Below are 136345 nucleotides of genomic sequence, written 5' to 3'. Positions count from 1 at the left end.
TCAAGACAAATATTAAGTTTCTGTCGCCCAAGAGCATCAGAAAAACTGTGAAGACACACGGTTTCAGGTGAGAAGAATTTTTCATAGTTAACTCTGTGCCAGAAAATACATGAGGCAGATGCAGGGAGAACTTAACTGGGCGTACTATTTAAATACACTCTTTAGCCTCTGTTTCTCGGACAGCACACAGAACATCTCAAACCCCTGGTTTGATGACTGCAGCAGAGCAGATGATTGTCAGCTGCTGCAGCAACCAGCGTGGCACATGTCCCAGCACCCACTGGAACGGCTGCTCCACCGATGGACGCGGCAAAGCCGGGCAGGTCAGTGACAGCGGGGATGCTGAGCGCGGGGTGCAGGGGATGGCCCTGCGCTGCCGCTCTCCTCCAGTGAAGTCCCCAACCTCATCCCCCCCTCACATCACTGTCACCTGCCCCAGCTGTGTGACAGCCACCAGCACCAGCCCCTCCCCAGGGGCCGTGGCCGCTCCGCAGCAGAAGCCTCTGCAGTCTGGGCCAGCAGAACCACAGAATGTGATTCACACGGAACGAGATCCCTCTGCTCCCGCACACGCCGGGGCCTGGGAGGGCTCAGCCTCTACCGAACTCTTGCTAAAAGGTGCCATGTGAAAGCCCTGCTGAAAACACAAATAAAGACACTATTTTCTACCGATTCCTGCAAGAAGCAGGAGAAGGGAAAGACAGCAGCTCTAGAAGCCACGAAGGCACCATGGTTGTGATTCACACCCTCTCCTCTCCATCCTTGTTCCACCAGACCTGGCCATTCACCAGATAACCCCTCAAATAAGCAGATTTGTGTCTTGGACTCTGCAGAGTATCCTGAGTTGAACTCACTCAGTCCCGTGTGCCCCAGGTCCTCCCACCGCAAATCCAGCCTGCGGGGTGTAAAACCTCCAGCTTTGGTTCTCCTTCCCAAACCAGGTCCTGCCCCAGCCCAACACCCGCCCCGGCACCTCCTGCCCCGTGGACTTTGCACCAGGGACAGACAAACTGCCGCAGTGGGGCTGCAGAGCAGGGGGAGCAGCGTCCAGCGGCCCCTGGGACTGCAGGGAACAGCAAACCCGGAGCGACAGCTGCGCTGGGACAAACCAGTGAGACCGCTGCTACTCAACAACACCCTCTTTATTCAAAAATAGATATCTATGAGACATTTCAGAATATACTGCTGGCACAAATGGCAGCCTATACGTCTAAATTAATTCCTGAATCAATTCATATACAGATTTGAGCTTTTGTTAAAAAAAAAGACACACCTTGGGGGAAATCTGTTCAACCTTGAGAGAACGTCACCCAGTTCGCCGGATGCCCTTTGCCCAAAAAGTAAAACAAATAAAATTAAAAACCACAAGACTTCAATTAAATTAAGCAAAATAAAACACACAGATATATTTGGAAAAAAAAAAAATCAAAACATTTCAATTAAAAAAGACATACAACTCTCTCACAGATCTGCCCAAAACAACAGCGTGAGATCCCAACACACTTGCCTACATAATTTTTTTATGACAGCTTTTTTGTCCTCTAACGGCTACACATTCCATCAATGGTCAGAACAACTATTGGTTTAACAGCTTCGGGTGACTCCACGAGCTGCGAAAGGACAGAAATGAGTCTTTTGGTTTAGGTTTTTGAGGCTTGGGGAGGGGAGTTTGTTTTTCATTTTTGGCAAAAGCAGAGAGAACGTCCAGTGCTTGCGTGAGGAACGTTTGGCCCCCACGAGGCTGCACAAGCAAGGCAGCTGGGAAGGAACAGCTCAGCCACGGACAGCGTCTGGGACGGGCCCCAGGGCCTGGCTGGGCAGCGAGGGTGCGAGTTCTGAGAACACGGACACGCCGCAGCGGCAGGAGAAAAGGACGGGAGCTTCTGAACAACTTAGTGACCAAAAAATGCTGTATTACGTGTTTTAACTGAGTGCTGAATAGGCTCTGGATACCCTGGACAATAAATTACTGAGCACACAGAACAAGCTTTGCGTTCCTGTAGGTCTCCTCTCGTGTCTGTGAGAACAGCAGCTTAAGACTATAGGGAGGCACAACCACAGCACGTCACTCAACCCATTGCAGCCTGTGTTACAAAACCGGCATTACCAGAGCAAGTGTTTCCACAAACCCAAAATGTTTTCTAGTGAGAGGTGCTAAATTTAAACAGAATTGTTATCCAAATTGGAATGCTTTTCAGTGATCAGAGTCCAGCTTGTTAACCTAACACACAAACCAAAATGTCACTGCGCCCATGGCAGCTAAACATCAGCTAGCGACATAATGCAGTTAAGAGTATTTAAATTGGACTTTTTTCCTGACTTTTCCCAATTATAAAAATCAATTCACAATAATCTGCGACACAAAATTAAGTACATCCTTCTAATATCTACATGCATGGACATGGTACATGTGCATACAGGATATGTGCATATATATGGGTCTATTTTCTATATAAATAAATATTTATACCACATTTAACTTCTGTTCATTGAATAACTTCACTAAAGCTACACAGAGAATTTATAGAATAGTATTTTCAGCATAACCATCTTCAGAGTGGATCAGACAGTGCCGGCCACCGGGATGTCACCAGCTGCAATACACCATTCCAGCTTCTGCAACCATCTGAGTTTGTATAAGGAAGAAGAAAAATGTGGTATAAATCTAAGGTAGCTAGAACAAAACTTCCTCTCATCCTCATTCAGGTAATATCCAGTTCTGCGTTGCTCAGCAGAGAAGCTCTCTCTAATTCACAAAGAAAAGCTGCTTATTTTTATTGCCTGTGGCGAGTTCCCGTTGCCGTACACACTGAACGGGAACTGTGTCCATGTCAGTCCCACAGCAGAACGAGGAACTGTAGACTCAAGGGCAGTATTTCTCTGTACCAGTGCTCGGTAAGTGCCGCGCGGCTCCGCTGCGCGTTGTCAGCCCTGGGAGCACAGCGGCCGCCCCTCTGCTCAGAGACGAGGGGCAGAAACCAAACTAAAACGGACAAGACTTATTCAGAAATAATACAATATGTTTATAGAGAAAAGATGTTATATGGTCAGCCTTTCTTGGAAAACTTTCCAGGTAAGTATGTACATGATTCTCGTGACTTCTGTGGGGGTAACAAGTGCTAAGAGCAAACAGCAACTAAAGAGTATGAAAAAAGATCTTCCTATCTGGACTGTCCCCACTCCCTTCTGAGCTCACAAAACTCACTTTTCTCCTCCCCTCAGCGTGAGGAAACGCACAAAGCGCGGGGGAGAACAGGAGCAGCCGAGAGGCCGAAAGCAGCATCTGCAAGTTCCTTCCTACTGCAGATCTCGGAAGAGTGGATTTCCAGCCAACACCAGTCGTCTTCCTTCTGCTGGCAGCGGAAACTGGGGACAGTCTGTCCTAGTCTGTGGAAAACAGGTCACCAGCCGACGGCAGCGGTGCCAGCCCTCCCGTGACGTTGGGCAGCAGCGACAGGTCCGGCAGGCTCTGGATGTGGGATTTCAGCTCCTTGCGCACCTGGGTCACCCGAGCGAGCTTCTGCTTGTACTCCTGAGGGAAACAAGATTAAGCACAGGTTAATTAATGGAGCTTGTAGTTAAGCCAGGACTATTTTGCAGGTGAGGACTCTGGGAGCAGGTGGCAAGATCCTGGTTCTCTGAGTAACTGCTACATGACTCAAATTCGCAGCCTGTCCCCAGGCTCTGGCACCCATGAAGCACTGATCCTGCCCCATGGCACTGTCACAGAACCCGTGTGAAATGCCCCCAAACCTGCAGGCCCCAGTGGTGGGTATGGCAGATCTTCCACAGCATTTCCACAATGCAGGCAACAACGAGCTGAAGAAAAACTGTACACGGCCTTCCATAGTCAGTTGTAATACTAACTTACTTTTCATTTCTTAATTACTTGGCAAAGAGAACAGTTTACCAGAGAACAGAAGTCTGTCTTTGAAGATCAAGTAAAACTAGCCACGCATCTAATCAAAGCATCTTTCTGAAGAGTTTACAACTTTAATGCCATCTTTCTAACCTTCTCAGTGATGGAAATTCTCTTCACTTTCTCCAAATATCAAAGCAGAGCAGTTTCCATTCTCTGTGCTTCATTATTTTGAATTAGAATAGCGAGAGCAGCAGCCGATTGCAACAGCTCAGAATAGCCCTGCGCCCGGAATGGCTGTATAAATATATTCTATAAATTTCATGCCAGTACCAAGTAAAAGTGTCCTTTAACAGCTTATTTCAAACTTAAATCCTTCTGTGAGGCTCAGTGAGTTAACACACCGCCATAACCAAACACCCCTGTTAATGCACGTGGGATATGTGCTGAAATAGTCAAGCTCAGACAAAACTCCAGCAGCGTCAGAAACACCAGCGTGCTGTTCACGGGGCTGGAGGAGCAGCCGAGGAGGAAAGCTGTGAAGCGCTGCACCGCGTGTACTTCTGCAAGAGACGGCAGAGCCAGCGCTGGGGAAACAGAGACACACGAACGGAGCATCTGCTGCTGGCAGTCGGGGAGAGGGACCTGTGGGGCAGGGACACGGCAAAGATACCTACTGTGTTATTGTATTCCAAACGCTTATGGACAGAAGGGGGAAGAGGCTGCATTCAGAGGGCTTGTTTTACCCCTAAAAGACTGTCTTAAAAAACCAAAATCATCACTCAGGATGTTGGCAGGGAGTGACGGATACCAAGCCAAGAAAGAAGGGGCAGCACTTTCTCAAGAATGCCAAACACTGTCAAGAGTGAACATCAGCAGTTTTCTTTTTCTGTAGTAATTCTTACTAAAGATAGGAAAGAAACCAAGAAGAGCAAGGCAGCTGGCAAGTCCTCCCAGTCTGATAAATGGGGTAAAAGGTGCAAATACCAAGCATAGGCCAAAAAATCTCAAATAACGCTTGAATTTCCAAGACCCATGCACAAGAACCGTGTAAAGCCAGGTACAATGTAATGTCTGTTCCCTGGGAAGATTGATGTTCTGCGCTCATAGGGCAGAACTGGCAGGAGGACCAGCACACGCTGCTTCGAGGGACGCTCAGGAGCAGGACACGATGGGTTTTTTTAGCCGACGACAATTTGTATAAACATTAAAATTGTCTTAGATCCAAACAATATTTCTTCTTCAGAACTGTGTGGGGGAGCGAGAATTTTTGCCATGCCTTGGTGACCCAGCTCCGAGCACACATGCTGAAGAACGAAGCAGCACTGGGAGGCGTACAGACCACACTTGTGCTCCGGCAAACACGAGGACTTGGGAGCAATTCATCCACACAACAGCACCAGCCTGTCCCCAGAATCACAATTAACAGCTTAAAATGGTTAGAAAAATATCGTTCTTAATGTTTTCAGGGATACTCTGCACTGAGAACTATCTGCAGTACTGAGCTATCAGAAACACCTCAATGCAAACAGAGACTTGGGTACACAGGACAGAAAAAAGATCAAGTCACCTTGAGAACTATCTCCATTCAATTCTAACAATTCTACCTTACTAGTAGGTTAATGCAGGGATTAACTAGTCCACACCAAAGTCTGTTAAAGCAGTAAGGCCTAAATTGTACTTATTGATAAAAAAAGATGCTCACAAGGAAAAGGCAACAACAGCCCCAAAACCATTAAGAAATCTGGCTCAGAAAAAGGTCGCTAAATTCAGGAATGGAAATGACGTTCTAAGGGAGTAACTCGGGAACCCAAGATTTCCTAGGAGAGATGAATACGTGCTGTGCAGATCGGATCCGCAGCACAGACCCTGCTGCAGAACTTTCTGTCTGCTCCGGTGCCCAGCGTGGTGCTGACAGGTCGGAGCAGAAACTGCACCGTGCAGGTTTTGCATAACGTCTCTCCATCCTACAAAACTGAAAAAATATGAAGTGCACTTAAAAGAAGCCACTGTTTTCTGAGGTCTTAGTTTGTACTCCATGTGTCTAGCTAATTGCCTTGCTGCAGAGGCGGCTTTCATTAAGATTAATAGTATATGGATGCTATTTGCTTTTTTTAGTCCAAATAATGAGATCTTTGCTGTAAGCAGGAGTTTCAGGATGATACAGAAAAAACTGGCACCGTGCCACGCAGATTCTTTTCCTAATCAACATTCCCTTTCAGTATGCGGGATTCAACACCAACAGCGGCCAAGTCAATCAGATCCTTAGTCCTTGAAAGAAACGCAAAATCAGAATTAAACACTACTGAAGAATCTGACAGAAGGGCTGCATTCCAAAGCAGCCTGGCTTGAACATTATAAACCCGGCTGCGATCGATGTGACAGGAAATTCAGCCCGAGGGCCGCTGCCCCGCATGGTTCACCTTGGCGAGTCACCGCACAGGCTTCATCTCATTTCAGCTTTGAATCTGCACTGGATGCTTCCACCCCTGTTCAGGGTCAAGCAGGAACACGCTGTAAGTCATCACAGCAATTGCAGCTGCTGGAAAACATCTAGTTCAGCATTAATGAGAATTCAGAACGTGAGGAGGAAGAGCAGCCAGTCTCAGTTTTGATACGCTGCAGCTTCAGCCAGACGTACGAGAGCAAAAGTCCACAGAAGTCGGGGGAAAACACACCAGCAGCTCGACAGGAATTTGGAAAGAGTCCGTAGTGAAGCAACAGGTTTGACAGTCATATGTTTGTATGGCTGTGTAAAGTCTTCTTACAACATTAAATACACAACACTAATATAGCAGGTTGCTTAGGTATCCCTCAGCTTTGCTGCTTGCCTCCTAGCCAAAGTACTCTGAAACATTAAAACATGTTAGAATAAAGTGTCACAATTACAACGTATTTCTAAGAAATGACCAATATGAAGGGTGTCAGGAGAAAATACTCAAAAAGAAAAGCTTTCTAAAGCCAGGACAGTCACGTTCCTGCTCAGCGAGTACACGAGCAGCACATGGAAGCGCTTGACTTGTTCAGATGTTCAACACCAGCATCCACCATTCCTTTCAGTAAGTTAATCTAGGGAATATTGACCCTTAAGAATACATATCTTGCTATGGGCTTTGTAGCATCGGCTTTGGTCCACCCCTCAGGAAAGTAATGCTAGTTAATACACTTTTGATTTGTTCAAGTGCTGCCCTCCGAGCAGCGTCTGTCTGTCCGTATGTCATGACCCCGGGGCTCTGTGCAGCCTCCTCCGTCCCCACCAGCACTTGAGCACCACAGAGTCTCAGCCCAATCACACCAGTCGGGATCGATGTCGAACTGTAACTCATTGCCCAAAACCACCCTTCCCAGCACCCTGTCCCTCAACTAAACAGCTTTTCTGCAGCTGATGACAAGAGCTGTGTCCCAGGGTTTTCACATAGCCCACCAGACATAAATACACTGAGTTTATGTGTATGTCTTGAGAATTTGCCATGTTTCACAAGGGACAGTATTAACAGGATTAGTAAACAACTGCAGCGCTCTAGACCACAAAAGCTGCTTTTCAAAAGATGTAGATGAGCTACTTTCAGTACTATCATAGTGACAGACTTTGCTTTGTGAGTAAATAAAGCACACAAAATATCCAGAGCGATTTCCAAATCAGACACTTCCATGTCTTACAATAAAGGCCTGAGACGTGTTCCCACCAGAAACCCCTTCCCAACTGGCAACCCGGGCAAGATGAGCACAGTGAAGTGAACAATCCACCTCCACCTGAAACGCCATCTCAACCAAGTCAGGAAACTGACTGAACGAGAGAAAAACTCACAGTCGGTAGTACCCAAGATGCTGGAAAAGATAACTGGAGAGAGCAAATCACACAATGAGAAGATCTGTAAAATTAGATTGGTTCAAGTTGTTTTCTTATTTCAGTCTTTGCTTGGAGTAAATGTTTTGGGTTTTAATACATTCTTAATTGCTACAAGAATTTCAGAGCCTCCTATTAAAATGCTTATTAGCACTACAAAGGAAAATCCAGGCTTATCACTAACGTTGCTGTGAGAACATCAAAGACTCAAAGAAAACTGATGAGCAGATATGCCCTCCATATCTGTAACCGTCCTCCACTATTTATTAACTCCCACAACTCGAGAACAATGCAATGCTTTAATCAGGAAACATCCCCCAGCTAAGATGTGAGATTCGACACCAATATGAATTGTGCCTTCATGTTCACTGAGTTCTGGAGTGGCATTGCCTGCCACGCATTCCAGACTTCACAGCACTAAGGCCACCTTGTTTGTCAAAACGGCAAAGACGCCAACCTAAACAGGTATTTCATAAGATCATTCTTTAGCTTCCAACATATTTAAGAATGTGTGTGTGTACATTCAACAGTGGGCAAGAACCCGTCCTGTTGCTATCAGCAGGATTATTCTTATTAACAAAAGAACTCAGACAGCGAATTGCCTGATTTTCAGGATTACATTCATTGTGAATTTCTTAATTTCACTGTCTCAAACTGACTCAAATTAATGGACTGTTCCGGGCTTTTTAAAACAATGATGTGCAGCATCTTGCTACCTATTTCTTTCCTTTTTCTAAAAAAGTAAAGAGCATTGTTTCTATCATTTATATCTTTATATATACACACACACATCTGTGTTTCTACTAGACAGGTATCCTTTCAGCAAGGAAAAAAAAAAAAGAACAATGTGAAACTCCCACTAGCATTCAGCAAATAAATCAGGTGCCAAACAGGATTTGGTTTTATGGCATCTGTCATATCCACACCTGAAAGTGCCTTTTAATGACTCAGTCATAAGGCAGACGCTATGCTTGAAGAAATTCAAGCTAAACAAGCTAACAGAATTATTAACTATCCACTCTAATTCTAAGTGCAGCATCAGCACTTGTTTGGCTGATTTGGGAAAAACCTTGCTGTGGAAAAGCAACATGTTCACAGCCACAAGACACGGATAAACTCTGGTATAAACACCTATGACAACGGAAACATCCCAAATTTCCCCCAGAACAACGTTGCCTAGCTGTCAGAGGACGAGTTTGTCACGACAGTGAGCAGAGGCTGCACGTGCTCCAGCAGAGTCTCCTTGCAGCAGGTTTTGTCCTCTGCAGCAGCTGCTCACAGCACCAGCAGCCCGCGGCCGGGGAAGCACTTCACGTGCCGCCCGGGGCTGCCGAACAGATGGCAGAGTGACACACAGCCACGGTCGGTAATTAAACCTCCCCACTGCTCCCAGGACGTGGCGCTCAAAGAACCTCCTCCAAGAGAGCTCGTTTGAGATGGATGGCGGGTGCCGCGACCCCTGGGATGTGCGGCTGGTGCTCAGGCCCTGTTGGTGCGTCTGCCGGCGTTCTGCCTGTGTTCGAGGAGCTATGGCAGGACACACAAGTCACCAGCCTTTCCCATCAGCCCAGTTCACACCTCATCCCTGAAGCTGTTGGGAAGCGGCTGCTGAAGGATGGATGCCAGAAGATCTTGTTTAAACAGCAGCTCCTTAGCAAGAAGAGGCTGGGAAGGCAGATGAGAGGCACCCAACCATAAGGAAAAGAATAACAAAAAAAACAACAACTAAAAAAGCACCAGCTAATTGTGGCAAAAGGACACTGAATTTTTGGAAATGCAATTTAATTTAAAAAATAGAGTAAATCTGCAGAAACTTCGTTGGGTGAACCTATTTTTCTTTAAAAAGTATCGAGCTCTGGGCTTTCCACGTCCACATGCATTAAAACATACCAGACTGAACACCAGAACAGGTTTGTCTTCTCCAGACTTTTTACACCTCATGCGTACTCCTGTTTTACTCCAAATGTAATGCTCACATCTACAATCATTTCCCCTGAGAGAAACACAGACGAGGGGCCGAGCAGGAGTGTGTGGTGAGGCAGTCAGCTCCCTGCCACCAATACTCACCTCCAGCTTCTTCTCCTTCTCGCTCAGCACGTCCTTCTGGTTCTGGGTGTACTCGATGAGCATGCGTGCCAGCTGCCGCCGGTCCTCCAGCTCGGCCGCCAGCCGCCCGTTGTACTCGGCCAGCAGCAGACACGCCTCGTCCACCGTCTTCGAGAGTCGCTCGGCTGCCTCTTTGTCTGCGTGCACAAGGGTCGGGTAACGCAGAGGACAAAGTTTAGAACTTTCCTCTCTGACAGAGGGGCTGCAATTTACCAGCCACACACACAATAACATCTCACTCATAAACATGCTCCTGGCTTGACAGGAAAATGGGAGTTCTCGCAGCAGGGGATACAAAGGAAACAGGACTACAGCCCAAGAATGGTGGCTTTGAGATGCTGACGTGACTGATGGCCTTTACTCCTTGCAGAAATGTCGGTCAATGGTGGGGGAATAAATCTATGAAGTTAGCCTCTATAAACTGGCTAATCAAAAGTTTAACTGAATTCTGGAAGTGCAGTCTAAACAAATCAGGTGGTTTCCACATTTAAACATGGTTTGCACTTTTTAATTGATCTTTTCTTTGAACAACTCCTAATGTGTATGAGCAAAGATAGGAATTGAACACTAGTCTTCACAGTCGGACACTGTAAGATTATATTATAAAGGACTGAGTAAGTGACAGCTCATAATGAATTCTACACTAAAACTGCTTGAAGGAATGAGAGTCAAATCGGTTCAACCTTCAAATGCTTCTATTAAGATTACTTTTCAAATACAATTGTAAAAGCCCATTTAAACAAGGACTGACAGACTAATGCGGGTAGCAAGTTTCCTTTTCCATAGCAACCAAGGACTATGTGTGTACTCAGCACAGTCTGATAAAACTCACAAATATCTGACAGTCAAGGTGTTCAAAATCAAACACATACATTTGAGAACTCTGGCTCTATGTCCTTTACATTCTTGCAAAACGCTGTTGATGCTCTTCAAGTACAAAAGCCTTGGTCCAAGCCAAAAAAATGGAAGCAGCTATGAATTTCCATCTTCAACCTTACTTCTCAGCATTGCTGCCTATTCATTACCCAAGAGCTACACAACAAGGACATAAAAGCAGGAACTCACTCCACTGTACCTTCTGATTATTTAAAGAAAACCACCTTTGATTTCTAAGTTATTCCTCAGACCCATGTTTATTCATCTTCTAGTTCCATACCTGTAATTTTCTCCAGTAATGAAACATCTTGAACTTCCTGAGGCAAGGAGGCAATTTTTTGCCGCACTGTTGCATCTCCTGATGCTGCATTTTCCAGGTCTTGCAGGGCTTTGATCAAATCCTCGGTCTACAAGACAAGTAAGCAAACATTAAAACCAGGTAACTTTTAAGCCATTTCCTGTGGCTGTGGTCACTGCATCTGAGGTTTAACACACTCATTTTGTAGCCTTGAATGCTCAGAATGATCCTCTATTTAATTCCTACTAAAATAAAGTCTTCAGAACTGGTTTTCCTAACCAGCTCCATACACATCTATCAAAGGTTGGGCTTTTTAACAGCTCATGGAGAAGAGAGATTCTACAAAAAAAATATTTAACTGTGTTACAACTTTGGGTTTGAGAGATTATACACTGTTCTTTGCAAGAATTTAGAATATGGTCTGCTCTTCCAGCAGCCCTTCGAGATTCTCTACTGGTAGTGCCACTCAGACTCGGTTTAGACTACATGCAATCACCCAGGAGTGGCAGAGCGTTCCAATACAAAAAAGGAACCAGTTCTATTTCACACGGATTTCTCAAACCCCACATGAATGTCCCCATGAAAGCACTTGTGGGCAGCTCCACCTCGTGGCTGCACCCGCGGGAGGTGCCTCAGCCCCGCTCCCCACGTACCAGCAGCGGCCCAGCGCTGGGGTCCTGGGGCGAGTAGCTCCCGGGATAGTCGTCATCTTCCTCCTCTTGGATCTGCTGAAAAGTTCGCTTCAACGACTTCTTCTCCTCTGCAACTGAAGACACACATAAGTAACTCATCTGGGTGCCAGATCTGCCCAACCTGACTATCTCTACTTAAAAAAAACCAGCACCAGATGCTCTAACGATGAAGCTCTCTAAAGAGAAGGGTGACCACAGCTGGACTCTCACGTTGGCACCATATTCCAACACTCAAAGGCAAAACAGCAATAAAAGGCTGATTTTGCCCACACATGCATCCTGTACGTGCAAGTACTAGGATACAGTCTCTGTATCAGCCATGTGCACTGTACACATACTTCTGCCTCCTACACTGAAGGTCGAAAGGCAAGTAAACATCCTATCTGCCGATAAATGGTGGGTCTCCAAGCCCGCTCTGATTCTCTGGTTCATACCATGTACGCAGCTCAAGATTTCTACCAGTAGAAACGATGCATCGACACCAAGATACACATGGACAGAAGAATTCCTTATTATCGTTTTGCACCAAATATATGCTCACTGTGGTCCCACCATGAACTGAATGACCACTGATTATTCAACCTTCCACTTGTCTGTCAGAGTAGAAGGACAGCTCTGTGAAACAAAAACCCAGCAATGACAGCAACGGGCAGAGCATGAACCGACCTCCAAGCAGGTAACCCAGAGCATTCAGAAATAATGATTTCATACAGCAAGGCAGTGTCGGTTAAATGAACCCCAGCGTAGCATACCTGAGCTTGAAAGGGGAGAGAGAGTTTATTGAATGAGTCTGAAATCCCAGTGCAGCCTTTGCTCCAGTAACAGAGCCTTAAGAAGAAGACACATCATTCTTCAGACTTGCCACCAGAATTCATAAGGGCCAGGGTGATTTGTAAGAAAGCTCTGGACGGTCTTGTGAACATCCCTTCAATGGAATCAAAGTCTTGCCAAGATAATCATGGAGTTCAAGGAAAACATTTGATTCACAAGAAAACCCAAGGACACTTGATTTTAAATGAGATCAGTCTGCCCAGCTCTAATGAGGAAAGAAAAAGTAGACTCTGCCCCTAAATCCAGAACTTTCCCTGCTTGTCAGGTGGGACATATGTCTGAAAAGCTTTATTTCCAGAGAGACAAAGTCAGAGGCGCTGTACATGCTGCTGTGAGAAAAAGCTGAACAACCCTCGTGAGGCCAACACAAACACATCTCTGTTAGACAACAGATTTACTCAATGCAAGGCAAAGAAGCACAGAAAACAGTTACCCTCAACCAAATTACTTTTGATGCATCCTAGAGCAAAGCTACCTAGGCTAGAAAAAGGTACAGACTAACTATTGTATGTATACCATACGTGTAATAACGCTTGATAATCTGACTGAAAAGATACCAGATCAACACAAAAACCACCTGCTGTCCAGTGAGCTCTGCAAAAGGGACCAGCCGAGCTCAAGGGTGATGTGCAGGTGACAAAACGACCAAAGAGAGCAGTTAAAGTTGTGCAGCCCAGGACAACCTGTCATCAATATTTATCACTTGTGTGCACTTACCATAAAGTAATTAACCAAAGGCTAAACACAAGATAATCAATAAAAGAATGCATGTAGTGTGCACAGAAATGAAAATAAAAATGAGAATTGGGATTCAAATTGCTGAAGAGCTATTCCTGCTGTGTTGCCAACCATTCTAGCACAAGACAGTATTGTGCCTGCTTACCACTCTAACGGTAAGGATTCAGAATTGAATTTCCCATCTGAACAAGACCAAGGGAGTTGGATTGGAAAGACTCTACTGAAATAGCATTTTGGGCATGAATAGCATGACATAACAGTGGACTGTTGCACTTCTTTCCTTGGCATCAGCAAACAGCAGCAGTGGAAGACCTCACTGAAGAGTCCTAGAAACACCATCTCCACTACAGCAAGATAGAAAAAAAAAACCCCACGCTTATTATTTTCAAAGTCCAGAGCGTACAGCAGTAGAGGACCCCTGAGAGAGGCAGGAACCCAGGCATCAATTACAACACACCCTGCGCAGGCAGCTTTCAAAATCTGCTAGCCAAAAGTAATTGGACCACTGCAGTCTGCCCTTCTGAAAAAGCCCATCAAATCCCAGAAGGGAAGAGGAAAGCTAGCATTAAGAGCACCAGGAACTGATCCGAACCCAGCGGTGGTGTGTAATGCATCTTCTGAAACAATCGGGGTATCCTTGGAGAACATGGGCAGTTTCCGGCAGGAAAATCACAAGGCCATTCCTGACACAGCCATAAAGAAGCCTGAGAAGCCACTCCTGGAGATGCAGTCAGCCCTCCTGCTCCTCGGGCTCTTCTCCACAGCTCAGAAACCAAACTGCTCCCCGCAAACCTTCAAAGAGCAAAGCACCTTGCTTCTCCAAAGCAACCAACTGCCATCATAACAGCTTTGCAGTGAAACTCCACGTGTTGTTATCTCGCTGTTGCAGCGTCCAGCGAGACTTGTAAAGGTGTTTCTCCACCAGCCTTTCCGTCTTCAAACCCTCTCTGGTGCCTGAGAAAGCTCACAGCGTCACAGACCACGGTCACGAAGCCCAAGGTTTCCTCCGGCTGGGAGACTTTCCCACCCAGGGGTTCACCTGTTCTCATCTCCTCAGGACGTGTTTTACAGGTAAACAGGCTGCTCTGATTTGATTCCAGGCTCATGTGCACAGAAAAGAGAAACGAGCTGTGGAATCCATATGCACACATACAAAAGGATAACTAGAGTGCAGGAACTTGGCTCTGTTAAAAACAGTGGCTTTATGTGTGTTTTTTTTTAATCTCAAGGCAACACAAAATTATTATCTGCTCTCATGAGGCCTTGGTTACATTCATCTCCTCGCTCATGAAGCAGCCACACCACACGGTAGGGAACTCCCCGTGTAGATAACGCCTTTCACTGGAGGGAACTGCGCAAAGGGCTCCAATAAGAAAAAAGTCCTTATTTCACATGAGGATTTATCAGCCCCAGCACAGCTACATCACCCACCTTTCCTGACAGTTAAGCACACAGTTATAGGACAAGTTGCATGAGCAGAAACTTCTGCCTGCAGGGAAACCTGCAAGAAAACCCCATTTCACAGCTCTTGCAGTTCTAGAATAATGGCTAAACCTGTAAAACAGGGGATTTGACTTGTGAAGTTCTATAGGTAACCATTATTTGAAAGACAAACAAGCTGAATTTAAACCATATCTTGGGCTGAAAAGAAGAATACTCATTATTACATTATACCCTTAGGGAGCTTCAAAATGTTAATGGCACAACCTTGTATCAATCTAAAGACACTGGTAGTTATTTCCCAGCTGTGTCTACCTTGGGCACAGACCAACCCAGGACGTCAGAACGATTCTGGAGGAGCAGTGTACTACCGTTTTCCCCTTTTATGATAAATGTTAGATTTGTAAAACCCAACACATTATTATCCATCTCGCTTACGTTCATCTGTTTGAAAATAGAACAGAGTGACTACAACAAAGCCTTCTGTAACATACATAGTCACCCACCAGAAACTGGACAAACACCGATTTATCTCAGAAATCCAAGAAAATCCCACATGAAACTAGTTCTTACAATTAAGCAGCTAATTTGAAAACAAGCCAGACAAAACAAGGAGAAACTCAGGAGAACTCTGCTGAGTTTTTCCAATTTCTTTTTCTCTTAGTTTAAAAATCTCCATTTCTTTTTTTACAATGAATTGACAAGGCAGCAATATTCACACTCATGAAAAGGCCTGAACTGTTGCCTCAAATACAGGACACTACGTTAATATTTCCAGTTACCCAGACAAATCAATAGTTCTGGACAAGTGAAGATGTGCACACAGGAGTTCTTAAAACAGTGTTATTTCTTGGTTCTCCTTCCCACAGAGACAAGTCTGTTACACTTGGGAAGGGTCTGATTTTGCATAAATATGTGAAAATGGGGAAGGTAACAGTAGCAGGGCTGAGGACACCACCGGCCCCAGGAGGACACATGGAGCCAGGGTCCTGCTGCTTCCCCAGGAACCGCCTGTGCCTGGCCACACAGTATCACTTGGTTCACATTAGAAATCAAACACTGGTGAAACACTTCTCTAGGTGCCATGCCTTAAACCAACAGTTTCAACCCCTCAGTTACTCGGTCTAACAGGAGTTCAGGTAAGTAAATTCTGTCCCTTACACCAAGCAGTGCCCTATGTGTTGTGCCCAAGCAGAACCACCCAGTGTGAGGTTTGGCACAGAGGCTGTACCCCCACCCTGCCCGCTGCCCGTGGGCACAGAACCCCGGGCAGGGCCGGTGCCTCCAGTGTTGGGGGAAAGGGCCAAACCCCCTGGCCGCCCCACTCCGGATAGGGCAGGCTGGGAAGCCGCTGCTGCAGCCCCAGCCGGGACTCGGGCCTGAAGCAGCACCCTGAAAACACAAACCTACAGCCCCAGATGGATGTCTGTACGTGCACGTCTTGTATTAATGCTCATGTCTTTGTATTCATTCTGTATTAATAACCAACTCCAGTAGATGTATCTTGCTCATCTTCACCACCTAAGACCAGCATTAGAGCACTTTGCTAACAGCCAAGCCAACTTGCTCACAAATTATTGCAGCCCTATGAGGAACAGAGCAAAACCCACTTGAAGCAGCAACGTGACTGCAGGTGATTTGAAGACACAGACAGTTCCCTCAGCTGCAAAGTGGACAAATATTCCCCTGACAGAACACTGGCCATTAACAACCCTCAGCTGTCACAGGTCATGCGTCCTGCTGCTGCCCTTGTCAGTACAGCACTACTGGTTAAACGTTTTCTGATGCTGCAGAAGAGGCGGCAGTGTCTGCCAAAGCAGCACAAAAGCAGTAAACGCAAGAAGCTTATGCTCAGTTACTCACATCTGTCTCATGCAATAATAAGGATATAACCATTATATTCCAATGATGTTAAATGATGCAAAGTTTTTGTTTTCCCAAAATATCATCAGTTATCATTAAAAAAAAAAAAAGAGACTAGACAAACTTCTGGACATATATTCCAGACTTAAATTCTTAAAATGTCCTTGTTGAATTGTAACAAAATATACCAACTATGCAAAACAAAATAAGAGAATAAAAGTACTAACAGTATTGAATAAACCATTATAAGAGCCCAGCTGGTCATGCTCAGAGATGTAGAGTGAGACAATTCAACTCTTAAGGTGGATGCAACAGTCTCCTGCACCCTGCTGAGCTGTGCTCACCCCGGAGGCAGCCCTGCAGCGCTCTGTCCGCACGAGGCGTTCCCCGTGCCCACTGAGCTGTCCCCAGCCCTGCAGCGCTCTGCCCGCAGGAGGTGTTCCCTGTGCCCACTGAGCTGTCCCCAGCCCTGCAGCGCTCTGTCCGCACGAGGTGTTCCCCGTGCCCACTGAGCTGTCCCCAGCCCTGCAGCGCTCTGCCCGCAGGAGGCGTTCCCTGTGCCCACTGAGCTGTCCCCAGCCCTGCAGCGCTCTGTCCACAGGAGGCGTTCCCCGTGCCCACTGAGCTGTCCCCAGCCCTGCAGCGCTCTGCCCGCGAGCAGAGACAGAACCACGTGCAGCGCAGCGTCCTGCCGCCGCCCCACAGCAACACACCTGCAAACCTGAACTGCCAGTTTAACCAAAACCAGGCTTCTCCCAAGACAATCCCAAAGAATCTCCTGCCCAGCGCTGGCAACAACTCAGCTCCAGGAGCCCTGAGCTCCCCTCCTCGCAGCGGAACATGTACCAGTTTAAAACCAGAGTGAGGCAGACAAGAGCGACACAGGCACTTACCTTTAGTTTGGGGGCTGTTGGAGTCCTCCATAGAGAGTTTCAGCTGCTGGATGAACTCACTGCCGTACACACTTCGCTCTTGCCAGATGTTAAGCAATCGTTCCAAAGGCTTTTTGCAGCCCTCATCTGCTTCTCTGTTCACAGATTAGAAAACAATTATAATTCAGCTGAAAAACATCCCTTATGTTTTAAGAGAGCATCTGCCAAACTAGCAGCTGTGTCTGTTGCCATACTTGCACATTTGGAGAGAATCTTTCTCATATTGTCTGGGACAAACTTGCAAAACACATTTGTGGTCAATTTTCTCCTTTAATTGGGGCCAAAGATTGCCTGGAAGTGCCCTGCATTCCCACCCCGGAGTAAAAGCAGGAAAAGTTTTGAAGGAAGAAACTTGCTATTGTTCAGAATTTGCAAGAAGAATTATTAAACACCCCCAAGCTGACACATTTACAACTCAGAGTATTAACTTTAAACAGTTGTTTCAGTCAATAACATCCCAATTAAAAAGCATGTTGTTTGGATCATTAGGCACTTAACTGCACTCACACAGTGCTGGAAGCTCCACAGCCACCCAGAGCTGCACCCCCAAATACACAGCAACAACTTCCTTAATTGTGATAACAGGAATTATTATGCTAATTCGAGAAAATGCTAACTAAACTACAGTCCATTTTGGATAGGATGGCAGCTGTGGGTCTTCTTCCCTTTCAGGTATAAAACTCATTCTTCCCCCAGCAAGGAGACTATCGATCAAATAACTGTTCCACCAAGCAAGGCAAAAAGAATCTGTGCTCGAACCAGGAGACTCACGATAACCCAGTGACCCAAACATCAGCTGTTTTAGAGGCAATGGGGAAGGGCCATCCGTTATGCGGCAACTATTCAATTTCTCCACCCTGAACAGACCCGTAAGACCTTTCGGTAACAATTAAAATAAAGCACATAGGCATTGTGTATGAGCATCCCTGAGATCTGGTAAAAAAGCACAACCGGATTCAACTTTGTACAACAAGAACACCAATCTCTAGAGAGAAAAGCCGAAGAAATGCCTAACACAGCAACATACCTGGCGACATGAGAAAAAGCGTCCACGAGAACTGACTCAAATTCCCTGGTAAATTCAGGACCTTTCCTCTTGCTGTTCTGGATGACATCGTTTGCTAAATACAGGAAAGTAAGTTTCCTACTTGATTTTGCTGGGAAACGGAAAAAAAAAGGAAGAAAAAAAAGAGTTCGTGTTTATTTCTCACTTCTTCCACCTGGAATTGTTGAAATGGTTTTCAAAGTTGCTTATAGCTTTTTAGCCTAAAAACAAAGTTCCACGCTACCAAAGCAAATGAGAGACCTTTAAGTCAAGTAGTTCTTCATCTCCTTACTTCTCCTGGGTTTTTTTCTAACTGATCTATAAAACAAACATGAGCTTAGTACTTTTTGCACACAGGGCCGCATCAACCCCGAGGAGAGCTGCGTAATGAATAAACATTAAGCACTTTATTAAAGCGAGCTGTTCTAACCTACCAGCAAATTAATGTGCCAACAGACTTATTTTTCATTAGCTACAGGAAAAAAAAAAACCAAACTGGGTATGGAACGACTTAACTCAGAACGGAGTGAAACTGCAGGAGAAATCTATGGTGGAGACTCCGATACTTTTCCAGGCAGCGCTGTGCCGAAGCAATGTTAAATTTCTTCCCTACACCAGCAGTTTTCCCCATCCCGCACCTCCAGTTTCCATTTTCCCACGGGCAGAACCGGGGGCACACGCAGTTCTCCGCAGCACAATGGACACGCGCGGGGCCGAAAACCAAAGCAGGGATTCCCACAGCGGGGCAAAGCCCCAGCTTTCCCAAATTCCCGCTTCATGTGCTCCAGGGACTGTGTGAAAGGTGCGGCTGGGACCCGCGGCCCCGGCCGGGGGTGACGGTGGCTGCACCCGCAGCCGCGCGGGGACACCGCACCAGCACTGACCCCGCTGCTCTGGGCACCGTGTGGGACGCCACCAGCGCTTAGGAAGGTAAACTTTGGTTAAGTTGATTTGCAAGGATAAGAACTACAAAATATTTCTGGATGATACCACCAAAGCGTTTCTATAGGTCTCTACAGTCACGATCACCTGGCTGAATTGCTAACTTCTCAGCGCAGTTCCATAACGGACAAGAGGCCTGAATCCCAAATTTAATAGCAAGATCCCGGCGCTGAGCACGCCCCGGTTCCCCGGGCGCACCGGGAGCGCGGCGGGCACAGCTCCGCTCCCGGCCCGGCCCCCTCGGCCGACACTGCCCGCCCCAGCACACGCATCCCGCCGCTGCGCGCGGTAACCCCGTACAGCTCGGTGAACGACCACACCAGAGCGGCGGCCGCGGCCCGGCTGCCCCGCCGCTCCCGGGTTACCGAGCCCTCGGCCCTGAGGAACCGGCCCGAGAACGGCAGGCTGGAGCGGGTCCCCGCGCCGGGATGCGGCCCGAGCCCGGGGAGCGGAGCGGCGGCGGCCGAGCCCTCCGGCCCGCCTACCTTTGCGGAGCTCCCGGTGCCAGACGGAGACGATGGGCCCTGCGTGTTTGCGGTGGTGGATGAGCCACAGCGACAGGGTCTGCACGCTCTGCTGCGAGTTGCTCAGCTCCGACAGCTTCTTCTCCAGCGCCGACTCGGAGAAGGAGGACATGGCGGCGGGCCGGCCCGCGCCGGGCCTGCTCCGCCCGCGGGGAGGGCGCGACGCCGCCTCACCGACAGCCGGCCGCCGCCACAAGATGGCCGCCCGACCCCTGACCCCGCGGCGGCGGGTCGGAGGGCGGCATCGTACGGGTCGCCGGAGGGAGAGCGGAAACCGCCACGCTCGGCGCTAGAACGCGGCGGGGGAAGCAAAGCGCACGCGCGGCTCCCCCGCCGATGCGCGCGATGAGGCGCATGCGAATTGCGCGCACCCGGGACTTTTCTCACAGCACACCCCGCGCTGCGTTCGCATGGGTGCGCTTTGTCGCGCTGATAGCCCTAGCTCTCTCAGCGTAACTTCCGGTACGTGTCCGCCCCGCCGCGGGAGCAGGTAGGCGCCCCGGCCCGCAGGGGCCGCCCCGGGCCCGAGCGCGGCGGGTCCGGCCCGGGGGAAGCCCATAGGCTGCGGCCCGGCCCCCGGCATGGCCGTGTTCGACACCCCCCAGGAGGCCTTCGGCGCCCTGCGGCCCGTCTGCGTGCAGCTGACCCGGGCGCAGACTCCGGAGAACGTGGCGCGGCTGCAGGCCCAGCTGGCGGCGGTGGGCGCGGCGGCGCTGCAGGAGCTGCAGGAGTACGTGCTGTTCCCGTTGCGCTTCGCGCTGCGGGCGCCGGGCCCGCGGCGGGAGCGGCTGGCGCAGAGCGCGGTGCGGTGCGTGTCCGCCGTGCTCGCCGCCACCCGCGTGCGGCGGCCCGAGCTGCTGCGGGAGCTGCTCTCCGAGCTCGGCACCTGCCTGCCGGCCCCGGGCGCCTCCGGTAAACCGGCCCCGCAGGCGGAGGAGCTCACGCTGGCTGTGATCGAGGCGCTGCGCACCCTACTGCACTCAGCTCACGGGGATGTCGTCCTGTCCCTGTACCAGCCCGCCACCCTTCCGCTCCTGGGATTTGCTGTGTCTTCACTCCTGGGCCTGGCGGAGCACGAGAAAGCAAAGCAAATTAAGATCTGTGCTTTGAAGTGCTTACAGGTCCTAGTCCTGCAGTGTGACTGCCAGGAGCATCGGTGCCTGGACGCAGACGAGGCGCAGCGATGTGGGGACTTGTTTGCTTCCTTTCTGCCTGGGATTTCCATTACGCTGTCTCGGGTTATTACTGGAGACCTCAAACAAGGTCACAAACCCACCGTTTCTGCCATCAGACTCTTTTATCTGATTGTTGGCTTGGTGATGGCTGATGCACAGCTAGCCAGAGTCCCAAAGAATAAAGAAAAGCTGCCAGTGGAACAAAGCAGAATATCAGAACTAATGGTCCATAGAGGGCCCGACTGGAGTAAAAGTACTGCTGAAAAACTCTTGCTCCTCCTGCGTAAAATAGTTGAATCCTCTTCAGTTCACCCTCACTGGAAAGTGAGGCTGGAGCTGGTGGAACTGGTCCAGCACTTGCTGCAGAACTGCAGTCGGTCACTGGTGGACTCATTCAGTCACCTTTTAAAGGCCTTGGTTGGGCTGGTGAACGACGAAAACCCCGAAGTGCAAAGGCGGTGTCAGGAGGTTCTGCAGGGCATGGCTGAGCAGGGGATGGTCGCGCAGAACCGGGCTCTCGCTGACGTCCTCTCCGAGAACCTCCATTCCCTCGCCACAGCCCTCCCACGCCTCATCAACACTCAGGATGACACAGGCAAAGTTTCCACTTTGAGCCTCTTACTGGGCTATTTGAAGCTGCTGGGCCCCAAGATTAACTTTGTCCTCAACTCCATGTCCCACCTCCAGCGTCTGTCCAAAGCGCTAATGCAGGTCCTGGAGCTGGACGTGACGGATGTGAAGATCGTGGAGGAGAGAGGCGGGGGCAGCGCCAGCCCGTGCGGGCCCGCGGGCTCCCTGGCACGCAGGTGGCAGAGGAAATACTTCCGCTTCTTCACGGAGGAGAAGGTTTTCCAGCTCCTGCAGCAAGTTTGCCGTGTCCTGGGCTACTATGGGAACCTCTATTTGCTCGTGGATCACTTCACAGCGCTGTACAGTGAGTCTGGCATGTACCGAAAGCAGGCAGCCATGGTGCTAAATGAGCTGCTGGCCGGGGCTGCTGGCATGGGCGTGGATGTCCTTCGGGAGAGGGAAGTTTCACCGAATGTGGATGATCTCAAAGGGTCCGTAACATCCGTCCTTGATGAGTACACAGACCAGGCAAACTGGTATTTGGTCACCAGCATTGATGCAGAAGAAATCAGCCACGAGCACTCTGTGCAGCATTCGAAGCTCAGCGCCCGTCCCAGAGGCGCGTGCAGCAGCGTTCTCCTTCCGTCCCCAGAGCCTCCCGCAACGACCCGCACCATGAACAGCAACATCTGGCAGATCTGCATCCAGCTGGAAGGCATCGGCTGCTTCGCCGCTGTCCTGGGGAGGGAGTTCCGCTTGCTTCTGCTGTCGACTCTCTACCCAGTGTTGGAGAAGGCCGGTGACAAGACTCTGCTCATCAGCGAGACGGCGCTGGGGACACTGGCAGACATATGCGAGGCCTGTGGTTATGACTCTGTGCAGAGTTTGATAAATGAGAATTCGGACTATCTGGTGAACGGGATTTCCTTGAATTTGCGCCAATTGGTGCATCAGCCACACGCTTCCCAGGTCCTGGACACGATGTTGAGGCATTCAGATGCCAGCTTGCTGCCTCTCGTAGAAGATGTTATCCAAGATGTCTTGGCTGCTCTAGACCAGTCCTACAATCACCAGGCTCCCACTTTCCTCAGGGTCCTCCACTCAGTCATGACAGCATTAGGTACCTGAGCAACGTTCCCTTTGCGTAGTTCAGGCTCACTGTAGCCAAGGGTTCTTGTCTTTGACGTTACACCTTGCCACGGGAGGTTCCAGCAGCTGAGGTGCCGTGGCTGGTGGCAGCTTTGCTGTGCTGGTGGGGCAGTGATTGCCAGTAGCTTCCCCCTCCACAGCCAGTTTGTTTGGCCTGCAGATGTGCAGGAACACAGCCCATAGTGGCCCAGAAAGGATGGATTTCCTGCTTCCATACACGTTCTGTGTGAGCATATGAAGCGTATTCCTCTTTTTGGGGGGGTTTAATGTTCTCCTACCATCAGGGAGGTCAGAGTGATGCAACAGCAGGTGCCCTATTCTGTAGTTCAGTCCCATGAGACTCGTGTTTGTCTCTCAACACATTGTTGATGTTCAGGAGGGGACCATGATCGCTTAGTAACATATCGATTCCCTTTTTGCAGTGCGGTGGTTTGGCTCATCCTGCAGTGAGGAACTCCAGGCTGCTGAGGGCCAGAGCAGGACTCTGTCCCTGGGGCCGCAGGTGGTGACAGGGCAGGAGCTGCAGCAGTTCTTCCTCGACTACGTCAGACAGAAGCAGATTGCGGAGGGCGATCTTCCTGACACAGACGAGGAGGCAGGTCAGTGTCTGGGGAAGAGCATGTTCAGCTTGGAGGAAGACCATGACCCCTCAGGTTCTCTTTTGTCAGACGGGGCCGTGGGAGCAGGGTGACAGCCCAGCTGCTCCTGACACTCGGGGCTGCTTTGAGCTGGCCTGAGCTGGAAGGTGCTACTGCGTGTTCTCACTTTGTTCTGTGCGAGGCAGTGGGGGAAGTGAAATGTTTGCTGATCCAGGCTTGTCTGGCTCTAAGACACAAGCACGCTGTTTTTCCTGACCTCATCACAGGCTGTTTGGGTTCAGGATGCAAAGTTTCCTTGTTCCAGGATCCTCCTGCATTTTCCTCCCCCTCCCTTGGGAGCCCCTGTACCATTTTCTCCCAGCTAATGATGCCACCACTCCCTTCTGTCTTGGCCTTGGCAAGTCCTGCAGACATTCATGCAGGGAACTTCTTAGTCTTTCCTGGGCTGTGCTGCAATCCTGACCTTTACATACTTCATCTTTAAATACCCAGACTTTTCATTTTTAATAAAAATCAATGGGAAGTAAGTCCATGGTGAGGAGACACTGCAAATGTCAGATCAACTGCACTGTCCAGTGAAGAACAGAGACCTTCCCCAGTCCCACGCTCCTAAATGAATCTGACACTTAACTTGCAGAACTCAAGCACAGACTTGACTGTATCCAGATAGGTTAAAAAATGCCAAAGGCCTCACTTGGGGATTTGCAGAGTAGTTGTGGGTGGGTGTTGTGATCTCCCAGAACTCCCAAATCATTTTCGGGGCTTCAGTAATGGTTTTTGCCTTCCAGATGAGGTTCAGCCCTGTGCTAAGCTGGACCCAAATGGCCCAGACACAGAAGGAGAAGCTCCCCTGCCGAGCCACGCTCAGCTGGCCAAGGACACGATGGAGAGGTGCATCCACCTGCTGTCTGATGGGAACCTCCGTGTGCGGCTGCAGGTCTGTAAACTCTGCTCTGAGAGGGCAGACGGGGCCCAGGAAGGGGGCTGGTAGTTCATTAACACAATGGGCTTCCTAACATAACGAAGTTGCTAATTTGGGACAGAGGCTCCCCAGGCTGGTGAGAGAAAGGGGGGTGGTTTTCTGGAAGCAGTCCAGTTCAAGAACGGCAGCCAGGCCGATCAGGATCTGAAGGATGGCTACACGTCAGGCACCTTCCCTCGATGCTCATGGTAGTCAAGGCTCGTGCCTCAGCCTTTGGTGGAGGATGCAGAATCGTATTTCTCCCATCTAGGTCTCCCATCCCCCTTCCTCAGACTGTAGTTCACAGACTGATGAACATTTTTGAAGTTGCTGGGGTGATGATAAGCAGGGCGAAAAGCCTGGGTTTTTTTAATTATAAAAACCCTTTGAAGGTGGCCTCCTTTGAAACTGCAAAGCAAGGCAGAAAATGCAGCAGTGAGGCGTAACCCAGATTCTTACCGCAGCAACCCCAGCCCTGCCCGGTGGTCCCGCTGCCGTGCCGGGGAGCAGCCGGGTCCCGCACGCAGCTCAGCCCGTGGAAGGGCCAGGACCTGCCCTGCTTCCAGCACAAGCTGTGCCGCTGGTCCCTTTCAAACAAGCCCGTGCTCTGTGCGCTGTTCTGTTATCCCAGTTCATGCTGAGGTAAAACTGTACCTTTGGTATGAAACCTCCTTTCTCCTGGCTCTGTGCCGGGGATCCCTGGCCCCACAGCGCTCAGTCTGTTCCCTGCCCCTCCTGCCAGGCCCTGGACGTGCTGGAGCTCTGCGTGACTGTGCTGCATCCTCACGGAAACCACCTGCTTCCCCTGGCTCACCGTGCCTGGCCAGCTCTTGTCACCCGGCTAATTAGCGACGACCCTCTGGCGGTGCTCAGAGCCTTCAAGGTAAGGACACAGATCTGCCAGCAGCCTTCACGCTGCTGCTGCTTGGGAGGCAAACAGGCAGCGCTGCAGCCCACGAGAGAAGCGCTGGGCTTGTGCGGTGATTTTTAAATGTGGTTTGGCACACGGGGTCACCAGCCTGCCGTGCGCAGGCTTGTACTGCTCCCACTACAGCTTGTCCACAGATAAAACCTTGACACTGTTCCTGGGGGAAACAGCAATGTGAGTGGTTATTGCAGGGAAGTGGAAAACCGTTCTTTTGCAGCCTAAGCAGCTGTCAGAGGTACTGTACAGTGCAACTTGCCCTTGCTGGAGCCGCAGTCTCAGCACTGCTTTTGGAAGTCTTAAGCTGAAGAGAAGGGATTGTTCCATGATTGAAGCATTGGCAGGGGAGGGGAGAGGTTAAGCAAAGTCGTAACCTCGTAATGACGCTATTCCAGAGCTCCTGCCCACATCAGCTGTCTGCGTTCTCCTGACTCACCAGCTGCACAATAAAGCACGTTTGCAGAGGTTGCCAGCGGAAGGGTTTCACAGCGCTGCCTCTGCTCTCCAGATTAATTTTAAAGTCCTTCAGTATGAATAAAAGGAGAGTTTCAATTCCCCAAATTCAAGAAGCCATACACTAGCATTTCAGAGTAGCCATACCTCACACGTGCCCGCCCTAAAGGAAGGAGAGATCACTACACAGAAACTAACTCTTCAAAAGTTTGAGGGATCATTACAATGAGCATGAAGTTTGGCGTTTGTTATAAGAAATCCCCCAGGACTAGCTTCCTAAATCTCAGGACAAGCAGCGTAATATCAGTGAAAGCCAAGTACATCATAATCAGCATCTCAGTCGTGCACACTGAAACCAGGAGCTTGGTGAAGTTCTGAGAGAGAACCGTGTTCTGTCCCTGTGGATCTTCCTCCATTTTCAGGTGTATTTAAGGCCATTCCATGGGCTGGTTTGGTTCTGAGCCTGGGCACACACCAGTAGTGCTGGGTGCCCTATGCTGTAGCAATTGGTCTTTCTGTTCACTAGCACACTTGTAAATATGGACTGTTTCCATCACTAAGGGAATCTATATTTTAATGGCATTTTCCGTCGGAGGGTCCTCCAGCAGTTCCGAGTTGCCGAGCTCCTCAGCTCTGCTGTGCTGGTGTGGGAAGGGCAGTCCTGGGACAGCCCTGGGGAGCTGAAGAGCAGTGTGCAGGTCTCTCCATTGGCCATTTGCCTTCTGCTTGTTGTGGGAAGCTGTGGCAGGTGTGGGTGTGTTGCTCTCAGCTGCAGGAGTGTCACGGGAGGATGACAGCCTGTCCTGCACTGGTGGGGTGTCCCAGCTGCCCCCAGTAACCGGTTGTGTCCCCCAGGTGCTGTGCACCCTGGCTCAGCGGTGCGGGGACTTCCTGAGGCAGAGGTTCTCCAGAGACGTGCTGCCCGCGCTGACCAGCTCCCTGCGCAGCCAGGCCCCGGCCAGCGCCCGCGCCGGGCCCATCTACAGCCACACGCTCGCCTTCAAGCTGCAGCTGGCCGTGCTGCAGGGCCTGGGTGCTCTGTGCCAGCGGCTGGACATGGGTGAGTACCGGGGGCAGCAGAGGTTGTGCCACAGCTCTGCCCACATCACCTCTTTGATCCTCTCAGCTGCCCAGGCCTGTGCTTGCTCCTCACCCTTCTGCTGCCCCAGGGGTTGGTTTCCTGATCTCCAAACTCCTGCCACCCAGGTCCTGTGGGACTTTTGTCTGTCCACTCACAGGGGCTGGTCACTCTTCATTACTCAAGAGACAAATGGTGGGACGGTGCCCAGAACCTTGCAGAGTCTGCTGCTCATCTCGCTTGTGTGTGAGAAGAGGGTGTGAGGTGGAGTGCAGCTGCAGCGATGCCTGCTGGGCCATGCTTTGTTCTTCGTTATCTGAAGAAGTGGAGCCCAGAGAAGGCTTCTGGCTAAGCTGACTGGTTCTGTTTTGAGGCATCTCTCTGGGTGACCCTTTAAATGCAGCATATCACATTCTTCTGCTGATTGAAACTCTGAAATTGTCCCAGGTTAAATATCTGGAGCTGCCTTTGATGAGGGAGAAGGTTTGCTGGCCGGTTGCTCTTTTCCTTTCGCAATGCCCTTGATTGCTTTCCTGGCTTTGCAGCAAGAGGCTTAAGAGGCAAGGTCAGAATAGCTCTGGGTCAGGCAGTTCAAAGGCTCAGAAGCCACTTGCTGCCAATTTAGAGCCAGTTCTGTTAGGCAGCAGCCGCAGCTGAGTCGGATTCCTCCTAGCCTTCTTTTGTGTTCCATTTCTGCAGGCGAGAGTGACCTGAATAAAGTGGCAGATGCCTGCCTGATCTACCTCAGTGCCAAGCAGCCCATGAAACTGCAAGAAGCTGCCCAGAGGTAATGTCTGTTAAACACAGGTGTATCACATGTGCAAATAACACTGGACAGAGGGAGCATGGTAACCCCTTCCCTTCTGCACCTTCCCCATTCCTTCCTCCTGCACATCTGAGTCCCATACAACAGGGTCTCACAGAATTTAACCCCTTTCTCTGGTGAAGAGTCAGTGACTGCCCAAAATGAGCTGGAGAGCTGGGCTTGCCCACAGGTTACAGCTGACGGTCAGGTAACCTCGCCGTGCATTTGCAGCCAGGTGCTGCTTGCTGTTTTCTAACCACCTCCTGTGCTCGAATATTCAGGGCTCTTGGCCCACTGGTGGCATAAAACTGCAGGGGGAGGACAGCTACACAGGAACACATGCCAGACACTCCCATGCGTTTTATCGCTTTGTACCTTCTGCAGGCTGGGGATTTATGTGTGTTATCCTTCTGTTTTCCCTGGGCTGCTGTGATCATCAGTGCAGGCTCTGCTGGGCGGACAGAGGCTGATTTGGAATTGTCAGTCTGGGCACCAGACTTGCTCCGAGGCAGCTGGGAGAGGTGAAAAGAGCACAAACAGTTGAGGTGAACACGCAGCAGCTCTGTGAGCTGTTGACAGACATACTTTGCTGCTTGGTGTTCAAACTCCTGCTCAGGATGTTCCTGCTGCCAGGAGAAGAAATTGCTATTGTCATCTCTTGTCACCTGGAAACACGGCCAGCCATGCCAGCAGCCAGACCCAGGCAGTTACAGACCTCGGGCAGCGGATGAGGAAGCCAAGCAGCTCTGTCCCTGCAGGAGGACAAGGGGACAGCCTCCCCTTTCTGGGTGGCCCAGCTCCCCACGGGCAGCGAGTTCCCGGGTGCTGGAGTTTTGGCTGCTGCAAAGGCCAGAGCTGCCCATTCCCTCACCTGAGCATGGCCCTCCTGTAGCTGAAGTGCTTTGTGTGGCTGGGCAGCAGTTCAGAGCACTCTCAAGCTGTACTCGTACCTTTGTTTGTGTTCCTGCGCTGGGGAGAGGAGGTTTATTTTTATCTTGGTGGCTTTTATTGCATCGCAGCAGGCTTGAGCAGCGTTTGTTCTGCAGAGGGGCTCTGCACTGGGAGCTCACATACCCTTTATACATAAAGCATTCATCTGTGTAAGCAATGCTGGAACAGAAAGCAGAACACCAGGATTCATCTAGATATTTGGAATCTTAAGCTTTTAAATCATTAACAAAGAAGCCTGAAAAGCTGTGCAATTTCCCCCCCCAGCAGGGGTGGGGGAAATACTGAATTAGCCCTATGATGCAATAGTTATTAGGAGCTATATTGTGAAGCGAGCTCCTTGTTATTGGAGAAAAAGGAGCAGCAAAGTTCAGGGTTAAATAACATTTTTCTCCTGTATGTTATTTTTATTCTATTTTAAGGGAAAAATGCCACGTTACACTGCTCCCCCCATGCCTTTGGTGCACCGTGTGTTACATATCTCACCGAACAAAGCGAGGGCTCTGTGAACATCTCTCCCGTGTGCAGCTCTGTTGGCCGGACTCACCCGTGCACTGAGGCGTGGATCATGGCTGGCCCGGTACTAACCACACACGTGGCAGGACTTGGCATTCACTTTGCTTTTCTTTTTGTTCAGTTTAGTCCTGTGTGATCCCTGGTCCTGGATGGATCAGAGTTAAACATATCACATCACTTCTAACTATAGCACATGTGAGGTTTCAGCTTGGGAAAATCAAAATTACAGTTTGTACCATAGCAATCAGCACCAGGACCAGGATCCAATCCTGGCCGTGCCGCAGCCCCTTCCCCTGGCTGTGGCACCACCAGCATCCGGCAGCCCTGGCCCTTGGCCTGGCTCTCCGTGTGCTGAACTAACCCTGCAAACACACACAGGTCATCACAAGTGACACCCTTTCCATCTCAACAAGGGCAGCGTTATCAGCCTGCTACATGAAAAATTCTGCATTTTAAATGCTTCCAAAAACAGACAGACCAGAACTAATCTTAGCTGCAGAATGAGTGCCAACATACGTCACATAACTCAGCTTTATCACTGCAGAAATCTTACAAGGTAAAAGGATGTTTGGAATCAGCTTGCCATATTGATTTATACTCACTGGCCTTTGCTCAGCCTTTTGGATTCTTACTCAACTCATGACTTGTGACCTGCCAAGAACAAGGTTGGGTCTTACAAAGTCAGCTCCAGCCCCAGTAACTCCCTGCGGGAGGTGAGGATTCTGCAGATACGCGAAGGGCTAAGCAGGATTTTTTGGCCAGGGTGCTGGAGCCACAAAAAAAACCCAAACAAAAAACAAACCTGAAAACAAAAAGGGTGTTTTGGCTGTCTTCCAAGGATGTCATCATGGCCCGAGGAGGCTGCTTAATCCCATTTATGGGACCCTGTAGTTCTATTAGATGAACCAGTGGGAGTAAGTGAGTTTTGTAGCTGCAGCTTCATGCAATACTCAACAGACAAAAATAGATGCTAGGGAAAAAACATTAGAAATGAACCCAGCATGTTTGAGGAAGATAAAATGGGACTGCTGGGAGTATTCCTGGAGAGGAATATTATCCAAAGCTTGGGAAAAAAACCCCGCAGAGGCACTGGGGAAGGCTGGGGAACCCCAGCTACATCTCAGCGTTGCTCCCATGGAAATCAGGCAGTGCCATGAGCAGCAAGGAGCTGGTGTGGGAGCGGGGCGGAAATATGGTGCAAACTGGCAGTCACAACACGTAAATCTGAGCTTCTCATCAGTTTTACATCATCCCTGAGAAGCTGGTCACTTTGGGGGAAAATACTTTGCAGGAAAAGAGATCAAGAAACCGTCCCTGGCCTGCGTCAGCACTTCCCAGGAGTTCTGCGCTTTTCCAGTTTGAAGTGGCTGGTTTGAAATTTACACTTAATTCCTAGTAAGTGTTTACAGCCTGTGCAGTTTAACATTTGACCTTTTGGTCTGCCGTCTGGATAGGATCAGGTTTTTTCCCCAGGATGTGGGAATCATTTCCCCAGTTTGCAGTGCAGTCTGTGGTTAAACACTTGGCACAGAAGCCCAAGGCCGGACCCGTCCTGCTGCCTGTCCCTGTGCTGTGGCTTTGCTTAGGGCCTGGGAAAAGACAGGGCAGCAGAACAGCCAGACTGCTCTGTGCTGGTAGAACAGGTTGTTTAGCTGGAACAAATGTGAGCTATTCTTGGACCTTTTCTGATAGCCAAGTTGATTACACAGCATACCTCTTCTGGCTTGATTGTGTAGTTCGTGGAACAGTTACTGACAGCTGTCACTCACAAGCCGGGCTGAAGTACACGAAAACAGCCACCTGCACAAGGCAAAATTCAATAAAACAGTATTTAAGTATTAAAAAAAAAAAAAAAAAAAAAGGCAACAACAGAAAATAGACCTGGATTAACCCCAGGATTCTTTGCCATGGAAACAGGTTGCTTAGAAACTACCCCAGAGTTAGTTTGGAAATGTAAAAGTCAAGTTGTTCTGTCAGCAGTGCAGCTCAGGTTATCAGATCATCCCAGGGACAGCACAGCCCCAGGGGCAGGAGCTCCCGGACCCGCAGTGGGTGGGGAAGGGGCTGCAGAGCTGCTGTTGTTCTCCTGGCCCCATGGTTTCAGCAGACACGGAGATCAGCAGGACTGTCCTGTCCCTGCAGCTGCAGTCAGAGGTGAGAAGTGCACACTCGGGAGTCAAATCCCCGCATTACCTGGGGCATTGACATTCAAAGTGAAAAACGTCAACACAGCAGTAAAGCACTAGAGGAAGTTGTCATTCCTCTTGTCCTCCATTCTATTGTTAATGAAGATTTGTTTTTTTAAAAAAAATCCTGCATTGTGAAAGGTGCTATTGGGAAGGAAGAAAATTTGGAGGCAGGTAATGAGGACTTGGGGTGAGGGGAGACTCACATAAACAAAACCTCTCGGTTCAGGTTCATCTCTGCCTGCAGCCAAGTCAGGCCAGAAATACCCTTGTTTTCAGTACCTCTGAAAACTGAAGTCCAGGGGGATTGGCCCCTCTTTCACTAAAAAACAGGGCAACGTATACAACTTCTTTTGTTGTATATTGTCCAAAAAACACCAGATGCACGTAGCACATACAACGCTTCGCAGTCGCCTCTGGGACTGGCTGATGTCCGAGGCTTTGCCAGCAGCAGCTGTGGTGACACCAAAGCCCGGGCCACTTAGCCACCGGGTTGTCTGATGTTGATAACTTACCGTGGTGCACAGTAACTTTCTCCCACTTGCTGGTAGATGTGCAAGCTCTGAACTGTCCTCACTTGGGCACAGGAGACATTTCACTGTCTCGTGAGCCTCCAGCTCTGCTCCGGCCTCGGGCTGCAGACACAGAATCGCAGAATGTTAGCGGAGACTGAGAGGTGACCTTATTAATGTTTACAAATATATAAAGGGTGAGTCTCAGGAGGATGGAGCCAGGCTCTTCTCGGTGACAACCAATGGTAGGACAAGGGGTAATGGGTTCAAACTGGAACACAAGAGGTTCCACTTAAATTTGAGAAGAAACTTCTTCTCAGTGAGGGTGGCAGAGCCTGGCCCAGGCTGCCCAGGCCCAGTCTCTTACTCTGCAGACATTCCAGCCCGCCTGGACACCTTCCTGTGTAACCTCATCTGGGTCTTCCTGCTCCGGCGGGGGGATTAGACTAGATGATCTATTGAGGTCCCTTCCAATCCCTACCAGAGTTCCAGTAGGTCCGGTAATGACCCTGCTGGGGGTCAGTCCAAGGACCTGCTCCTTACACACCTTCCCTTTCTTCCTGCTCTTTTCCAAAGTGTTTTCCTCCACCTGATGCACATGGACCCCGACAGCACCTGGCTGCTGCTGAGCGAGATCTGCTGCCCCGACAGGTACCGGCCCCCCCACGCCAGCCTGCAGCCGGTGCAGCTGCCGGGGATGGGGCGGCAGCGGGACGAGTTCACCGACAATATACTGGGGCTGCTGGAGCAGCTGCAGCAGTGGGAGAGCGTGGAGCCATGGGCTGGCGCCCACCAGGACCCTCCTCCCTGACAGAGGGGACAGAGCTCACTGGAGAAAATCCCCATATCAGCCCGATCGTTCTGGGGACAGGAGAAGGATTGCCCGGGCTAGGGTGCTGCCTGAACACCTTACCCATGGACAGAAGCTTATTATTTATAAACTGTGTTTGAGGATGAGGTGGGTACGTTGCACCGATGCAGCAGCTGCCTCCAACAGACGCCCATGGAGCTTTGTGCGGGTGAAGCACAGGGATGGGTCTGGCCTGGATATTTGAAGGAAGCTCAAAATCACAAAAACCAAAGCAATAAAGTGATTGTTACATGGAACAGGCATGTGCGTCACTGCTGGGGATCCCGGGTGAGCATCCAGAACATGTCTCAGCTGTTGGGACAAGGGGACAGCTGCTGATCCCCACCCCCCATCGCTTTACTCCTGGTTGCCTCTGCAGGGAGAACACAAGTCAGTGGCTTTTTACCAGGTAGGACAGGGCTGCAGTTCAGCTTTTACCTTTTTATGCTTTTTAAAATATGTATTCAGTGCTTAATGTTGGGTTGAATTTTGTCCAAAGGAACCCTTCAGAGCTGATCTGACAGGAGAGGCAGAAAGGTGAAATATTACCTGGTGCTCCAGAGCAGCCTGGGGGGTGGTGCAGAATTTTCTGGATTGTTGTAGCACTTGATCAGTCTCATCCATCAGGTGCAGATGCCGCATCCAGCCCGTCTCTGCCATCGCTTTAGCGCTGGTTGGGGCTCCAGTGTGACAGATGAGCAGCGTGGTGATGGTGTCAGTATTGCTGCCCAAACTGGTTCCCCAGCCGCAGCACCGCGCTGTGCCGCGCTCCTCCTACCAGAAAGGGACAGACATCCCCTGGGAAACCTGTGCTGTGGTCCTGCAGTGCGGTGTCACCCCCAGACCAGCCTGCTGAGCAGCACCGTCCTGTCACCAGCTCACGGCTGCAGGCAGAGCAGAACAGGGATTTACCTGCACCTGCTGCGTCCAGACCGGTCACCCCGGGAGCAGGAGTCACCGCCCAGCCCTGCCGGGTTCACCTCAGCACAGACCGGACCAGCTTAAAAGAGAAACCAATAACCTGTATTCCAGCTGGTTTTAGGATAAAGTTGCACACTTCTGAAAGGAAAAGCGCATCCCCCTGGCTGGGCCCTGGCACAAGCAACTGCACCAGGACACCCACCGCCGGTTTCTCCTGGTCCCCGTGGCCGCCGGGAGAGCCTGGCCTGGCTGCGGCTCACCGTCCCTGTCACAGCTCTTCGCAGCTTCGTTATCACCCCTGCTTTATTACAGGCAGAGTAAATTGCTTTTGTCTGAGGCAGGATAATGGTCAGAGGAGCGACTGCGTGGAAATGGCATTTTCATGAGCCTGGTTCCTCCCCAGCAGTGACTTGCATATCAAGTTCAGCCTGGGGGTTCTTCCCACAGCCCCTCCCTGGGCTGCACTGAGCACCCCAAACCTTCCAGGGTATGGGACTGATCCGCAGCAGCACCCTGAGGCGTGGGGGGGGCCCAGCTCCAGCCGTTGAACACCTCAGCACCCTGGAGCAGACCTGGCCCTTCTCCAGCCCAGTGTGGGGCTGCCAGCCCACTGCCCCCACACCCCGGGGCTGGGACAGCCCTGTCCAGCTGCCTCCAGCACAAACCCCACAGCACGGGGAGCCCCAGCACCCCAGGTCGGGTACGGCCTCACGGGGTCCTGCACACGCAGCCAGCGCTGTCCTCTCCTCCAGCTCCCGCTCCCAAGATTTCATATAAACTCAGCAAAATTAATCTCTTCTAATAAAACCTGTTATTTTTAAAGCTTGCCTCTAGGTTTTGCAAATTACTACACCACACAGCAATTTGTTTACTCTCCATTTGAGGTGATTTGCAGCCTTTTACCCCCCCCAAAGCAGCTCCGGCTCTCCATTTTCCTCCTCTGTAGATGATTTTTTATTGCACCCGTGGCTGACACCTCCTGATCCCCCTGCAGCAATACGGGTCCCTGACAAGGACCGTGGAGTGCAGCATAAGCCCCAGGTCTCCATCGAGGAGCTGCGGCACGGCGGCTGTTGGTGCTCGTGGCAAAGCACGACGTCCAACGGCAGCTCCTTGCCCTGCAGCTGCTGGATATTTCTCTCCCAACAAAGCACCCCGCGTGGTTACAGGCTCCCGTGCCATTTGCTGCCCTGAGACCACGGCTCTTCGGTGACACCTACAGCGGGTGGCAAAGGGGAGTGTGGCTCTCGCCGCGTCCCACCGTCACCAGTCGCGCCATGCCATTCCTCTGCCGCTGGCTGACACCGGCCCAGCAGCTCTTGCTTTTGTTACTCTAACACATGACAAATCGCTTCATATCAGCAAAGCAAGAGGTGAGCGCGATGGAGCTCCAGGGATTAATAACCGCAAAGCAGCCGGCAGACTCCCAGCAGCCGGGGCTGAGCGGGCGCTGCCAGTGCTGGGAGCTGCTGTCCCACGGGTGGGGGCTGCAGCACCCACGTTGGGGACCCAACCTCCCACCTGGCCAGGGACAAGGCCTTCGCTCCGGGAGCCCAGGCAGGGGCCAGGGTTGGTACCCGGCAGAGGGGCCAGAGCCCCAGCGCCACCCACCCCACCACAGAGCAGCCCCTGCTCACCCAGACCCAGCCACATCCCACACCCACAGGCCTCTGGCAGGATAGGGAGCTCCCAGCTGCCGCTTTTAAATGCTCTGAGCCCACAGCTGCAAGTGATGATGATAATTATGATGATGATGATGATGTTGCCCATTGCCATCCCCAGCAGCCCCCAGGGCAGCCACAGCCGTGCCCTCTTTTTCACCAAGCCAGCACCAAAGAACCATCACCTGGCCATGCCAGGCACAGAGACCGCAGATGCAGAGGCTTTGTTTAAAGAGCTTTATTAGCTGCAGCGGGTCTGGCGGCGGCAAGCTGGGCGGTGGGGGCAGGTGGAGGGAGCAGCACCCGGCACCCAGATGGGGAGACTCGGGACCCCCCTCCCTCCCGCAGCCCTGTCCCCAGCAGTGGCGTTTGCCCACGGGGGCTGAGCTCTGCCGTTCACACTGAAAGATGAGAGCCCGTGAGCTGGACCCTGCCTGGGCAGCGCGGTGCTGTGCGGCAGGAGAAAGGGGATGCCCGGGCAGCGGGGACAGAGAAAGGGTGCCTGAGCCCCCCATCCCTGTGAAACGTGAAGGGCAGGAGGAGCGATGGGTGACAGTGACCCAGCTCCGATGGCATGGCTCCCTGGTCACACACGGACAGAGGGCAGGCTGCTCAACTGGGTGATGCACAGTAGAGCGCACAGCACCATGGCTGTGCCAGGAGCGTGCCGGGAGCGTGCCGTGCCCTCCTCCTCCACTGAGCTCGGGCCTCGACGTGCTGGGGTGGGCAGTGGCAAAAGGGACAGAACAGGCAGGAGGGGCAATATACCTGGGCTGGAATGGATGCTGGAACTTATCTACATACTGCAGGGTGGGAGCAGAGCAACTAACCTGGGGCTCCTACGGGACAGACGCTGGTTCTGCAAAGCACAAGGCGGGTGGGAGGGTCCTGCTGGCAGGGGGGCTCCACCGGGCACGTGAAGCCGGGGCACAGCATGGCCAGTGGCACCGCAAGGACAGTGAGCAGCAGGGTCCCCCTTGTGCGGGGCCAGGGGGATGCAGACCTGTGTGGGCGAAAGCCATAGCCCTGCCACAGCCCCAGTGGTGCCACCCTGGCACGGACACGGTCCTGCTCCCACACCCAGCCCGGCATTGCTGCGCCACGGGGCTGGGGATAAAACCGAGCCAGCATGTGTCACAGGGATGGAGCCAAAACGGAGCTGGTGTGGCCGTGGCAGGTGGGAGAAAGTGGTGGGGGCGGTGGGCAGGACGGGGCAGTGGGGCCAGTCTCTGGCAGGGGTGCGGGACCCTCGATGGCTCCGCTGAGTCCGGGGCAGCGGGGGCTCCGGCATCCCCGGCACCTACAGCACGCAGGAGGCGTCTGCCGAGCGCTTCCTCAGCTCCTTCCCAGCCCGGTGCTGGTGGGGGTGCGGGTGTGCGTGGGCTGAGCCCGGCACGGGGGGCTCTGGCGGCGGGGCGCCCCGCAGCTGGGTGTCCTGGGGGTGCCCGGGCGCCCCCGCCGCCTCCACGCGCAGGTACGCCTTCACCTTGTGGTGCCGCGCTTTGCCATCGCTGGAGTCGATCACCCGGCACTCGTACGTCCCCTCGTCCGCCGGCTTCACCCGTGACAGACGCAGCTTGTGGGAGATGTTGCTGCCGACCACCTTCACCACCTGCAGAGGGCAGAGGGGTCAGGTGGCCCCAGAGCCCCACAGCCCCGCACACGGGGGTCACTGCCACCCCTGACCACGTGCCACCGCACTGTGCCCATCCCCATGCCGGGGAGGACACAGCGAAGGGCAGTGGGCACGGGGGGACCCCGGCCCCGGTGATGGAGTCCCCAGTGCACGCCCAGCCGCGTGGGCTCCGAGATCAATGCAGAACCACGCGGGCTAATTAGCTTTTCTACCAAATTGATTCGCTCTCAGTATTTATCACTCCATGAAATTTAAGACTGGGTAGCCAGAGCTGTGGCTGCTGTTCGGCTGGGTCAATAAATCAGATTTATAACCTGCCCCGAGGCCCCTGGCTCTGTTCCCTATAATCACACTGGATGGCAAAGGCCATTTTTCTACTTGCCGCTGCGTTTGTTAGCTGAAGATTTTATGGTGTTTAGAAATGGGGCTGGGAGCTGCAACCAAAGACCCACAAACTCAGGGCCCAAAAGGCAAAGGGGACAGCACTCAAACGTGGGCAGCAGCATGAGGAAAGGAGCTTCAAAACAACCTCTGCGTGTCCTAGGAGCAAGGAGTCACCAAAATTAATGGCTGAGAAATTGATAACTAATAAAAGAAACCCCCAATTTGCCGGAGTCTCAGACCACGGCAGGTGATGAGCGGGAGGGACAGTTTTGTGACGGTCAAGATGTTCCCGGAGTTGCAGGCTCAGACAGGACGGTGACACTGAGCAGCCCTGTGGGAGCAGGACGGACAGACAGACAGGGCGGTGCGCGGCCCCAGCTCAGCTCTGCAACACGACGCTGCTCAGGGGCAAAGCAGCAGGTGTAAAGAATTCAAGGGGGAAAAAAATAACCCCAGACCTGCCGTGTTTGGTACCGCACAGCAAAGGGCGGCAGCAGCTCCCCCTCAGCATCCCGGCACAGCGCGGTGGCACTGGCAGAGCCGGTACCGGTGCCTCCGACACCAAGTGTGTTTTGATGGATAAAAACTGGCCCAGGGGTGCCGGACACAGCGGTTTCTGCATCTGATTTACATCATCTTGCATTGTTGGACGCTGACGTTTGTTCTCAGGCAATTGCCACGGTACCTGTAATGCACGTTTTATCAGAACCGTTCGTGGTGCCTTGTTCGTGTTCATTTATCTCCTCTGTTCCATAAACACTTAATAATCAAGGACATTTAAAATAACAAAAACAAAAAAAGGTTTGGAACTCAAGCCTCTCCCTGCTGGCTTGATCTGGAGGAGACGGCAGAAGCGTCGCACCCTGAGCACCTCAAAATAAATCCTGGTTACACATGCACACGCATTGATTACATTCCAGTGTGCAATTAACTGCCTAATTATACTGAAAAATGCGACGGCTGAGCTGAGGGGGTGGCTGGCCCAGGAGGGCTCTGCAGTCCCCCCAGTCTCTTCTCCCACCCAGAGGGGCCGTGGGAGCCGGGCGAGCCCCATCCCAACACGGTAGGGAAACCGGACACGACACCAGCGCGGTGCCCGGGCAGGGGTGGTGGGGGACCCACCTTCCGCTATTGCTGAGTTTCCGTGGCACCCCAGACGTGAAGCCCCCCAAGGAGGGGAGGCCAGCAGTAGGGGGCACATGCCTGACAGCGGGAAGCCAAGAGCGTTTATTTTATTTAACTGATTAGTGTCTCCTCATTCTGCTCACGTGAGCCTAAATGGCTTTGGGATGCTAATCCGACGAGTAAATTAGAAAATTAGATTATTTTCTCAGCATAAACGTGTCGCTCAGATGCCGACAGCAGGCAATGGGGCTCCTGGTCCAGTTGTGATCCTCAGCACTGGGGGTGGAGGTGTCGAGGCTGGGGGAGTCCAGCCCACCCAGTGTCACCAACCCACGACACGGCAGCACCGGCGGGACCAGCAGCCCTGACTTCGCCCGGACGCCTCATCCGGAGCCCCCAGCCTTGTGCATGGACCCAAAGCCCAGGAGAACCCCCAGTCCCAGCTCCATGTGGCAGCACCAGGGGAAACGTCCCAGTGGTGCCACCGGCCCGAGCCCCCACAAGAACTGTCGGGGAAACTCACACTAATCTTGGTTGCATCCTTCCCCGGATCCTCCGGCGGCGACAACGGCAGCTGGTGGGACGAGCAGATGGAGGGAGAGCAGAGAGGGTAGAGAATCATCAGCCAGGCTGGGGGGACAGGAGCCACAAGGGAGGAGGAGGAGGAGGGAGTGGGGAGGAGGGTGAAGGGCAAACCCGGGCATCCAGGGCAACCAGGACCGTGGGTGGCTGGGAAGGGGAGGGAATGGCGGCAACAGGAGGTTGGGTGCTCCCCCAGGGCCCCCCTGCAGTTTGGCTCATCAGCAGGTGCCACCTGGGGACCAGCTGCCCACAGCATTGCCCCCGCGGCAGTGACCCTGTCCCCAGTGACCCCCACCCTTCACAACCAGAACCTGCTCTGACCACCATAAGTATTCCCAAATCGGCTAAATCGGCAGCGCCCCGGGTCCTCTTTGGTGTCATTGTCAGCACCAGGGCCCAGGTGTCCGGGGTCCCCGCATAGTCACGCAGCCCCTCCAGACCAGGCACCCCCAGCCCCTGTGCCCTGACAGCCCCACTCAACACCCCCAGCCCTGCTCCCCAGCAGTAGCGTCGCCCCGGTGCGGCTCTCAATTTATGGTAATGCCAGGAGTAGCTCTGCCAAAGACACAATAATAAAGGCTCATTAAAATACCTAGAGCTGCCTGCCCATTATTTGGCCCTTATCTCTGTGCGAGCAGAAAGAGAAATAAAGAGGCAGCTGTTTGCTGAGCCTGATCCACACGGAAACCAGGAGAACAAGGGAGGGCCGGGGGGCGGAAGATGCAGGATGATGCGAGGGGACGAGTCAGTGATGAGATGGGAGAAGGGACAAGCACAAAGACAAAGCTCAGTCCCTGGGGACCTTGACTGGCTCTACCTCCCGGCGCCGCTGCCGGAGCAGGAGGGACGTTACCTGGTTGGAAGCCCACGTCTGTTTGTCCGTCCAGTCCCGGTGGTTGCGGACGTACCACCACTGGATCTCAAGGGAGTAGGAGGGGGAGCCACTGCCGCGGAAGGAACACGCCATCTCCACGTCCTCGCCTGCCTGTGCCGTCATGTCGTGGGGGGTCTCAGTGAAGAGGGCTGTGGGGGACAGAGCGAGGGCTGCGGGGACGCGCCACCACCTCAGAGAGGGACGGAGCCACTGGCCACGCGAGCAGTGTCACCAGGAGCGCCCAGACCCTTCCCTGGCCAGAGCCATGCAGAGAGGACAGGTCCCTGCCATGCAGATGGACCCTCCTGTCTCCGCTGCCCCTCGCCTACCACAGTGGCCCCTCCCCAGCCCGGTAGCGCCCCCCGGTCCCAGCACCTTGCAAAGAGCAGCGGGATGAGCAGGGGGAGCAGAAGCCTCTGGGCCCACCCTGTCCCCTGGGTCCCCACCCAGAGTGGGCACGGGACCCCATGTGCCTCTGGGATGGAATACATAAACAAAACATGATCACATCTCTGCTCAGATCAGCGCATAAATGAAAAACAAATCCTTGTTTAATGTGGCCCCCAAACAGTCTCCCACATGCCATATGGTTTGCTTTCCTCGCTCAAAACAAATATTGTTTGGAGATGTAATTAGAATTCTTTTCATCTCCTCTGGAGAGAATATTGTTCCTCTGTAAAGACGGCCCCAGCGCGCAGGTCACCAGCAAATGTTATTGTGACACTCTGTGGTGGCTTCTCCCCAGCCTGGCACCACACAGGGATGGGGCTGAGCTCCCAGCGCTGGCACAGCCGACCTGGGGCTGCCACCCCCGGCACTGCCTGGGGCACCGTTTGGCTGCAGAGACGAGCAGGGGCTGCGGGGCACAGGGACCACCTGCCATGTCCCCACCACCTGAAGAGCATCACTTTGGGGTGGCAGCAGCACCAGACAAACCTGGTCCAGCTGGAATCTGCTCCAGCACGGGGCTGGCCAGCCCTGCCATTCCTGCCCCGCAGTGCTCAGTGCCCAGCCCGGGTTGGTGACAAACGCCAGATCAGGGTCCCACTGTGTCTGTGCCAGGTGCCCTGTCCCCTCCCATCTCCAGCGGCCACCTCATGCCACAGGTGCTGCCGCTCACAGCTGCTGTGCGGGTCCCTCCAGTGCTGCCAGAACACCCGGGACACACATCCCATCACTGCTCACAGAGCCCTGATCCTCTCTGAAAATGAACAATTATCAGCCCCAACAGAAAAGTTAATGCCTTTAAAATCTCCTTGTCCCTCCAGAAGGATGGAAATCCCATACACTTTTCTCTTCCCTTTACTCCATCTGAGCAGGACACTGGGGGGAACACCCAGCACGGGGGTTTGGGAATCCCAGTTCCCCCCCAGGTGGGTTCCCAGTACAGGTGCTGCACCCTCCTTTGCCTGGGATCCCGGTGCCCTCTGTGCCGAGAGCGGAGGGAACTGGGGCTGGGGAGCAGCTCCAGGCTCGAGGGTGCGGGAGAGCAGGCGGCTGCGGTGCTGCCGGCACGTGGCAACAGCTCATCCCGCAACCAGCACAAGCCGACCCTCCCCACACGCGCCCCAGCCACACCGGGATCAGGCTTTGCTCCGTGGGATTCCTGGGGACAGCAGTGATGGCAGAGGCAGGGGTCCCTGCAGAGCCCCCCAGCCCCGGGACCCCACAGAACAGAGTGGGGGCAATGGCCTGAGGGCTCCAGCCGTGTCCAAATTACCCCAAACACAATTAAAATCTGCTCCCACAGGTGGGAATTTGGCAGCTGAGCGGAGGAAAGGTTTGATTGAATCAAGCATCTTCTTTCAGATTTTAATTGGGAAGCGTATGTATTAATTAACCCCAGGGCTCGGGCACCTCAGAGTGCATCCAAAGGAGGGCAGGTCCTGCTGGGGACCCGCTGATCCAGAGCACCCAGCGCCTCCAGGGAGCCCCTGCCCTGGGACCCCTTCCCACCACACGCTGGGGCCACAGAGCAGGGCAAGATGAGCGGGAGGAAGGTCAGAGTGTGTTTGCAGAGCCCTCCCAGGCCCCAGAGCCCCACTGGGCTGCCAGGAGGTGACACCTTTGGGGAGGACAGAGGGGCTGGTCCCCATCTCTTCAGCAGCACCATGTGCCCTCCCTGGTGGACACCATGGACCCCGGCACCCAGACAGAGGTGACACAGTGGTGACTGGCTACGCTGTGCCCCCCAACCCCAGTCCTGCCACCCCACAGGGACACAGGTGGAGGAGAAACAGTCTGCCCGGCAGCTCCAGCCATGAGGAGCCCCACGGGGGGCACAGATGCTGCACCGGGGTGGCTGAGCTCCCACCATCGCCACCAGCAGGGCCATGGGACAGCTCAGCCACCCCCTGCCCACCCCAGCCCCTCCATTGCCCATCACCACCCCCTCCCCAGTGCTGCTGTCGGTGCTGCATCCTCCCAGTGACAGGGAGGGGGCCGGTGCCGGGCTGGCTGCTCCGCGTGCTTTATGGCCTGTACCTGTCATAAACTGAGAGAATCAGGATCGATAAATCTTCCAGGAAACAAAAATCAGGGGAAATAAAATGAACTCAATGGGGAAACACAGATAAACGGAATTGAAAACGCCTGCTGGGACAGCTTGGTGCTCTCATAAACCAGAGATATACCGTCTGCTGGTTTCCCCCCTGCAGCGGGCAGGATCCAGCCCCGCGGCCCCGCGCGGCGCAGGCAGGAGGGTGCAGGCAGACAGTGGGGAGTGGGGGGTCCCACCTGGGGAGGTCCCACGCCCCCATGCCAGGGCCAAGACCAGGTTGTGCATAACCCCAGGCACAGCTGTGTCAGCCGCTCCTCCTGACCTGCCTGCGAGCAGGGGTGCTGACGCGGGGCACCAAAAACACATCATGGCCACAAACGGGTGCATAAGCACAGTGGCACGACAGCCGGCGTCACCAGCAAGAGCCGGGCATGCAGCTCCAGCCCCAGCAGCTCCAGTGGACGGCAGGGAAGGGACACAGCCCAGGGCTGGAGCCGGGCACAGATCAGCCACAGAGCCCTTGGGCAGCTCCGGCTGTGCCAGTGGGTGCTGGCAGCCTGGCCCCTGCACCGCGGGACCTGCTCCCCACCAGCAATCCCGCAATTCCCGGCTCCAAGAGAAGACCCAGGCTGGAGTGCCTGCCGCACGCTGGGACAGGAGTGCCATTTCTCTGCCCCTGTTTACTGTCATATTAGCAGCAGAATTAGCTCAAATTTGCAGCATAAATTAAAAAAAAATTTAAAAAATCCAGCTAATTTGGTGATTGTGATCCGGCCAGAGCTCACCTCGCCAGGGAGCGGGAATTAACCTTGAAACCTGTGAGTATTTCCAAGAGTGAACCATTGTGGCTGGGCTGTCCCCAGCTCCTGCAGCCCTCCCGTGCCCAGGATTTAGCAGCCGGCACAAGAGCTGCCAGCACTGAGAACCCTCCAGCCCTGGTGCCAGGAGCTTTGAGCAGGAGAGGGGACTCACTGCTCCCAGCGGCCTCCCGGAGCCGTCGTGGTTCCCAGACAATTGCCTCCCGAGGGGAGCAAGGAGGAGCAGTTATCTGACAGCATAAGTAGCAAAAACCTAAAATGGCCCATTGGGATGGCTCGGTGGGACCCTTGGCAGCACCATGCAGCCATCATTCACTGCCACACACAGGGACGGTCCCAGCAGGCAGGGCACCTGGCAGGAGCCGGGATGAGGCAGGAAGGAGCACCACTCTGCTGGAGATCAGCTCCCCTGGTCTCACACCCAACACCCAAAACACAAGCGACTGGCACCAGTAATTGCTGCAGAGAGCTGCCCACGCCACGCATGGTGCTGGTGTCTGTCCCAGTGCTCGCAGGCACAGTGCCGCCCGCCTGGCTCTGCCTGCCCTGTGACCAGTGGGCTTGTCCCAGCAGCTCTGGATGGAGCACATGGTAAAAAGCACAAATGCACCTGGCACAGCTAAGCCCAGCGCCAGCACCAGCCCCAGAGCAGTGCAGGAGCCAGGCAGGAGCTGAACCCACAGCCTCGGAGCAGAGGAGCAGGGACAAAGGCAGAGCTGTCAGTGCTGGGTCGGGATGTTCTGTCCATCCTGGGGCACACGAGTCCTCAAACCACGCAGCAAAATTCCAGAGCACCCATGATAGGAGGAGCACCCGAACCTGTCCCCACCTGGGCGCCTGCCCAGCCCTGGTCCCTGGAGCAGCATCAGCCACGGGGGGAGCGACGTGGAGCTGACAGCCCCCCGGGTCTCCACCTCCCCCCGGCCCCGGTGCGCTGCCCACGGCTCCGGCCCGCGCGCAGCCGCACCGGCTGCTCGTTTGATTTGCTGCCTCGCTCGCAGGGAACGTTATGATTAAAATTAGCTGTCACTGTCCTAACGTAATAATTCCCAGTGTCTGGCCCATCGTCTGTCAGCTTCTTCAAGGGAAAAGAAAGCACAGACATTTGATGAGGAGAGGTGTCAGAAGTAATTGTGTTGAATGACTGCACGAACAGCAGCAGGAAAAACACATCGGGTGGAGAATTCCCATCAGGAAGCATGAAAAAATCCAGCAGAATGCAAAGTGTTTATAAAAGTAATTGATAGAATAATCATTGGGGTGTGCGAGAAAGGAGCAGGGCAGCACCCTGGGGAGCTGGGGCGCTGCTCCCTCCAGCCTTCAGCCCTTCAGCAGCAGATCTAGTGACGGTGAGACAGTAACGCTTGAAAACGACGCAGGAAAGAGCTTCTCCTCCTCGGGAACACCAGCTGCTCACCGAGGGGCTCTCCGTGTCCTGCACTGGGGCTGGCAGGCCAGGAAGGCGGCTGGAGCTTCCCAGCCAGCGCTGGTTTGAAAGCCGACGGCAGCAGCCCAGCGTGCACAGGCTGTCTGCAACGGGGGGCATGAATAATTGAAGGCGCCAGCCCGAGGAGAAGAGAGGAGAGAGGAGGAGAGCGCGGCAGCGCTGTGGGTAGGGGAGGGATGCCGGGAGGATCCTGCAGCTTGGGCACTCTCCTGGGGGCAGCGGGGCAGATGGAACCCGTCCTTCCTCCATCCTTCCTCCATCCTCCAACGAGGTAGAGCCTTTACTGTGGGGGCAGGGAAAGGACTTTCTGTAACAGTCTTCTTCCCTCCCTGAGCAGCCCTGGCTGCCATGTGAGCAGGGGCAGGAGCTCACAAGGGTGGGGGAGCCCTTGCCCCGAGAGGTGTTCAGGGCCACCTGCCGATGCCTGAGAGCGTACCCGGCTCCTGCTCAGCTCCCTCGCTGCATCTGCCATGGGCAAGTTAACAGTAACAGTGACCGCGCTACCAGGCTGTGCCGGTGCAGCAGAGGCTCCTCCAGGCCGCCTGCACCAGCAGAGATGGCGGCGAGTGCCGGACGCTGCGGGCAGAGCCTGGCAGGACCTGCACACCCCCTGCCGAATCCATCCCCTCGGTCCCAGCCCCACTCTGCGCCCCGACCCGCCAAGCTCTCGCGGTGTGGAGGGAACGCTGTACCAGCAAGTAATGAAATGATCAATCTCCGATCTGCTAAACAGCAATTTATACAGGTTTTCAGCACACACAGCTTTTATCAAATTGGTATTCACCTACTGAACACAAATGGCTTATTATACATGACCCATTTATTCACTGCTTTTCAGTATCGTTAATAAAGGTTTCTGTTGTGATTAAGTGAGTTGCTGCAGAACTGCTCATAGTAGCAGCTGTAATGTGGCTCCAAAGTGCACGCGTCCTCCCAGAATATTTCTTCTCCTTTGCTCCCTGCTCCCTCACAGCAACCATTTCACTATTTATTTGCCTATTGCTGAATTTCTGAGGGGAGCAGCAGTGGCTAATGGAGGCTCTTCGCCCACATCTCCTCCCGGCATGCCAGGCTGGCAGGTCCAGAAACCTTCCTGCCTTTGCCCCTCCAGCACAAAGGCAAATCACCCCTTCCCGTGCAGGCAGGTACGGTCGGCACACACCGCACCGGGCAGGACACTGAACACCCCACGGCCCTGCAGTCTCTGTGCCTGGTGGCTCCTCGGGGCAGAGAGCGGCTCCCGCCGTGCCGGGAGCTGCAGAGCTGGGCAAGGGGAACAGCTGCGACCCGGGCACCGGGCACCCAGCACGCACCCCATGGACACTCCTCGAGCTCAGGCTTAAACCCGCCCGTGTCACCCCGCAGAGAGCAAGGAAGGTCTCAGCGCTATCCTCTGAGGGGGCTCTGTCCCTTGTCACCTGATCCCCACGTTAGGACAGACTTTTTCGCAGGAGGCTGCAGAAAGACGCTCCGCTTTCCCAGCCCCCGGCTGGGCCCCGGCCGGGCTCGGCAGCACCGCGGACCCGCCGACCTGTCGTGCACCGGAGCCGGCAGAGGAACGGGAGACGGGAGCGGAGCCCGAGTGCTCCCGCCTCCAGCGGCGGGTGGCACCGCGCAGAGAGGCACGGCGGCTGCACGGGGGTGTGCACGGAGATACACCCTTGCACGGGGTGTGCACGGGGGAGCGCACCGGGACGCACCGTGCAAAGCCCCCCCGCGCTCGGGAGCCCAGCAGCGGAGGCAGAGGCCGCCCCAGGGACGGCAGCGGCGGAACCCAGCCCCGGCCGCCCCCCGCTCCCAGCTCCCCGAAGCCGCCGGCGCGACGGACCGCGACGCGGTGCTGCCCATAGCGGCGGAGCTCAGCGCCGCCGCGGGCACCGGGACCCCCCCGCCGCCCGTCCCGACCCACCGCCGGGACCGGCAGCCCCGTGAACCGACACGGCGGCGGACCGAGCCGCGGGAGCGCTCCAAGCGCAGCCGACCCCCCCTCTCCGGGCAGCCGCCCGCTCCGGATCCCGCGCCACCGCCCCGGCACCGCCCGCCCCGCTGCCCGCGCTCACCGCTGCCCGCCGCCGGGGCGTCCCACGGGGGGTGCCGGGAGGCGGCGCCGAGCTGCAGGTAGAGCCCCAGGTAGTGGAAAATCCCCAGGGCCAGGGCCAGGGCGCCCATCTTGCCGCGGGCGCGTCTGTCCCGGGGGCGGCGGCGCCGCCGGGCCGAGCCCTGTCCCCGGGGCTGCGCCGCGGTCCCGGCGCCGCCGCGCTGCGGAGCTCTTCCCTCGCGCGGAGGGCGCCGCGCGCCGAGGCGGTGCCGCGGCTCAGCCCGGAGCCTCCCCCGCCCGGCGGAGGGATCCCGGCCCCGCGCACACCCCCAAAGTTTTTCCCACGGTTCATTCTAAAATTGCGCGGGGCGGGGCCAGGCCTGCCGCGCCCACGCGAGACCCCCGCCCCGCCCCGCCGAGACCCCCGGTACCGCCACGCGCACGGGCCCCACGCGGGAAGGGTCTCCGCCGGGATCCCGCCCCGGCCCCGCCACCCCCGTGCGCCGCCGGTCCCGCGGGGGAGGCTTCAGCACCCGGGACAGCGCCCGCCGCCGCGCGCCGCTCCACCGGCCCGGCCCCCGCGGGGAGCGATGCCTGGGGGTGCGGAACCGGGGGTGATGCAGTGCCCGCCGCCCCCCGTGTCACCCCCAGGCGGGACGCGGGGCCGGTGGCTGCACCTCACCCCTCCCACCAGGGACAATCGGGGATTTCTGGGGAAGAAGGTGCCGGGATGATTCACAGCTCCCGAGTCCCCCCGGAGCTCCCGCTGCAGCCCCGGGAAAGGGGACAGGAGCTGGGACCCCCGGTATGGACGGGGGACATGCCACGGCTGGGGTGGTTGTTTTTCACAGGTTAAGGGAAGAGTAAGGGCGTGATTCCCTGGGCAGGTCAGGGATCGCTGCCACGGGCTGACCAAGGCTTGTCTCAAAACTGAAAGCCCTGAGCCAGTGTATGTGTGGGCTCAAACCCACCCTGAGGGCCCGGCTGGAGCACCGCTGGTCACAGCCCAGCCAGGGAGCTCCCGAAATCAACCCCTTCGGGGGAGAAAGGATGTTCCAAACACCCACCCTGCCAGGCTGGGAACAGCAAACCTGCTCCTGCCACCGACAGCAGGTAATAGGAGGGCCAAGATCCTCATCTCCCTTCAGCTGTACAAATCCAGAGGCCAGATCCACCAACAGCACCGGCCTTTCCCCAAACCTGGGCCTTGCAGAAGATCAGAACCATGGCACCATGAGCTATACAATTTATACACCTATTTTGAAAAGTCCAGAATGTAAAGAGGAGGAGGAAGGCAGCAGATCTCCACCCTGAACAGCAGCTCCTATGCTGAAGGGAGGGCACAGATGCAGACTTCACTCACATGATATTATCTGTGTGCTACATAGCGATCTGAAGGATATTTGCTCTCTAGATAAACAGTAAAAATCAGATTATTTCAGGTGTTTTCTGCCGTGAGATGACAGATGCTTGCTACAAAGAGATTCTTTAAATTTGACTTGAAAATACAAACTCTACTTCTTTTCCCTTCCCTCAGCAGGGTTCCTTCGGTCTTGTGTGCTACAGTGTGGCCCTGGAGACAGAGAGGGAACCTGAGTGAACCCAGCGTCTCCAACCTGCCCCCTCAGACCTGACACCCTCAGTCTGCAAAGTACCCGCTGCGGTGCAGCCGAGGACACCCCTGGGGTCCCTGTTCCAGCGCAGCCCCAGGAGCAGCACGATGGCCCCTTCACAGCTGAAACCTGCCGGGATCTCCCAGGTGTCAGCACAGATATTTAAATCACACCACGAGAAAGCAAAGAGCATCAGTTCCCCAGGGAGCTGAGAACACCTCCAGATTGTCCCATTTCCAGCTGATTTTCTGCCGCCACAGCAGGATGACAAACGGAGGCCGGGGCTGTGCAGGGGCCCAGCAGGTGGGAGAGGGGCAGAGCCAAGCATCTGCGCACCTCAAGCACACTGGGAAGGTTTCATTTTCCTCCTCAGTTTTAATTCCTCGGTGCCGCGGCCCGGAGCAGATGCTGTCGGCTGCTGCAGCCATGCAGCGCTGCTGAACCCCGGGGTCTGACAGTGATAGGAGGGAAGGTCGCTCGCTCACGGGGCGAGAGCAGAGCCAGCAGCTCTCGACACCGACACCAGTGCTCGGTGCATAACGAGGCCCCTTATCTGCAACTCCCTATTGCTCTACAATCGCTGGTGTCTCCCTTGCAGGGCTCCTGTTCCAGCTGAACCTGCCCAGGGACTCGCTCTCAAGGATAAAACATTTCTTATCTCCGTTAGTGCCAGGTTTGCTGCTTCCTGTTTAATTTTGCATGTGCCATCAGTTCTGCTCAGGGTAGGCAGCTGCAAGTCGGGGAATCCAGTGGCCGTTTCCAGGTAGTAACACCGTGAAGCCCCTGGTGGTACCGTGTGGTGGTTCCCGTGCATGTTTTCCCGGGGACACCCATCTCTTGGGCAGTGGAATCTGTGGGGCCAGCAGCTGCAGTGAAGCTCTGAAGAGCTGAATGAGAGGGCGGAGGGCAGGGGGGCCAAGGGACCCCAGCCCCATGAGCGGCACCTCCTGGGGCATTGCCCTGACCAGCACCCGGCAGGACCCAGACCCCACAGGGCACCGGGATGATCCCCCGGAAGGATCCACTTGCCAGGATGCAGGGAACATCCCCTGGTGACACAGCCCGGGCTTGGCAGCCTCAGGGACACCCAGAGCCACCCCAGTGTGGGGTCAGTCTGTCCTGCTGGCGACCGCACGCTGCTCACGTTTGTTCTGACACAAGCCCAACCCTGTGTTCCCTTTTGACAGCCAAGCAACACAGCACCTGCACCGTCAGCTTCGGGACCCAGCGAAGAGAATCAAAAACCCACCACAAACCCCGCAGCTACTGACGTGCTGAGCGCTGCCTCCTGCATTATTTTGAAATTCACCTTTTTAAGGGTTTGTGCGGGGGCACCCTGGAGCTCAGCCCCTCACTCTGGGGCACAGCAGGGGACATGTTTGCCCTCCTGTCCCCCCTGCCCACCCTGCCTGTCCTGCCCATCCTGTCCACGCTGCCCACAGCCGCTCTCACCCCCAGGGTGGCTGGTCCCATGTTCCCCGCAGGTCCCAGAGCCCTCCCAGGGCCCACGAGCCGCTCAGATCCGCAGCTGCCGGGAGCAGATTGGGTTGTTCATCTCTCTGACGGGCAGAATAAACACCCTCCACATTGATACCGAGCTCATTTCTGAGACTTGTTTAGAGACTTGACAATCCCTGTACAAAAGGATTTCCTTCCACAGCTGAAGTCTGACATTCCTGCATTATTAGATTATTTGCAAAGGTCTGTGTGCGCTGCAGGAAACAACACGACCGACATCCAACACTACAACCTTCTCCTCCACAAATCATCCCAGGCAGAATCTGCGGAAAACCCTGGTGGGCAGCGGCGGGGGGAGCCCAGGGGAGCGAACACGACCCGGCCACAGCACAACAACCACAAATAACAACAGTAAATGAGCCGAGCGGGGAGGCTGGGCCAGGAGAGGGGAAGGTGGTGGGAACCCCCACCCACCCCAAAGGGCTCTGGGGTCACCCGCCTCTGCCCAGAGCCACCCCTGTGCAGGGCAAGGTCACCCAGAGCACAACATTCAGAAGGAAATTACTTGAGAAGAATTATTTCTTCAGAGAACAATTCTTGCCCATTTCCAGCCCATTAACTCCCTCCTCCTCCCACGGCCCGTCCCAGGTTCATGGAGGGCAGCGCTGTCACCGTGTCAATCGCTTCGGCTGCAGTTCCCCCTTTCCAAACCAGGGTTTTAAGGGCCAAAAAAGTCAAATGCAAAAAAACTCAATCCAAAAACCCAAACCAACCGCCCCTTCCCCCTCCCGGTTATTTACTGCCATCCAAGAAAACCATTCCCTGAAAGCAGATTCTTAAAAAAACTACTAAAAAAAAAAATCAATAGTTTAAGTGACTTATTTGTGCTACTGAAGGTACATTTCCCCATTTTGACAGTGTCTCTTTGCATTTAGTGCAGCCTGGGTCTCTCCACCAGGATCCCTACCAGGATGTCAGGAGATATTCCTCAGTCATCATTTACACTCATTTCCCCCCCGTTTCAAGCAGCTCAGCCGGGAGTGGAGCTGGAGCTGGATCCAGTGTCACCCTGTGGCCATGGGAAATGGCATCCGCGCCACGGGAGGAAAGTCCTGCAGCTGGGACCCGACCTGCACCGGGGTCCCACCGTCACCACTGTGGGGCTGGTGGCAGCGTCCTCTGCCCCTCCCTCCCCCACCGATGCCCCCAGTACTCACCCAGCAGAGCCTCAACTGTCCTGGGGAGGACCCGGCCCAGGTGAACCCCATCGAGTGAGCACCCACGCCAGAGGAAGCCAATGGCTCTGCAAACCAAGGACATGGAGACAGCATCTCCTTGTCCCTCGCAGTTCTGCTTTCCAAAGGCTGCCCAGAGCGGTGCCCTGGCAGAGCCCCGATGCTGGGGTGACAGGCTCCTGGGGGGAGCTGAGCCCTGACCCCGCGGGGGGCTGGGGTATGAAGGGCAACAATCCTGCTGCAGAACCCCCTCCCCTCTCCTTTCTCTCAGTGCAAGTTTCCCACCTCCCCATCACCTGAGTGCCTCATCAATCATGTTCCCTCTAATTAATGTCTAATCCACCTCCTTAGTCAAATCTGTTTACGATCAGAGACAAGAAAACACGAGCCAAGGAGAGGTTCAGTGAACACTGTTCCCCTCTCGCACGCTCCACAGCCCCCGAACCGCAGCCAACAGCCCCCAGAGCACAGACAGCAGTGGGGGCAGCAGCCTGAACCCCCGGGGCTCTGCCCAGCCACCCCCCCCCGGGTGGGTTCCAGCATCCCCCCCAACATGAGATCTCCCACCCCCCGAGCCCGGGAGCCACCTCGGGTAGGCACAGGAACCAAACCGAGGGCTCCTAGACCAGCCAAAGCCACCCGGCTCCCGCCACTTCGGAGACATCCCCGCGGAGCCCCCCTGGTGCTGCGGGCTCTGCGCCACTCCCGCTCCCAAAAGCCAACAGCGATGCTACCGCCCCTGAGCTCCAGCTTGGGGTCAAAAAATCAGATGGGGTTAAACCAGGGAACAAACCCCACTGTCCATCCACAACCTACAAATGCTTCGTTAAGAAAACGTGTTATTAGCTCAACCCTTTTATCCTCCCCCAATTACAATACCGATGTCCCCACAGCTGCTCAGGCTCATGGTGCCTGTCCTCAGAGATCCGAGGCTCCTCTGCTGCTCAGCGACACCACAAAAAGGAGCTGGCCTGCAGCAGCACATTAGGCTGATAATTACCTTAATTAATAATAGCGGGCCATGTGGGCAGCACAAGGACCCGGTGCCTGCAGTAAAGACACAGGTTTTGGCAGTGCCGGGGGCTCCCCCAGCCGCAGGAGGGGCACGAAGGGACTCCCCAAACCCACGCAGAGCACAGCTTGGCTGCCACGGCCCAGACCAACATCCCCATTTACTGATCACCACCCCCGCCCAGTGCACCTCCTGCTCCTCACCCGATTCCATTATTATTTCCTGCTGACAGGGTGTCCGGAGCAGGGATTTCTCCAGGCACAAGCGCTGGGAGCAGCAACACCAGCGCAGAGGTCCCCGCAGCAGGGGGACAGAATGGAGCGGTGGCTCCCACCCCCGTCTGTGCTGGGACACTGGGGACCAGACCCTGTTGCCACATCTGAGTCACCAACACCCACCAGGCCCCAGGGATGCTAAAGGGTTTTTTTTGTGCTTTACTGTGGTTTTGTACAATTTAACAGGTTTCATCCATCCCAGACAGGGCAGGGACCATCGGGCAGAGGATCCCAACTCCTGAGCACTGGGGTTCCTCCTCCTGAAAGAGTCTGGAAATTAGGAGAGAACAATTCATCAACCACCTTGTAAAAGCCTGACCTGCACTAACAAGCTCTGCACTAATTCCTCAGCAGCATCTGGAGCATCCTTATCGACGAGAGACACCACAGCCGGGTGGTGCTCAGGCAAGCACAGGCAGTTGGGCTTTTTTAATCCCTGTAAATATCTCCTTCAGCTCACAAGTAAAAATGAGTGACAACCCTCCTGCAAGGGTTCCTGCTCCCAGCACCCCCAGCAGTTATCCCCACCCCAGGTGGGAAAGTGGGGACAGCACTGACCACTGAACCCAGAGCAACACCAGGACCTGTCCCTGCTGCCCTGGGTCCAGCGAACCCGCACGGTCTGGCACCACCATGGCACAGCCTCGGCACCGCCACGGCACAGCCCCGGCACCACCACCGCCCCGCGCCTTCAGTTCCTCCGCCGCTGTCCCTCAACCAGCACTGTCAGACAGAACCACAGCTCAGTTTCCAGGAGGAAAACCAGAGACCCGCTCTGACCACAAACCCCATCTGTGCTGTGGAAAGGGAACAATTCCAACACTCAAAGTAAAAAACTGAACACATCTGAAAGATAAAGGGGAAAACACCTTTAAGGGAGGGGGTTAAAACAGAAGAAAGAAATGAGAAATTCAAACAACCTTGGCAACAAAAACGTATTTTTGCAGCTCTTTGTGGCAGCTGAAACCTTGACTTCCACGTTGATCCCTGAATAACAGCGTTTGATGGCGCCTAGGCCAGCAGTGCCTATGCACTCATGATTGAAGGAAGCCTTTAAGCTTCCCTGACAATGCATTTTTCTTGGAGATAAAAAATGAATGCTGCCAGCATGCAAATCTCTCTAAATTAGGCAAGGCCCAGCTTGCTGGAGCCGCGATGTTTTGTGATGACAGTCATTAACTTCAGCAGAAGAAAAGAGGATGCAGGAAAATATTCTCAGCTCCTTCTCATCCCGTCTGGGAGCGGCAGCAGGAGACACGGTGGGGTTTGGACGCAGTGGTGTTTGGCACGGGGTGGGGTTTGGCAGCAGCCAACACCTGGAATCACACCACACATGCAGAGGGTGACGGGACCGAGCTGTGCCCTGTGCCGCTGCAGCCGGACGGACAGAGGGACGTCACCGGGTCCTTGTGCAGCTCCCCGGCCACTGGCAGTACGAGCGGGTTCTCCGTCTGGGAGATCACTGATGTGCCCCATTCCAGAACCGTTATGCTGATTTTCTACGGAACAAGCACAGCCAAGACCCTAAGCCAACTGCCAAAGTCATCAGTGGAATTTGGGTATGTTATTGATCACTTACCTCCCTCTGAGCTTTGAGCAGGACCTGGCCAGTGGCTGCAGCATCTCTGGCTGTGCTAGGACCTGCCTTTGATCCCCACTCACCTCCAGGAAGATGCAGCAGGAACAGCTGATGTGGCGATTCCTGGTGTCCCTCGGCCACTGCAGAGCAGCCAAGCTGGACACAAACCGGTGGCTCAGCCTCCCTAGTCTGTGTCAGCACAGCGGGTTGTGTGTTTTCATTAAATGCTGGGCAGGACTAACTGGCTCACAAGCTCCTGAGCTCCCCGGGCAGCCCCTTCCCCCCACTTTGCTGCCTGCAGGGCTGTGCTGGTTACACTGACCGCTGCACTCTGACTTGGGGGGAAAAAACATATATAAAAAAGGAAAAAGTACACAGCTGCAACCCCACCAACAGCATACTACTTAAATAACAAACAAGGGATTTATAAAAAGCAAACTATCTTTAATATCTCCAAAACCCCACGTGGAAGCAGTTTCACAGAAACATCACTTCTATCGTGCAATCAAGACTGGAGGAGGCAGCAGAAAGAGGGAGAACCAGACACCACGTCCTCAGGGGCAGACATGGAATTCAGCCCCGTGTCTCAGAAATTCTCCAGCAGATCCAGGATCCGCTTCTGCTCGCTCTCCCGAAACTCCTGGTTCTTCCCGTCCCCGATGTTCTCCGCGTACTCTGCGGGGGAGAGAACACAGACAACAGACACTAATCAACGATGGGCAGCTTCTCCTGCAGGTACCACCGCAGAATCGAAATCTACGTCCAGTGCAAACAGCTGAATGGGAATTTATGCAACGAGCATGATGGGTTTTCTCCCCATTCCTGAGGTTAAAGCTTTGCCTAATAAACATCCACTGACTTCTAATTAAAAGCTTCTGTAGTAAACAGAGATTGCAGCAGGAACATCCAGCTTGTGTCATAAAGAGCACAAGGAACCCAAGTGGACACCAGCACCCAGAGGCGGTTCCTGTGCCCGCACCCGTTGCCTGAACAGTTGTATCACTGGCTTCTCTCAGACAGGAGATCTCAGCCAGCCCTGGACAGACAGGCTTTCCAGGTCACTGTTAATGCTGAGCATTGTCAGGGAAGGTCAGGCGGGGACCGGCACACAACTGTTAAACATTCCTAACCCTCAGTTTAACCTGTCTGTTGGCCGAACATCTTAAATGAGGATTTTTGTCAAGTGGAGACGGTTCCCCAATCTACAACTGCTTTTAACCCATCTGGAAGAAAACACACCAGTTCAGATTTAACTACAAACTCTTTGTCTTCAGGCAGAGGACACCAGACCCTGCTCAAGGACTTGTCCATCCACAGCCACAACAAAGCACCGCGGAATCAAAAACCTCCTCCTGGCACACACTGAAAGCCGGCAGCTCTCACCCCTGTCCCAGCTCCCCGTCCTGTCCCAGCTCCATCCCTGTCCCAGCTCCCTGTCCTGTCCCAGCTCCATCCCTGTCCCAGCTCCCTGTCCTGTCCCAGCTCCATCCCTGTCCCAGCTCCCTGTCCTGTCCCAGCTCCCTGTCCTGTCCCACCTCCATGTCCTGTCCCACCTCCATGTCCTGTCCCAGCTCCCCGTCCTGTCCCACCTCCATGTCCTGTCCCAGCTCCCTGTCCTGTCCCAACTCCCTGTCCTGTCCCAACTCCCTGTCCTGTCCCAGCTCCCTCCTTCCTGCGACCAGAACCTGCGTATTCAAAGACAGTTCAAAAAGAAAAAAGAAAAAGCAGGTTGTGAGCTGTGAAAGGAAGGAGCTGAACAAATTTTAGTAAATCAGGAGCAGACTGCCTGGTTAGACAGCGTTCTCCAGCTTCCGCCTTCTCACATTCTTTCCCTTCTTCCTAAACAAACAGAACAGCTTGTATTCAGCATCTGAATAGTACGTTACTGTGGAAAGTTTGCTTTAATATTTATACGTTCAGCACTGCTACATGCTTCTGAGCTCCATCAAAGCCTTTATTATAAGAGCACTGAAAAGAGTGAGGACAGGCAGAAGTTGCTGCTGTGGGAGTGTTCCCTCCTGCGTGCGCTCTCTGTGTTCGAGAGGCGCAGCTCTTTGCCAGGGAGAAATCCCTTTGGTGTTTATACGCTGCCACAGCCGCTGTACCAGGGCAGCAGTAACGCCGGGTTTGCTGACGCCAGCCCCAGCTCCTGGCTGCGCTGGCTGTCCGGGGGCCCAGCTGGCAGCACCGCGGTGCAGGCAGCGCTCCCGCCCGGCTGCGGCACCGCCGGCGTGCCAGAGCACGGCTCCCCAGGGACCCCGAGTGCCACCAACGTCACTGCCCATCCCCTGCCCTGTGAGAGCACTCGGACCACAGCAAGCCACAGATTCCTCTGATCTTGCCCAGAAGCTCAGCAGTTTTCCTTCTAAACATTTAAGCTTTGTAAGACTGAAATCCCAGTGACTCGCAGGGCAGACTGTTTACTGGGTTACCAACTGTCGTTAATGCTGATTTGAAGAGACCAAATAAAAGCCCTAGAACCAGGCTTAAAAAAAATAAAAATATCTGACTGAGTTTTTATGTATTTACCTTTTTATTTAAAATTCCACCACTTCAGTGAGAGAGCAAAACCATCAAGGTAAGCTCCCCCTGCCAGCACTTAAACAGAGCTTCCACATTGCTGTAGCTACACAAAGGGAAAGGACCTGAGATTGGTTTCCGCTTCATTAGACAAAATACAACGGTTACAGAACAGTAAAAATCAATAGGGAAATACTGAAGCTTGTAATGGATATTGGAGGCTCGGAAGCCGGCACACAGGGAGGGAGCACAGGCCAGTTTAGCGCCGTCTCACACACACCTGCCTTTGCTGTGTGGTTACCCTGCTAACAGCTCTGGTTTGTCACACGCGGCAGTCACTCCACCTCCCCGGCTCCCTGATGTGCCAGCTCCCTTCACCAAAAGCAGAGGCTGAACTCAGCATCACCTGCCGGTACCTCTGGGGAAGGGCCAGGGCTGGTCCCCGGGTCAGATGGCGCACGCACTGTCCCCTCACAGCGCCGAGTGTCACGGCTCTGAGCCGTCACGCGTCCCCAGCGAGGACAGGGACCAACACAGACACCACGAGCTGCCCTGAGGACCAGGCTCCATCCCAGAGACATCCCCCAGCCAAGGCTCAGCCGTGCTCTTCCAAAGGACAAACCAACTGTCCCCGTGCAAATAACGCTTGATCTTCCAGAAAAAGGAGCTGCAGGAGGAGCAGTCAGCCCACAGAAACGCGCTTAACGAGCCCTCGGCCATCCCTGCCCGCTCCCCCCGAAAGCCCCACCGTAAGGAAACGTGCTTGCTGCTGCGCTTGCATCCTAAGTAATGCTGAGCAATCCCGGGGGACCCATCAGCTGTCAGGTTGCCAGAGAAACATGGAGAATATGTAGGCCATAAAAACCAAACTAAAAACGAAGCACCTAATTAGTATGCAAAAAATAGGAAAAAAAAAAAAAGAAGAACAAAACACTGAACGAAAAGTAAAAATAAACCAGCCCTCGTCTGTCCTGAGAGCAAGTTGGAAAGTGCCCTGGAAATGTGTCAGCCAAGGCTCAATGCTCCCGACCTCCCAGTCACTCGGGACACAGTCCTATGGCTCAGACACCAGCTACGATTTGGAAATCCCTGCAAGAACACTCCAGGGGCCACGGTCAGCCCAGGAAACAGCTCTGGACAGGCATGAATGTGTCCATGGGGCACTTCTGCCAAAAGACGGTGAATCTACAGTGACAACATACTTGGACATAGAAGTGTAAGTACAGAAAAACTTGAGTTTCACCAGCGCAGAGCTCAGGTGAGCTCAGTGCTGCTCCTGCCTGGCAGGAACCTCCCAGGTCCCACTGCAGGATTTCACATGGGACCACCAATAAATTGATCTCTGAGGTCACTGACAATTGTGGCAGCAAAAGTCACTAAAACTGGCAAGCATGAGAGTTGGGGAAAGTGAAGACAGAGCCCCAAACACTGTGTCCCTCACCCGCATCTTCAACGTGCCACACATGGCCTCTTTGGGCAGAGAACGTTACTGCGGAGAGCACCAACCCGACATGCAACCCACAGCTTGCAGCGCACAACAAAACCACTGAAAAAGGTTCAAAATGCAAGGCACGGCTCGTGAAAGAAAGAATCAGATGAAATTCTAATGCAGCTGCCCTCCAAAGAGCTTTGTGTGTAAATCACCAAACCAAAGACACGAACGTGAGGTGTGTAAATCCAGCCAGATGTGTAGACAAATCCCTCGGGCACCCGTGGCCCAGGTCAAACGTGGCAATCTGCGCGTGGCTGTGAGCCATGCCCTGCGCTGGAAGTGCAGGGGCTGGAGGCAGAACTGTCAAGCATCACAATTAAAAGCAGAAAAGACATCCTATCCAGTCCCCCTGCTCATCAGCAGGCATTAACCTGCACTTGCTGGCAAAGGACAAGGGCCAAAGCGATTGCCTGTAGCTGCAGGAAATTTCACACTGTCAGAAAATCGCTCTCAATTTTGTCACACCAGCCGTCCTTCTGATCCCCTTCTTTCCTGCTTACGAGAAGGGAGAAAAACGACAGGATCTGCAAGACAAAAGATGCCTGTACCTGCCACTGTTGGGGGGAAGAAAAGGCCAGCAGAACATAGCTGTGATTCCCAAAGCAATCAGAGCCTTCAAACCAGCAGAACCCACAGCTCAGTGCCCTGGAGCCAACCTGCCTGTCTGTCCAGGGGAGGAGAGGGAGACACACTCCACACTCTCCCTGCTCCCAGCACAGCCCTGGGGAGCAGAACAGCCCCACAGTCCCAGACGCAGCTCGGGGGCGGCAGGTCCTGGTCCTGTCCCCATCCCAGCTCCGCTGGTTGCCCTGCTGAAGGACAGCGGGCTACAGGGGACAGCCACAGCTCAAATCAGCATCGCTCTGATTCAACATAAGCTTTAAAAATAACAAGCAGTACTTTACAACTGGGATCGCAAATCACAACAGCTACATTTTAAAGCTACAGAGGATACTTTAATGCTATAATCCATATTAATCTGACACTAAGAACAAGACAAATACACCACGGATACTAATACGGTGCAGATGGTGAAGTGCGGGGCCATGTTAATGAAAGATGAGACTCCGCTGTTCTCATCTCTAGAATGCATGTACACTCCCCTTAAATATTTACTCTAGCGTTCATGTCGGCAGCGAGTTCCAGGCAGGCTGAGCTGACGGCAGCACCCAGCGCCGTGCTGCTCCGTGACCACGCACAACAAGAGTGTCCTGATGCAATCACGCGTGGCTCTGACAGGGTGACACCAGCCCTGCCCACACCTCAGCACGGCCCAGCCACGGCTGGAGACACCCATGAAGTCACGGAGAGCCCCATGTGAGGGCTGATCCCACCACGGAATGGCCAGGCTGCCCCGGCAGAGGAGACATGCAGAGGAACATCTCAACTCACCCTTTAGGATGTGTCGAACAATTTTAATGGAGCTGCCTCTCATGTTCAGAATCTGATGGACTCTCTGACGGATCTGATAGGGGACAGGAAAGAGAAGAAAGTAATTTCCAACACAACACAAAACTACACACACCCTTTTGATCCCATTGAGGGAAGAGCAGAAGACCTGAGCACCACAAAACCTGGCTTAGCCTCGCCAGTCCCCGACCCAGAGCAGCTCCCCAGAGGCACCCAAGCCATGTCTGCCAGGACTGAGTCTTGTCTGTACCATGGATGGAAACTCAGACGATCTGCCAGCCTTGAGTACAGCTTTACCTGGGGAACGTTGGCATTACAGATCTCTGCCATGATGTAACAAATGAGCTGCAGAACAAAGAGACCGGCATCCAGGCGACGGAGATAAAATTCGTCTTCCATGTCATCATCTATTATCTCTCCCCGACGCACCATGTCCTGTAACGCAACGCAAAAGAAAGGTGTGATGACTGTCTCTCAAAGTGGCAAAATGTTGGTGATACTTGTGGTTTCTTAAGAAATGCTTTGTTCCCCAAAACATTAACATCCATATATTTCTCCCCAAAGAAGTACTTTTAATAATTCATTTAAATTCACAAAACATTTCATTCAGTTTTGAACAAAGTTTTGCCTTTGCTGGTTGTGAAGTGTGTCCATCTGCAAATTAAAATTCTAATTCAAACATACAAATTACATTTCTAAATTGAGCGATTAGAGACTGTGAATATGGAACAAACCAGTGTCTCTATTATGTATCAGTTCTTTGTCAAAATGGAACAAACAGCCACTCTTTCACTGGCCATTTGAGGGTGCTGTTCAGCAGTGCAGAACATGACTCCAGCAGGCTCCAAGGCCCATCAGGCTTCCAACTTTATTACTGACTGATCAATGAGAAAACAGGTCTGACAATTCTGCACAAGCCTGGCTTTGCCAAGCCCAGCCTCGCTCCCTGTGTGAGGGGCAGCAGAGCCCGGGTTCTGTGATCACTGACGGGTTTTCTCCCTCTGCTCCAATGGCATTTCGCTGCGAGACCTGCCCAGACAGAGCCCAAATGCAGGTGGCAAGAGGCTGCTCCGTGTGTCTTCAGACAGACCATCGTCTTCTGCATGCCCCAGGGCAGCTGGCGATGGGCTCAGAGCAGCTTCCCCCGAGCGGCCGCGTCACCCGCTGAGCTGCCACCACCTTCCTGGGGACCGGCAGTTAAAATAACTGCTGCTGTGTCTGACCATCTGCATTTTGGGGGTTGTTTTTTGGGTTTCCTCTTGAACAAAGGCAGCAGCTGTCAGGCCTGCTCGCTCCCTGCAGCCCGTGTGACTGAGGATGCGGCGCCGGCAGGTGCGCACGGGCACGGAGCGATATTTCCTCATTAGAGCCAGCAGAGCCGACACCGGCCCTGCGATGCGCAGCAAGTGCTTCCTTGGGGCACACACGCAAGGTCAATGGCACCAAAGCTGGTCCAGGCTCCTGAATTCTCCTGTTCTGTCAAGCCACATCCCAGCATCGAATTTAAGTAGAGTCTTTCAGGCACAAGAAGGAAAATGAGCCCAGTGCACTTCCCAGTGCAGAGAGCGCAATGGTGCCCACCACCCAGAAACTGTGTCCAGTGACTCAGTGCAGCTCACACCGGCTCCTGAGAGGGGACACCACTGGTCACGAAACGCTTCTCCCTCCTCCTGGAAATCCAGCTTGCCAGTGAAAGAACAGGTCAGGTTTAAAACACAATGCCTAGTTACCAATGCCATAAAGTCAATGGCTTTGGCTCCACTTCAGGATGCTCCAGCATCAGACCCTGCAGATTGCACCCTTTGCACAACCCTCATTAGCGCAAGGTTCTCAAACCCCGAGCACAGGCATGACTGGGCAGGACTGGCACACAGGCTCTTGCCAGCAAAAAGAAAAATCCAATTTTGTGTAAGGAGTGAATTTTCTCAGCCTGCATCCATGCCAAAACTGCTTGAATCTGATCAAATCTTGTCTCTAACTCTAAACAATGTTGAGTCTGGCTAGCAAGAGATCGGAATATTGAGAAGAATTCAAGAAAGAAGAGAAGGCACTCGCTCCTGAACCGCTGCTCACCACACACACTCCTCTCAGCAGTGCTAAATTCCTAAACAGAAAACACCATCAGGGCAGGACTGGAGTCTATGGAGCAGAAACAAAGTGCGTCTCTGCTCTGCATTCCAGCCCAGCAACCAGAGGAGCTGAAACAGGCAACTGCTGCCTTGATTACAGAGAGGAGGCAGCACTTTAACAGCCCCTCTCCACAGAGAAGCAAGATTATTTTGTGCCAGTAAATTAAGCAGATATGAATTAGAAGACAAGCACAGTTTTAAGGCGCCTTTTCACAACCTTTTTTTTTTTAAACCACAACCACCCTTTAAATGCTAATCTGCCACCCAGTACAGTGCCGAACAGCCACCTTTCCACTTTGTCTCTCTCTGCAAGCTGTCACGTCGCGAACCTCCAAATGAGCACTTCGGTGCCATTTCTAATCTGCCAGCAATATGTGCTGAGGTGCCCCTTGCTGATGGGAGAAGACAGCAATAAGATGGGCTTCTGTGAAGCTAAAATGAGCTTCTCTCACACTAATGAGGCAGGACTGACAGGCCTCGGGGTGTCAAATAGAGACTGGAAACCTAAAGACACACCAGCTCTGCTGTTGCCGTACAAGAGATCACATCAGCTCTGGTTGCTGGAGCAGGGCCTGGAGCTGCCGGGACCCTCCTGGTCCCTCCTGCACACAGCATGGGGCAGGGAGCACAACACAGGACTGACAGGGACAAACCCCAACAGGACTCCATGTTTGCTGCCGCACTGGCGGGACAGCGAGGCCACAGCCAGGCACTGCAGAGGAGAAAGGGAACGGCCATGCGTAGAAACAGTTACCACCTGGGGCCCTGCAGCAGGTCAGCCCCTCTGCCCTCACTGCTCTGTTGGGGCTGCTGGGGACAGGCAGGTGACACCCGCAGACTGCAGGGAACAGCTCAACTCCAGGTCATCGCTGAGCCCTCGCTCACAAAGGGACGGAGACTCGCAGCAGGAGAGCAGCGAGAAGCCCTGGGGGAAACCAGCCCCTGGCAACCAGGGCTGTCCAGGGCCACCTGCTCGCAGCTGCCAGCTGTGACAGCGATGTCCCCTGCAGAGCACACGCTTTCTTCAGCAGAGCGACCACTGTTTTCCCTGGAACATGGAATGTCGGGACACAGCCCTGGCCAGGTTGTGGACTGCAGGCGACAAGGTGACCTAGAAGCTCTCAGAACCACACAAACCACCAGAGCCCGTTGCTGCACGAAGCACTTTCTTCAGTTCTGCCCCACAAGCAGAAACATACTGGAATTTCTGTAAATTGAGAAACCAATCTGCAAAAGCTGGAAAGTTCGTTGCGATTGCTACAAAGCAAACCACCACTTCCTAGTCAGGAGAAACAGCAGCACCTCCTGCAAGGGCACAAGCTCAACATCAGCAGTGAGAAATGGGCCCTGCGTCAGGGCAGCTGTCTGAAGAGACCCACCAGGCTCAGCCCCAGAGCCCTAAGCCGAGCCCAGCCGGCCAGCAGCACAGTCCTAAGCCAAGCCCTGTGGCTGCATAGCTCAGCACAGCCAACACGAACCCGTCAGCTGCAGAACCTGCACACCCTCCCCTCCTTAAGATCCAAACTAAAGATTACCGCGTCTCTCTGCAGCCCCTGGCCCGACGCTGTGTCCTGCCCTCAGAACCGCTCAGGCAGTTCAGTTTATCTAAACCCGGCTGGAATGCTGGGCTCATGCACATTCCTGTTTCAATTATGTCGGTCTGCGGACACCGCTCTCATGCCAGGAGTTCCACCTCTCCCTTTCAGTGACTTCACTGTAGCACAATTAGCATGTAATTTGTAAGTCATTACAGCGCAAAGTGTCTGGTGAGAATATTTTAAGCAATAAACCTGCTGAGCATAATTTTCTGTGGAATTATAAAAATATTAAACCGCCTCCTGTCTTTTCCCACCATCTTTAGAGATCACTAAGGCTATCGTTTCCGCCTGTAATTATACATCATTTTAGAGAGAGTTTAAAGTTCTAGGATTTTCCACCCTTTCCTACAGAAAGAAGTGAAGAATTTGAGAAGGGGACGAGGCATTTTCTACGTTTCATTAACTAAAAACTCTGAGAAAAGTGCTAAGACAAGCATCAGGTATCGGAGACAAATGCTCACATGTACTTCACTCCCGGGTTTCACGTGGCAATTAGGGTAATCACTAAGTTACTACTTTAAAATATATTCCCCAGACCCAGTGGGTGAGGCTGGAAGGGAAGCTCTCCCTCCGCACCCCAGCCTGGTTAAGGGTGCAGGCTCATTACAAGGGGCTCCAGAAATTCCCCCCTGCCTCCTGCCCCCAGCACCCCACACCTGCACGGCCATGGCTGAGGAGCAGGCTATACATAGATCACTACAATAAACCATGCTAAAAGAAAGAAAAAGGAAGATAACTGCAAGAGCAGGAGTTTCTTATGCCAGCTGCACCGCTACAGATAAAACCTCAGGTACAATACACTCCGTCATTCCCTGGATAATCGAGTTTTCACTTCTTGTAATGCAAGACTTAGCAGGATACTCTGTCCGTCAGACTTGGATCTCGTTCTCCTCAGGACAGGATAAGCCTTAAGCCTGTAAAATCTCATCAGGTATCATTTTTCTTGGGGCAGGAAGAAAGGTGAGGATCTGTGAACTGGACCTTGGGGTGCAATGTCCCCTACTGCCAGAGTAAGGTCAAAGCCCCCAGGTGATGCAGCAGTTTCTAAGGGACCAAGCGTTTGTACCATCCACTTCAGTGATTCATGTGCCACAATGAGAAATGCTAAAGTGCTCCATAAATCCTGTCCCTGGAGTGCTGGGAGCTGATGGACAGAATGACGGCTCTGGCTCCTTCTGTGTGGGGAAACCACCTGAGCCACTTCAGACCTCAGCAGGTCATTTCCCACTGACCGTTTGAGGATGCTACAAAACAAACCAAACTGTAATTCGAAGAGTGTTCCAAGCACGGAATGAACCTCAACATTGCATTTCCTACATGTTGTGTCCAACATATTGCACAAGATGTTCCTGCCAAATCCTATTACTAGCTCTAATAGGAGTGGAGAACCGAGATCCATTTATTCACGCCACTCTGGCCTGCAGAGCCTTGTGAAGGGGCAAGTGCACGGTGCCCTCTATATACAGGAGGAAAAGCTGAGCTTCTTCTGGTTTCTCTTCTCTCCTGCATCAGTAACACAAATGGCTTAATATTATTAAAAGCTTCCACAAGAGCTTCTTCACAAATTCCCTTCGCCCTGCTTTGTGCTGGCTGCAGAGGTTCACACCTGCAGATGGGATCGAGGGCACACACACACGCTGCATTTTGGGGCTCTGCACAGCAGCGGCCCCTACGCCACAACAATCCATTCTGCTCTCTGAGTTCTAAAACCCACACACCAACGCTGAAACGTAAAGAATAAATGATTTCTTGCTCTATTCCGAGGAGGAGGAATGGAGCACAGAGGGATCACAGGAGAGAGTAAAGGCTGGTTGTCTTCAGGCCACCGTTCAGTTGTGAAGCTGCAGCTGTCCATATGGAGCATGCACGCTGGCAGCAAACGCAGCTCCATTCATCACTCAGCCCGTGCCTCTCTGATGCCCCCAGAACGTTTGCCGGTGCACAGAGAAGCGGCCTTGGCCGTGTGCAGCCAGTGCTGGCCGGCACCTGGCAGGGGGCGAGCCCGTGGCACGCCGAGCTCGCCCACGTGCAGGGACAGCGGCTGCACTGATTACTCTCCGTCAGCGCTAATCAATCTCACACCCTCTTCAGTGCTGATACAGATAATCTTGTGGGAAGCCTGCCAAGCTTGCTAACAGCTCTGCAAGCTGCTTCCTGACTCCAGCAGCTCATTCTCGTTCAAAAAGTCTGTTCCAGCTCCAGTTCCAAGAAAGTGTGGTGTGGTACCAAGGCTCATGTCATTCAAAACGATTCGCTGCTGGTGTGCAGAGAGCACACCAGCCTTTGGCTGCAGCCTCATCTAACTAATCAAAATAGACGTGTTCTCACAGCTGATCAGAACTCTAAAGACCAGGGTAGGAGGCCTCACACATTATCATGTAATTGTCTCTCTGCATTTCACTTACTCTCCATCTGCCAAACCAAGCAAGATTGCAGCCAAGTAAAAGTGAAGGCAAATTGAAGCACAGACTCAGGCTCTCCCAGTAAAATTCACTCTCAGAAAAGGCCAGAAGCACTTGCTGTGGAGAAGCGTTCAGCCCGTTTTATCTGAGGGTAACTGGAAGCTGGTGAGCAGGGCAAGAACCACCAAGAGGTGACAGTACAGGTCCAAGGGCCAGCTCACAAGAGTGACCTGGCTGAGCCAGGAGCTCTGTGCAGAGGTATCGTGGACACGAGCTGGCAGAACTTAAGCAATACATACGTGTTTCTCTCCATCAATCTTCTTATCAGCTGCCTGCATTGCATCCAGGTACTTAAAATACAGTTCCATCAGCCTGTCGACCTGCAAGGGCAGAAGAGAGAGACCTAAGCAAGAGAAAAGAACAATGCAATCATCTTTAATCCTTCATGCTATGTTGTTTTCCTCCCTGCTGCAGCCTTCACAAAGTAACAGGCAATTCTGTCACTCAGAGGAAGAAATACATTCCAGAAGGACAGAACAAGTGTTGGTCGGATGCGCACACTGAGTCTGCAGGCATTTGAACATAATCCCACATCACAATATGGTCTCGTCAGCTCCAGCTACAAGGCAGCAGCCACGGCCCTGGCTCGCTCGCTCTCCTCTGCTGCCGTTCTCCGGTTCTCCCGGCTCCATCACGGACCCTTCTGCCGATGCTGTGAAGTATATCGGCCTGTTACAGCTCTCCTGCTCTCCTCTGAATTGCATCAGGCAACTGAAAGCCTGTCAACTAATGGGAAATTTTCTGCAGCTGGTAGCACAGGTTATGAAAAATGCCTTTAAGAGACACTAATGAGGAATACTAAGGAACCAGTATTTTTTCCCCAGTGACAGAATTTACAAATCCCCTTGAGAATTACTGTTTTGCAAAAGCTGCTATTTCTGTTTCACAGCTATTTGATCTATCCACCACCATGTAAATATTTTGGAAATAATTTCCCAGGCTAAACACCACTAAAGTGACACATTCTAGGAGAGGAATGGGGCATGTTAAACATGCACTATAGCAGTTCCTAAACTCTCTGCAAAAGAGCTTGACCAAAAAACTGTCACCTTTGCACGCTGCCCAGGCTCACGGAGCCAGCACAGCGCAGCCCCACACAGCACGTGTCACCGTACGTGACACAGGCTGGGAACCACTGCAGCCATGCGCTGGAGCACCAGGAAATGAGCACACATGATGTGGGAGGCCAAGCACTACAGGCATCTCCAGTTCTCCAGTTTGTAGGTAACAACATCAGCAGGAGAACAATGGTGTGTGAGAGCACAGGCTCTACAAATACAATAAGGGCTCTTCGGTAGCTCCAGGAGCCTACAGGCACCTGCTGGTACCGACTATCTGCCCAGCCTGGTACCCAGAGCCTGCAGACACACTCAACACTCACCTTCTCACTGTCATTCTCTGTGAATTTATTCAGTAACCGTGTCCTCTGCTGCCCTCTCAGGTTTCGCAGAAGGGAGGCCAAGATGGAACAGACATGTTCTGGAGATACAAAATGAAAATTGCATGCTGAGATCAGGAACAGAAGCTTATTTTCTCCGTAACGTGCCATTAAATTTACTCCCAGCGCTCCTGTGTGTAGCCATTGATAAGCGGAACGCTGGCTGCTCCCATGGCCGGGGAGTAGCAAGTTGTGTTTGTGGGAGCACAGGCAGCTCCTCACCCTGCAGCGACGGCTCCTCCGGCTCTGTTGCACCCATCCTGCTTTCTGCAGTGACCTGAGAAAAGCTCCTCACGTAAAGCCGAGCTCTGCTCCCGTTTGCCCCGGGCTGGCAGCCCAGGCTCCAGCTCCCCTGTCCCAGCTGTGGGTGCAGCCGCTGCTCCTCCCCAGGGCTGAGGGACCCCGGGCAAAGCCAGTGCTACCGCGCAGGTGGCCGAGTTTGCCAAACAGGGAACGGGCCCTGACGCAGGAAAGCTTGAGGAAGGAATCACTGTGCCAGCGGGCAGCTCCTGCAGAGACTTCACTGGTATTTGCTAGAGGAAAAAATCCTCAAACAAACGACTTGTATTTACAGAAAATCCCGTGGATTGAACATGAATGTGCCACAACAAACTAGACACAATCAAATAAACGTGTTCTACAGTCTCTTCAGTTGCTCCTGGGGTCATATTTTACAGCACAAACCTCAGAGCCAAGTAACAAGTCAGCACAAGCACACAAGAGCCAACACCGATGCTCATGTCCCTGCACAGCTGACAGAACCGAGTGCCCAGGCCTGCTGCAGCTGGTCCCCGATTGACAAGTCACTGGTGTCACCTCCTGCCCACAGGTCTGCACTGAGCACAGACCTTCTGCTTTAGATATCTCAATATATTCCAAACGGTAACTTCTCCAAGATGTCCTTGCTTTAATCTTGCTGATTAGGGGACAAGAACAACAATGGCCACAAACATTTCCTCACCCACTGTGGTGTGGAGAGAAGGAGTGTCAAGATTTGTTATTTTCAGAGAGGAAAATGCAACATGCAGAGAAAAGGGATCATCATCTTACTGCTGTCAAACCATCTTAACAGGCGTTTCCACAGCGCTGCCTGGCCCGAAGCCACGAGGAGCCTTGATGGATCACACCAGCATCCTAAGAACCAGCAACACGCGTTTGCAGGGGGTTCTCAGCACCTGCTCACGCACAGTGACGCCGCTGCCTGGCCGCGGCGCAGGTCCCTGTCCCACACGGCAGCGAGCACAGGGCAGCACACACCGGTTCATTAGCTACTTATAAATGTGGCTTCCTCGGGAACAGATTTCTGCCCGAGGTGGTGTCAATTTGTCACGTTCCAAAGAGCCAGGGAGCGGTGCAGATAACAGGTTTATCGGGCGGCTGCTCCGTCATCCCGACAGGATAACACGGGTGAAGGATGGCTCAGGTTCCTAATGCACAGAAACAGCTACACAACAAAAACCAATGCCAAATTAAGCACCTACATTAAAAAATACCATAGAAGCCTCCAAAGTCCTTGCAAGATCCTATTTTCTTAAGGTGAAGAAAAGCATGACAAAAAATTAAGACCCTTTTTTCAATACATCCCAACAATCCTCTGCTGTTATAGAAAGAAGTCAGCATCCTGCATTTCACGCTATTTTTTCTCAAACTTTATTTTTTTGGAAGCGTTTAGGAGTGTTGACATGGTATTTTAGTATAAATATTCTCACCAGTGATATATCTTCATTGCTTTTTTTCGATATTCCTTTACTAGGAAATGTATTTTAGCCATCGTTTTTGCTTTGGTGCTCATATGCAGACATTTATCCATTTCACCAATAAAATCTTTAAAACTACTGAGAAGTCTAAAGAAGCTGACATAGGTTTTCTAAGAATGAAGTTATTCTTCCAACATATCACTCCAGAAAACCCAGGCAAAGCAAACACCCAGCTGAGCCACGCTCAGCACCAACAGTTCCTTAATGGAACAACAGTTACCAGCTGGCAGCCAGGATGCATCAAAAATGATCTTTTTTCATATCACCAGCCCAAAATCCCACAAATTTGCAGACAGAGGAAGGCAGAGGCTGATTTTTCATTAGCAGGTATCTCTGGTTTATGCCCCGTTGGCTGCTTCACCTGCACGTACCGCTGCTGGCCGGGACACCGATGCTGCAGTGGCCACACCGGCCATGTCCCACCGCATCTGTCACCCCACCAAACCGAAGCACCGTCCCCGAGTCACCGCGGGCTCTGGGGGGCCCGTCCCTCTCAGACAGACACGAAGGCCTGAGAACGCCAGTGGTGTTTAAAAGCCCCTAATGAGATCGATCCCGCCTGGGGCTGCGCTGTGCTGAATACAGATTAATCTGCTCCACGCTGGCAGCTGCGGCAGCAGGAGGTCCTGTCACGTCACACTCCTCTGCCATCACCACACCCTCCTTTTCTGTTGTTTTTCAACATTTCACTCTGTGGGACCCCACCTGGCGGGGAGCTCCCCAGGTCCTGCGGCACCATGTGGACCAGGCCGCGTCCTGGCACAGAACAGGTCATGTCCCACGGGGCCACGTCGGGTGCAGGACAGCGGGTGCTCCGGTGAACCCAGTGGAACACAGTGGCTCTAATGAGGAACGGGGAAGTGCCAGAAAACAAACACACACACACCTCTTTCAGAAATTTCTGCCCTTTCTACACACAAACCACATCGGTACTCCGTATTCTAAAAGACTGGCCCACTCAACTATCTCAAAATATTTTGCCAAGAAAAATCTCATCTTAAAATACTGATGGCAGTAAGAAATCCTGATTTTACTGATGGGTAAAGTGGGGCCTGGAAAGCTCGAAAAAGCTCCGCACAATGCCCCAGGTGAGCTGACATTCAGGCATCATGCTGAATGTAAAACACAATTCTTTCTATCAACTGAGAAGGTTTATTTTTGTGATGTTCTTGTAACGGAGAATGCTAACTTTAATTGAGATAAATTTAACTCTGTACTCGGCATCATGGCTCATTCAAGTAACAGATTCCTGTCGTATTCTGGAGGGTTGATGGTAAAATAACAAATTGGCATAATAAAGTTCTGTTCAGCCAGACTGATGCCTTTCCTGTGTATTCACTCCAGACGACCCCCACATGACAAATGTTTGCTGCTCTGGCACAGGGTGCTCAGTTGATAAAGACACTCTTCGTCAAACCATTTTTCTGTTGCTGCCTTTTCATTTCTCTGGGCCCAAGGAACTCTGCACAGGATTCACTGCGGGGATTTGCTGCCTCTCAGTCTGGGCTACAGAGGACGAAGAGCAGATTCACTAAGAAACGGTTTTGCTGCTGTTGTTTTTTAAAGGAAGCGCGTAGCTGAGCGGCTCCAAAAGAGGGTTCCGTACTGCGAGAGGGGAACAGGCACAACAGCCTTGGAAAGGGGCTGAGCTAATTCTCAGGTGATCAAATTAAGCATTTCTAAGTAAAACTGACATCCAAGTCTCAAGAAGGCACTTAAATGAAGATGACTTGGGCAAACACCTGTCAGGGATTGGCTCAAGGAGCATGGACATGAGTCCACCGAGCAACTGTACGAGCAGAGCCCATTTTAGTTGACATAAGTAGGCCTTAGTTAGCTTGTCTATTAGGCCGTGGGAAAGGGGGGAATGGAAAAATACTAACTAAGGCAGGGTCAGCATATCCTTGAAGAGATAAGAGTCGGAAGAATGCGGGATGCGCATAGCTAGCTAAACCCAAGTAGGTGGAGTAAGTAAATGTAACCTTTTAGTGCTTAGCCTATTAGATAGAGACAAGTATGCATAATTATAGTATTTGGTATAAATACACGCTACCTCGGGCAATAAAGTTGAATCATGCTTTATCACTCACATTGAGTCGGCCTGCATGTTTTCCTCAGCCGCGTACTCGCAAACACCCTTTTACAATTCCCTGGAGTCTCCAGGTGACACACAGGGCTGCGGCACACGAGCCCACCAATGTGCAGTCAAACACCACCAGCCAAATCTTCGGACTCGGATCATCCATAGAGACAGTTAAGAAATTTTCCGCTCCTTTTTTTCCTAATTACATAGTGTATATAAAGCATAAATACATGCGGTTTGAATTTAAATGGTTCACAGACTCCCTAGAGTAAAATAATTTTTAAGCAGTGACAGTGTTTAAAACGTGGCTAACCAGCACTGGCACCTTTATGCTAGCTTTAAAAAAAGAGATAAATACATTATAGGAAAGCTATTTTTATCAAATTTAATCTGGATTCTAGATTTCTGTAACAAATAAAAGCTCGCTAAGTCACACCGAGATTTTGACATAGACATTAACATTTTCCTGGCAGAAGACGATCATTGTAATTAGTTTTGTTTTTAAACAATTTGAACACAAGATAAAGTTTCTACAAGAAAAGGTGACAAGACTGAACACCAGCATTCCCTTTGATAGATCAATGCGGACAGCAGCGTGTTTGGGGCTCTGACAGCCCGGAGGACGCCGACTCCCAGTCACCCCCCAGCCATGCAGCGTTGCCCTCAGACCCGGGAGCGTCGCAACCCCAGCGCCCCGATCCCAGAGTCATTAACAGTAAAACACACACGGTGCCGCGTGTACCCGCATCAGGACAAGGGCTGCGCAGGCTCCAGGGGAACCCTGTGAAACATCTCAATTAGCTCTCGTCATTAGAAATTCAGTAACTCACCTGCCCAGCGATGTAAAACAAAGGAAATTTGCCTTACTACCACAGTGGTTTAGGGAGAGTTTATTTTAATAAGACTGATTTCTGGACTCATCTTAATGTCCTCCATTTCTCCTGAATATGAATGAGATGGAGGTACGAGACGGAGCCTGCTTGCACGGATCACTCCGTTCTCCTGAGGGCAGATTTGCTTTTTTTCCCTATCACAGAAACAGTCAGGAACTGACCCTGTGAGGGTTTTCCAGACTGGTACCAAATCCCCACAGCAGCCAAGACTTTCACAGAATCACAGAATGTCAGGGATTGGAAGGGACCTGGAAAGCCCATCCAGTGCAATCCCCCCATGGAGCAGGAACACCCAGATGAGGTTACACAGGAAGGTGTCCAGGCGGGTTGGAATGTCTGCACAGAAGGAGACTCCACAACCCCCCTGGGCAGCCTGGGCCAGGCTCTGCCACCCTCACCCCCAACAAGTTTATTCTCAAATTTAAGTGGAACCTTTTGTGTTCCAGTTTGTACCCATTACCCCTTGTCCTGTCATTGGTTGTCACTGAGAAGAGCCTGGCTCCATCCTCCTGACACTCACCCTTTATATATTTGTAAACATTAATAAGGTCACCCCTCAGTCTCCTCCAAACTAGAGAGACCCAGCTCCCTCAGCCTTTCCTCATAAGGGAGATGCTCCACTCCCTTCAGCATCTTTGTTGCCACAGATGTCATCTGCAGTCTCAAGACGAAGCGGACGAGACAGAGATTAACTCGCTTTCCCAAACCAAAAAATTCAGTCAGGGACGTGAGCCACAGACCCAGATCTCGACTCAGAAGCTTGTACTCTAGCTTGAGCTTTCTCAGTAGGAATTAAATCACCTTGTTTTCATACTGTAAAGGAAGATTTCAAACCATCCCGTAAATCCACCATCTAAGCGGAAATGCACTCTTCGCAATTTCATTGCGCCAAACCCCAGTACCAAGCCAGGCTGGTTGGGTTTAGAGCTCCCGGTTTGCTGTCGTCTCCCTCCCGTTCCCCTTGGTTTGCTGCCAGGACGGATATTGGCAATCCTGACACCCACTGACACCTCTTCAGCTTTCGACACCATTCACCCTTTACAGAACTGAGATGAGTAACAAACTGCCACAAAACCTCAAGCACCTCTGGCAGTATTTAAAGTTTCTTCCAAGACACAGTCAGTTATTAACCAAATGGAAAAGGCAAAGTCACCAGAAGCGGGAGGGACTGAGCCGAGGATTCAGTTCAGCAGAAGGTTCTGCAGTCATACTTCACAGCAGATTTCTGTTCAGAGTTTTCCAGGGGAGAAAGGAAAAAGATAGAAAAACAAAACAACAAAAAAAAAGCAACTTCAAAAGCTTGCAGTTTATTTCTGCAATGCCTGATGTTCATCGAGTCACACTCCAGCGCTCAGAGCCATGAAAACGCTGCTTTTGAGGTGACATCTGTAGTTGCCTCATTACTCTTTTCAAAAGAGTTTTGCATCAAAGAGTCAGAGCTTCAAACAACAGACCCTACAGGAGTAAAATAACTTATTAACAGCACATGAAATGGAATTGCCAGGCACTGCTGCTACCAAAACAAGCAGGGCAAGCATGTCACCAACAGCTGACGGTGACAGTAACAGCGAGCAGGAGCCTGGACCTGAGTGCACCTAGGAGGGGCTGCTCCCTCCCCCTAGCCTCCCATCCTGGGCAGCACACCCACCTTCGTGCTCTTTTTCAGTCGTTCCAACCTTCTTTATCTTCTTGGGCGATTTCATGAAGAGAGGAAAGATGGTCCTGAGCCCCAGAATGTCGACAAACTTGTGGCAGTTGTCGGTGCCCTCGGGCCCGATCATGGCGTGGTCCAGCACCTTCAGCGCGCTGCTGCGGGAAATCTTCTTCTCCCTGCCAAGGGAAAGCTGCACATTACAGTGTTCCGGGGTGTGAGGAGCTTTGGACCACACTACTTCAAAAATACAGCACACGAAGGGAAACAAACGTGACAGGGAAAGTGTGAAGAGTCTGAGCACAAGCTCTAAGCGAGATTTTCTTCCAGGAGCCAAAACATTATGTCAGCAAATACTCTTTTCAAAACTGTGGCTGAGAATAGTCTCTCGGTTATTTCTTTTAAAAATGTTTTTAGTATCCTTTTATTTTCTATTTTCTTTTTATTTCATTTTATATATTTTATTGTTATGGTTTTATTTTCTCACTTTTTATTTCTTGGCTATTGAAGAAGTTATTGCTTCCCCACCTCACAAGCACTGGCACAGACTGGCAGGGCAGGCTGGGTTGGGCACACAGGGCAAACACTGTCACACCAAAAGATGAGGATTTAGATCTCGCAATAATGCACTTTAATAAAGGAGTAAGTTGGGTAGTCATCTACAAAAAAGAAAACCCATCTCCAGGAATCACCTTTGGAAGGATGCAGACAGATTGTGGGCTATTCCGGTTTAATATGAGTTCAGATACTGGTAACTCACACCATTAACACACAGATAGTCTGAAAACCATCTCCAAAAGCTCTGTACCTTTCAGACCAGAAACAGAGGAATTTATAATTCATCCAGAGGAAAATTTAAACTATCTGATGACACAACGAAGAGCAGAGAGCTGAGCAGGGAGCATTGCATAGGCCAGACAATATGAGAAATGTTTTCAGGGGAAGTAATTGCATATTGATCAGCATTTAGGAAGGTTGCACAGAGCTGATCTCTGGAATATTCATTGGGTTTAAGTTCAGGCTTTTAGAGATCAATAGCTGCTTGACTGGACTGTCTAGAGTTGATTTTATTTGAAATATTTATCCTGCCAGAGGGCAAGCAGTTTATCTTACTCTCATCTGTGCTTATTGAGGTAACTTTTAGCTGAACACTAATACAAAGACAAGCACACATGAGTATCACCAAACAGGGGTGACCTCAGGCTTCACAGGAGCTCTGAATTACGCCTTGATTTGCTGACCATTAGTTTTCCTCCTTTTAATACCATCACATCTGAGATAACTCTTTTGGTACGTTTCTTCTTTCAAAACAAAAGGGTGCTAACATTATTTGGACCTTCCACATTAGCATAACACAATCTCTCGCTTTCCAAAACACCAGCAAAAGCAGAATACCAGATCTCCTGGGAAGTGCTGCATAAAATGGTTCTGTATAATTAACCAGAAGATTTAGTAAAGAGACAGTCTAAGTTTCCACGGGGTCATTAGGAACAGCAGGACAAGAAAATATAAAAGGATTTCAATGATCACAAAAATTACACCCTGAAATAACCCTGGCCAAGCCGTGGAGCCGTACAGCTGGTTTTGCTGTGCGGGAGCAAACGCATTTCTGAGGGTCACGAAGAGCCGCTGAGCAGCTGCAGAAGGAAGATGGTGTTGCCCAAGTGATGCAAGCTTCCCTGAGCTCCCGTCGCTGTGTTTGTCTGTGCACACACACACACCCCTTCAGTTGGTCACTGGGAAAGCCACACGGCATTTTTCCTGTGCAATGGAGACTCTTTCTGCCACATCCCTGGGAGCGCAGCGGCTGCGTCTCCTCCAAAGCCCAACACGACTCTGCAGCCAAAGCCACGAGCTCCCTGCCAGCCTGTGCACAGAACTCAGTACCAGCCTGGGCTTCTGTCTTTTGGCTTTGAAAGGTAAACTGCATTTAGGTCACCAAGGCAAGGCTGAGGGACTGTGTACTAAAACTGTGCTTCCTGACCTAAAAATATATATATTTAATTCAATTCTATACGACATTTATACATTTTTTACTGGTGTAAAAGGTTTGTCCACCTTGACAAACCATCTTCTTATTGACAAAGACACTCTATAAATTAAACGAGCCTCCATTGCTGCAGAGATGCCAATCAAATAGTTACATATACCCGTGTTCTTACCTGGCTTCACAACCGCCCCTCGGTCTGTGCTGCCACGGGCTGTCCCTGTCCCAAACCCTCGGCTCCCTGAGCCGCTCAGGGACGTCCAAGGGCGAGTCCCCCCAACACCACCAGCCCGTGACCAGGACATGCTGGGGACGTGCACAGCACATCAGCCACATCAGGCACCTGTTCAGGTGCCACCGCTGGCTCCCCATAAACCAGCACAAGTTCACATGAAACAACAACATCTTTCACGGTTGTCATTTGTGCAGAACATAGTCCTGTTTTCATCTGTGTCCACAGGAACATCTCGAGCGCGTTCCAGATGCGACGCTCACCTGCAGGTCTGTGTGCCCAACCTTTATTAAAGGAACAGCTTGGCCGGATGCACTGGGCAGCACGAGGTACAGAATGCTCTGTTCTCCAAGACAGTCCTGGAGATCCAAGCCTGATATCTTTATTCTCACGCAGCTTATCTATCTCACATCATGTCAATAAACTTTCAACTTTGCTTATTTGTCCTTTCATCTATACAGACCATGGTACAATGATTAACCGCCTTCCACATAAAAACTAAAAAATAACAGATCTCTTCCCCCAGTCTTCAGAGGACACCGACAGGAGAGAAAAATATCCTGCCCAGTTTGTGGGCGAGGTGGTCGATCACAACAGAGCAGCATTGCTGTTCTTTGCTGTTTATCATGAAGGTATCAAGAAGACACAGAAGCGAACGCTCTGGTGCAGCTCTCTGGTCACAGCTGTTATAATGAGGATCGCTCCCCATTCACAACTCTAACCTGCCACTACCAAAGTGGCACCAAAAAAACGAGCTCCTGTGAGCATACAGCAGGAGAACTCCCAAAGACAACAGGGGTTAGCAGAGTTAATAGCCATTAAATAGCTTCTGGATATTAAGATCTGTAAAAAAACCTACAAGCACTCAAAACCTTGCGGTGTCAGTTCTCACACACTTTGTTTGGCAAACAAGGTACAGGAACGAACTGGCATGTCAACACCACAGATAGTACAAAATACTACAAAACGTGGTTGGCAGCTCTTCAAAAGAAGAAAAACGTGAATCAGCAATAAAATCAGCAGCTTAATGCCTCTGACTCTAGTCTGAAGACGCCATTAGAAGCAAGAAGTTTCCTCGCTCTGCCCAATGAGGTGCTGCTCTCTCTAAATGACTCGCAGGGTGGGACAGGCCAGAGCCAGGAGCTGCACGGGATCAGACTCAGTCAACCAGCACCTCACGTTATTTGCTCAAACAGCCAGGTCAGGAGAACTTCGGCTTTTCTACTACTAGAAGAGTTTAAAAAAAAATAATTAACTGTCAGTATAGTCCATGCTTATGGACAGTAGCAATGTAAGCTTCTAGAAAATGTTCTGTGAACTGTTACTTGTTTTCCATTGTTACTTTATCAATCCCATTCAGATTGTAGAATAAGTTTGGTTCCTGAGCACCAAAAGATTGAGGTCCTGGAAACTCCTTCCATCAGACAGAGCTGCTGCTGGCAGTTAAGTCAGGCTTTGTCCCTCCTAATCCCTCCACAACTAGCCAGGGGGGACACGAAAACGCATTCAGGGTGAAATTTTCCTCTTGTCATAATTTTCCAGCTGGGGTCCTGGTGCAGAGAGTGCTAAATAGCAGAGTCCAAAAATGAGGGAAAAGCTATTAAAAATCCAAATGCTGAGTCCCACCCACATGGCTCAAGAACTCCAAGTAATTAGTTCTGCAAGGTTAGCTTAGCAGCTTAGTACTGGAGGCAGAGGGAGGCCTCCCTCTCGGTCTTAGTTTTGAAGCTTTTCTTTAATTAGCCTCAAGAAAACCCAGCGTTCCTATTTGAATAATCCACATTTGGCTATTTATTCAGTTCCTTGCTGCTGCACGTTCCTCAGCCATGCACTGCGGGAACTTGTCGCCGCTCGCTGGCGTTGGCCAAGCAGCCACCGCACAGCTGGGGATGGACAGACAGACCCACTCTGGGGCAGCTGGTCTGTGGAGACACAATCCAGTGCCAGGAGAGAGAGCAGAGAAGCCCTGGAGACTCGTGGTATGACAAGACACGTCACAAGAACTGCATGTTATGCCTGTGTCACAAAAGCAGTTTTTGTATCAACATCCACAAAAATTCATCAGCTCAGAGGATACACAACAGTGTGAATCTTGAACCGGGGAACAAATGAAAAATGTTTTCTCTAGAGACATCCAAAGGTTCCCTTGCACCCTCACAGCGGTCTCTGACATCCTTAGAGGATTCGTGGCCTGCCCTACAGCTTTGTTTCATCTGGTCACCCTGCACCGCTGCTCTCCAGCACCTATTGCACTATCCCCATTTCCTAGGAAACAAAGCTAAAGACAAAGAGTGGAGCTTTTATTATGTCTGAGAAGGTCCAACTATACGCTGGAAAAAAAGAAACAGAAAACGGACAAGTATGCTAACACAGACATTTTATAACCAGAGAAACACAAGTATTTAGCCAGGATGCGTGTTGGTAGGTCAAGAGCAGGCAGAAAATGGCAAAGTGACCAGGGTACCTGAGCATCAGGTTCATGAGCTGCAGACCCTCGCCCTTCAGGAAGCGATCGCGGTTGGAACTGAGCATCAGGCAGGAGCACAGTGAGTCAAACAGGTTCTCCATCATCTCCTGTTCTTCTGCTGTGCCAGGGTTGTGGCGTTTGAACACCTGCATGGCAAAGATGATAGAATTACCCCAAAACGGAGGCCTCCATTCTGTCCCGGCTGTTGTAGAGCGCACGTGAACATTTTACACCACAAGCACCCTGCCCAACTCCAACTTGCCATGTCCCTATAAACAAAGCAACGTAACTCCCACACACCTCTGCATTAAGATCTGTAAACCAGGGGTTAACCTCCCTTAGCACGGATGACACACTCATGTGGAAGTTATTCCGGGCCTAAGCCTGCACCAAACACAAAGCACTCAGGACAGCCACAGCGCTGGCCCCACAACTCCCCACCTCCTCTCGCCCTCGCAGAGAGGGTGCAGGGAATTACTCACCGATAACTGCTGAAGCAGCACATCGATCCCGTCCAGCTCCCCGAGCAATTCTCTGTTGTCTAGACGGAGGTGGGGGGAAGGGAGGAAGAAAAGAGAGAAAAATGAAGCTAACTGTCAGATTTTACAGCCGTCTAACACTGATACATCAGTGAGCAAAATCAATACAGCACAAGGGCTGCAGGGGAGGAGGCAGCGCTCACGGGATTGCCCGGGCCGGGGGCAGGAGCGCTGCGGATCCCCGGGGCACGCTCACCATCGTTGTTCTGCAGCAGGATAGCCAGCACCTCGCTGCAGTACAGCTTGTTGGCATCAAAGGGCATCTTGGCCTGCGGGCAGGAAGAACATGAGGCTCAGCAGGGCATGGCTCTCTGCATTTCACTCATCTGAACACATTAATCAAATCACCCAACGTGTGAGCAACATTTAAACCAACATACAACAGTGGTAATTTTGCAGTGTGCCTCAGTGACAAAACAGCAATAAATCTCTCTGATTGCGGGATATGTGTGCCTGTGCACACGAGTAGAAGCTCCGCTCCATTCCCTCACACTGTCCTCCATAAGCAGGTTTGACCAAGTTGGCTCAAAACCCCTGAGAAGAGTGTCAGGTTTTTTGCAACATAGGATCTCTCTCCTGTGATGAACTTTCCATGATGTTCTACAACTGTGGCACAGCATGCACCAGCTGCTGTCCTACGGCACGTGTCAGGAAACAATGGGTGGCTCTCTCAAGGCTGCCCACAACATCATCAAACCCCGACTGTGGTGGAGCAGTGAGCTATTAAGCTGTCCACCTGAGCCTTCGGAGGAGGTTCTGACAGTCAGAACACAATTACACAACCTGACGCCGAGTCAGAAAACAGAAACTCGCACTGCGCTGTGTGCCAGACGTGGACAGAACCCTGATGTTAACTCATCCCACAGCCCTTCTCCAGCAGCGCAAGGCTCTGCCCAGATGCTGAGGTCCTGGTTTCATCCCAAACACATCTGGCAGGGCCAGAGACTCGAGACCACGTGCTGCCAATAGCAAAGGCGCCTGGGCGAGGGTTCCATTAATGTGCAGCTCCCCGTGACGGCATCTTGGTCAGAAAGAGCAGCGCTGAGCACACGGCCCAGCCCAGGCACGGCTCACACAGACACACACAGCACTGAGTTTATTTTCTGTGGCACCAGGCAAGGGAATTCAGGTTGTGATTATTTTACCTTCCCAAGTTTCTGGGTCTTTCAGCTGCCAGAGTAATTACAAGGCGGGTGGCAGAGCCACACTCAGTACACACCTGCCTGGAATAAAATTAACTCCGTTTTTTGTTTTTAAGCAAAAAGAATATAATTATGCTACTACCTGTAGTGAGAAATTATAGGTTACTTCTGCTAACAAGTATTTGAGGGCCACAGAGGGGTTTCTGCACACTTAGGAAGCTGAGAGAGTATTTCTGTGATTCAGAGGCCTTCTGACTATAAAGACATTTAAATGTATAAGTGCTAATAATGCCTTCCGAACAGGTCAGGAAAAAGGCAGAATCTGTTTGCTAAGTTTTCTTCACTAGTTCTGTAGGAGACGAACCTCCCTACAGTATTTTCCAGGGAGTGTTTGGGCATCTTTTCACACAAGACAGAGTTTAACTGTGTAACTCACTGCCACAGGATGCTAAGAATATCAAAGAGTAATTTTGAATTCAAAAGGCAATTAGATGAGTTCAAAGAAAAAGCCACCGCCAGCAGCCGTTAAAAAAAGACATCACTCGAAACTCAAAAAAAGTGTTAGAGATGTAGGAAGGAAAGCCAGAAATGGTCTTTGTTAGTTTCCCTGCTCACGGATAAGGTTTTATATTCCTCAGCCATGGACCATACAGGAATTATATCAACAGAAAAAAAAGACACTTTCTACTGTAAGACGTTTACAATATAAAGACAAGACAGAAGTATGTCCATTTAAACTAAACTGCAGAGGGAACAAACCCTGAATTCTAGCTTTTCGTCCTTAACTTGGCTTCTCTTAACATATATGCAAAACTGGCTTATTGAAAGGGCTGCTTTAGGTGCAGAGCAGCTGCTCTGCCGGGGAAGGGGACAAGCAGAGCTCCAGCGCTGGGTGGTGGACAGACCCTCATTCTCATGGCAGGGTGAGGGACATGTCAACAAAAATACCTCCCACAGAAACAAGCGAAAACCTTCAAGTCAACTGAACACCAGATGCTCTTCTAGGCAAACATTATGAAAATGAGAGTACTTCTACTCACAGACTTGCATCACATTGTGTAAAGCCAACTCCTTCCATTTTACTAGTTTATAAGAAATTTTAAAAGGGGCAAACTTCCCAGTTTGAGGCATTTTGAGTTCACTGTATTCACAAATGTTAGATCTTGTCACAAAGATAACCTACAGAAATAGCAAGAGCCAATAACAAACAGCTTTGGGCCTGTAACCCGTCGGTTTGTGCTGTGACACGTCCCAGCGCAGAGGAACCCGCTCACCTTCAGCCTCTTGAGCAGCCACTGCATCAGGCCCTGCTGCGCGGCCTCGGTGCACATCTCCGGCCGGAACTCCGCCATGTTCTCCACGATCGCTGGGGAGACACAAAACAGCCGCTTTGCCCCACCCGCTGCTCAGCCCTGGCCGGATTGACACCGCTTGGCCAGAAGGTCATAGGGCTGCACTGCTCTTCTCAAACTTACATCTTCCTTACAAAACCATCTGGGTTTTGAGTGAGACTTTAAGCTCAGGTGTATGATACCCTCTCAGGTTTCACACTGCCCACATAGTCCATCCTCTGTGCAACGCTTCTTGCTGGAAGAAGCCTGAGACACCTTCACTCTACTGCAGCAGCAATTCTCACTGCACAAAACTAAACTAACACCAACAGCGGCAGGAAAAATTCCAAAACTCATGTTTCCAGCCTCCCTCATTCTTCCAGTCCTTTGGATATCACAATCCCAAACAACTGCAAGGAGCAGATCATGGGCTAAACGCTACTAACAGTGAGACACTGCAGAGCAGTGACTGTTGTACAAGGACCGGGGAACAGAGAGGTAACAACATGCTCATATGAAATACAAACGTTTTGCTACCTAAAAGTTAAATCTATTCCTAAGACATAAGCAGCTCTCCTAAGGGAGTAGGTAGAGCTGACAGATGAGCATGTAGCAAATACATAAGCAGTGGAGCCCCCCTGGAGCAGGGCAGTTTCATCTGAGTGTCAGCACCTCCCTGTGGGATCAGACATCTCGGAGCAGCCCTGGGGCAAACACTGCTCCAGGGACCAGGCTTCACCTCAGCTAAAGCTGAGCTTGAACAACAGCTGCTCCAGGTCCTCTGCCATCATGTTGGCAGTTCAGGGGGAAAGGAGTCAGGAGGGAAAGCAGGGGGATAACCTGCCCCCTTCACTCAAAGGGCAGGAGGGAGCGAGAGGCTGCGCACCAGCCGCTTACCCAGCGTGTTGTGGACGCCGTCCGCCTCCTCCTTCACACTCTCATCCAGGCGCTCTAAGTTCTGGACCAGCAAGGCCACAACCTGGCCCTCCACCTAAATCACCGGGGTCGTGGGAAAGATGAAAAGAAAGATGACTGAAAAAAGGAAGATGAAGGCGAAATACTGTTAATAAATAATAAAATTAAATAAGCCCTACTGAAAAATCCTATCAGACATAAGCAGAAAACATTAACAATCTTGCTTGAAAATCTCAGAGGAAGAGAAGGAATCACCAAGTAAATCTGGCACTATGTTTGTTCTAATTAATTAAACAACTTTCGTGTTTCAGATTAAACAGAAAAACATCTGGAGGCAAACATGCACCTTGTCGCAGCCTTCTTTCCTGAAGCAGCCTGATTGATTTCTAATCCCTCTGAAGGGGTAAGCGCGCGGCCCCACGTCAGTGGCCTACACCTGTGCTGGACCTTCCACCTTCATGGGCACAAAGAGCTGGAGGAACAACCCTCCCACGCGAAGTTTCATATCCAAAAGCTGAATGATCACCAGTTGAGGCCTTGCATCTAAATCCCAGCAAGATGGAAGTACCAAGTTGACTTCAGTGAGCCAAAACCCAGACAGAGCAGGAGCAGGAACCTGCATCCGCAGGTGGAGCCTCCGACCAAACACTCACACAGGTATCTGTGACAGGGCAGAGCCTTTGGCCCACTCTGCATTGCGGACATGAGCCTGGAAAAGTTAAAATAACAGTTCCAACTCAAACACTGTTCACGAGCTTGGGGCCAAGTGAACTCCTGGAAAAAACACAAATCTCAGCCGCTCTAGAAGGAAGTGCAACAATCTTCACAAATACCCTACATTATACCTGCTTCCTTAAAAAAAATAATCTGAAAAGCAAATATCTAAGCTTTTCTCCCAAGCTCTGCCTGACCTGTTTCTTTCAAGAAGGACAATAAAACCTCTAAAACTTGGCTGTTATCAATGGGCTGGTGACAAGGCAAACAGAAAAAGAACTTTGTTTGATTTACTACCTCTCTGCACGTTTTACAGAAAACATCTTCTCTAGCAGTTCCTCTCTGCCACTTCCTTCATCCAGCAATCTCTCCACGAAGACACAGTAATTAAGAACAGCCAGAGGCCAGCCAGAGAACTCGGCTGCAGGCCACTGTCATTAACCTTTGCAAGGTAACATTACAGTGACCGGACAAGAAGGATTGTAGGAGAAAACAGAGCAGCTAAACAAAGCAAACAAAAGAAAACCCGCAATTCCCCACCTCTCCATTTCAACATAATAGTTACAGAACACAACACAGCCACAGCGATTCACAAACGCAGCAATTCAGCAGCATAAGCTACCCAAGGTAGGACAGACATGTAAATCTCAGGTTTTGCTGGTACTGGTTCTTCTGGAGGGCTTGTGCTCAGTTTGGTGGCCAAGGAGCAGGGAACACCCAGCGCAAACGCCAGGAAAGGGAGATCCACCCTGGAGACCACCGGCCGCTCAAGAGTTACCCGGGCAGGGAGCACGTCAGGCTGAGCAACGCACCTTCTGCTGCACACGGGTCATCTTCTGGGGTTGTTTAACCTCTGTGCCAAAAAGGATCAGTACCTCTGAACCCTCCTCCGCCCTTAAAATGCATCAGCTCTGCTACACGAAAACTTTCACACTCTTACTTCTTGTTCAGAACACGTACCCTCACTATAACAACACACATCCCAGTTCCAGCACAGGTTTTGGGGTCTGAAACAAGAGTTACTGAGTGGAAGACGACTGGTGTCCCCTGCAAGAGATCAAAGCAGCCCCACTGTCCTTCAGCCAACCCAAGCCCTGCCACAAACCGCAGCTTCTCACGGTGAACAAGCTCACCCTGTTCTGCAAGAAGAGAGGAAAATGTAAATCGAGCTCCTGTTTTCAACAGAACACTAAGTCACAAATATTACCTCATTCTTCCTCCCTGCACAAAAAAATCTCCCATCCTACACAAATTTTGCAATGTGAGTGTGTTCTTTCCAAAAAAGAAGTGGTTGAACAATGGGCGAGAAGAATCTGTTACCCAAACTCTGGCATTCCGCTCAAATCACCGCCGTGTTCCCCAGCACACGTCCCCGCCGCAGTGAGCGGCGCCCCAAGGGCACCGGGGTGAGCGCGGCTGCAGAGCGCGGCAGTTCCGACACCGCGGCGCTGCACGGGCACACGCTGCTCAGGCAGCGAAATAATCCAACGGCTACTACTTACCAGAGCGTCTATGAGGACTTCAGCTCCTTCTTCACTCTCATGGAGAGTATCTATATCAGTCAGCTCCTGAAGCAAGTCCACCACGGCTATGGAAACATGTGCAGGTGTTAAGGACAATGAACACAGAGGCAGACACCTGGAGTATCACAAGTAGGGCGCTCAGGGGCCAGTGCGCTCATACAACGATCCAACACAGCCGAACATGTTCCAGCACGAGGGGAGGAACAGCCGAGCCCAGAGCACACAGACACTTCAGCACTCGTTCCTACAAGCACCAAAATCAGGGAATCCCAACAATTAGGAATGATAAAAATGAACATGATTGTCTGCTTACTGTCTCAGGCAATTTTACTGTTTCTTGATATTTATTGAGTTTTTTAAATCAACATTTCTAGAGTTGGTATAACCAGGCACCATTTTGCCTTGCCAAGATCGAACACAAGCAAAAAGATATAAGTTCCAATAATGTGATTTAGGTGTTGTGCTCTCAGCGGCAGCCCCGTAACCCGCCGCAGCAGGAGCAGCTGCCATCACCTCTGCCCAGCCCAATTAGGCCAGCGCACACCGTTAAGCCAGGCCTTGCAGGAGAAGCACAGCTTCTGCCAGCCCCATTTTCACTCATTAACTCCGAGCTGCATAACACACGGTTCCCTGGCTGCTCCACAGCCTTCCTGTACGATGAGACATATTCCAGCTCATTAGACCCACTTCCCCATTCTCTCAGACACGCTGATCAATCTTGCCTGAGTCCCACTGGGGCAGAACAGGGTTCGCAGTTTTCTGCACGTCCTATATAACAACTTTGTGATGAATCTCTTTAAAATGCCCCAGCTAACGAGCCAGGCTCCCAGTTCTCCTATTTGTGCATTTGCTCAGACACACGAGCAGCAGCAGGAAAAGCATTTTCACATGTCTTTCCTTAGCAAGGTTCCAGTTGTGACTTATCTAAGCTGAGGAAAGGCTGCGAGAGCTGCCTGTCCCAGGCCCAAATTAACCCACGTCTCAGCACAGCAGATGTGTCTCACTAAGACAACCTCTTTCTTTCATTTACAGCACTCCCTACCCAAGGTCGAGCTCTCGGCACATGCTCCTGATGGCAGTGTCACCTCCCGCTGCACCTGCCACCAGGAACCGGCTGGGCGGTGACTCCTCATTGGGCACAGTCACTCCTGCTCACACAAAAACGTGGCCAAAGGTGCCAGGCTACCATTTTTAAAAGCAAGTTGAAGTACGACTCAGTAAGTTAAGAGAAAATAACCTGCCTTATATTTATTCTGCAAAGAATCAACTATTAATTACCAATATCTGGAGGAAGGGGCCGATATGAACCTTGTGAAGCTCAAGAGATGCCAAGTGCTGCCCGGGAAGGGAACAGGCACCACTGCCCAGGGAGCTCCTGTTCCTGCCAGAGCATCAGTTGTCCTAGAGAATTTAGGGGACAGAAAAGCAAAACCTCACTTGAAGTTTTTGTGTATTTCATTAATAAAATCCTGTCGGTGATCATCTTTCATTCACATGTTTTGTGTACAACTGCATGAATCATTCAGTAGATTATTTGCTCCCTCTGGACATCGCTTTTGTCTCCTTGCATTAGTCCCTCAAGACACGATATTTAAATCGCATCTGAAGAGCCATTTGTTTAGTCCTCTCCTTGAAGAACTCATTTTAAAAATCGTTTTCCATTTGTTTTAACAAGAAGTCATTACAAAACTTGAGCTGTATCAATTTATTTTTGTGCTTAGATCTTCCCTTCAGTGGTGTTTCTGTTCTGTCCGTGAGCAGCAGCGCAGTGCAGAGGCGTCGCTACAGCCTGGGTCCTGCTTCCAACGGATGGGAAAACACTTCAGCTGTTTTATAACAAGAAATATATTTTTCTCAAAATTGCAGTTCACAGGCCAAATTTCTACCCATAAACTTAACTGACAGGCAAGTTGCAAACCAATTAAAAAGAGTTCACAGTGGAAATACTGACAAGTCCTTGACAGCCGCAGTGACCCCAGGACACAGCTTTTCATGGCTGAGAAGACGAGGGAGGGCATTCCCGCAGGCTCCAGCTGGGACCTCGCTCAGCATCCCCTCCGCTTGGATCTGCCTTGTGAATGAGAAACCCGGTACAAGCTCTTCACACCGTGCACATTGTACACAAAGAGCCTGTGGTGCCTGGCAAAAAAATAAGCAATGGAACAGTGGTAGCCACAAAACTGGTTCTGAATCGTAGGCGCTTCTCTCCAACAGCAAACTGTTAACAAACACTGACTTGAGAGTAATTTCCATTCTGGATCAGAGATAAGGAAAGCTGTGCTGTTTGCAGGGATCAGCTTTCCACCGCATCGAGGTTCAGCTAGATACAAGTCAAAATAGCCAAACACACAGCAGTGCTTTCCAATATAAACGAGTATGCAATAAAATATTTATGCTTTGTTTTTATCTCCTGATCGCTGCACCCACTTAGGAAGAATGAATTATGAATTCTTAAACACAAGGAAAAGTGCTAAAAAACAAACCCAAGATCTGTGCATCAGACCACAACGTTGAACACTTAACAGTCCTTTTAACACAGCATATTTCAAAACACCTCAGAAAAGCTGCTTGCCTACATCTTTACAAACAAAGAAATAAGGAATAAATTACTTCCCAAAGGTCATGAATCAATAAAAGGGAAAAAGGAAATCCTGCTGTAGGCCCCAGTCTGAGTGCAGAGCTCTTTCCACCCCGCTTCACCGCTCTTCCCGCCCCGCTTTACCACTCCCTCTGCTCACCGGTGTTTGTCAGGACACAAACACGCCATCTCTCAAATCATCTCACAATTTCTCCGCTTAATCCACCGTAGAATATTTCACAAGCAATGCAAGCCGAGCTCCACTTTTAGAGGTTACACAACGGTAAGCCAGGCACAGGTGTATTTATCAGCTGGTGGTCAAGCACCAAGACACCAGGATAGTAAAAAAATAACACTATTTTTCTTCAAAACTACCAAAATCTCAAGCAGTATAGACAGAAAACCCTCTCTGAGATGTCCTCAGATCTTCAGAGGAGCACGAGCAGTGACACAAGAACTAAGTAAGCGTGGAAATGTCTCTGGATATTTAGGTGAGCAAAGGGGCTACCCAGAGCCCCAAGCACACCAAATTAAAGAGAACTGATCCCACTTGCAAACGGATGTGGCACTGTGGTGAGCTAGTTCATGGCAAAGAGCTGAAGGTGTCACAGCTCAGCTCTCAACAAAAAGGGGTAAAACTCTTTCCTTTTTCCTGGGACTGCTCCAAAGTCTGCACACAGATCAAGGCCCTGCGCTGCTAAGCCCGTACTTGAGCTCTTCTATTGCTCATCTGTTCACGCTCTGACGCAGCCACTCAAGCCTAGATGAAAGGTCCATAAAACAGGAAAACAGAATAACAGCACTGAAAACCTCAGAATCAATATTACTTGAACAAAGAAGGCTTTCACTTGGAAGAAAAAATAAAGAGACATAAATTCAGTGAGTGGGAAAGAAGAGAAAAAACACACACAGAAGCCTGTGAAAGCTGGACCTAAGAAACGCAGAGAGTCTGCAGAAAGCCTCTCGGGTGAGAGCTGATTTACCGACGGAAGGATATCGGTGTTGTCATGGCCCAGCAGCCCCAGCAGCGACTGCACCGCGTTGAGCTCCACCAGCAGGTGATACAGGTCTGGCATGGTGGCGATCACGTGCATCTCCTGGATGATATCGTTCAGATCCAGCTCCGACTCCATGAACCTGGGGCAAGACAAGAACTGTTAATACAAAGGAAGGAGTACATCAGCCACGGTCTGTGCACAGCCCTTCTCAGAACAGAGACCAGCCCTCCCAGTGGGTTCCAGGGCAGGTTTATCACCCCAGCTGAACACGGCCCCATCATTTTGACCCTCGGTGCTGACATCCCAAGCCCAGAGCTCCAGGGCAGCTGTGCCGCCTCCTGTCCTGCGACTGCCCTTGAACCTCAACCACGACAGCAGGAGCCTTCCTACCATCGACATAACCAGACTTGTTCCAGTTCTGCAAATCAGTTCAAGAACTTAGGAGAAAAAAAAGAAAAATCAAGAGGTTGTGGCTACACCTGAAAACAACCACCTGCATATGAAATAAATTCTCCAGAGCGATGCACCTTCCCCGGCTGCCACATATCAGTGTGGCAATTGTATCAGGCTGAAGTAAAGTCCATAAAAAGAATTTGAAGAAGGGAACAAACAGTAAACTGGACAAAACCCAATGACACTCAAATGTAGGAAGAAATTCACTGAACGTGAATAACAAATCTCGGTGAAAGGAGAAAGCGGCTCACTAGAACTACAGGTGTGGAACCAAACACCAAGTCTGTGACGGCTTTCAGAGCCCATCCAGCTGCTCCGCTCACCTGAAAGCTTCATACTATAGGATTATTTCCTTCCCACACGGACCACTGACTGCATATGGAAGCACAACACCTTCACACAAAATGATGGTGTGAAATCTTTAATTATTTGGAAAGCAAAACTCCCCAACCCAGGGTCTCAGTCTTCCAGCCCACCCCCCAGCTGCCTGTCAGCAGAGAGCGACCGCTCGGAGCCAGTGCCAAGAGAAACCCAGAAGGGAGAACTGCAGCACGGGCTGAGAACACAGACAACTAACCAAACAGAAACCCAGAAGGGAGAACTGCAGCGTGGACCGAGCTCCTCAGCGCCCACTCTGAGCACCCAGACACCAACTCACCAAACCTTACTGAGTGTGTGCGCTCTCAAAACAAAAACAACATGAGGTTTAGTGCTGAAGTTTCACAATCTATCATATTATTAATAACAACAGCAAGAATTTAATAAACTAGAACTTTTCCCTTCATTGCTAATTATTCTCTTTGTGCTGCCGGCCATGTACCAGTCACCACCAGCGTCTCCTTAATGCCATTTTTAATTAAAAAAGTTAGTCTCAAATACAATTGAGAACTACATGGCAATAAGTGCTGTTACATAAGCCTTGTGTAACTGAAAATGCCTGTATATACAGGAAATTGATTCAGGATTGAAAAAAGGAGTAAGAGAGAGGGGCCGAGCACAATCTTACTTCTCTGGGTTGTCAGGAAACTTGATCCGCAGCTCCTGGTTTTTGTACGATCTCTTCTCAAAGGTGAGAATCATCTTCTTCACTGAACTTTCATCCAGAGGTTCCTCCTGAGCAGAGGGAAGGGCAGAGGACATTGCTGGGGCTGGCAGGACAGTCCGACCTCGGCAGCAAATGGGAAGCGCGAGGGGAACACGAGACACCCCACTGAGGGGACCCGGGACACCCCCTGTACCCCCTGACCTGCTCCCTGCAACAAACCGTCCGCCGGGCTGGTGCAAACCAGGGTTCACCCGTGAAGGAACTACCAATGACAAACAAACCCTTTGGGACAGCTCATCCTCCCTGAGCTGCGCTCACACCTGTGAGCACCAGGCACCACCACACACACAGAGAGAGGATTTTGCTGCTGACATGTAAAATGTGCATTGGCAGCTTATGCCCAGGGAGAGTTTCTTTTCTGAAGTCCACTGTAATATTTCTTTTTGTAGCTCTACATTTAACTGCGCCGAGTTTATGTTCTTTTGTATTTTCCTCGCTTGGATAAGTTTTCACTTTTCTTTTAAAGTCTTTTTCTAAAGAAAAAAAAAAATCAACATTTTACTCTAGCACTTTTTATTTCTGAAATTCTAAGGTGTTTCTCAGCTGGCACGACACATTTATGTACATCAGCTGCATAACTTCTGCTGCCTCCCTGACACCTACAAACACGATTCTATTATTTTCCTTGTTTCACTATTTTAGTTAATGCACTTCTTTTAATAAAACATTGATCATATAGATTTTCTTGTGTAACCTCTTCCCTCTCCTTTATTTGACTATGTTACAACCACTATTAAAGAGAAGTTCTCAAAACAAAAAGCAAACCAAGCCCCTTCACATCTTAAGCCAAGCTGTGTGTCCCATCTCCTGTTTGGGCTTAAATCAAGAGTTGCTTCTGGGAAGACTCTTTGGTTAGCGACTCTAAGCAGGAATCTTGCACAAGACAGAAAACTTGAGCTTGTTCAGCAAACTCCATCACAATAATAGCACCAGCCCAAGTCTCCCCTTACAGGGGGCTGCCTGCAGCCTCAGGCCCAGCACACACTGCTGGTGTGAATTCGGGGTGTCCTGTGCAGGGACAGGAGCTGCACTGGATGATCCCGTGGGTCCCTCCCAGCAGGACAGTCTGGGACTCCAGCACCATCGCCCTCATGGCACCACCCGTCCATCAATACTGAGTTGCCCAAACCATTTTCTCCCTGCACTGGGATTCCAGCCCACCGAGGCACTGTCACACACACCGGCTCTGCTCCCCCCTCTCGTTTGACTCTTCACTGTCTCTAAAACACCCCCCTGCCTGATCCGCATCAGGGGCTGCTCTGTGTCTTGTGTTACCTGTGCATTCAGCATTACAGTGTCCTACAGATCAGCTTCCTTTCCTCAAATCTACTGTTATAAAGTGCATTTTGATGGCACTTATACTAACCATGTTCCAGGATAATAAACAAGAGATTTTGGTTCCAAAGACACTTTGGACTTCCAGTTCTTAAAAGGTCCGGATGGGAGAACTGCACCTGACAGAGCCACAGGAACCCCCAGGACCTGCCAGCTGAGAGGACTCCGGGCTACGTCCCTTCATCCTGGAGCATAATGCTACAGAAATCCCACATGATCTTTCTCTGCCATCAGCAACAACTGTAATGGCAATAGCTCAATGTCAAACAAACAAGGGAGATTTCCAGAGACAAATGCTGGCAACGCTGCATACAGAGGACACGATATTTTACAAATCTACACGATTCTGCAGTGGTGAATCTCACTTGGTTCTTTATCAAACAGGACACAGGCAGCAGGAAGCAAATATCTTCTAGATTTATACCAATCCATGTGTCGCATTTATAAAGTGATCTTTTCCCTGGCCCCTGGCAGAAAGGCCAATGCTGCATCGGATTTCTGTCTCCAAGGCTGGAAATCATTTACCCCCGACAGCAGCTGCCCCCTGCTCTGACCCCAGGCCCTGCTCGTACCGAGGAAGGGTGGCTTTTTGCTGCTGCTGCAGAGACATAGAGAGGGGGAGTGGGAGAGGCTGCAGGGCTGGGGGCACTGACAAGAACAACAAACTTAAAAAAACAGTTAGAATACAGAAACTATTTCCTAAAAACATATTTTAGAAGGTGATTTGGCTATTCCCAGCCTAAAACAGAGATTAGGCTTGAAAGCTTTCCCTTCCCTCTCCCTTTTGCCCTCCCCAAGGCTTCAGAGGAAATCTCTGAGAAGCCCATTTGAAATGAATGAACACCCCGCAGGGCAGGAAAGTAAAGCCAGGACCTCCAGCTGCACGAGGCACGAGAAAATCACCAGTTATCATCTACGTGGAAAGAAACTGAAATCACGGAGAGGTGACTGGGCGTTTGCTTATTTCCCGCTGCCTCCCCGCTCCCCAGAACACCAGTGATTTACTTCCTCCTCTTCCTCTTCTCCATCTCTCTCCATTATCTGAAGAAGTTTCTTCTTCTCATCATCAGTTTCATCCACGGCAACAGGCTCCTCTTCCCTGTGCCGACTGTGCTCACGGGCACCCGCTTGTTTCCGACGTGCTTTGATTTCTTCTTCCTCTTCATCACGGGGTCTCTTTGTCCCTCTGTTGGGCTAAATCGAGAAATAAAGTGAACGAACAAACACAAGGCTTCCGTGACCCTTGCAAACCAGAACCCCAATATTACAAGACGTACTGAGGAAATTTTTGCAAGTTGTTTAAAGGATTTGCTTACACAACACTTCTCAACTCTGGAAGCTGAAAGGAAATTAATTTAGTGAGGTGGAACATTAGATGAGTGGGTGAATGGCTCTGCCAAGAGCTGTGTCAATGTCCTGCCAGGTTCGATCCATGGACACAGGTCACGGGCAGGGATCTCTGTAACCAATATTGCAGAGACCAGCAGATCAGCAACCTGGGGACGAGGAACCAGCCGGCAGGGAGACAAACCCACAACGTACAGACAGCAGAGCAACAAGCTCAGAGAGCAGAAAAAGAGACTCTATCCTCCTAGTCTATGAGACTATATTAAATCGTTGTGTGCATCCTACCGCGCTTTGACTTCCCGTCCTCCTGTCTCAAGGTTGCTGACACCGCTGCAGCCTCAGCGCCTGGTTTGGGTTTGCAGGACGGCAGCATCACCGGCTGCCGCAGTTCTGCAGGGCCTGCACCACCTCGGGCCCTACCTTTACAGTTGGCTTCCAACAGCTTCAGATCTCATTCCACATTCTCTACTTAATTGTCAAAATTAAAGGTAATTTGCCAGGGAAAAGAGTAAGTCCGTTAACCCTAAGCACATGTTTTAATTCTGGCAAAAAGGGATTAAACATTTGCAGCAGAAGGGAAAACTCTCCCTTCAAAACTCACAAGGATATTAGATTGGGTGTCTCACATTTTGTTGAAGGACAGACAAGCTGGAATGGCAGTACTGCATGCTCTGTACCTACAGGAAAACAAAGCTTCATTCTTCACTATTTAAAAGAAGCCTGTGTGCTAAGAACAATGAAAACAATTGGAAAAATACTTTTCCTTTCTATCAGCTGCTCAGGTTCCTGGTGGATGATTTTGTAACCCAGCAGGTCCAGCATTTGTCTGAGCTAGTTCATAAAACATGACCTGGCAGGAAGACCCCATTTTTCTGTTGGGTGGAATCTCTGTCTAAAACCATGAACGTCACATCGATGTGAGGCTGCTTTCCACTGAGATTTGGGCTCTTCTCCACTCAATTTAAAGCCAGAAAGCTGCAGCGGGAACAGGTGACGGTGTCACTCTCCTGCCAGGCCCCACGCGGGTGTCAAGGGGGAATTTCCAGCTCCTGGCAGGTTGGGGACAACAAACCTCTGAGACAAACCCACCAGGAGCTACAGAGCTGCTGCAGCAGCTCCTCGGCACAGCCCGAGAGCGTCACCTCCTTAGGGCTGTGCAAAGGAACAACCAGCAAATGCAAACTCTGCCTGCAAGAAAACTACTTTCGGGAGACATGTTTAAAAACAAAAACCCACACAAACAAAACAAGACACATCGCCCACACCCCCCAAAAGCAACCAAAGTGTTAATGATAAGGAGAGGGGTAGCGGCCGCCCCGGCAGCACCGGGAAGGTGCAGAACTGAGTTCCCAGCCACGGGCTCAGCACAAACCGAGGCTGAGGAGCTGCAGCCCCAGTCCCCTCCATTCCGCCCCTTCCTGCCCACGGCTCCTCCGCTCTGTCCGTTCCAGACAGTCCATTCTCGACTCAAAGCTCCTCTCAGTGCTCTCAGGCACCGTTAACGCAGTTACTCAGCTCATAACGCAATAGCTGGGGAGCATAAGCACACTCGGAGATCCTCTGAAATGAAAAAATTATTTGCTTGGAGATTTTCAGGGTTGCATTTTTTATTTTTTTGGTTGTTGGGCTTTGTGGTTTTGTTGGATTTATTTTGTTTGGTTTGGGGCTGGGGGGGTCAGTTTTGGGGGTTGTTTTTATTTGGTTGGTTGTTTGCTAAGCAAATTCCTATTACTTATCTTCTAGGTACATTAAAATATGATTTCACATAGAACAATTTGGAAACAAATGTGTCATTCACAACAAATAATTCAAACCCTCCCCAAGAAATCAACAACTCAATAAGGAAAATAGAAAAAAGGTGTTGTTCTAAATTACATTCCCAGGGAAAGGCTCTGGTTAATATATATTCCCCGCTCAGTGCCCCTAAGGGCACACAGGTCTGTCCTTCCACTCACTCCTCGATAACCCCCAATTCATCCCAAACCACCTCTGACAGGTAACATTACAACCACAGACACAGAAATTAGTGGCACAAAAGTCCTGAAATTCACAACAAAAAGCCATCCGAGATCTGCCCCAGACGCTCCTCACGCAGCGAGTCACAATCTCACTCCTCGCTCCCATTTCTAAGATGGAAAAAGGAACAAAATCCCCGGAGGCGGCAGCGGAATGAGGGACGGAGGGAGCGGGGGCTTGTCAGAGCCAAAGTGCCGAACAACAGGGACTGATCACCTGAACGAAACCCAAATTCAAACTCCATCGTGAAACCAACCCCATCTCCTCTGAGCACACAGCCCACAGCAGCAGAATTTACACCCCGCTCCCGTCTCAATCTTTTAATCCTTTTTCATATGTATGCATTGTCGAGGGGGAGGAATCGTCTGTAACACAACAGAAATCATGATGATGAATTATGGAGGTGCCCCGCGTGCCGTCATTAACGCTGCCAACACGCCGGCAATCGGCAGTAATTGAATTCCCGGGCAAACGCTATTAAGAAGGCATTAAGGTTTTTCCTTTTGTTATTGATGTTACACAAAACCTTCCCAAGAACATTGCAGGTTTCCAACCAGCACCATTAGAACCCAGAAATCAAGGCCTAAGTGCAGCCCCTGGGTTTGTGCTCATTTTGCAGGGATGCGCGGCCGCCAGCACCGGATTCACGGGAGCACCAGCCCTGGGCACCGGTTCCCACCTTCGCACCACGACAGTGTTTGCTACGGGATGGGTACCAACCCACAGAATTAAACACGTACATTGCCGCACTGAGACTGGCGCATTTTGCTAAGCAAACACATAAATTGTGTCTAAACATATTCATTTAAATCATTTCATGGCTTCACAAACATCTACACAAGTTTTGCTTTCTGGTAGAAAAAGGAAAGTTAATCACTTGATAAATAAATTGTGGGGTTTTTTACTCAGTTGTGCTAAGGTGCATTTGGCAAGAAGATGGAATTCATTAGGAAATGCACAAGAAAAGCATTTTTAAATTGTTTTGTTAGTTAAGCTTAATTTTGTTCCTCTTGAATGCAGTGCATTCACAGTAATTTATTCAGAAGACATTTTCATTTAAATCTAACACTGGTATCAATGCACACACACACAAAAAAAAGGATTTAAAAAAAGCTGTAAAAAACCCTGACATATAAATTCCAATGAAGTCAACAAAAACTGGTGATCAGTAAAAGGAGAATTATCTGTTTCTCTTCCAGCCTTCAGCTGCGCTTTTGGCCGTGAACTGACAGACCCAACTGTCACAGACCCGCTCCAGACATGACTGGGGACACACAGTCCCTGTGGGGACACACGGCCCCGGGGCTGTACCTGCTCCACTGGCACAGGCACATCCCATGCCAGAGAACCGCGACCTGCTCCAGCCCCGCCGGCTGCTCCGTGCAGCTGCTGCCCCACAGCGTGGGGATAGGGACCCACAGCTTGGGGACAGGGCCCCTGTCAGTGTGGGGACAGGGACCTGCATCCACCAGGCTGAGCCCCAGGGCTCCAGCCCCTCCAGACACTGGGGTCTGGAGGAGTCTCAGGGATGGAGTTCCACACCAAGACAGCTGCTCTGCGGGTAACCTGGTTACTGTGCAGCTCACAAATTATTTGTTAATAAAATCTGAAATAAATCTTCATCAGCGATGCAGCTTGTTCTGTGCCGCCAGCCCGGCGGCTGCGGCTGCTCAAGCCCTGCAGAACCTGCGCAGCGCTGGGCTATGAACGCAGCCCCAAATCCCCGGGGGAATCTTTCCTCCCTTCTGCATTTTGTTTCCGGCATTTGTGATAAACCAGACTACCATCAATCCTACTGGTTATTGGGTTTACCTCCTGAAGCACAACACTCCTATCTGGTGCAGGATCTGAGCATTAGAACTGGGGAGAACTGCTGCCACGAACACCTCGAGAGCCCCAAATCCACACAAACGGGGGGCAATTGAAACAGCAGATGTGTGCTGAACCCACACACAGACAGCTCCCCACCAGCCCACCTAATGAACCCTTTCCCCTCCAGACTCAACCCCGCAGTGGGTGGCGGGACCGACCCTGCTGTGACACACACGCTGCAGTTCAGTGGCCAAGATCACACCCCGAACAGTCAAACAAAGACCCACTCGCAGCCCCGTCAGCACCAAACACCAGCTGTGCGGCACAGCCTGGGCTCCGGGTTCAACCACGGGCAGGACAAGAGCCAGCAGGTAAGGAGGCTGAAAAGTGACTGAGCTCCTGCTCAGCCACACCACCTCCACCATCAGATACACCCATTATATCGCACATTGAGAGTGAATCGGCTGTGCCAGCAGTAGGAATTACACGTGGCCTCCTCCATCCAACCACAACCTGCGCTCAAGCCGTTCAGACACGTGAGCCCTTATCCCATTATTTACTGCCGCTTTTGTTACTTGATTTTACTAACATTCAATTAAAAAATTAGCAGTTTGTAATGATCTCTCACACCGGTGAAATCTGCATTTAATGAGTATTAAAATAATCCCCCTTACATCTTCCCAAGACAATTGAACGAGATCTCTGAGAAGAGCAGAGTTGGCTTTGTCCCCTAATTACCCTCTGTAATTGGAGACTAGACACAGGATCCAGGCGTAGCCTTTCTGGGCAGAGCAGCAGCAATATTTAATCATCACTTTAGACCATCTGCAACTGTTTTGCAGCAACACATAAAGTTTATGGATTCCTGAGCTTTGTACAAACCGCCAGGTGCTGGTTAATTGTATTTTTTGTTGCGAGAGTTTCCTTTTCCCACTCTGACAGGCACTTGGTACTGAACTGGTGGCACGGTGCCTGCAATCTTCCACGCCGAGTCTGGCACTGAGGGAAAACATCATCCTGGTTGAGCAAGGGCACAGACCAGGCATTTAGAGACAAATCCAAAACGGGGTAAAAGACAAGCAATTATTCGGGGTTGAGCTGAGCAGACTGGCTCACTTGCAGCACGAGATGGAAGCCAGGGCACGGAGACACACACCAGTGTCATCTCCTCCTGCTCCTCCACCCCTTTCACCTGTTTTCACCATTTTACCCAGTTCTGGAGGATTGAATTCATTGACACTGAAATCCAACACTTACTCCGAAGCGTCAGCTACCGACACAGAAACCAGCCGGACCCAGGGGAGAGACCAGAACCGCACAGAGCAAGGACAAACCCTTCAGAACCACTTCAGTAGTTGCCTGAGAGCTGCAGAACGTTCTGTCCCGCAAGCAAGCATCATTTCAGCAGCAAGAAGTTAAAATCATAACACCCAGCACCTTGGCAGCATTTCTTTACCTCTCGCCGCACAGAACTGCCACGAGCAGTCACCCTCATCTCAGAAACCTCATCCCAGGGAAAGCTGTGCAGAAACCAGTGAGACCGAGGAAAAGCAGCTGCGCACCCTCCTACAAAGCAGAATTGGATCCTGTGGCTTGGCGAGAGGAAAACAAACAAAAATCCAAACTAGAACCTGGCTAAAAAATTAAAACAAATAGAAGTTCAACACAGATTTGCCTTTACGCGCCTTAGGTGTAAACTGCATCAGGACCATTAACCGTCACTGAGGTGGGGAAGAGCAAAGAATTTAAGGAACATGAGAAATGATCGTTCTAATATGATATTGAAAAATCACAGGAAAAATGGTCGGGATGGAAACCCGAAGGCAGAGCAGATCTCAGGATGCACAGTGAGGCAGGAGGGGTGTCGGACAGCGACCCACGGCAGAGAATGGCCCGGGCCGAGCCGAGCAGAACCCAGCAGGGTTCCCACAGGCCATTCCCACAGCCACACCGCACTGTCTTCATACCACTGGGAAAAGAAGATAAGAAATTTCTCGAACCCAAAGGTAACTTTCCTGCCTGCCCTATGCATCCCAAACAACCCGTTCTGACAGTACAGGCACATCCTGACTGGCAGAACACACTTCTCACCCCCCAACACACACAGAGACCCCGGCCCAGCATGGACCAGGCTGGCAAGGGGAAAACAGCTCAGGTAATGGTATCTGAGTGAGGGTGTAGTAACTCAAGTGTAACAACTGAGAGGTCACGTAACCCCCCTACTCCATCACGTCTCAGTGTGTTTCTTACCCCCGTTCTGCAGGGAAAGGCCCTGGCTGCCGTTTGCCCCAGAATCAAAGTACGAACCAACGCTGTCAGGTGCGCAAATCACAATGAAAGTGGTTGAAACATCATCACAAACCGGAGCTCTGGGTGGAATCCACCCCCGTGTCACCACACGCGGGATTCAACACATCTGCCCGTGAACCGACCTGAGACACTGGCCAGAACGGGCACAGGAGGGAGGGGAAACGGGCACAGGAGAAAAGGAACCTGTTACAGGAAGGGAAACTTGCACCAAATGCTTGGGTAAAGATTAAATTAAAAGAGTTTTGTCACAAAGCAGGTAGGAGGAAAAAAAAACAACAACCCAAGCAGCCGGCAAGCCCCAACCGAGCAGCCGAACGGGCACAGGCGGCACAGCCGCGGAACCGCCCGGCACAAACGGCCCCACGGAGACGCGTTCCCCATGAGCCGCCGGTAGCCGGGTCCCAGCCGGGCAGCGCTCCCCCCGGCCCGGCAGGGCAGCAGGAAGGGCCGGGCCGTTCCCCGCGCACCGAGCGCTCCCACCGGCGCGGGGCCGGGCAAGGCCCGGGGGAGCAGCCGGGCCCCGCCGCCGCCCCCCGAGCGCCCCGGGAGCCGCCGCGGGGCCGCTCACCTGGTAGCTGAGCAGCTCCCCCACGTCCATGGCACCGGCCGGGCCCCGCCACCGGGAAACTGTCGCCAAACACCGGAGCCGCACGACACCGTGCCGTAAGGCAGGGAGCGCGGGCGAACCGGGAGGGCGCCACTCTGCCGGAAAGCGAAGCGGGAGGACGGGTGCCGGAAAGCGAGAGGCGGGAGTCGCCACACTGCCGTAAAGCAGCCCCGGCATTCTTGAGGCCGGGGTGAGGGCGCCGGGGTGAGGGCGCCGGGGTGAGGGCGCCGGGGTGAGGGCGCCGGGGTGAGGGCGCCGGGGTGAGGGCGCCGGGGTGAGGGCGCCGGGGTGAGGGCGCCGGGGTGAGGGCGCCGGGGTGAGGGCGCCGGGGTGAGGGCGCCGGGGTGAGGGCGCCGGGGTGAGGGCGCCGGGGTGAGGGCGGGGCTGCCCTGAGTCCAGCCCGGACACCGCGGCCCCGGCACCTCCCGCCTGTCCGGGACCCACCGGTACCGGGAGAGGAGCAGGAGTGGCCAGGGTGGCGGTGCTGCGGGTAGGGGGCAGAACCCCCGAGGACGGGCCCTGCAGAGCCCCCGGCAGTTCCCAAAATGGGCGTTTTTTCCCCTGTTTTCTGTCACCCAGGAACCATGGGGCTGGGCAGCTGTTCCGTCCATTGCCAGCACGTTCTGCCCACACCCGTCACCAGCCGCTGCCACCGTGAAACGAGGCCCAGAACGAGCCCCGGGAGCGACGTGATGGTCCCTTGTTTGCCGAGGTGACAAATAGTCCTGCAATCTGCCGAGATGCAGAACCACTGACAGATTAGAGGCATTTTTCAGTTTAACAAATATGAATAATTAGAAGAGAGTCAACTTGGCCAAAATCTTATTGAATTTATTTCAACTATCCTTTAAAAAACAGCTTTGAGCTAAAATAATTTTTCATAACATAATGATCGCAGATATTATGCAGTTATCTCAGTAGGAGTCTGGGTTGAGAACACTCACAAAATTAAAAATATATATAATGTTTTCAAAGAAGGCCCTGGCATCCCCCATTGTTTCAATAAAATACAGGAGGTATCAGTCATGACAAAATTAACTCAACAAATCTGCCTGTTAGAGATGAGATAAATAGGAGATAATTACGGGATCATCCGGCTTCACCGCTGAGTGTTGATTCACCAGCCGTGCGAGCGGAGCAGCGACACTCGTGAGTGTGACACACACCAGGCACCAGCGCCCCCGTCCTCTCTGCCAGGAGGGTTCACACCCCAGTGGGTCCTCAGGATGTCCCCAAAGCCCTGGATCTGTGAACAGCCCCCACACACCCATGGGGGTCTCACCTGGCACCATGAACCCTGTGCTGGGAGCTCAGAGCACGGGTCAGTGCCACTGAGCAGCCACCAACTCCACTGTTTCCTCCTGTCGCCGTCACACAAATGGCCACATCACTGTCTGGGAAACCAGGCTGTCCCCGAGCCGCTATGGGGCAGGACCGGTAACAGATTTATCCATAAGGGCAGCTGGAGCACAGGGACAGAACATTGAACTGCAAAGCAAAACCAGGAGCAAACCTGCAATCTAGAAAAGCCCCGAGGAGGCGAAGGAACAGGCTGAGCCAGCCCCCTGGGCACTGGGCTCTGTACAGGGACACTGGCCACTCTGGGGGCTCCAGCCAGGTGGGACAAAGCCACAACTGGGAGCCCACGGCAGCTCCACACCCCTGGCACCACCCGCCGTGGGGACCAGGTCATCCCTGGGACGTTGGGACTGCCCAGCCAGGGGCAATGGGACCTACAGCACCTTGTCCCCATCCTTGGCAACATCCCAGGAGTCTGGAGTGTCCCAGCCCCTCTACCCTCAGTGCACCAGCATAATAGGCAGCGATGTCCTGCTGACCCTCTGGTGCTGCCAGCAGGCACAACGGCCACCCGGTGGCACCTCTGGCCCTGGGGACGCAGAGGGACCAGATCCCAGCAGCCCCTGGAGATGGGGACACGATCCCCAGCAGCAGCACTGGTGCTGGGGCAGCTCCGCAGGGCACGGGGAGGCTCAGCCCTGCGGCGGGAGGGGAACCCTGCCTTAATTTTATTCCAAGTTCAGGTTTCAATCCAGATGCCTGGAGATCTAATTCCGAATAAATAATTGTACTGAGTAACCCAGGTCCCCTGGTGATTAACTAAACACACTGAGGCTCACTGAAATTGAATTAGTGGTGTGCACTCAGCCGTTATTACCCTCCCCACGTCATGAATATTAATGAGGGGTTATTAAGAAATGTAAATGATGCCTCAGGGGGTTGGGAGCACGAAGGGTGCTGGGCCGTGTGGGTTGATATGACAAACCATTAGGAAAACAGCCTGATTGAAGCCACTTTTTAATTATGTCAGATCTCGCTCTTTCTCGGGCACAGCCGCGTTTCCGGACGCTTTTGCTCCTATGAAAATGAGAAAAACGAACAAGTTACAGCTGGAATGTGAAATGAGCGTTTGCAAGGTGGCAAAGCTGCAGCCCCTGAGCACCCGGGCAGGGGTGGCGGCCAGGCCCTGCCTGCACCTGCAGGTCCCCACCGCCACCAGCCTGGGCCCCCTAGCTGGGCATGGGCAGGGGGACAGGAGGACACCAGCACCCCCACGGCGCCCGCACCCTGACCTGGGCCCCGCAGCCCCTTCTTTCCCCAGTTCAGCATCACTGCCCAGCATGGCTGGTAAATCTCTGGATAAATCTCATGCATTTTAAGAGGCTCTTGCTGGCGTTCCCGCGCCACGGAATCAGAGCTGACAGGTGCAGCTGAGTTAATCAGAGTGGATAATGGAGGAAAAGAAAGAAATCTCAGACCAAATTGCTGCAGGAATCATGAGCCGGGACTCAAAACCATCCAATTAAACCGGGGTGAAGCTTAAAGGGGAAGACAGCCACACTCTGAGCCTCGTGTCCCACCCAAGAGGGAGAAGGGGACCAGTCCCGGGGCAACCCCAGAGCCCCTGTCCCACAGGAGGGTCATCCCACTGGGACCATGCCAGCATCCGGGTGCAGCCAGCACTGCTTCATTGGTGGTTTACCTGTAAAAGACGAAACAGGCCTGGGGCTCTTCTTCCAGAGATAATGTTGGACCTGATGCTTTGATGGGGAGGCGAGTGTGGTCCTTTCCTAGCCCTGGTTCTGCCACAGCCACCATCCCACCGTGCCAGCACCGGCTCCTGCCCGGCATCTGTGTCTGCCCGCACCAGCACTGGCACCCATGGCTCGGGAGGGACAGGCTACCAGACAAGCTAAAAAATGAGCATTTAACATCACCAAGGCCCATTCCTGCAGCAGTGGAAATGCACCGGCATTGCTGCAGTGTGAGCACGGGCGGTCAGGATAGGAACATGTGGGGAGCTGTTGGTATTCAGGTCTCTGCATCGATGGCTCCATAAGACCAGGCTGGCCTCTTAATTGCACCCGCTAGCACTCAAATTACTGAAGGGTAAAACGCAAATAGGCTGTAACTTTCCCAGAGCTTGCACCAGCTCCACGCCAAAAGGGTGGCACCTGCATTTCTGCCACTTTTTCTAAATTGCTGCTGGAGCTGTTGGGCGATTGCCCCCCAGTCCCTCACAGCCTTCACACCCCATCCCAGTGCCGCCATTCCAGCCCAAAGGGTTTGGGGTGATACCTGCCGCAGCTCCTGGTCGGGGTGCCAGGTCCCGGGGCTGAGCGCCCACTGAGCTGGCCAGCACCGCAGGGCCATTGGGAGACGCCAGCTGTGACATAACATTTAATGAGATTTTCACGAACCTGCCGATTCGATTCATTTGGCAGGCGGGGCAGGACTGGGTAATTAAAAGGAGCTGATCTGTGAAATCCAGCTGCGGGGAGGGCAAGCAGGGGAAGCCGGGCTGGTGCCCCCACCCCAGTGCGGTGACCATGGCCAGGCTGCTCCTCCATCCCCGCGCTGGTGCCGCTCGCTGTCCCGGCACAGCTGGAGCCAGAGCGGCACCTTATTTATGGCTCCGCTTCCCCGAGTTAAACTCCACAAAGCGTGACAATCAAAATTAAAGATTTCTCTAGAAAGGCAGCCTGGGGGGAAATCACTGCCGAGGCCAACAGAGATTTCCCAACGGTGACTTTTAAATTAAAGGGGAAAAAAAATTTCTTTAATTTGGTGGCATGCTTGGGATGCAGCTCACTGGCCACGTTATTATCCAGCTCAGCAAATGCTCCCAGAATTTGCTCACGCTCCAAATTTCCAATTGCGAGGCAGCGTGTCCCCACCTGCGCCAGCGGCACAGCCCTGTGGTGGGGACACAGCCCTTGCCACCCACCACACCCCCAGCACATGCCAGAGGCACTGCCAGGCCCAGACATGGGTCACAGCAACATGGCTTCACCGTCTGACCAGAGAAGCCACCACTTGTCCCCAGTGCAGGAGCTGCCCAAGGTGACAGGGCTGGTGGCCCCAGGACAGCCCTGCCCAGAGCCACAGGGAGCACAGGCAGCCCCAGACCTGCCTCCCCTAGCACAGCCCTTCCCCTTCCTCTCCCCCCACCCCTTCAAGATGAAGCAATGAAATTATTTTTCTACTTGAGTAGTTTTCAATTTAGATTAAGAAAAATCTGTGCTCCGTTAGCGACGTTGCAGTAAATCACGAGCGAGCAGCACTCTGCAGCTGACAGCCCGATCGCTTATCGGCTGCAAACCCTTTTTCACACTGACAGGCTCCAAGTGTGACATTGAGCAGGGGCAGCAGCAGCTGGTGTGGTGACCGTGGGGGGAGAGGGACCCGCGGCCAGAACGCACCCTGGGGCACCACCCAGAGCAGACAGGATCAGGCCCTGGGCACCACAACCTGGGACAGACCTGGAGCCGCAGGGGCAGCCCTGGCTCTGCCAGCCCTGGCACTGCTCCTAGGGCCACCATGGGAGCCGTGCGGGTGACATGCTGGCTCCCACCCGATCCCCATGGCTCAGCAACATGCTGGGGCTGAAACAGCACCTACTGCCAGAGCTGCTTGGTGCTCCAGCATCTCGCTGAGCTCCGGCCCGTCTGTCACCACAAACAGCTCCCAACACAGCCATGACGATGCCCATTACTGGCTGCCCATGGCCACACCGGGAGCAAATCCACATCCTCAAACCAGCACCGTCAAAATAAGCATTTGACAGAAAACAAACCTTTTTTTTTTTTTTTCCCCCTCTGGTTCTTCATGCTTGTTTATCGCTTCCACGGGACAAGCAGAGCTGTCAGTGCCTGAACCTCACTCATTCGTTTAACCTTGGGGGAAGAAACACATTTGCGGCGGGTAACGTGCATCAGATGGTGGCACTGGGAGCGCCTGTAGCTGCTGCGCCTGATGGATGGGCTACACGGGCCTCGCCTGACCCGCGCTTGTATGTTATCTGCATTGCTGCGGGAGGCTTTTCATCACACCGACAGCTCCAGCATCACCTGTCTGCCAGGAGCTCCTCGCCAGGGATGGCTGCCAGCAGCAATGGCCAGGAGCGGCCCAGCCACGCAGCTGTGGCTGGCACCGTGCCGGGGAGAGGCCACCATGCTGGGGGCAGGTCACAGACTCCGGCTGTGGTGGCACTGGAGGGACAGGGACAGCCCTACTGGGAGCAGAGCTGGCACCTGCAATGCCCAAGGGGACAGAGGACGCCCTCACTGCTGGCAGTGCCACCAGCCTGGTGGGAGAGGCCAAGCTGCTGCACTTGTCCTTTGGGTGACGTTCTGCCAACGAGGTGTCCTGTGACAGTGACTGAGAGGGTACGGAGCTGGGCAGCCTGGAACCCCGGTGACAGATGAGCACTGCCAAGTGCCGACACAAAAGCCATTTGGTGTGGGGAAATGATAGATGCTAACACTAATTTTAAGCACAGGCAGCTGAATTCCTCCAGACAGTCACGGCACTCAGGATTTAGGGCACAGCTGCTGGGTTCAGATAAGGTGTGAAATCAGCCCGGCGTGCACGGTGTTACTTAATAATGAACGTCTCATGATGGATGGGGGTGGCTCAGTGATACAACCTCCACATTTGGAGCCTTTCAAACCTCTTGCCATCAATCCTGGTCCCTGCCAGGCGACAGAAGGGGCAGCTGGCACACACCCGGCTCAGTGGACACCCTGCCTTGGGCTGCACAACCCCCTCCCGTGCCACGGGCACCTTCACACTGGCTGCAGCACGGTGGGGAGCCTGGGGCCGCTGGTCCCTCCAGTGCCACCAACAGCATGGCCCCAGCAGCTCCTCATACTCCCTCCAGCCCAGGACCATCACTGGCTGCTCCCGTGGGCCGCTGCATGAGAAGGGGGACGGAGAGATGTCATGCCCTCTCCAGGGACATCCCTGCTCACCCAGAACCAGCTCTCACCCCACCACAGTGAGTGGGCTTCGACCCACATAGGCAGCGCAAACACAGTGCCCACCCAAAATATTTATGGTAAAAACGATGTTGGAAATGGCAAGTGCTGTGCTTGTCTGTAGCATTTAATCTTTCTTCTGACCTTAAAAAAAAAAAAAAATCTAGTTGCATTGAGATTTTAAATTCACTTCTTACATCACCTACTACAGGCTTCACACCGTATTAATTTCTCCTCAAGCAAATGAGTTTGATATTTGCTCTTTCCTGGTACAACCAGTGCCAGATGCAGAGAGGACACATGCTGTGTCCCCCCAGACCTGCAGCCTGTGTTCACTCCCCCCGTGCCCCCCCCCCCCCCCCCATAATCCCACCCGCGCACACCCCCGTGTACACAGAAGCACCTTCAGGGGATCCCACGTCCTCCAGCGCTGGGGCAGGTCTGAGCAGCGCGGCTGCCACCTCCCAGAGCAGGAAGAGGAGGAGGAAGGCTCCGGGATGAAGGCCGGGGGAGGCGGCAGCGGGCCTCCAGAGCGCCCGGTCCTGCTGGAGCAGAGCCACTCTCTGCTGCGGTCCCATCCATTTGAGGTGATCGCTACCTGGAGCGCGGTCAGCTCGCCTCATTATTGTGCAAATTGCTGGGAATGCAAATCGGGTGCACCTGGGGTAAGTGATTAACAGTATCACCGCTGATTAAGGTCGCAGGGCACTTTCTGCTTGTTCAGGGCGCCTGCGCTCCCGGTCCGCTTCGGCTTCGACTCCAATGGTCGGGTTATTTTACACCTGTGACCGGGGATCCTTACGAGAGGCTTGATTAGGCTCTTGCGGCTACTCGACGAGACCCCGCCGAGCGCCCTCCGGGATCAGAGACGCTCCGGTGGGGGGGCTGGGTCCGGCTCCTCAAGCCGCCCCCCTCTCCCCGGCCCGGTCCCCGGTGGCGCTCCTCATCTGCTTAACGGGCGTGAGCAGCGTGCAAACCACTGCCGGTTATTGCCGAGGAAGCGCTTAATTTAGGCAATGTATTTAAAGGAACTAATTAGAATTGTATTAATATTTATGAGCCTCATGGAGAAGCTGATAGTCGCTATTGAGGGTATTAACTGTTATCTTGTACCGGGCAGGACCGGGGTGTTTGGAGGCAACTTTAATTGTGGTGACAACAGACGACATCTCGCCAGCAGCCGGTGGCAGCGGCCAGTCCGGCGCCGCACATCCAACTGCGTCTGCAACGCTGATGAATGTCCGCTGCAATTAACAACCCTGCCCATGTGGTGCCCCCCGCCAGAGCGGCCAGGCATCCCCCCAAGCATCCCTTCGGTGAGGGAGGGGCCACCCACTCGGGGCAGGGAAGGCAGAGCCCCCGCATTCCCCTGGAGCAGCCCCCAGCCCCCACGCAAGTTGCGATGCCACCGGCCAGCAGCCCCTGCCTCATCCATAACCAGCTCCCTGCCCACACCTGACCTCTTACTATAGCAAAGTTCACACCAATTTTCCTTCCCCTCATTTGTCTGTAAACCATGAAGAAAAATCACCACCATCCACCCGCATCAGGCCACCGCGGTGATGTATGGCTGTAATAAAAACCCCATTTGGGGAGGCCACCTTCCCCATGCCGCCAGCCCGTGTGACATGCATGGCACAGGGCTGGGGCTGCCAGCGCCCGTGGGCAGCCAGCGCCAGCCTGGCCCCCCCACACTTCCATCTTGGTCTCGCTGCAGCTGGCGGCCGTGACCAGGAGCTGCCGGAGCCATTATGGAGCCGCAGCATCTGCACCATGTTCAGGCAGTTGGTGCCATTAGCACCTGAGAACAGGATCGTGGGGACTGGAGGGGGCAGCATCCTGCCTGGGCCGGGCACCCTTCAAACTTGGGGTCAGACCTGGGACCACACACTGCAGCCCTGCCTGAGTTCCCTGTGCAGCCCCACTGGCTCCAGAAGAATGGGGTGCTGGGGACAGGGAGACAAGGACAGGGAGATGGGGGTCTGGGATCCCTCCCTTCGTGCCTGCCTCACACAGGGGCTTTCATCTCTGCAGCAGCCACGCTGCTGGCTCAGGGCTGAGCAGAAGCAGGTGGGGAGGGAGCTGAATAATAAATTGGCATTTTCAAGAGGTTTTCATCTTTTCTATTTCAAGTTCCTCCCTGTCTCTGCCTGCAGAGCTCACCAGCGGCACACAGGGAGGCAGCATGCAAGGCACTGTCTGACTGCTGCCAGTTTGACACGAAAACCCACTCGGCACGAGCCTCTGATGCACTCCCACCCCCCAGCTCCCCAGCCTGTCCCCATGGTGGCCAGGGGCAGTGTGGTGTTGCCAGAGTGGGTGGGCATCACCCACCAGTTCGGCACCAGCTCCCCAGCACTGCCCGGCTCTGCGCAGCCACGCAAGAGCTTGGGGCACCGCACCAGCCGCCTGCTGGGGCTGAGCTGGGAGCGAGGGGCTGCTGCCTGGCACCCAGAGCAGAACCATGCCCCTCGTGCCGGGCTCAGGCAGGGTCTGGCCTTGCAGCTCCAGCACACGTGGACGTGAAGGGAAGCAGGAAGGCGCTAGGAGCACGTGGGGGCACAGGTCAGGCCAGGCAGAGGAGACAGGGCTGCTGCAAGCCAGGCATCCTGGCACTTTATTGCGAGGGGCAGAGCATTGCGGCCAGCACTGCCACAGACCCCAGCTCCGAGGCTGCTGGTCCCAGGGGGTGTGAGGCAGGCCCCGCTGGCACCTCCTCCTCAGGGTCATTCCTTGGCTCTCCCTGGGGACAAAAGGGAACAGTGAGGACAGGGGTGCAGGCAGCAGGGTCCTGGGGAGCAGAGCTGGCCCCAGACTGGCCGCTGCCCTCAACCCCAGTGCACTCACCCCCACCCCTGCCCCGGGCACAGGCTGCCCCCCCGCCCACAGCTCTGGGGACATGGCACAGCTGGGAGCAGCCCTCGTGGCTCCAGTGTTGTGTGAAGGCACAACCGTGGTGCCAGGGAAGCTGAGCAACTCTTGCGGCTGTTCATCCACCAACGGCCCCAACTGCCCACACCTTCACTAGGAAACAAATGTCACAACCAGTTGAGTGCCCACATGGTGCCACCCCCCCGCCCTGGGGGCCACCGCGGCTCCACCAGCTCTGCCAAACGCGTTCGGCAGAGACAAGGGAAGGCAAGTTGCGTGAGCAGGCTTTTCCCCCGGCCTCTGCAGGCTGAGTGCCTCCTTGGTCAGGTTTCCTACTTTGGTCAGAACCAGGCAACAGTGTCAGTAATCACAATTTTGCAGCCTGATTATCAAAGATGACATAGCTCCCAAGATGGAGGTGCGAGTTGGTTGAAATCACCCAGCATGTACAGTCGGAGGCTGCTGTGCAGTGTGCCAGTGTGAAGCGAGGTGCTGCCACGCTCCCTGCTGCCAGGGGGCTGCCCTTGTTCCATGGGGACCCCAGCAGACCTGCCAGGTCTGGCTACCCAGCTGCAGGGAGGCAGCCCTGCACTCCCACCCTGCCCAGGCAGGGCAGCCCAGTCCCTCCTCTCACCTGGTTGCTGGCAGACCTTCTGGCACTCCTCCACCGTTTCAAAGTTGTTGGGGTTCCCCTGGCAGCCACCGTAGATGAAGGGTTGGCAGGTCCCCGTGGCAGGGTTGTAGACATAGCGACGGTAGTATCCCCTGCATGGGCCACGGATGGGGGGGAGGTGACAGATGTGAGGTGAGGATACAGGGCTGTCGGAAGGAGCAGGATCCAGCCAGTGGTGCCTGCCAGTGTGCGGGAGCGGGGCCATGGTAGCTTTGTCCGGAGACAGGCAGCCGAGGCCACAGCCCGTGAAGCAGCACTTGTTGCGGCCGGGACAGTCGGTGTCATCGGTGCAGGAGTTGTTGCAGGGGGCAAAGGTCTGCAGCACCTTTCTCTTGGGGCAGACGCCTGATTTGGCTGCAGGTTGGAAAAGCAACAGGGTCACAGGCGAGGTCTGTCCTGGCCACAGCCCCCTCCCCACAAGCCCTGGGGCTGTTCTTACCTGGCACCGGCTGTACGCACTGGACGTGGCAGCCTATGCTGCAGCACTTCCCATTGCCTCGGCACTGGCTGTCACTGCTGCACTCCACAAGGCAGATGCTCACCACGTCAGGGGCCTGCGGGCAGAAGCCCCTCTTGGCTGGGGGTGCCAAACAGAGTCAGAGCCCCACCAGGCACTGCCTGACCCCACCACCCAACCCAACCATGGGTGCTCACCCCCGGGCCTGTGGGCAGGGAGCAACAGGCACCCCTGTCCCTCAAGACCAGAGGAGCTGAGAGCAGGGATGAGTGTGTGGGACACCCTTGCCGGCCCTTGTGGGTGATGCACCCCGCAGGCAGCAGCTCTGCTTGGAAGATCCCAGACCCAGCACATCCTGTCCACATGCTGTGACGGGGCATGGGGGCTGGCAGGGCTGCAGGACCCGCTCCCCTTGGAGAGCACTGCACAGGCTCATCCTTGTCTACTGGGGCAAATTGACCCCCTCACCTCCGATGGGCAGCCGGCACTCCTGTCCGCAGCCGGTGCTGCAGCAGCGCCCGCTGCCCGGGCAGTCCCCGTCCGAGGAGCAGAAGTTGTCACAGCGTCCCACGGGGATCCGGCTGGGCGGGGGACACTCGCCATCCCTCCCTGTGGGGACAGGCAGGGGGTCACGGCGAGTGGGACTCCAGCACGGGCAGTGGGGCACGTCGAGGTACCGGGCACTGGTAGGATCGGGCACTGGCGTAGCTGCCCAGCACCTCGGGAGCTGCCAGCGGGTGAGGGACCGGGGGACACGGCGCTGCCTCAAGGGGTCCAGCCCCGCTGGGTGCGGGCTCTGTAGCAGCGGGGACCGCGGGGCTGCACAGGGCGTCCCGCGGGATGTCCCAGCTCGGAGACCGGGGACCTCCAGCTTACTCCCACCGAGGCGACCCCGGGGAGAGCGGGGCGGTGGCGGGAGCGGGACCGAACTCAGGGCGCAGTCCGGGCCAGGGCTCACCTAGCAGGCGCTGCCCCGCGGCCGGGCCGGGGAGGGCGGGGAGGGCCGGGAGGGCCGCCAGCAGCAGGAGCAGCCCCGGCGTCATGATGCTGCCCCGCGGCGCCCACGCCCGCTTAAGTAGAGCCCGGGAGTCCCGGGCCGGGCTGGCCCCGCGCCCGCGCCGCTCCCCGCCCCTGGCCCGTCCACGGCGCTCCCGGAGCCCTACAGGGCCCGGCCCGCTCCGGCGGAGCAACAGCCTCCTCTGCCGGCCGCCCGGGATGTGCGCAGGATCGGGCCCGAGCCCACGAAGCACACGGAGCCCAGGGAGCTGCAGGACAGCAGGGGCAGAAGGGGGGTCTGGGCAGGCAGAGCTGGGAAGGCTCGCAGGCGGGGAGGGGCTGCACATGCCCGGGGTCTGTTCCCTGTGGCCAGGGCACAGCGGCAGGAGGACATGCCAGCTTCACACTGCCTTGTGCAGGCAGGACTCAAACACGTCATTAATGGCACACAGCTATGCGCTGTGACACACGGTGAGTGTGTGGCAGCCGAGAGAAGAGCGCAAGGACAAAGTCCTGCAGAATGAGGGGCCGCCAACGGCAGCCAAAGGACCAGGTGCTGCTTAGAAGAGGCTGGTGACTCCCCACATCACCACTCTGGCACTGCAGCGTGTGCCACGTTGGGGCAACGATGTCACTCAGAGTGACGCTGTGCACATTAACCAGGGACAGGACTGCTTTTACAGCCCCCAGTTTTCTTGTTCCATTTGTTTCAGACCCAGACTTTCTGTAGCAACAGGTGCATTTGGGCAGTTGGAGCAGGGATGACGCAAACAGGAATTTCCAAGTGGGGAAATATGATCGTTGAGCTGTAAAACCCCGTATGAGATTGCAGAGGCCACGTCAGCCTCAGCACAGACACTTGCTTCCAGCCACACTGGCCTTGTGACAAACCCCCAGGCAGGGAGCGTCCTGCCCCGCACACTGGGACCCTGGCCAAGGCCTTTCTCCCCAGCTCCTGCTCCAGCAGAGGTTGAACCCCTTCCACCAGCCCCTCTGAAACCCAGTTCCTGCCCCTCTCCACCCCCGTGGCCATAGTCTGCCTTTGCTGCAGCCCTGCCAGCCCCCCTGCGCCCAGCAAGCCAGGCTCCTCTGCCCGGCCTGCCAGCAGTAGATGCAGGTGCTCTTGGCCATGGGGGGACATGGCAAGCTGTGCCAGTGTGTCCAGCAGAGCCTCAGGGCACAGCAGCACTGTGGGGTCCCTGTGAGGACCGAACACACCTCACCTTCGGCCCCATCACCTACCGCACATTCGGCTGTGCCGGGTTCTCTGTCCCCTCCCCACACCGTTAACCTTGGGGTCCCCCACCCTGCCCTGGACCACTTCCTGCCAGTTCTGGTGTGTGGTGAGGTGAAAGGCAGCCCCGGTGCTGACCCTGCTGGAGCACCGACCTGCCGTGACACGTCTGCAGCCCGTCAGCCTGCCGGCACCCAGCCACCTGCCTGTCCCTGCAGAGGAATGGTGCTCAGTGCACAATGCCTGGCCTGGCACGTCACTCAGGCTTCCCACGCTCTGCTCCCCCTGAGGCCACACTCACCCGCAGGGACCCAGCCGGCTGTCACCTGCAGATCTGTGGGCAGACACAGCAGGATGCGGGCACCAGGCCAGCACCAAGGCAGTTGCTCCATCCCAAAACGTCCCTGAGCCACACTGCCAGGACAGCCCCCACCCTAGGGCTGCATCCTCCTGTTCTGTGCCCCCTGGATTCTTGTCCCAGCAACTCATCTAATCACTTGTCACACCTGGGCAGTACTTCAGATCTGACATGTTGACTCCCAGAGTTTGGTGATGAGACCACCTGCCCTCTGCCCCTTGCCTGCAGGCCTCCTGCAGTGCTCTCAGCTCCTGCAGCCACGGAAGAAAGTCCCATCTGCACCCTTTGGGCCACATGGGATGTACCAGCATTCTCCTATCCCCTCTGTTCCCTCTTTCCCAAGCCAGAGAGCTCCAGCCCCTTCCTCTGGGCTCGCCGTGGCCATGAGGGTCATGATGGCTGCATCTCCCTTTCCACCGGGGAGGGTGCTGTTGGGTGCCAATGTCCCCACCCTGTCTGCAGCCTGGCTGCTGGGGCTGGGGCCATGGTAAATGATTTCTCAGGCAATAACACATTGTGGGGCTGTCTCTGCCTCGGGCACACCATGAAACACAGCAAGAGTTTCGATACATCAAGGTTATGTGTGTGGCGGCCCCTCCCCAGCCCCGCGCAGATATAAACCCTTGCTGATCCGCATTGGTCATCCAGCACTCGCAGGAACAGCCATGAAGATCACCGGCATTCTGCTCATTGGCATCATGGCCCTGTGCGCCCAACTGCAGGCGGCTGCCGTGGCTCCTGGGGGCACAGGTGAGTGCTTGGGCATCACGGGGTGGCCATGTCCCCCGGCTCTCAGAGTGTTGTGGGGCTGGCTCAGGCCAGGGATCCTGCATGGGACATGCAGGTAAGACCAATCACAACAGCACAGGACCAGGTGCTTCCCTGGCTCTGGGGCTCCCCATGCCCCATCACCGAGCCATGAGGCCCTGGCTCTGGGGCTCTCCATGTGCCACCACCAAGCCGTGAGGCTCCAGCTCTGCAGCGTGGAGAGGGGCTGCCGAGCTCTGTGCCACGCAGGCAGCGCAGGCAGCGGGGGCTGGCGGCAGCAGCGGGACGCGGCAGCGCAGTGGGTACCGTCCTGCCTGTGGGGACACCAGCCCCCAGTCACCAGCCGCATACACAGCCGGGCCCCAAAGGGGTAAGATAACACCCCATGCGCCAGCCCGTGCACAGTGCGGGGCGCCTGGGCTGCGACTGCCAAGGCCCGAGCTCTCCCTGAGGAAGGGTGCCCCTCTCCGTTGCTGTCCCCTGCTCTCCTCGCTCTGTGCAGCAGCAGGGCGCTGGCTAGCTGCCTGGGGGCATCATGCCTGGTCCAGTAACTCTCCCCTTTTAATCATTGACCACCATCCCTTGGCAGGCAGGGAGATGTGACTCCAAGACCTTCCCTGCCACCATGGAGCCGCAGTCACCCACGGGGCTTGGACACAGCTGGTGTGACTGGGCTCCGGAGTGGCAGGAACTGTCACCCAGGGTTGCTGCAGGGAACAATCTTTGGGGTCAGGCTTGGGGCTGCTGATCCCATATCCTTGGCCAGGATCCTCCTCTGGACGTGCCTTGGCACGGGGATGGCTGCCCACGGCTGTGCCGGCAGAGCCCTGCACTCCCCACAGCCGTCCTTGGCCTCTGATGAGGAAGGAGCTGGCAGAGCCAGGGTGAGGACAGCAGAATCCCCAGTGGCACGCACTGGGGACAGGAGCCAGAGCATTTCTGTCTCCCGGAAAGCGATGCCAACCACATGGGCTGGAGCCCTGGCCCTGCCACCTGCATGTGCAGCCCCCCCTAGGCTGCTCTGGCTGGCTGGGAGCAGCTCCGGCTGGATGAGCTGCTCAGCAGCCAGCCAGGCACAGTGGGGCCAAGGTGCAGCCTCAGGCAAACCCGCCAACACCCACATTGCTCCCCATAGCTCTCACCTTCCTCCCCCATTTCCTCTTCATCTCCAATTCCGGACTCTCATCCACGCTCATGCAGCTGCCCCGGTGCAGCACAGCTGTAGGGACTAGCCGCTGGGTGGGCAGCGTGGGGCTGGCAGCAGCACTGCTGCGCCAGGCGAGGCCGCAGGGTCCAGTGGGCTCTGACTGTGCAGCATGGGCAGGGACAGTGCGGGTCCCCCACCTCTGTCCCAGAGGGCAGCACTCACACTGCCTGGCCAACTGTCATGTTTGAAACAGTCATGTTACCATCCCACCCCGGCCACTGCTGCACCGTGCCCTGGCCCTGGCACTGGGGCCACCAGGCTGCAACACAGCTGCCTTTATTTAGGGAGTCCCAGCAAGGGCCCAGGGCTGGGAACACCAGCCCAGCCCAGGTCCCCACATCGCTGTCACCAGTGGAGACCAGATGCATGGGCAGAGCGGGAGCATCCCAGCCAGCCTGAGTGTGGCCAGGCTCTGTCAGCCTCCCCGGCACCAGCCACCAAGTTCCCCAGCCCAGAGGGTGCAGGGACAAGGACTGCCCTGCTGCTCTCCCTGCGTCCCAGACCTGTCCCCTGTCCCCATGTATTGGCTCCTGCTGTCGAGGACGGTGAAGCACGGAGCAGCAGAAGGGCAGGTGGCTGGGCCGTCTGCGCCGGCTCCTGTTACTGCATAAACACCCACGGCAGGGAGGCGACCACAGGCACGGCAAACAGTTACTGATTTACTGCCACTCCGCTCCATGCCACATTGTTGACTGTGGGGTTAAATTACCTGGAGACGGACCCCGGAAGAGCGGACAGCAGCTCGTGACTCAGGGCAGGGACCGTGTCCCTGGCCCCCCCACCCCCAGCCCATGTGTGTCCGCAGGGTGCTCCAGCCCACAACAGGGTTTGCCCTGGAGCCCCTGCCAGTGACAAGGCACATCACTGGAGAAAGGGCAGGTCTCACCCTCCTTGCTGTGCAGGAGAGACTCAGCTTGGGACCGAGCCCAGGATGGATCCGAGGGAGCTAGGATGCTCTGGGATTGTCCCCTGGCTGGGCAGCACCAGCACTGTGCACAGGGACCTGCGTGGTGACAGCAGCCAAACAACACAAGGCATTGAGCCAAAACTGGGAGCTGTGAGCAAAGGGATCGGGGTGCTTGGCACGGTGCTGAGCTGCTACTCTCTCGTCAGCAGCGCTGAGCAGTTAAAGCCACCCCTGGCAGCACCTGTGGAAGAGACAGAAGCTGGTGGGGCGACAAACGCTGACAAGACCAGGGCAGCCACACCAGGCAGTCTGGGCCACTTGGTCAGCTGGGCCTACCCAACACACCCCGGCTCAGCACCCCCGGTGCCGTGAGGCAGCACATGTGCTGTGGGACAGGGTTCCCCAGACCAGGCCCAGAGCTCTGGGGTCATACGACCCCCGGCACCATCATGGCACAGAGTACCAGGCGCACAGCCAGAGCGTGCTGGCAGTGCACTCCCCACCTGCCACTCACCCAACCGGCACTGCCGGCTGGTCCAGGCCACATCCCTGGGGCTGCAGGAGGCGGTGAGGATGGCAGGGGCCATGGGATGAGGCCACAGCCAGGCACAAGGAGCTCCCACAGCTGCCGGGGAGGTGCAGAAGAGCCCTGGGGCGGGCGCCTGCCCAGAGAGCCTGGAGGGCCCTTCAGTTGAGGAGCGGAAGCTAGAGAACAAGTGGCTGGAGCAGGAGTCAGGCGAGCAGCAGCAGCAGCTAACCCACAGCCGCTGTCTGCGGGCCACAGCTCATCCTGGACCCTGGGCATCAGCAGCCCGGGCTGGAGGCTCCACTCGAGCTCACTATGGCGGCTGAGGCGGCACAGGGAGAGTCTGAGTCGGGATGGATCATGCCATGTCCCCATGCACCCGCGCCTGCCATGCTCACCGCTGGCAGCAGCAGCGGCATCCCCGTGGCCGAGCAGCCCTGAACCCTGACTGGCTTGGTGCTGGGGCTGGCTGCGGTCTGGCGTGCGGCACATGGTGCCGCGGCTCTGGCAGGTGGCTGCTGTTCCTGCCCAGCAAGTTTTCGGCGTGGCCGCCCGGTCTCCTCGAGGCTCCCCCTCCCTGGTCGGCAGCCAGCCGGGCAGATACCTGATACTCGGGTTGTGCAAGCGGGAGGGGGGAGCCTGGCCCTGCCCGGCCCTGGGAGCCACCCGGAAGGCCGAGCCCTCCCGCCCGCTGGCCCCACCTGGAGAGGAGCTAAAAGGCCGGCCGGGGCCCCACGGCGCAGCGCCGGCTCCGCACCATGCCCACGGCCCGCAGCGTGCTCGTCCTGGCGGGGCTCCTGGCTCTCTGGGCAGAGCCGCCTCCAGCATCCGCCCAGAATGTCACCAGTGAGTATGAGCGCACGCTCGGCTCGGCACGGCACGCCCCGGGCCAGCAGCCAGCATCGCTCCAGCCCTGGGGCCTGCTGCGCTGGGGGCCGGGGCCAGAGCCAGCCGGTGCCTGGCGCGGTTGGGCTCAGCAGCATCCCCAGACCCAGCCCTGGGACTGGTGGCAGCATCTCCTGCCTGGAGCTGGCAGCCCTTGCCTTGTGCCAGGGGGCCGGCAGCCCCGGCGCCCGCCCACGCCCTCCGCCTTTGCCTTGCAGCGAAAGCCGGCGTGTGCCCGGACCCGGCGATGGAAGCAGTGAACTGCACGGTCGGGTGCCAGTCCGATGGCGACTGCGAGAGCACCCTCAAGTGCTGCCCGGCGGCCTGCGGCAAGGCCTGCCAGAAGCCAGATGGTAACACTGCCTCCTGCTCCCGGCCCTGCTGCCATGAGCTGAAAGCCTGTCCCAGCCGGCAACACCGGTGTTCTGGGGCACGGTAGCAGCCGTGGGCCTGGGTGCCCATTGCAAATCTGGCTGCAGCACGGTTATGGTTATTGGGGGCTACACAGGGAGCCCGGTGGGGTTGGGGTGTGCCCCCAGGGTGACCTGCTGGCACAGTACACCCACCATCCAGCCTTGCCAGGACAACACTCATCCCTTCTTCCTTCCAGTGACACAGGGGTTGAGCTGACGCCTCCAGATGATGCTGGGGCCGGTGCAGAGGGCAGGGGCCTCCCCCTCACTGCCCACTCAGTCTCCTGAGTGGCTGACAGTGTGGGATGTGGGCACTGTCCTGCCTCCCGACCCTGTGCCTGGGAAGGGTCTCCCAACAGCATCATGCCAGCACTGCACAGGGCTGGGCCCCACAGCCACCCAGTCGAGTGCACTTACTGTGCCGGTCCTGCCGGAGAGCAGCTGGGACAGCAGGAGTTGGGATCTCCAGTGCAAACGTGTGGATGTGAACCAGAGACTCCGGTACCTCCATTGCCACCTGCAAGGACAATGCTGGCCTGGCTGTGCCACAGTGGAGGATGACATGAAGCAGAGCCCAGAGCCCAGCACTGGTGGCAGGCAGCAGGACAGGAGGACAGGGCACTGCACAGCTGGGGCACAGGCCGTCTGGGGGGCACACACGCTCCACTGAGCCCACGTGCCATGAGCACGCAGCTGCAACAGTCCGTGGTGTCTGTGGGGGAAAGCAAGGTCAATGCTGCCACTGGGGCCGTGTGCTGCAGCCGTGCATCCTGTGCTGGCCACACACCCCTGAGTGGGACGCTAAGCACAGGGACCATGGGGGCCACCATGCCACGTGGTGTCCCCGGCATGTCCTCATTGGGTCAGGCTGGTGGAAGTGCCAATAGGTAGAGCTGTGGGGTGGAGAAGCCGCTGCTGGCACAGGGACCTTTCCTCTGTGACAGCTGGGGCTGGGGCCATGCCCGCAGCTCCAGGAGCTGCAGAGCTGGCCCTGTCCCTCATGCCAGGGCCGGCAGGTCTCAGGTCTCTTCCCTTTTGCAGAGAAGCCCGGCACCTGCCCGCCTGTCAGTCCAGGGATCCCCATGCTGGGCGTCTGCACGAACCAGTGCAAGACGGACTCCAACTGTCACGGGACCCAGAAGTGCTGCAGGAATGGCTGCGGCAAGGTCTCCTGCGTGACACCCCTCCCCTGAGGTCAGTCGGGCACCCACCAACCCTGGGGATCCCACAACACCTGGGGCATGGCACTCGTGCCCATCCTGCTCATGGCATCTGCTCCCTTTGCAGGCACCCCCGCCTCCTGCCAGCCTGGCCACAGGGAAGCTGCTGCCTGACACGAGTCCTGCAAATCCAGGCCCCAGCCCCGCACCGTCCACCCCAGCCCAGAGCCTTCAGCCTCAGCTTCCTCCCCAGGGCCCCCTCCTTGGGGTTCGCCACAGCCCCCTGCACTCTCACCAATAAAGCAGCCTCTCCCTGCCACACTGGTGGCCGCTTCTCCATCCTGACATGCTCCTGGTTGGGCAGATGCTCTGCTCAGCCCCTGCCACGTCCTGCCTGCCACAGAGGCTGCTGGGTGCTGGTGCCACCTGGAAGGGCTGCACCTGCCAAACACCAGCACTGACTGTCTGTATCGTGTCCCCGAGGGATCCCAGGCAGTGCCCCTGCCCAGGTTAGCCCCATGGCCCGAGCTGTCCTGGCACACCGACTCCTCCACCTTTGCACAGCCGTGCTCAGAGCGGGACCATCACAGCATGGCTGCATCCCTGTCCCATGGGAGCAGAACTGCTCTCTGCTCTGCGGTGACCAGGGGACAGAGATGCTGCTGGTGTGTGCCATTGCATGAGCATCACCCAAACCCCCTCCTGCCCCACTCACAGCCACAGCAGCATATCACCCATGGCAGGAGCCTGAAGGAACTGTGGGCCATGAAGCCTACACCCCTGACGCCCCATCCCATGGCTGCTCCTGCCCCATCCCTCCCCTCCCTGCTCACAGCCAGGTCCTGCTCCTGCCCCACTCTCCCTGGCACCTCCTGCACCCCATGGGTATCCTGGTGCCTCGGCCTTCTGTGCCTGCCTCACTCCCTCTCCCACCCCTGGAGCAGAGCAAGATATTCCACATGCCTTCGAGATGCTGGCACCCCCAGGGCCCCCATCTTTGCCAGGAACAGAGCACAGCTGTCCCCAGGGCAGGGTTAGCTCCTCACCCTGCCCAGCACAGCCCAGTGCCCGGTGCCAATTCCCCTCTCCTTGTGGTGAGGGTGCGGGCTGGTACACTCCAGCTTAGCCCCACGGCCCTCTGCAGCAGCTCTGCCCATCCTGTGTGCCGGGAGGACACCGAGGAGTAGGGACAGCACACCGCTCCTCCCTGTCCCATCCCTGTCGCTGGCAGGGTGCAGCAGGGGGGCTCCCGGAGCGCTGCCGTCCCCTGTCCTGGCTGCTCGCGGGTCACCGGTGACCTGGAAAGGCTGTGCTGTGGAGGATGCATCAGCCACGGGCTGCGAGCCCAGCGCTGCCCCGGGACTCTCCCCCGAGCCCGATTGTTCGTGCCGGGCGCTCCCACGGCCCCGACACGGTGCTGCCGTGGGAAGGGGCCGCTCGGCTCGGCCGATCCCCGCCCCGACTGGGTTTAAATCCCGGCCGGTGGCCCCGCAGCACGGCTCCTTGAGGGCGGCACGATGCCGGGTCAGCGCACCCTCTTCCTGTTGCTTCTGGTGCTGTTCGAGGAGCTGCCGCCCACCCCGGCCCAGCAGCACCGTGCTGGGGCCCAGGGCGCTGCCCCCACGGCCACCCCGGCCCCGCGCCGGGCCCCGCGGGGACGCCGGCCCCCCGCCGCCTGGCCTGTCCCCCGGAAAGCGGGGGAGTGCCCGGCGGGGAGGAGCCGGCTCCTGAGCACCCCCACCCTGTACTGCCTCTCCGACCACAGCTGCCCCGGTGCCGAGAAGTGCTGCCAGATTGGGGAGGTCAGGACCTGCCTCCTCCCCAGCACAGGTACCGCTGGCTTCCCTGAGAGGTGCCAGCGCAGGACAGGGTGATGGGAGATGGGTGGGATGCAGGCAGGGGCCGGTGCCCGTGTCAGGCCTGGGGCCACACTGAGCATCTCCCTCCGCAGAGACTCCGGGCTACTGCCCCCGTGCCGGCAGCCCCGCTGGGACCAACTGCAAGATGAGCTGCCGCAACGACACCGTGTGCAGCCCCGGGCAGAAGTGCTGCACCCGTGGCTGCTGCGCCCGCTGCACACCTGCCCAGCCAGGTAAGGCACCCGGGTGTCCCCGTGCCAGGCTGATGGTGCCACGTGTCTGCATCTCCTCCTCGCTCTGTGGGGGAGATGCAGGTGCTGTGGTGCGAGGCTGGCTCTGCACTGAGTCCCAAACCTGCCCCCTCTCAAGCCAAACCCGGCATCTGCCCACGGAAGCGTGCCCGGAGCAGTGCGGCCACCTGCTCCAACCGCTGCGCTGATGACCGGGACTGCCCCGGGAACCGCAAGTGCTGCTTCTCTGGCTGCGGGCTGGCCTGTGCCTGCCCAGACACAGGTACAGCTGCACCGTCCTTCCCTTGGGCCCGTGGCTTGCCAGACCTGCACCCCCCACCCAAGCACGTGCACCCCCAGCACTGCCCATGGATGCACTGCAGCTGCCCTGCAGCCACACCAGTGGGCTCCTCCTCCCCTGCAATGCCCGACGTGTGCCCAGCTGTGCCACCAGACAAGCCCCAGCAGCCATGTCCGGCCAAGTGTGCAGCCATGGCAGCCATCCAGGCCCTGGGAGTGTGTGCCACTGGCTGCAGCATCTGGTGCCATATGGCACACGGTGCCACGCACCTGCCCCTGGCACAGCCCCCGACCCCTGAGCCCCCGGGCAGGAGCATAACCTTGGGGCATTGTGGGAAGGGATTGTCATGCCCAGCTCCTTCATGATGGGTGTGCCATGGGTGTGCCATCCCATCCTGCACCCTATCCTGCACTCATCCTGCATCACACTCAGGCTGGGTGCTGGTGGCCAGCATTGTCCTTCACCACTACAGCTGCCAACTGGCATCCCATGTGCAGCTGTGACTGGTTTCACTGAGTCAGACTGGTATGGGCACGAGGCTAGTGGCTGTGGCCAGCACTGGGCTCTGGGAGGGAGGATGTGGGACAGGATGGGGACAGGATGGGGGCAGCAAAGGAGTGGGCTGGAGATGGAGGCCGTACCAGGAGGAAGCAGGATCCCAGCATGGCCGCAGTCCATGTTGTCACCAGGGGGACACGATGCTGCAGCAAAGCCCGGCATGTGCCCTGTGGTGCTGCGGGGCTCCCTGGGACCCTGCCTGGAGCTTTGTGACACTGACAGCGACTGCACCGGGCCCGCCAAGTGTTGCACCACCGGCTGCGGGCACGTCTGCAAACCGCCCATTGAGGGTAAAACCACCTGTGGGTCTGAGACTCCAACGTGTTCCCTCTCGGGTACCGGCATTGCTCTGGTCCCAGGCTCAGTACCCCTGGCCAGGGCCAGCACCCCGCTGGCTGTTGCCAGGATGGGTCCCCCACCCTGAAGGGACACCCTGCCTGCAGGGATGGGACCCTCACCCCTACCTCTCCCTGTGTGTTCCAGTGCGTCCCGGGCTCTGTCCCCCCATGACTGATGATGACCCGGTGGCCGAGTGCCTCCTCCTGTGCCTGCAGGACAAGGACTGTCCCCCCAGCCAGAAGTGCTGCCTACGGGGCTGTGGCCGGGCATGTGTCCCCCCGCTGCGGGGCAGGACCCGCTCAGCCTCCCACCTCCTGGGTCCCAGCAGCCCGGAGCACGGTGCAGGTCTTGCATCTGTAGCAGCTCCAGCCTGGAGGGGAAGTGGGGAGGCCGGGGGGCACCAGGGTGGGGCACCCGAGGGCCCCCCACCCCTCGGGGGAGTGCTCGTTCTCCTCTGACCACTTCGCCTGTCTCTTCCAGACACGGCCTAGCCCAGGCCAGGGAGGGCTGCACCAGGAGCTGCCATTTTGAGGGCGCTCCCCACCCCGCTGCCATCACACCACTCTGGGTGAGCAAAGAGATGCTGCTGCCACAGTCCCCTCTGCCTCCCGTGTCTATCCCTCCCCTGGACCCTCTCAACTGCTGCCAAGAGGGTACCGGCATTGCTCGGAGGGGTTCTGGTTGTGGTGCCGGCACCCCCAGCCCCTCCCAGCTGTGCCATTGAGGGCTGTGTGCCACCTGCACCATCCCACACCAGGCCAAGGCTCCTGGCAGTGCAGGCACAGAGGCAAACCCCATCCCTGTTAGCCCCAGCTGCTAAGCAGCACTGAAACAGAATAAACCAGCATGTGTTTGCCTTCTGCTCTGCATCCCCATCCCTGTGTGAGGCTGTGGGTTCCCAGGACAGGCAGGCAGCCCTGGGCTGTGCATAGGCAGGAGGTGCAGGCAGGAGCTGCCCTGGGGCAGGGAGAGGTTCCCATTTCCATGTGAGCACCCTCCAGCCACCATCACCCACAGTGGCTGTCCCACCAGGCCTGGGGGCTGCACGATGTCCCCTCAGCAGTCACGGAAGGGAGTGCAGAAAACAGTCCCCTTGGATTCCTTGCACCAGGGAAAGGATCATTTGTATCCCAAAGTGTGAAAACCTGGTTGGAAAAGCAGTCACGGGGCTGGGCAGGTGAAACACTTGGCCAGGGGAGGGGGTAGGGGGCATCATCCATGTGCCAGGGGCCACAGCAGGACCCACTCACTCCCTGGTCCTGTCACGGTGCTGGGACACTGAGCCAGCCCAGGACATCTCTCCCACCCTGTGGGGCCAGATTCTGAGTGGTCCAATAGACAGAGGCTGTACCAGCTGAGCCAAGCCATGGCTGCAGAGTAACACCATGGTGGCAGAGCTGGCAAAGCCCCTCCAGCTGCTCCCACTGCTGTGCTGGGGATGAGCTGTAGGCTCTGCCCATGGCCCCCAGCGTGTGGAGATGAGGGCCAAATGGGGCTGGAAAGAAACCTGGGCAGAGGGTCACAGCCAGCCACAACAGGGACAGAGCCATGCACTGCAAGGGACAGCAGCCACCTGACCCCACCTGTCCTCTCTGACCCCATGGGTCACCCTGACCCAAAGCGCGGCTTGGCTGGAGATAAACGGGGTGGCTGGCAGGGCGCCGGTGGGTTCTGGGAACTGCCCCTCCTCCTGCCCCTCCTGCCCGTGGCATAGCCAGCAGCTGAGCTTCAGCCGCCCATCACCCCGGGCACCCCCACCAGGGACTTTAAACCCAGCCACAGCTCAGCTGTGGACATGCACATCATCCCCAGCAGCACCATGAGGCCGGGGGTTTTCCTCCTCCTGGGGCTCCTCGTCCTCAGGGCAGATCTGGGCACTGCACCAGAGGAGACAGGCGGTGAGTACCGGCAGGCAAACCCAGCAGAGGGTCCAGGCTGTGGCTGACACATCCTTGGCACAGGTCCCCACTGCTGGGGGCCCCTCAGCCTGGGGGCAATGCTGGAGCAGGGGTGCCCAGCTGCAGTGCTGCTCTGCCTGCCATGAGACAATGGTTCAGTTCCTTTGTTTTAACCAAACAGCTGCTGTTTGTGGTGAAACCTCCCAGCAGCAGCTCTGTTTGCAGCCCAAACAGCACAGCCCTGCCAGGAGCCGGCAAGAGCTGTTTGCAGAAACTGCTGCTCCCGCCACGTCTTCTGGCTCATGGGTGGGAGCCGGGCACAGGTGCCAGCTGGAGCTCGCCCATGCCCATGCCAAATGCAGGGCTGTCCCGATTTTCCCAGCATGGCCAATATGAATACAGGGTGCCAGGAGGAGGTTGAAGAGGAGGAGACAGCAGCAAAGAGTATGCTACTTGCAGTGAGGATGTGCGGGACAGCAGGATGCTCAGGACTGGGTCCTGACCTCCAGCTGGTGCTGGCTTGGTGCTGGCATCTCCCTGGCAGGGCCAGCGACATCCTTGTGGCACCCACTGCCTTCTGAGGGCACACACAGGCTGCATCGTGCAATGTTGTGCTGATCTCTGGGGGGGGGTACAGCAGCCCTGCGGTGTTGCCGTCAGCCAGGCACTGCCGTGCCAGCAAGGGAGGGTCAGTGGGAGCCAGGACCTTGGTCTGGGACCCCCAGAGGCCGCGTTCCTCCTAGGACCCTGCCCCCCGCAGCCTGTGCTCCCCTCTCCGGTCCCCTGTCCCCCAAAGGTGGGACCCATGCCCCACTCTCCGGGGGATGGAGGGTGAGGAGCTCTGTCTCCCAGCGCTGCCCTGAGGCCGCCGTCCTGCTGCAGGGCAACCGCACAAGCCGGGAAGGTGCCCACGGGATTTCACACGCTGCTTGCGCCTGGAACCCCCACTCTGTGCCAACGACTCCAGCTGCCCCGGCTGGCACAAGTGCTGCCCCCGGGAGTGCCGGCTCCGCTGCACCCCCCCAGCAGAAGGTACCACACCGCGGTGTGGCCACCGGCACACCTCCGCCCTCATCCCTGGCCCCATCCCCACTGCCACAGAGCAGCTCTCCGTGCGCTGCTGGCAGCCCCGCGGGATGGGGCAGGCAGAGCGGTCCGGCGGGGCAGGCAGGGACCCCAGCCTGGGCAGGTTCCCGTCCCTGCTCCGGGACGCTGCTGGTGCAGCCTCAGCTCGGCCCCGCTCGGCCTTGCAGAGAAACCCGGCACCTGCCCGGCAGCGGCCCCCGAGGGACTGTTCTACCCTTGCGCCTTCCCCTGCCTGGAGGACAGGGACTGCCTGGGAGCGCAGAAGTGCTGCCCGCTGCGCTGCGGCGTCGCCTGCCTGGAGCCGCTGCAGGGTAAGGGCTCGGCGGGGCCGGCCGGGATCGCGGCACCGGGACCACGGCTGCCAGCGAACCGGGATGTGGGCGCCGGGCGTACGTGGGCCACGGCGAGGGGCTGGGGACCACCGGAGGCACACGGCAGCCGGTCGTGGGTGCTGAAGCCTCGCGTCTGCCCTGCTCCGCCAGAACGACCCAAACCCGGGGAGTGCCCTGCGGCGCAGTCGGGGCCGTCGGGGACGTGCCGGGAGCGGTGCCGAGGCGACAGCGACTGTCCCGACGCGCAGAAATGCTGCAACAGCAGCTGTGGCCACCAGTGTCTGCCACCAGCCCCGGTCGGTGAGACGGGACGGGACGGGATGGGCAGGGCCGTGGATCGGGGACGAGGGGTGATGCCGTGGGGCCGTGGCCACCCCAAGGCACAGAGCTGTGGCACAACGGGGACCCCTTCGCTCTGGGCTCGCCGATGTGGGCTCTGCGGAAGCTGGGGGGGGGCGGCAGGAGAGCTGCTGCCTGTCCCCAACTTCTCACTGCTGTCCCCAGTGAAACCCGGCACCTGCCCCGCCAGCCCCGCACCGGACACCGACCGGCCGTGCCGGGATGCCTGCGCCCACGACAGCGACTGCCCCGGCAGTGCCAAGTGCTGCCCCCTCGCCTGCGGGCTCGCCTGCCTGCCCCCTTCGCACGGTGAGCCTGGCAGTGCCGGGGGCTGCCGGAGGGGCTGCGGCTTCAGTCGTGAACCGGCATGGCACGGGGGACACGGGGGGACACCCGCGGTCACCCGCCACGGGCAGAGAGGGGCTGGGGACCCATCACGCGACGCCTGTGTGGGCGCTGGAGTGGGGAGGGGACGGCGAAGCCACGCAGGGGAGAGGCCACCGTACCATTCTCCCCTCCTCCCTGCCGGTACCGCCGGCCGGGCCCTGCTCCGCGGCGCAGAGGACGCCAGCCCTGCCCCGGCCACTCCGCAGCCGCTCCACCAGTGGAGGTGCCATCAGGACCAGGACTGTCCCCCGCCTGAGGTGTGCTGTCACCAGCGGTGCAGCGCGGAGTGTCACACACATGGACGAGGTGAGGGGGGCGGCAGCCACCCCGGCGCTTCGGCAGCTCTGCCCTCCCTGGTCCCCACGGCCGAGCCTCCAGCAGTGCCGGGAGCGAGGGGACGGGGACCCTGGTGAAGTGGAAGGGAAGGGCTGCAGGGATCCGCCTGGGCTTGGGGCTCCGGGAAACTGCACCCCGGCCGCTTCGGGGTACCTGCTGCGTCTGCATCCCCGGCCACACGTGCAGCCACCAGCCATCTGCCTCGCAGGGGTCCCCACGGCCGACCCAGCCTGGCAGGAGGGGACAAATTGCTGGAGCGACGGCGACTGCGGCGATGGGGAGACGTGCTGCGGCGGCCGGTGCGCGGGGTTGTGCAGCGCTGAACACCAAGGTGGGACGCGCAGGGTGACCGAGTCCGGAGAGCTGTGGAGCCCGGTACGGCTCCGCTCCGTAGCCCACATGCCCCTCAGCTGAGGGGTCCGGTGCAAGCCCCGCGGTCCCCGTGAGAGGAGCTGCCGCAGCGCTGCCGCGGCAGAGTCGTGCTGCAGAGCCCAGTGTGTCCGGGGCTGCTGTGCCGAAGGGGCTGCGTGACCTTCGGGGGCGGCCGGGCTGGGGTGCAGCTCCGCGCAGCCACCTTGGGGACACCGCAGCCACCCAGCGCCGTGCCATGCAGGGAAGGCCGGCTTCTGCCCGGCCCACGCCGGGCTGTTCCCCACCTACGACTGCAGAGCCTGGTGTCGGCGCGATGCCGAGTGCCCCGGCGAGCAGAAGTGCTGCCTGCGCGGCTGCGACTACGTCTGCCTGTCCCCGTCCCAAGGTGCGAGCCGCTCGGCGACGCACCGGGCAGGGAAGCAGGGGGCATGGGTCCCCCCGCAGCTCCGGGGGCTGTGGGTCTGCTCGGGGAGACCCGCCGATGCCCCCCGTGCCCCCAGCCCCGCTGCCTCCTGCCCTCCAGAGAAACCGGGCATCTGTCCCCCGGCCGAGGAGACACCGACCGCCGCGGCCCCGTGCGGCCCCTCCTGCGCTGGGGACGGGCAGTGTCCGGGCGCTCAGAAGTGCTGCAGCAGCAGGTGCGGTCACGAGTGCTTGGCCCCCGAACGAGGTGAGGGGACAGTCACTGGGACAGCGGTGCCACACACGGCCGGGCGCGCTGGCAAACCTCCCGTGGGGCATTGCCCGGGGTGGGGCTGCCGCCGGGCGGGTGCTCAGTCAGGGTGGGTGCCCGCAGCGCGAGGGGTGCCTCTCCCTGCCCCTGCTGCCCCTTCCCGCCCCTTTCAGACAAACCCGGCAAGTGCCCGAAGGTGCGGCCGCGGCGGCCACCGGAGTCGTGCGCGGAGCAGGACTCCTGCAGCCACGACAGGGACTGTCCCCGGCAGGAGAAGTGCTGCTTCTCCGGCTGTGCCATGCGCTGCGCTCGTCCTGCCAGAGGTAAGAGCGGGCAGCCTCGGCAGCGGCACCGGCGTCCGAGAGGGACCGGGGCCATGGGGACCCCGCGCCCTCACCCGTGTCCCCTCCTGCCGCAGATCACCCCGGGGAGTGTCCCCCGGCACAGCCCTGCTGGGACCCCCGGCGCAGGCACAGGAGCCGATGCCTGGACGACAGCGTCTGCCGGCGAGAGGAAAAGTGCTGCGACACCGGCTGCGGCTGGGACTGCGTGGCCATGCCCAGAGGTAGCGGGAGCAGCCCCCGGGACGTCCCGGCAGCCAGCTCCCTAGGGCGGATGGGTGACAGCGGCCGCCGTGTCCCTGCAGAGAGCGGGGGCGGGGCCAGCAGCTGGTGTGTGCAGGAGTGCGAGGCCGACGCGCAGTGTCCCCGGGGACAGAGGTGCACCAGCACCGGCTGCGGCCGCGTCTGCATGGAAATTCCCGGAGGTGAGAGCCAGCCAGGCCCCCCGGAGCCGTGCAGGGCTGCCCAGGTGTGCCCCACGGTGGGTGCCCCCAGCCGGTGCTCCCCAGCCCCGTGCTTGCCTTGCAGGTAGAGTGGGAGTGTGCCCCATCCCCAGGGAGGGGGGAACGTGCCTGGACCTGTGCAGCTTTGACGAAGAGTGTCCCTGGGGCCACAAGTGCTGCAGCAACGGCTGTGGCCATGTCTGCACAGCAGCCTCTCTGCAAGGTCAGTCCCTTGCACCGGGGTGTGGATCCCCCTGCCCAGCTGATCCCAGTGGGGACAGGGCCTGGTGTCTCCCTGGCACTGACCCCATTGGGGCATCCTGGCCCTCCCTCCCCAACCCTGCATCATCACCTCACCAGAGCCCTGTGCCAGGGGCTGCCGAGGTGGCTGGGCCCGCAGGATCCTGCCTCACCCTGGCTCCAGGGACACATTTGTCCCCATCCTTCTTTCCATGCCTCCCCCTCCTTCCATGCAAGTGATGAGCATGCACAGCATCAGCTCAGAGCTGCCATGCGACTGACCTCTCCTTCTCACAGAATATGATGCCACAGTTGTGCCACAGCATGGTGCCAAGCAGTGCACAGAGGAGTGCGAGGCTGACTCGCAGTGTCCCTGGGGACAGAGGTGCACCCGCACCAGCTGCGGCCGCGTATGCACGGACACCCCTGGAGGTGAGATGCAACTCAGCCAGCCAGGACCCAGGCATTGCCCTAGCAGCCATGGGGTGCCCCATGCCAGATACCCCACAGTGGGGTGCTCTGTCTTGCAGGCAGAGAAGGAGCGTGCCCTGTCCCCAGGGGCCGTGGGACATGTGTGGAGCTGTGCAGCCTCGACGAGGAGTGTCCCTGGGGCCACAAGTGCTGCAGCAACGGCTGCGGCCACATCTGCACACGGGTGCTTGGTGGTAAGGAGGTCCATGGCCGCTGAGCCAGGGCCAGCACTGGGGCTGCCACTAGGGCCCACGAGGTCACAGCCAGACCTGTGTGAAGCACACAGCCCTTCAGTATGCTTCTGGCTCAGCATGGCCACAGGGCTGGCTCCTGCTGCTGTCCCATTGCTCTGCTCCTGGCAGAAATGTGCGTTTGGAGTGAGGGGAGCCAAAAGGACATGCAGCAGAAGGAAGCTCTTGCCACAGCTGACTGTGCTTAGCTGCAACCTTGGCCCCCAGCCCCTCACCTCTGCAGCCTTGGGGCTCCCTAAAATCACGTCCTCCTTTTCAGATCCTGCGTGACAGAAGAGCAGCAGCTTGGTGGCAGGCAGACACTTTCGTTGGGGGACTAAGGGTGGTCACAGGTCCCAGCTGGCCTGTCCCCTCCCTACCACCTCCAGCAATAAAGCACACACATGGCTGCCTCCAGCCACTCCTCATTCTCAGCAGTACCAGGCCGGCACCACCAGGCCCTGGGACAGGCCCTTGTGTTCCTGGAGCAGCCCCAGCAGCACCTGGGGCTCACTGGGGAAGGGATGATCCCACCAGGGGTGGTGTTACAGGGCCACTGATGAGGTGCAGGCACAGCCCTGGGGCAGGCTGTGGGACGGGTACCACCCCAGGCAACCACTGAAATGGGAGCTGTTCCTCCATTAGGTTGCTTTAGTGCACAGCCAGGTCACATCAGCAGCTTGAGTGCAGAGCCGGGGCTGGGAGCCCATCCAGAGGAAGCAGGAGCTGCGGGGTGGTGGCTGGTCCCAGCAAGGGAGAGTGACCCAGAGGGACGGGCACTGTCTACTCCTGCCCGCACAGGCAGGAAGGACAAGACCCAGACGCACTCATCCAAGGACCCGTCCTTGTATTGAATGTCACAGTCCCAGGGCAGGGCTGGGCTCCTCTGGCCAGGCACCATGAGTGCATGTCACTGCCCTCGGGCCGGTGAGTGTCCCCGGGCAGGGCACGGCCCCCAGTACAGCCATCCCCAGCAGCAGTGCCCGTCACTGCCAGCCACATGGGGATGGCTCCCTGTGAGGACAGGGATGTGGCCGCCAGCAGCAGCTTCCCCGAGGCAGGGGCCGTGCAGAGGCCGCAGCACTCACTGGGCTGGCACTATCCAGCACCTGGAACTGAGAGATGGCTGGTCAGGACTAGGGATGGGGTGGGCATCGCCAGGGCAGGAGCAGCCGCCAGCCGCGGCTCCTGGCACCCAGCTAGTTACCGGCGTGGGAGCAGGCCTGGAAGCACTCGCTCTCAGTCTTGAAGTTGTTCCTGTTGCCACCGCAGCCACCGTAGATGAACTCCTCACACTGATGGCTGGTGGTGTTGAAGAAGAAGCGGCGGAAAAGTGCCTTGCAGTTCCCACAGACAGAGGGCAAGTAGCAGAAATCTGCACAGCCAAGGGGCTTGAGCTGAGCTGGGGGTGGGACAGGGACACTGCCGGGCTTAGTGCTCCCAGGCTCCCCAGAGAAGTCCACACAGCTCCAGTCCCTCTCACCACTGAACCATTCCCACCAGCAACCAATTCTGTCCCCACCTGCCCCACAGCCCCACACACCAGCAGCCCAGGTGCTCCCCCACGGCACAGTGTGGTGCCCCCGGGGTCTGCACGACCTGGCACAGGGGCACCTCAGAGAACCCCCTTCCTGGTTTACTTGGCTCACCCCTGTGCTCACCACGCTGCCACTCCAGAGCCCCACCGCTTCAGCAAGGAGCCCTCACCCATCACCGGGTCCTGGCACGTGTAGCCACACTTGCTGGGGCAGCACTTGGTGGCACCAGGACAGCTGGCATCGCCGGTGCAGTGGGGACTAGAGGTGTCCGTGCGGCAAGAGCCGCAGTCCTCGGCCAGCAGGTCCTCCACCTCCGCGTTGTGGTAGCAATACCCGGGCTTGACTGCAGGACATAGCGGCTGGGATGCTGGGAAAGGCCAAGCAGCCCCCCAACGCCCCAGAGCCGGACCCCCACCGGCCGCAGCCCCGTGCCCGCCCGGACCCCGACACCACGCAGGGCAGCGGGGAGCACCGGGTGGCAGCGGCAGCTGCAGCATCCCTGTCCCCGGTTCGAGCCCGGGCGCACTCACCCGTCCCCCGCTCCTGTTTTCCAGCTGGGCGGGCGGTCGGGCCAGACCATGCGGCGAGGGGTAGCAGGGCTGCGAGGAGGAGGAGGAGAAGGCTGGGCGACAGCTCCATGGTAGCCTGGTCTGGGCCCGGGTGCGGCGGGCCGGGATTTAAGGTGCGTCGGCAGGGCGGAGGGAGCGGGGCCGGCGCCCGAGCCCGGCTAATTCCTGCCGTGCGGGTAACGAGCCGCACCCAGGCAGGGCCCGGCGTCCCGGCCGCAGCCCTGCACCGGGGCAACCGGTAGGACGGGACGGCTGCCCCGGCGGAGCCCGCGGGGAGCCCGGCCGGGCGGCAGCGCCGGGCGTGGGCTGGGGGCATCGCCGGCACCCGCCCGCAGCCCCTTGGGGACGAGCCGGGGATGGGGACGGGCAGTGGGAGGTCGGCAGATGATCAGCCGGGGCAGGGGCTGGGCACCGCACTGCTCTCCCTGCGCTGCGGAGCCTCGGGGAACGGCCGTGCCCCTTCCCCGCTTCCTCCCGCCTTCCCTCCCTGTTCACGGCGGGCATCCCGGGCGGGACGGTCCCGCACACGGGGCTGAGCCCGTGGGTACCACCTCGTCTGCCAGCCATCTCTGCTGTGGAAGGGATGTCTCGCAGGACGGTCCAACGGCCGCACCGTGCCGGCCTGGGGGGCATCCCCTGGAAACGGGACACAGCTCGGGGTCCGCAGCCCGGCAGCGCGGGGCTCTCGGCGATGGGCTGGGCGACAGGTGGGTCCCCGGCATCCCGCCGGCACCTGCGGGAGGGCGTGAGGCGAAACCTGCTGAAAGCACGGAGAAACAGATTAAGCTGTTCCCATTCAACAGGAATGATTGTCTTCCTAATTACTGCCGTAATTACTGTCCCAAGGGGGAAGTGGAGGGCGGGGAAAGTTCTGCGGGGAGATGCCAGGAAAGTCGGACCCAGGGTGGGATGGGGAGGGTTCCAGCTTCTGCCGGTCCCTTCGCCAGAGCCCCGGCACGGAGACCCCGGCACTGTCCTCGGTAGTGTCTCCGGCAGTGTGCCCGGCACGGGGCAAACCCCGAGCGGTGCGGGACCCAAGCTGGAGGGAGGTGCCGGTGGCAGTGGAGGGGCGCAGGGTCAGGGCGGGCGGTGGGAAGGGGACCCCTCCACGGGGACCATGGTGGTCCTGGGGCCGCTTCTCCCACAACCTTGGGCTGCCCGAGATATTTCGGATGGCACGGAGAGTCCCAGCCCCGGTTACATTTTTCCCCAGTATCTCTCCGCGGTATCTCAGCTCTCCGGGTGATCCCTGTCACGACTGACATCCTCTGCCAGAGCAGCCCCTGCTGTTCCCGCACCGCCGGTAACGCCGCGGCCACGCTGGGCAGACACCGCGACAGAGGCGGAGCCGGTCCCGGGGTGCGGGGGTTCGGGGCACCGAAGGGGCTGCTGTCAGCCTGATGTTGCACGGGACGGAAAACCGCGCACCCGCGACAGAGACCCCGTGTCGGTGACCCCTGCCCTGTCTCCGTGGCTGTGTCCCCTGCTCTGTTCCCGTGTCCAGCTCACACGGGGACACGAAGCGTGAGCAGAGGCTCCGTGAGGACAGAGCTGCCGGGCAGGGCCCCGCCGCGGCAGAAGCAGCGACCGAGCAGCCCGGCCCCGGGAGCACCCAGGAATGTGGCACGGCCCAGGGCGGGCACCCAGCGGGAGCGGCACAGGGACGGCGCAGTGTCACCTGCCCAGAGCAGGGTGCGCGGCAGGAGGGGCACTGGGCCGGCCGAGGGACAGAATGAGTCCCCCTGGCTGTGGCACAACCCAGCTGGCCCTGCTTGGAGCCCGCTGGCCTGCGGGGACTGATGTTCCCTGGGGATGACACAAGTCCCCTGCCCTGTGGAAAGCAGGGACACCCTGTCATAGTTGAGCCAGCGCTCCCCATTCTCCCCTTCTCATGGTTCCGTGTGCTCCCAGGATGGGTCAATCTTCCTGCATGTCACCTCCATCCTGTACACAGGGACATACTGACAGGAGACAGTCCTCACACAGCCGGCTGCTGGCACACGCATAGTGCTGCCCAGCCAGCACGGCCTGTGGATGGACACACAGCATGAGCTATGCTCACACCCCCGCACACACGCACATGGGGAGCGTGGGCTGCACACGCACACACGTGTGCACGTCTGGCTGGCACGTGCGCACACACACGCACGGGCAGGTGTGGGCAGCCCGTCCAGCCCAGCTGTCCTGCCACTCCCCGCACCTGGGCTTCCGGAAGGGAACCAGCTGGGAAAGCCCCGACAGCTCCGGAGCCTCCAGCCTTGCAACACCCACACGGGCAGAGCCGCCCACAGCTCCATGGGGCACTGGCACGGTGCAACCCAGGACAGGGAACAGCTCCCAGGACATTCCCCACCACCAGCGCAGCCTGCAGAATGCTTGCAGGCACCCCCCACCCAGGACAGTGCTGGGGGTGGCTTCGGGCCCCCTGGGAGAGCCAGGGTCTGAGCGATTGCCATGGGGCTCTGGGCATGGGCAGAGCAGGGGTGGAAGCACAGCCAGACCCTGGGAATGGCTGTGTCCCTCCAGGCAATGGTGCTGGTGCAGATCTGCGCCTGGAGCTCCTGGCAGTGAGTGGCTGCAGGAGCCAGGGTGGCTGGTCCTGCCAGCCCCATGGAAGGAAATGGGAGGTGAGAGGCAGCTCTGGCACAACGTGACAGGGACCAGGCATCTGCCCCAGCTCTGGTGAGGACATAGGACTCAATGCAATGGCTCCACAGCTCTGGCCCGTGGGCAGAGCCCTTTTCCCCACGCGGCCTCCAGGTCTTTGTCCCCTGCACCAGGGCCCTGTGTCCCTCAGCCAGCCCTGCACCCCAGTGACACCCCAAGGTGTGGGGTCAGGTGGACACCAGCTGGCCGAGAGGTATGGGGCTGAGAGCTTGGTGGCAACAAGGGGCTGTGGACCGTGTCAGGTCACAGGACGTCCCTCAGGAGCCAGCAGTTGTTCCTGGAGGCAGAACAATGCCCGGAGAGCTGCCAGGGCACCACGGGCTGCTCCACTGAACCCGGCCTGGAGCCACCTCCGCTGCCTAAGCAGGGCCAGCCCCACGCTGGGGTCCCCCAGCCCCTTGCTGACACCTGGCCTGTACCTGTCCCCCACAGCAGGAAGCTGCACTGGCTGCTCTTGGCTTGTGGCACAGCATGGCACAGAGTGACACAGCATGGCACAGCTCTTCTGGGGCTGCATGAAGCCCAGCGCCAAGCAGCATCACCTTCATGTCTTCCTGCCAGCTTGTCCAGTGGCAGCAGCCCATGCCAGGGAGGGGGTGGGAGGGTTCACGCTCGGACGGAGCGTGCTGGGCATTGGGGCACAGAGAGGGTCAGTGGGAGGATTTAAACCCCTGCTCATGCGCGGGCCAGCCCTGGGAGGATTTAAACCCCTGCTCATGCGCGGGCCAGCAGCCCCCGCACTGCCTGCCCTGCGCCATGAGGCTGCTGGCACTGCTGCTGCTCCTGGGGCTCTGCTGCCTCTGGGCACGGCTGGTGTCTGCAGGTGAGTGCGGGATGGACACGGGGTGGCAAAGGGATGAGCACGGGACGAACACAGGGTGGGGATGGGATGGGTGCTAGATGGACATGGGGAGCCAGTAGGATGGCTGTGGGAGGACCATGGCCACATGCAAAGGGACAAGTGCAGCCATGGCCGGGGTGCCATGTCTCACACAGTAGTGTTGTCTCCCCACATGTCCTTGCACAGGGCAGAAGTGACCAGCAATTCCCTGATGGCTCCCCAGGAGGGGTCCCCAGGAGGGGTCATGGGACCCCTCATCCCTAGGGCCCCACTGGGAAGATGAGGGTTTGGGACAAAGATGCTCCTGTCTCTCCCCAGGATTCACTTAGCCTCCGCCTGGACCTGGACCAAGGAGCCCATATGTGCAGCCACCCCGCACCACCCTGCACCACACAGTTGGACAGCCAGACAGTCAGACAGCTGGACATGGAGGGAACCGTCAGCTGCTGGATGAGGATCCATCCCCCTGATCCCACCTCCCTCCTCTCGACCTCAGCTCAGTGCTGAGCACAGGTGTCTTTGTGCTCCCTCATCCCCAGTAAAACGAGTTTGTGATGAACATTGGCTGGCTCTTGCTGCTTCACTGTCCTGGTGACCCCCTCAGCTGCCATGGGACCCCACGGCCCCAGCAGTGCCCCTGTGGCTCTCCCATGGGGGACAGAATCATGTCACTGTGAAAAGGGCCCTTCTGAGCCTGTGCCAGGCCAGGAACTGACCAGGGACAGCTGGTCACACTGAATCGGTGGCACAATGCGGCATTTATTAGGAAAGACAAAGTCACTGTTGGTGCCCAGGACTGGCCCTGGCAGAGTGAGGCAGAAGAGGAGGCCAAGAATGGCTGCCCCATGCGCACCCATTGTGGGCTCTCCTCGTCCTACACACTCCTCACACACTCGGCAGCATCGCTCACCAAGCGTCATCAACAGCATCAGAACTGCTGTCATCATCTCTTTAGTCATCATAGCTGTCATTCTCATAACCGTCTTCTGCCTCCTCCTCTTCCTCCTTCTCCTCCTCCTCTTCCACCTTATCTTCCTCCTCCTCCTCATCCTCTCCCTCATCCTCCTCTTCCTCCTTCTCTCCCTTCTCCTTCTTGTCTTCCTCCTCCTCCTTCTCATCCTCCTCCTCCATCTTTTTCTCCTCTTCCTCCTCCACCTTCTCTATCCCCTCCTCCACCTCCTCCTCCATCTCTTTCACCGGTTCCTCTATCTCCTCGTGGTGGATGTGAATATGGTGGATCTCCTCAGGCTTCTCTTCTTCCTCAGGTTTCTTCTCAGTCACCGGCTTCTCTGTGGTTTCCAGCTTCACTCCATTCTCTGGCTTTATTCCAACCTCTGGTTTTTCCCTGGTCCCAGGCTGTCTCCCACATGCTGGCTTTTGCCCTGAACTAGTTTTATTCCCCGTGTTGGGCTTGTTCCCCGCTGCAGGCTCCCCTCCGCTCATTGGATTCTTCCCGGACACAGGTGTCGCAGCAGCCACCAGCTCAGCCCCAGGTGGGCGCTGGGCCTCACTCCCCTGCTCCGCACCCACCTCCCACACCCTGGCTGGGGCAATCCTGCTGGGTGGCAGGGCAGGCACTGCGCCGAGCCGTTCCACGGGCACCGAGCTCATCCCCGGCCGACAGCATCCAGGCTGCCCCGGCTGCGGCTGCCAGGCAGGGGCTGCTCCAAGGAGCCCTGGAACAGAGCAGAGAGCAGCAGCATCAGCCCCGTGCTGCTGCCCACCCACAGCTCCCACCTACTGCTCCCACCCGCAGCTCCCACCCGCAGCTCCTGCTGCATGGGGGAGCCTGGCACAGATGGCATGGTGCCACAGCCCACCCCGACACCCGCAGCAAGCCCCACACATGCTCACAGGTCTGGTTCAGCCCATCCCAGCCCCATCCGTGGCACCCATGGGCTTTGGCCAGACTGATGTTTCCACCAGTCCCTGCCCTGGTCAATGGTTCAACTGACAAACTTCCCGAGCATCCCTGCGCCTGCACCCGGTACCACCACTATCTCGAAGATTATAAAAGTTAAGCAAGGGCTAAACCTCACAAGTATTACAACTCCTCACAGAAAGCTTTCGTAAAAACAAGCATGAAAACAGACATTTAAACACACACCACTGAACGTCACCAGCAACACTGATCTGGATGAAGATGTCCCTGTTCATGGCAGGGTTTGGACTACGTGAGCCTTAAGGGTCCCTTCCAGCCCAAACCAGTCTACGATACCATGAAAATGCAGAAAATACTCTTGAGATCTAGAGAGGCTGGGTGTTCCCAGCCCATACTTGCCTGTGATGGGTGCAGCCTGCAGCTCTGCCCACAGGGCCAGGAGCCCCAGCAGGAAGGTGCCTCTCGTCATCATTTTGCCTGAGCAGTGGCCGGGGCTGAGCCGGGCAGCAATTTAAAGTTCCTGCCCAGTAGCCCAGGTTCAGGAACGGGAGGAAGCGGCTCACAGGTGACCTGTAGGAACCTCCCACATTTTGCTGTAATTCTGTTTTCTAAAGAGCTGCTCCAGCTGCCTCTCTCCACCCACGGCCAAGGCAGCAGCAGGATCCAGAGTCGGCCACACACGGTGGGGAGGATGGTGTGCGAACAGAGAGGACGGTGTGGGGACAGAGAAGATGGTGTGGGGATGGGGAGGACAGTGCGGGGACGGGGAGGATGGTGTGGGGATGGGAAGGGGGACAGGGGACCCCATGTACAGGCATGTGGGTTCCTCCCCGCTGCTCCTGAGCGACCCCCCACTGCCTCACATGGGCTGTGCCCAACCACTCCACCACCACCACCAGCAGCACCCGGTGACAAACCGTCCTCCCCAGCCCCCACCACTGATTTCTTTCCTCCATGT

At 55.1% G+C, this 136345-nt stretch overlaps 10 protein-coding genes and 3 long non-coding RNA genes across 26 annotated transcripts; 6 read left to right on the top strand and 7 right to left on the bottom strand.

The window, feature by feature from the left end:
- Positions 1-1124: 1124 nt before the first annotated feature.
- RPRD1B (regulation of nuclear pre-mRNA domain containing 1B) lies at positions 1125-20362 on the bottom strand. Its single transcript, XM_065032089.1, has 7 exons — positions 19955-20362; positions 18510-18639; positions 17444-17577; positions 11640-11752; positions 10969-11095; positions 9774-9949; positions 1125-3532 (listed from the first exon to the last, which is right to left on the bottom strand). The coding sequence occupies exons 1-7, from the start codon at positions 20103-20105 to the stop codon at positions 3383-3385; spliced, it is 981 nt and encodes a 326-aa protein (XP_064888161.1). The 5' UTR covers positions 20106-20362; the 3' UTR covers positions 1125-3382.
- Positions 20363-20461: 99 nt separating this feature from the next.
- TTI1 (TELO2 interacting protein 1) lies at positions 20462-32977 on the top strand. The gene is made up of 7 exons (XM_021283791.2): positions 20462-22858; positions 23310-23486; positions 24275-24423; positions 25190-25330; positions 26681-26885; positions 27603-27690; positions 32447-32977. Exons 1-7 carry the CDS (start codon positions 20575-20577, stop codon positions 32679-32681), a joined length of 3279 nt encoding a protein of 1092 aa, XP_021139466.2. The 5' UTR covers positions 20462-20574; the 3' UTR covers positions 32682-32977.
- Positions 32978-35525: 2548 nt separating this feature from the next.
- On the bottom strand, positions 35526-47025 carry VSTM2L (V-set and transmembrane domain containing 2 like). Of its 2 annotated transcripts, none has more exons than XM_065032091.1 (4): positions 46729-47025; positions 39883-40073; positions 38971-39021; positions 35526-36914 (listed from the first exon to the last, which is right to left on the bottom strand). In XM_065032091.1, exons 1-4 carry the CDS (start codon positions 46835-46837, stop codon positions 36603-36605), a joined length of 663 nt encoding a protein of 220 aa, XP_064888163.1. In that variant the 5' UTR covers positions 46838-47025; the 3' UTR covers positions 35526-36602. The 2 variants fall into 2 exon arrangements, with proteins under 2 accessions (XP_064888163.1, XP_064888162.1); XM_065032090.1 differs by having other exon boundaries at positions 39883-40052; positions 46729-46979.
- A 7276-nt stretch (positions 47026-54301) lies between these two features.
- On the bottom strand, positions 54302-98934 carry CTNNBL1 (catenin beta like 1). Its single transcript, XM_065032072.1, has 16 exons — positions 98684-98934; positions 91636-91824; positions 89197-89303; positions 87737-87876; positions 84141-84238; positions 81907-82000; positions 80953-81044; positions 78733-78805; positions 78480-78538; positions 77995-78143; positions 73309-73490; positions 66871-66968; positions 65729-65809; positions 59598-59735; positions 59283-59355; positions 54302-54553 (listed from the first exon to the last, which is right to left on the bottom strand). The coding sequence occupies exons 1-16, from the start codon at positions 98897-98899 to the stop codon at positions 54465-54467; spliced, it is 1878 nt and encodes a 625-aa protein (XP_064888144.1). The 5' UTR covers positions 98900-98934; the 3' UTR covers positions 54302-54464.
- Positions 98935-105111: 6177 nt separating this feature from the next.
- LOC135575569 (uncharacterized) lies at positions 105112-105587 on the bottom strand. The gene is made up of 2 exons (XR_010466559.1): positions 105404-105587; positions 105112-105144 (listed from the first exon to the last, which is right to left on the bottom strand). It is a non-coding gene; the product is annotated as an uncharacterized LOC135575569 (long non-coding RNA).
- Positions 105464-107109, top strand: LOC110355877 (uncharacterized). Its single transcript, XR_002408855.2, has 2 exons — positions 105464-105665; positions 106121-107109. It is a non-coding gene; the product is annotated as an uncharacterized LOC110355877 (long non-coding RNA).
- Positions 107110-107591: 482 nt separating this feature from the next.
- On the bottom strand, positions 107592-110117 carry LOC110355874 (WAP four-disulfide core domain protein 3-like). The gene is made up of 5 exons (XM_065032073.1): positions 109960-110117; positions 109470-109610; positions 108984-109121; positions 108506-108898; positions 107592-107743 (listed from the first exon to the last, which is right to left on the bottom strand). Exons 1-5 carry the CDS (start codon positions 110042-110044, stop codon positions 107727-107729), a joined length of 774 nt encoding a protein of 257 aa, XP_064888145.1. The 5' UTR covers positions 110045-110117; the 3' UTR covers positions 107592-107726.
- A 5355-nt stretch (positions 110118-115472) lies between these two features.
- On the top strand, positions 115473-117774 carry LOC102095187 (WAP four-disulfide core domain protein 2). Its single transcript, XM_005499521.3, is given in 8 exon segments — positions 115473-115590; positions 115593-115646; positions 115649-115689; positions 115692-115748; positions 115750-115843; positions 116101-116235; positions 117337-117489; positions 117583-117774. Coding segments are annotated over 7 exon segments (636 nt in total). The 5' UTR covers positions 115473-115487; the 3' UTR covers position 117489; positions 117583-117774.
- Positions 117775-117934: 160 nt separating this feature from the next.
- LOC102089979 (WAP four-disulfide core domain protein 3) lies at positions 117935-121602 on the top strand. Of its 4 annotated transcripts, none has more exons than XM_065032075.1 (6): positions 117935-119285; positions 119407-119547; positions 119684-119827; positions 120535-120693; positions 120887-121030; positions 121223-121602. In XM_065032075.1, the coding sequence occupies exons 1-6, from the start codon at positions 118973-118975 to the stop codon at positions 121231-121233; spliced, it is 912 nt and encodes a 303-aa protein (XP_064888147.1). In that variant the 5' UTR covers positions 117935-118972; the 3' UTR covers positions 121234-121602. The 4 variants fall into 4 exon arrangements, with proteins under 4 accessions (XP_064888147.1, XP_064888146.1, XP_064888149.1 ...); XM_065032074.1 differs by having other exon boundaries at positions 120887-121087; XM_065032077.1 differs by lacking the exon at positions 120535-120693.
- An 833-nt stretch (positions 121603-122435) lies between these two features.
- LOC110355730 (multiple epidermal growth factor-like domains protein 6) lies at positions 122436-130818 on the top strand. 9 transcript variants are annotated; one of them, XM_065032065.1, is made up of 16 exons: positions 122441-122640; positions 123523-123672; positions 123894-124037; positions 124209-124358; positions 124563-124706; positions 124959-125090; positions 125329-125451; positions 125734-125877; positions 126016-126162; positions 126339-126488; positions 126584-126730; positions 126812-126931; positions 127035-127172; positions 127487-127621; positions 127700-127854; positions 128171-130818. In XM_065032065.1, the coding sequence occupies exons 1-16, from the start codon at positions 122538-122540 to the stop codon at positions 128510-128512; spliced, it is 2424 nt and encodes an 807-aa protein (XP_064888137.1). In that variant the 5' UTR covers positions 122441-122537; the 3' UTR covers positions 128513-130818. The 9 variants fall into 9 exon arrangements, with proteins under 9 accessions (XP_064888136.1, XP_064888139.1, XP_064888137.1 ...); XM_065032063.1 differs by having other exon boundaries at positions 125329-125495; positions 127720-127854; XM_065032070.1 differs by having other exon boundaries at positions 122448-122640; positions 127720-127854; positions 128171-128303.
- Positions 128721-130313, bottom strand: SPINT4 (serine peptidase inhibitor, Kunitz type 4). 2 transcript variants are annotated; one of them, XM_065032078.1, is made up of 4 exons: positions 129959-130313; positions 129598-129771; positions 129098-129292; positions 128721-129005 (listed from the first exon to the last, which is right to left on the bottom strand). In XM_065032078.1, exons 1-4 carry the CDS (start codon positions 130311-130313, stop codon positions 128989-128991), a joined length of 741 nt encoding a protein of 246 aa, XP_064888150.1. In that variant the 3' UTR covers positions 128721-128988. The 2 variants fall into 2 exon arrangements, with proteins under 2 accessions (XP_064888150.1, XP_064888151.1); XM_065032079.1 differs by having other exon boundaries at positions 129098-129265.
- Positions 130819-131112: 294 nt separating the features above from the next.
- Positions 131113-134064, top strand: LOC110355728 (uncharacterized). Its single transcript, XR_002408592.2, has 2 exons — positions 131113-133487; positions 133824-134064. It is a non-coding gene; the product is annotated as an uncharacterized LOC110355728 (long non-coding RNA).
- A 170-nt stretch (positions 134065-134234) lies between these two features.
- LOC110355723 (proline-, glutamic acid- and leucine-rich protein 1-like) lies at positions 134235-135944 on the bottom strand. Its single transcript, XM_021281654.2, has 2 exons — positions 135787-135944; positions 134235-135181 (listed from the first exon to the last, which is right to left on the bottom strand). The coding sequence occupies exons 1-2, from the start codon at positions 135857-135859 to the stop codon at positions 134457-134459; spliced, it is 798 nt and encodes a 265-aa protein (XP_021137329.2). The 5' UTR covers positions 135860-135944; the 3' UTR covers positions 134235-134456.
- Positions 135945-136345: the final 401 nt, after the last annotated feature.

Source organism: Columba livia, chromosome 16 (genome assembly GCF_036013475.1).
Source record: "Columba livia isolate bColLiv1 breed racing homer chromosome 16, bColLiv1.pat.W.v2, whole genome shotgun sequence".
Taxonomy (NCBI): Eukaryota; Metazoa; Chordata; class Aves; order Columbiformes; family Columbidae; genus Columba; species Columba livia.
The sequence above is the reverse complement of the archived record's forward strand: the minus strand, read 5'-3'. Positions and strand labels throughout refer to the sequence as shown.

Bases quoted from the DNA above. Each gene is read 5' to 3' on its own strand.
- LOC102089979 (XM_065032074.1), top strand. From the start codon at position 118,973: ATGCCGGGTCAGCGCACCCTCTTCCTGTTGCTTCTGGTGCTGTTCGAG. The intron at 119,286-119,406 runs GTACCGCTGGCT...CTCCCTCCGCAG, and splicing joins CTGCCTCCTCCCCAGCACAG to AGACTCCGGGCTACTGCCCC. The intron at 119,548-119,683 runs GTAAGGCACCCG...CCCCCTCTCAAG, and splicing joins CTGCACACCTGCCCAGCCAG to CCAAACCCGGCATCTGCCCA.
- VSTM2L (XM_065032091.1), bottom strand. From the start codon at position 46,837: ATGGGCGCCCTGGCCCTGGCCCTGGGGATTTTCCACTACCTGGGGCTC. The intron at 40,074-46,728 runs GTGAGCGCGGGC...GCGTCCCCGCAG, and splicing joins CGCCCCGGCGGCGGGCAGCG to CCCTCGCTCTGTCCCCCACA. The intron at 36,915-38,970 runs GTGAGTTTCCCC...TGCCCTCTGCAG, and splicing joins AGGATGCAACCAAGATTAGT to GTGGTGAAGGTGGTCGGCAG.
- LOC110355874 (XM_065032073.1), bottom strand. From the start codon at position 110,044: ATGACGCCGGGGCTGCTCCTGCTGCTGGCGGCCCTCCCGGCCCTCCCC. The intron at 109,611-109,959 runs GTGAGCCCTGGC...CTGTCCCCACAG, and splicing joins CGCGGGGCAGCGCCTGCTAG to GGAGGGATGGCGAGTGTCCC. The intron at 109,122-109,469 runs GTGAGGGGGTCA...TGGCACCCCCAG, and splicing joins GTGCCGGCTGCCCATCGGAG to CCAAGAGGGGCTTCTGCCCG.
- TTI1 (XM_021283791.2), top strand. From the start codon at position 20,575: ATGGCCGTGTTCGACACCCCCCAGGAGGCCTTCGGCGCCCTGCGGCCC. The intron at 23,487-24,274 runs GTCAGTGTCTGG...TTTGCCTTCCAG, and splicing joins TGACACAGACGAGGAGGCAG to ATGAGGTTCAGCCCTGTGCT. The intron at 27,691-32,446 runs GTAATGTCTGTT...TCTTTTCCAAAG, and splicing joins CTGCAAGAAGCTGCCCAGAG to TGTTTTCCTCCACCTGATGC.
- LOC110355723 (XM_021281654.2), bottom strand. From the start codon at position 135,859: ATGATGACGAGAGGCACCTTCCTGCTGGGGCTCCTGGCCCTGTGGGCA. The intron at 135,182-135,786 runs GCAAGTATGGGC...GCTCTGTTCCAG, and splicing joins GCAGGCTGCACCCATCACAG to GGCTCCTTGGAGCAGCCCCT.
- LOC110355730 (XM_065032062.1), top strand. From the start codon at position 122,538: ATGCACATCATCCCCAGCAGCACCATGAGGCCGGGGGTTTTCCTCCTC. The intron at 123,673-123,893 runs GTACCACACCGC...TCGGCCTTGCAG, and splicing joins CTGCACCCCCCCAGCAGAAG to AGAAACCCGGCACCTGCCCG. The intron at 127,855-128,170 runs GTAAGGAGGTCC...CCTCCTTTTCAG, and splicing joins CTGCACACGGGTGCTTGGTG to ATCCTGCGTGACAGAAGAGC.
- CTNNBL1 (XM_065032072.1), bottom strand. From the start codon at position 98,899: ATGCCGGGGCTGCTTTACGGCAGTGTGGCGACTCCCGCCTCTCGCTTT. The intron at 84,239-87,736 runs ATATCCTTCCGT...TAACACCTGCAC, and splicing joins GCTGGGCCATGACAACACCG to ATGTTTCCATAGCCGTGGTG. The intron at 81,045-81,906 runs GTAAGCGGCTGG...GTGTCTCCCCAG, and splicing joins CGGCGTCCACAACACGCTGG to CGATCGTGGAGAACATGGCG.
- RPRD1B (XM_065032089.1), bottom strand. From the start codon at position 20,105: ATGTCCTCCTTCTCCGAGTCGGCGCTGGAGAAGAAGCTGTCGGAGCTG. The intron at 18,640-19,954 runs GTAGGCGGGCCG...TCCGTTTCCCAG, and splicing joins GCACCGGGAGCTCCGCAAAG to CAAAATCAAGTAGGAAACTT. The intron at 11,753-17,443 runs GTAAGTGCCTGT...GTGTGTCTTCAG, and splicing joins CAACAGCCCCCAAACTAAAG to TTGCAGAGGAGAAGAAGTCG.
- SPINT4 (XM_065032078.1), bottom strand. From the start codon at position 130,313: ATGCCCCCAGCCCACGCCCGGCGCTGCCGCCCGGCCGGGCTCCCCGCG. The intron at 129,772-129,958 runs GTGAGTGCGCCC...TATGTCCTGCAG, and splicing joins AAAACAGGAGCGGGGGACGG to TCAAGCCCGGGTATTGCTAC. The intron at 129,293-129,597 runs GTGAGGGCTCCT...TCCCACCCCCAG, and splicing joins GTGCCAGGACCCGGTGATGG to CTCAGCTCAAGCCCCTTGGC.